Below are 144,179 nucleotides of genomic sequence, written 5' to 3' on the forward strand. Positions count from 1 at the left end.
GAAGAAAAGACTGAGATACAGTGGGCGCAGATCTGGGTGCTTTGTGAGAATTCGTTGGCGAGTGGTTAACCCACCTCTACCATCCGTTCTACTGGCCAACTTGCAATCACTGGAAAATAAACTGGATGAGCTCTTTTCGAGATTATCCTACCAACGGGACATTAAAAACAGCAATATCTTATGTTTCTCTGAGTTGTGGCTGAACGATGACATGGATAATAATGCTCATCCAAAGCGGTGCTCCTAGTGGCTGGGGACTTTAATGCAGGAAAACTTAAATTTGTGTGAATAAAGTTTGAAATAACATTGATCAATGCCTCAACCAAATATTACCCAAATTTCCACATTGAAATGACGTGGTGTGCCCAGTGGGTTGCAACGGTACTAGATACTGCTAACACATACAATCTTTATATTGTATACTGTTAAAACACACGTCCAAAAGGCTGCTCCAGTGTCTATGAGACGGACAGTGTTTATCCCTGATTCTCCTTTGATACAGGCATCTTCAGAAAACCAGGGAAAGGAGTATACTACATCAGATTCACCACCATGGGATGAAAGTCTTATCAGAAAATTGGTGTGTACTTGACCAAAAATGGACAGCGACTGCTACACAACGTCCAGGACAACTTCAATGGTAGTTACGAGTACATATCAGGTGCCATGATTCTGCAACTGGAGAAAGATGATCATGTGTAAATGGAGCTTCCCTGGGGTGTGGGCTGTTCGATGACTCGTACAACCACAACATCTTTAGTAGCTTCTTGCTCTTTCCCACCAACCCAGCTATGGTCCTACACCACTAAAGTCCTTAGGTCCTTCCCGAGCCCTGTACTTGCTTTTGGCAACATATGTCATAAGAATGCAGTTTCACTGAGAGCCATGATTCAATAATATTTTTTTCTATGGGAGTCACAGAGACAACAGGATAGCATATCTGTTATTTGGGAAACACTTTGTTTGTAGTGGAATAAATGGCTCATATTTTTTACCTGACGATTATATCTGGTACTATCCCCAAGGTTTGGAAGGCGGCTCATGTACCTCCCCTCAAAGGAGATGACCCTTGCCACCTAAATAACTATCAACCTACAGTTGAAGTCGGAAGTTTACATATACCTTAGCCAAATACATTTAACTCAGTTTTTCACAATTCCTGACATTTAACCCTAGGTAAAATTCCCTGTCTTACGTTAGTTAGGATCGCCACTTTATTCTAAGAATGTGAAATGTCAGAATAATAGTAGAGAGAATTATTTATTTCAGCTTGTATTTCTATCATCACATTCCCAGTGGGTGAGAAGTTTACATATACTCAGTGAGTATTTGGTAGCAGTGCCTTTAAATTGTTTAACTTGGGTCAAACGTTTCGGGTAGCCTTCCACAAGCTTCCCATAATAAGTTGGGTGAATTTTGGCCCATTCCTCCTGACAGATCTGGTGTAACTGAGACAGGTTTGTAGGCCTCCTTGCTTGCACATGCTTTTTCAGTTCTGCCCACACATTTTCTATAGGATTGAGGTCAGGGCTTTGTGATGGCCACTCCAATACCTTGACTTTGTTGTCCTTAAGCCATTTTGCCACAACTTTGGAAGCATGCTTGGGGTCATTGTCCATTTGGAAGATCCATTTGAGACCAAGCTTTAACTTCCTGAATGATGTCTTGAGCTGTTGTTTCAATATATCCACATAATTTCCTACCTCATGATGCCATCTATTTTGTGAAGTGCACCAGTCCCTCCTGCAGCAAAGCACGCCCACAACATGATGCTGCCACCCCCGTGCTTCACGGTTGGGATGGTGTTCTTCGGCTTGCAAGCATCCCCCTTTTACCTCCAAACATAACGATGGTCATTATGGCCAAACAGTTCTATTTTTGTTTCATCAGACCAGAGGACATTTCTCCAAAAAGTACGATCTTTGTCCCCATGTGCAGTTGCAAACCGTAGTCTGGCATTTTTATGGCGGTTTTTGGAGCAGTGGCTTCTTTCTTGTTGAGCGGCCTTTTAGGTTATGTTGATATAGGACTCGTTTTACTGTGGATATTGATACTTTTGTACCTGTTTCCTCCAGCATCTTCACAAGGTGCTTTGCTGTTGTTCTGGGATTGATTTGCACTTTTCGCACCAAAGTACGTTCATCTCTAAGAGACAGAACGTGTCTCCTTCTTGAGTGGTATGACGGCAGCGTGGCCCCATGGTGTTTATACTTGCGTACTATTGTTTGTACAGATGAACGTGGTGCCGTCAGGTGTATGGAAATTGCTCCCAAGGATGAACCAGACTTGTGGAGATCTACAATTATTTTTCTGAGGTCTTGGCTGATTTCTTTTGATTTTCCCATGATATCAAGCAAAGAGGCACTGAGTTTGAAGGTTGGCCTTGAAATACATCCACAGGTACACCTCCAATTGACTCAAATTATGTCAATTAACAGAAGCTTCTAAAGCCATGACATAATTTTCTGGAGTTTTCCAAGCTGTTTAAAGGCACAGTCAACTTAGTGTATGTAAACTTCTGACCCACTGGAATTGTGATACATTGAATTATAAGTGAAATAATCTGTCTGTAAACAATTGTTGGAATAATTACTTGTGTCATGCACAAAGTAGATGTCCTAACCGACTTGCCAAAACTATAGTTTGTTAAAGAGAAATTTGTGGAGTGGTTGAAAAACAAGTTTTAATGACTACAACCTAAGTGAATGTAAACTTCCGACTTCAACTGTATTTCAGAGGAATAATATTAGAATCATTGTTCAATTCTCAGTTACGATCTTTTGTATCTATGAAAAGTATTCTGAATGTTAATCAGTCTGGTTATAGACCAGGACATAGCACTAGCACCATCTCTGCTGCATCCCTCAAAGTAAATGATGTTGTGAATTGTTTAGATAAGAAACAACATTGTGCTGCCCACTTTATAGACCTTTCCAAGGCATTTGACACTGTTGATCATTCATTGTTGCTTCAGAGGCTATAATTTGCATAATTAATTTGCAAATAAATTCATTAAAAATCCTACAATGTGATTTTCTGGATTTTTTTTTCTCATTTTGTCTGTCATAGTTGAAGTGTACCTATGATGAAAATTACAGGCCTCTCTCATCTTCTTAAGTGGGAGAACTTGCACAATTGGTGGCTGACTAAATACTTTTTTGCCCCACTGTAGATGAGTTAACCAAGAAGCTGAGAATAAAATTGGGCTATTTCTATAGAAATAGATCATGCCTCTCACTGAGCAGATCCTTCAGTCTACATTCCTAACGGTCCTATACTATGCGACATCAGCTACATGAATGCAGCTGCCACATCATTAAAGATGTTAGATGCAGTTTACCACAGCACACTTTTTTTTATCACTGGTGACAGGTTTTGCACTCATCACTCCTTATCATAGCCTATCAGTTTAAGTGTTTTGCTGATATGCTATTGTAGTCTTTTGCTGATATGCAATTGTAGTCTTAACGACAGTGCCCAAAAAGTATTGTCACTGATTTACAACAAATACTCTCAAAGTGGTGGATTTTTTTCAAGAAATAATGACATTAAAAAAATGTAAGCCAATTTGAACTTTTAGTAGTAATCATCTTGTGATTGTTCATATTATTGCTGTTGTAGCTAATTTCCCCTTGGGGTTGAATAAAGTATCATCACCTCTCTCTCTTTCATCTCTTAAGACATCATGTGACAAATCTGTTTTGGATCCAATGACTGTATATATGAATGGACAAAGCCATCAATCACGTGACACCATTCATTCCTATGGGAAGACTCAACAGTGCATTGAAGCCAAATAAAGTCGTTTAAGATGGCCTCTGATGGAGACATAAGGGCTCAGACACACCATAAGCGTTTGCTGACCGAGAGTACTTAGCACCTCTGAAAGTAATTTGCGAACAGACTTATTTTATATGTAGAATAGCGTGAAAACTGTCAACAGTCAGACTTCTGCAAAAATGTCAGCAGTCTACAGGGGCTGGTCCCTAAAATGCAGCGCGCTGAACGATCAGCAGACCAACCCTAGATCCACATTTGTTGCAATGTGTGCGAGCCTTAACATGTGCAGTTTGAGCTACTTTAGGAAGTGATGTTGCAGGCTAGCTCAGTGCTGCCTTTTTCATTGAGTAACTCAAGTTGAAGGCCAAATGGGTTAATACAACGCTCAAAAAAAGAAAGGGAACACTAAAATAACACATCCTAGATCTGAATGAATTAAATAATCTTATTAAATGCTTTTTTCTTTACATAGTTGAATGCGCTGACAACAACATCACACAAACATAATCAATGGAAATCCAATTTATCAACCCATGGAGGTCTGGATTTGGAGTCACACTCAAAATTAAAGTGGAAAACCACACTACAGGCTGATACAACTTTGATGTAATGTCCTTAAAACAGGTCAAAATGAGGCTCAGTTGTGTGTGTGGCCTCCACGTGCCTGTATGAACTCCCTACAACGCCTGGGCATGCTCCTGATGAGGTGGCGGATGGTCTCCTGAGGGATCTCCTCCCAGACCTGGACTAAAGCATCCGCAAACTCCTGGACAGTCTGTGGTGCAACGTGGCGTTGGTGGATGGAGCGAGACATGATGTCCCAGATGTGCTCAATTGGATTCAGGTCTGGGGAACGGGCGGGCCAGTCCATAGCATCAATGCCTTCCTCTTGCAGGAACTGCTGACACACTCCAGCCACATGAGGTCTAGCATTGTCTTGCATTAGGAGGAACCCAGGGCCAACCGCACCAGCATATGGTCTCACAAGGGGTCTGAGGATCTCATCTCGGTACCTAATGGCAGTCAGGCTACCTCTGGCGAGCACATGGAGGACTGTGCGGCCCCCCAAAGAAATGCCACCCCACACCATGACTGACCCACCGCCAAACCGGTCATGCTGGAGGATGTTGCAGGCAGCAGAACGTTCTCCACGGCGTCTCCAGACTCTGTCACGTCTGTCACGTGCTCAGTGTGAACCTGCTTTCATCTGTGAAGAGCACAGGGCGCCAGTGGCGAATTTGCCAATCTTGGTGTTCTCTGGCAAATGCCAAACGTCCTGCACGGTGTTGGGCTGTAAGCACAACCCCCACCTGTGGACGTCGGGCCCTCATACCACCCTCATGGAGTCTGTTTCTGACCGTTTGAGCAGACACATGCACATTTGTGGCCTGCTGGAGGTCATTTTGCAGGGCTCTGGCATTGCTCCTCCTGCTCCTCCTTGCACAAAGGCGGAGGTAGTGGTCCTGCTGCTGGGTTGTTGCCCTCCTACGGCCTCCTCCACGTCTCCTGATGTACTGGCCTGTCTCCTGGTAGCGCCTCCATGCTCTGGACACTATGCTGACAGACACAGCAAACCTTCTTGCCACAGCTCGCATTGATGTGCCATCCTGGATCAGCTGCACTACCTGAGCCACTTGTGTGGGTTGTAGACTCCGTCTCATGCTACCACTAGAGTGAAAGCACCGCCAGCATTCAAAAGTGACCAAAACATCAGCCAGGAAGTATAGGAACTGAGAAGTGGTCTGTGGTTCCCACCTGCAGAACCACTCCTTTATTGGGGGTGTCTTGCTAATTGCCTATAATTTCCACCTGTTGTCTATTCCATTTGCACAACAGCATGTGAAATTTATTGTCAATCAGTGTTTCTTCCTAAGAGGACAGTTTGATTTCACAGAAGTGTGATTGACTTGGAGTTACATTGTGTTGTTTAAGTGTTCCCTTTATTTTTTTGAGCAGTGTAATATGTTTATAAAGTCTTCTGTGTACGATTTTAAAATACTCAGTTGAAGGACATACACCTGGTTTATTTGAAACAATTATTGGTACCATGAAAAAAATATTTACAGAAAGATTGACCACGAAGATTGCCATTTTTCCATTAATTATAATGGGGGATCCTGTTTTCTGCTAACAGTACCGCGGTCGGCCGTGAACTTCCATGGCTTCAATGAGAGGGGAAAGTTGTTCTCCGGTTGGATCAAAGATTGTGTATTATATTGATAAGATAGTCGTGTGATCGCTCTAACAATGGAAATACATGTCCTCAAAGATGGAAGGCAGGTGGGAGAAGGCGAGATCATTTGGGACCATTCTAGCCAATGAGAGGGCAGATATGCGTGTGAACAACAGGCCATAGAGATTGAGGACTCATATTTGTATCTGTGCCATCATAGCGTCTGTGACAGCATGGGCAGCCCCATTAAGGCTCCATTTTAAAGTAGTCAATTGTCTTCTTCTTCATTGGCTGATTGCTCCCAACTCATAAAAATCCCCACCCAGTTGGCTACTTTAAAATCGTGGAAGCTCTCCATTGCAGTGTCCATGCTAAAACAAGTTATATCCATGATAAGTCCTCTATCTATCTTTATGACAACAGGCACAACTCCTATATAAAGTAGTTTTTTTTCAAAGTTGCCGAAATGACATATGCATCCATATCAGTGCATTCCTAACAACCTAACCATTACGAAACTCCTTTTCGATCAAATAAGCCTCACTTAGAAAATTAGCAAATACGATTTTTGTTGACCAAATTTGACACTCTCCTTGACCTCACTTTGTGGGCTTATTTTCATGGAGAGATTTTGGGCTGAGTAAAATCTCTTCCTCTCTGGCTGGATTCACTCCCGGCCTCTGTTTTCCACCCTTTCCATCAGCTGGGCAATCTGCAACTGCTACTTCCATTTGTGGACTTTTAAATGAATAATATAAAGCCGTTGACTCTTGAAGAATATAACCTATAAATGCCTCATGTGCATAGTTCAACTGTCTAACCCACAGACTAAAAAAACGAAGCCATCAATGACGTCACCCCATTGTTTCCTATGAGAATGCTCAGTGGCGCATTTGAAGATCAAGAAGTGTCGTTTCAGCGTGTCACCATCTTGCTACATGAAGGAGTTTTTAGAAACATTGCATGCGCAGTTTGAGCGCTTCTTTAGGAAGTGACGTTGCAGGCTAGCTCAGTGCTGCCTCCTCTCCATTTAGTCAGGGGAGAATGACTGCCCCCAAGCATTGAGGATTTCATGTTAAAGGCCAACCGAAGCACAGCAGGTATTGTTTCCAGAAAACACAATCTCCCCTGGTCTAAGATACATATTACTGTATTCCTTTACAGGATTGTGACTTTTTGTCCTTCAAAAACGTTTAGATTTTTACCATTTTGAAAAAATGGCAAAATATGAATCTGATTCTATAAAATGTCCTTTAACCCCATCAGGACCCAAAATATACGTTTGTTTTAATTCATTACTTGTTAACAATGTAATTGTAAACAAACACTGTATAGCTTCAAAACATGGTTAAAACTATAATTTTGATCTCATTGATGGTCAGTCCTTGCATCCATAGCCCCGACTAAAGGGTGACCGCTTTGTTATTGTTTGAACTGCAGATTGCCATTTCATGAATCTCTTCTGGTTGACCTGCACACACAGAGACATTTAAAGGACATTTTATACAATCAGATTAATATTTTGTCATTTTTTCAAAATGGTACAAATCTAAACATTTTTGAAGGGCAAAAAGTCAAAATCCTGTAAGGGAATACAGTAATATGTATCTTAAGCGTTTGTCAATACAGTATCAGCTAAATGTACCAGAAGAGGGAGCCAACTTACTGTTTATCAGAAATATTTATTTGACCAAATACCCAACTCGTAACATCATACACAATCATGTACACACCAATAACAACTGCACTGATTTTCCTGCAACAAGCTAGGTTTCAAAACTTTTATTTTCTGTGACAGAACTAATTCAGCCTTGGTACACATTACAGATTGTGTACGTCCCTCCTGTTTTGCGTGCACAATGAAAGAAAAATCATGACATTCAAATACATTTTAACAGCAAACAAATACATTTAAAACAAAAACCCTGATAAATAAAATAAAACACTCAATGAAACCTAGAACAAGCATTCTGAGAGAAATATGGTGCTTGTATTACCTAGCCTGGTGGTCCAGTCTGTTTGCGCTTTTGCCAACTTCTTTCTGTGTTCGTTCCTTGTCATACAGGATGTACACTACATGACCAAAGGTATTTGGACACCTTCTCGTCGAACATCTCATTCCAAAATCATGGGCATTAAAATAGAGTTGGTCCCCCCTTTGCTGCTATAACAGCCTCCATTCTTCTGGGAAGGCTTTCCACTAGATGTTGGAACATTGTTGCGGTGACTTGCTTCCATTCAGCCACAATAGCATTAGTGAGGTTGGGCACTGATGTTGGGCAATTAGGCCTGGCACGCAGTCGGCGTTCCAATTCATCCCAAAGGTGTTCGATGGGGTTGAGGTCAGGGCTCTGTGCATGCCAGTCAAGTTCTTCCACACCGATCTCGACAAACCATTTCTGTATGGACCTCGCTTTGTGCACGGGGGCATTGTCATGTGAAACAGGAAAGGGCCTTCCCCAAACTGTTGCCACAAAGTGGGAAGCACAGAACTGTCTAGAATGTCATTGTATGCTGTAGCGTTAACATTTCCCTTCACTGGAACTAAGGGGCCTAGCCCGAATCATGAAAACAGCCCTAGACCATTATTCCTCCTCCACCAAACTTTATAGTTGGCACAAAGCATTGGGGCAGGTAGTGTTCTCCTGGCATCGCCAAACCCAGATTCATCCGTCAGACTGCCAGATGGTGAAGGGTGATTCATCACTCCAAAGAACGCATTTCCACTGCTCCAGAGTCCAATGGCGGTGAGCTTTACACCACTCCAGCCGACTGCTCGGCCATGGAAACCCATTTCATGAAGATCCTGACGCTGCCTCCAGAGGCAGTTTGGAACTCGGTAGTGAGTGTTGCAACCGAGGACAGACAATCTTTATGCACTGCGCACTTCAGCACTCGGCGGTCCTGTTCTGTGAGCTTGTGTGGCCTACCACTTCGCGGCTGAGCCGTTGTTGCGCCTAGATGTTTCCACTTCACAATAACAGCACTTACAATTGAGCAGGGCAGCTCTTGCAGGGCAGAAATTTGATGAACTGACTTGCTGTAAAGTTGGCATCCTATGACGGTGCCATGTTGAAAGTCACTGAGCTCTTCAGTAAGGCCATTCTACTGCCAATGTTTGTCTATGGAGATTGCATGGCTTTGTGCTCGATTTAATACAACTGTCAGGAACTGGTGTTTGCTGAAATAGCCGAATCCACGAATTTGAAGGGGTTTCCATATGTATATATAGTGTATGTATAGCTTGACAAGGATAGAAGAATAGAAAGTTGGCAACAGCACACTTACAGAAGGGGACCAGGCTATACAGTATATATGACCAATGTTAATACATAAAACAATTAGTCTAGAGATGGGCCTAGGCTTGTGACAAGCTGAGGAAGAGTGAATCAATAAAATATTTTCAATGTGTGTGACATCACTAATAGGAACAATGAGAAAGGTGAAATAAACAGAAGCCATAATATGGCTATTTTTTAACGCATCAGCTGTCCTAATAGAGAATCAATGTGCTTAATGTGAGAGAAAAAATTGGGCTTGATTCCTTTTGTTTTGTTTAAACCAGTCAAAACTGTGAAAGAAGTTACAATACCATGCATTCACACAATACTGAGAAAGTGATACTTCTTTTTTTAGGTTTGGCTGAATTCACTCTGTAGTAGGTATGTAGTATCCGTTTTGGCCCCTGAATGATGACAAGCCAACTTCCATTGCAAGAAAGGATAAAAATGCCTCATCAAGGACCTTGAGAACCACCCAGACTCATTCAGAAATATAGAGGAAAAGAGGGGTGAAAGTCAATTCAAACGCAGCTCCCCTGGAAGGCAACATTAGCTATTCTTGTGTCCCCAAAGGGTAGGAAAATAAATATCTTGAATCTTATATTTTCAACATTGAGGCCAACTACCTCACTTTGACAACTGTACACTATATACAAAAAAAGATAACACAGACAAAGTACTGCTTCGTCTTTTCCTCAAACTTGACATCAGCAAACTCAAGCAGAGCAATGTAGTTTTGGACAGAACGAATAACTTTCATCAACACAAGAGTATGAGATATTGCCTTTCATACAAATAAGAAAATGATTTGTTCACATTCATTTAAAGAAGTGTAGTCTTTCAGATTACATTGTTTCAGGAGCGAACACACAAAAACAAAGTTAATGAACCCAAATCCTTTACTACTCATTATCAAAATGTGTCCCCTTAATGTTAATGATAACTACGGCTTACTATATACAGTTATGTTTACACTCATGCATTTAGATTACAAGTAGCACATTGATAATCCAACATTGAGGATTATTCAGACAGAGGTATAGACAACACTAGCACACTATGCTCACCACAGCGCTAAAGGGAACATCGCCGCACACCTGGACAAGGAATCAACAACAATGTATGACTAAACTTGACACACAAGAAATTCTTGATGACTTTTCTACGGAAGAAGCACAACTGTAGAGTTTGTGTTGTTTTCTCTGTCACCTGCGGTAGATAACAGACAAAATGAAAGACATCACATCTATAAAAGGATTGGCAGTCTCTGTCTTGGAGGTCTTGATAGCTTACTACAGGGATGGGCAATGGAACTCATCATGAGGGACTGCAGTGGCTCGTGAGTCTGCGTACCCACCCTCCGCGAACAAAACATTTTAGCGAACCCCTCGTGACAGCGAAGAGAAACATTTTAAGTTTTAAAGTTAATTTCCTGCAATTCCACACATTTTGCCATGGGGCGTAGAGAAAATGTTGGTGTTTTAAAGCAAGTTTGCTGCAATTCTACACATTTTGCCACAGGGCGGAGAGAATATTTTTTTTATTTTACAACTAATTTAATGCAGTTCTACTCATTTTGCCATGGGGCGGAGAGAAATATTTGCAGTTTTACAGCTAATTTCATGCAATTCTACCAATTTTGCCATTGGGTGGAGGTAAATGTTATCAGTTTTTAATATTATAATTGATAATCAATGGGCCCTACTCTGTTTGGTAATTCGACCATGCTTACTACAAGTTTAGATAGCTGGCCACTAGACTAACTTACCAATCAAAAAACAATTAGCTGACATAGGCTAATTGAGTGACTGCTGATGCACAACCAAATTTCGAAATTGCATCTTGTGTATTCTATTATTCTAACTCTCAACCGTAAGTTGAGACCCCAACTAAGCTCCTAAGAATGTGTTTTTTTTATTAAAAAATGTTTTATTGGTCCGCAGGCCTATCCAAGGCAGTTGCCCATCCAAGGCATACTATACATTTTCTGGACTTTATCTTCTTACTATGATGGAAGTCCTATTCATCCAAATATGGAAGATCCATACTGTATCCTTGTCTTAGGATATAATTCTTGTCATAAGAAGTCTGATAAGAATATCAAAAGAGCTTCAACTGAACCAACCACGCTAGAAAAGGTTGATTCATTTTCCTAAAAACATTTTCAAAAAGCTTTCACTGAAAGATATCTAGGCTCATTCCTTCCAATTATATATTTTTTGTTGATAAAACAACTTGTTGATTTCAATTTACACAGTTTAGTTTTTGTTTTACAATGATATTTAATTTGTAAATTGTGTTAAATGTATCTTAGTGAAAATTCAGATCACCTTCTGACAAAACATCTCTGTGTATTGTAGTCTTCTTTTACACTGTCTCCACTGTATAACATTCTCACAATCTCTTCATTGTAAAAATGGTCTGTTAGCAGACAAAGCCGACTGAATTAAATATGTTTAACACAATTAAAAGAAAGATCATAGAAGACATTATAGGATAAAAATACATTTCACAAAGCCATAATGCTAATTTCACCTCTAATTAATTATTTATTGACTTGTCTAGTGTAATAGTATTGTTGCTGATAAATGTTTCATGGGGATTTAAAAATAACATTATATGTTATATAACATTATATGCATTAGTGACATTTTATATCAAGACATTCTTCTAGTAAGGAAAGGTTTCTTTAGTTTCTGTAGTATTGGAGATGCGGTCATGACTGCAACAGTACTGTGTAGACATACAATGAGTTAGTCTCATTTAAGTATTTACCTCAGTAACTATGTATTTATCATCCATATGCCCTTCACATTTAAACAACCACTCACGTTTCTGTGTTACAGGAATATTATGACATATTTGTCTAGTGTATTTTTTGGGGGGCACTGAACAGAAATTGTGGACGCCAGCCAGCAGCACTTTTAGGCATAGCTTTGAAGATCTGTATAACCAAACAAGCACCATTTTTTTGCTTCATCTGAAATTACATTTTGGATACACAGCCTTAGGAGTCTTGATCCAATGAAAGTCAACAGAGAGCTTCCATTTAAAATAAACCTGTAACAACAGGATTGAGGGAGCTAGAGGACAAACACTAAATTAATAGTTAATCTGAATTTTTTGGGCCACCATCCTGCTGGAGTTGGTTCAGAGGCCTTATTTGTAGTAGTGGATTCTTCAGATGTCTTGGATGTGGCAGTAGATGGCTTAAGCATTGGATGTCATGGATGTTAGATTTAGGATAAAGGGATGTGGTAGTCAATGGCGTAGGAGACCTTGGATGTGACACGTCAATGCCTCCAAAACCTTGGATTTAATCGTACATAGTTCAGAGGTCTTGGATGAAAGCAATAAAGTGGTTCTTTTTTTTTTTTAGCTTTCAAAGACTAAAAATCTTTCAATTTTATTTTAGAAGCCTTCAAATACTTTTGAATAGCTCTATAAGACCTTATAGAAGCTTTCAAAGACTAAGAAGCTTTCGAAGATCTTTCTGAAGCTTTTGAAGACTCTAGAAGCTGAAGCTTTCAAAGATCTTTTAAATATTGCTTTTTGAATCTTTATAGAGAAGTTAGAAGCCCTTGATGTGGCAATAAGCTTCCAGGGAGGAGAATACGATGTACATGAGCCACAGGCTGAAGAAGAGACAGGTGGTCGCGATTTTGGGGCCCCGGGGCCCACCCAGCTCGCCCCCAATCTCAGGCCGGCGCCGGTACATGAGCACGGCCACGGCGACAAAGGCGAAGATGGTGAATAGGGTGACGGAGAAGGCCAGGGTGCCCGGGTCCACCCGGAAGTCGTTGCCCTTGGAATTGTGGTAGATGGCGGCGATGGACCAGGCCACGCCGATCCCCAAGAAGACGTTGACGGCATTGCTGCCCGTTACGTTGCCGATGGAGGCGTCAGCGTACTGGTCCTGGATTGCAGATACCTTGCTGGCAAACGTGTCTGGGGGAGCAAGAGAGCGATAAAGAGAAATTGAAAGGAAGAAAAAAAAGAATTGTGAATGGTGGTAGGGTGACATGGATCCAAAATTAGATGTCCATGCATGACAAGAGATATGACATAGTGTACTATTCAAGAACACTTCATACAAAGCACTGCTTTTAGGAGTGACAATGCCTAATTGTGATAAAACCCTGTCGTGAGAGTGTAGAGTTAGATGGTGTATGTTACTAACCTGGCGTCCCAATGCCGCAAACACTAGATTGGTGACAGAGTCATAATGAGACCCACCGTTTGTGAATATGTCTGTGTGTGTGTACACATGTCTGTGTGTATTGCGGCATGTATGGAACGCACCTGGCACAGACGTCCCGAGCGCCACAAACACCACGGCGGTCACGGAGTCCTTGAGGCCCACGGTACAGCCAAAGTGGGAGGCCAGGTCTCCAATGAAGGCGGTGAGCAGGCCAATCATACTGATGGAGACCACGAAGCAGGGCCAGCCGTTCCAGTAGTCGGTGGGCGGCACAAAGGCGAACAGGAGCTTCCAGAAGACGGTGAGAAAGTGCATGACGTAATCAAAGCAGGAGGGAAGCTTCTCCTCGCCGCACTCGTCCTCATCATCATCGCCTGAGACATTTTGAGGGGAGGAAAGATGTGTTGTAACCCCAACTTTGTAGTTCAATTTCAACATTTAACATGTTTAAAACCTCTGCTACAATGTTAAGTTTCTCTGCAATGTAAACAAGTCTTAAATTGTGAGTGGACCAGGAGAAACTAGCCACCACTAATCGTTCTAAATTAAAACACAAACATTCAGGCATTCCCAGTAGCGTTAGCCGTTAACCCCACTCTCTCCACTCCCTACAGACTGTGGAGAGTGAATTTCCACATTACACAAATAATGAAGCCTCTTATCACATCAAGTCAGGACAGTGAGCCACATCTCTACTCATTGAAGCCATGGGAGAGTTCATTAGGGTGACTGACAGCGTTGCTTAAAATAGCTGATGGGCAAAATCCATCTGAATGCGTTTCTCTGCATGGGAGCAGGGAATGGTCACATTTTTGTGTGTGTGTGTGTGTGTGTGTGTGAGAGTGTGTGTCTGTATTTGTGTGTATTTTTGCTAATACGACACATGTCGTGTCCAGGAGTATGTCTCAAGACATAGGCCTGCATTTCAATACTTGTTTCAATGCTTGTTTCTATGCATGCGTGCATGCGTGGGTGCGTGGGTGTGCTCATGCATGCATTTGAGTGGACAGGAGGCCATAGTGGTTAAAAAGATCCAGCTTGACCATGTCCTGTCCTGTTTTGAATCCAATCGAATTTGTGTTACGGTAAACATACAGGTTAGGGATGAGATCAACCATAGCCCATCTGCAGCAAAGACTCTGTGCCTATCCAAGAGGAAAGGGTCTGCCCGGATATTAGCACAGTTCAGAACTCACGAGTACACACACACACACACACACACACACACACACACACACACACACACACACGTGTCTGGTCGTGTCTGAATGCCCACTTGCATTCTAAATAGTAGGCATTGTTTTATAGAATGTTTTATAGTATGTGAAATTTCAAAATGTTTGTATGCTTATAATTTCAGCTTGTCAGCTAGTAGAATTCACTGTACACTTTTGAGGAAGATAATCTTCTTTCGAGAACCATGTGTCTGACAACTGCTGATAATCAGCTGAGGGGACGTACTGTACCAAAATTAACGAATGGCGGGAATAAACGTAATTGCTCATTAGATGATGCATTCTCAGGAGCCTAGTATGCTGATATTTGTTGCTTACTGATTTTTTTTTCCTAAACAGTATGTGGTACTAGCACACAATATGCAGTTTAAGTAAATAGTAGGAAAGCCTGATTCTGGACATGGCCACAAACACACGACCACACACACGTAGTTTAGAACCCCACGAGCAGACTAATTCATTACATGGGCTTTTTAATGATCTCATTACTAGCCCTGGAGGAATCTCCTCTGGAGTACACTCCCATGGCTAACAAGCTTTGTCATCTCCACTCAGGCTCTCAGTGGAACTTTGTGTGAGATGTGTGAGATGTGTGTATATGTGATTGTGTTTGTGTGGGTGTGTGTGTGTGTGTGTTGCTTGATGAGTTCGTTGTGCTTCGGCGCTGCTCCGCTGATAAATCAACAGTGCATTGGAATGTGCTTCGGAGGGCGCGGCTACTGGAGCTTCACAGTTCCCGCTAATTACAAAAAGCGTTCCAATTAAGATTTGGGCAGATGGCATTGTGGCTAGGGTGATTGTGTAGCCAATTAAGACAAATGTGATTTGAAAGGAAAATAACATCTTTTGGACAAGATTTGATTTAGCTCTGAATACATAATCCTGTATTGTTGTCCAAGAATCAGAATATAGTGTGCGTCCCAAATGGCAACCTATTCCCTATAGTGCACTACTTTTCAACAGAGCCCTATAGGCCTTGGTCAAAAAGTAGTGCACTATAAAGGGAATATGGTGTTATGTTTAAGAGGCTACCCTGAAGGGTTCTTCCTACTGCACTTCCTAGACCGAGGGAGTTTTCCCCTGCCACTCTAGATGTGGCTTGCTCTTTTGGGGTTTAGGCCTGGTTTTTTGGTAAGGCAATTTATTATAAACACTTTTCTAAAAAAGCTCTATATGCTGCCAATTAAATGATTGATTGATTGATCTGCTTACCAGAGCTGACTGTGATAGCTTCCATAAACTGCTGCCTCCAGCTATTGGTTCCAATCAATAGAGCCAAGTTGGTCTTCTTAATCAGCTTATCCACTGTGTTCTGTGAGGCACCAGAAGAGAATATTTCAGTCTATTAATCCTCAATCCTGGTTATTTAGCATTCCACAAACACAGATACATGCCCAATGAATACACCTTGGCAGTGAACATGATGTACAAGTCTATAAAATACAATGGAGACAAACCAGTTTGATTTATCAGGGCAGACTGTGAGCCAAACCATTTCACATTCCTTATATCAACCTCAAAACATACCCTGACCTTTACCCCTAAAACTACCCCAAACGGCAAAGACATTTTTAATGCTCAAATTACGAAATGTTCATCCTGATCACTGTCTCTTTCATGTGGAATACAGAACTTACAGTATCAGTATACCTTTTGGATTGACAGATGGGAGATACCACTTAAGACACCAGAGGTACGTCTTACTGTAAGTATTGGGAGATACAATCTCAAGTGCAGCTGGTTGTCTTACTCCCTCCCTTTCCAAGTGGTGGAGAGGGTGGTTTTATAGTCCACTAGTTGTTTTACGGTCCTATCAAAGCTGTGATTTACTATTATTTAAAGGTAAAATTTGCAGGTTTGTGCGCGACACGGCATATTTCAGAAATAAATGAGAGTTAATGATCTGTCATTCTCATTGAAAGCAAGTCTGGTAAGCGATAGATCCGTTCTTTGTGCGGTATGCTATGCTTCACCTCTATAAGTTTCGTTTTTGCTTATTTTTTGTTTTAGTTTTGTACGTCAGCTTCAAAGAGCTGAAAATACAATATTTTGGGTTATTCCAAATATATTTCACAGCGTTTTAGATATTGCAATGATTCTCTACACTATACATTGCTTTTTTGTGTCACTAAAACTAAAATCAGAGGAACATTTTAGTAACCAGGAAACTTCTGTCTAAGAAACCAAAAGGTAGTCATTAATCTAGTAAAATAGAGCGCCTCAGAAACAGACCAAAGCGGAACTGTGGTCTCGTACCTTGAACTCATACGACTCCTCGATGACAACTTCCAGTTTGACGTGCTCCCCGAGGGTGGGCCGACCCATCTCAGCGATGCGGCGTTCCTCCTCCTCTTTCTTGGAGAGAGCTTCCTCGCCCCCTTCCTCTGAGGGAGAGATGGGGAGAAAGATAGAGAGAGATGGAGAAAGAAAGAGGAAAGGAGAGAGAACACATTTGGATGGTTAGCGGCCATGACAAGGACGATACCCATAAGAGGCCATTCATGTGTTTCCGTGAGTGGTCAAGGTATCTGTTGACTGTTCAACACCTGCCTTTGAAAACCTTTACACTTTTCAAAATATTGTGCTAAGTACTATGCTGCCTTGGATATTTTATTTTCCCATAATCCTTTCTAGCACAGTTCCAGCTACTGTGGTGGATGCATAACCTGGCCAGAGCATAACAGTTCAGCTTGGCTCTGTTTAGCGAGGCTCATAAGTGTGAAAATGTCACTTGAGTCCAGGTTTCTGTTGCAAGTGTACCTTCTTGTGCTCTGTTTATGCTAACTGAGCAATGATAAAGTGAGGACTAGGAAAAGTGTGCATTCACAGGCTACATAAACGATCTGTGGTAGGAGAAGCCACAAAGGTGTGTGAAAGGGGCAAATGTGCAATAGCTGCATGATACTGACTATTAGCTTTGCTGTGACAATCTAGTCATTTGACTGGCCCAAAGCTAGTCATCGAAGCAGAAACAAAGACATGCTGAGCTGATAGAGAAAGGGAGTTCTTTCAGAGTGACACTGGAAATAAAAATGCAGACTGTTATTTCGCAGAGATTTCCAGCCGGAGGCAGTATTGAGACGGCCGTGACAGAGAACTCATGAGTCACACAGTGGCGTGCGTACAGCCTTTGACACAACACCGGCACATGGATGGTGAGAGGGAGCATAGAAGAGAGCGAGACGATAGAGAAGTGAGGGGAGGATGGAGAGGACAAAGGGAGGATGTGTACCTGCAATGCTGATAATGGTGGCGGGGATAGGGTTATCCCTACCCTGCACTTTCCGGTAGACGTCCCTGCCTGAGGGACAAGTTCACAGTTCAGAGTTCATTGCACAAAGAGCCCCTGTTAGATTAAAAAAAAACTGTTTCCCAAGGTTTCCGGATAAGTCAAAAACACTATCCAATATATTTCACAATATTATGGTTGAGGAACGCACGTTTCAATTGAAAAGCTGTTGAGATTCTTTGATCCCACTGTAAACTTTACTTTGTTGAGTACATGAATTTGAGTACATTTGCTTTGAGACTTTTGTTAAAGTTGCAGCTCTAGAGGAAATATGTTTTTAAAGTTATCCGGGGAAAACCAGTGACTGTGTTTGATTGAAAAGATTGTTTTTCATATAGCATTGGATCCAAACACTCCTCCTGAAGAGAATGTGAAGAGTTTTGTTCCTGCCCACCATTAACACACATGATTCAGCTAATCCCAGCCCAGAACGAAGAGCTGAATGAAGTGTGTAGGCTAAGTGCTATCAACTGTGTTATTGCTGGGCTGGAACAAAAGCCTGCACACTCAGTACATCTTCAGGACCGAAGTGACCACTGACATACATTTGAAGTCGGAAGTTTACATACACCTTAGCCAAATACATTTAAACTCAGTTTTTCAAAATTCCTGATTTAATCCCAGTAAAAATTCCATGTCTTAGGTCAGTTAGGATCACCACTTTATTTTAAGAATGTGAAATGTCAGAATAATAGTAGAGAGAATGATTTATTTCAGCTTTTATTTCTTTCATCACATTCCCAGTGGGTCAGAAGTTTACATGCACTCAATTAGTATTTGGTAGCATTGCCTTTAAATTGTTTAACTTGGGTCAAACATTTCGGGTAGCCTTCCACAAGCTTCCCACAATAAGTTGGGTGAATTTTGGCCCATTCCTCCTGACAGTGCTGGTGTAACTGAGTCAGGTTTGTAGGCCTCCTTGCTCACACACGCTTTTTCAGTTCTGCCCACACATTTTCTATAGGATTGAGGTCAGGGCGTTGTGATGGCCACTCCAATAGCTTGACTTTGTTGTCCTTAAGCCATTTTGCCACAACTTTTTAGGTATGTTTGGGATCATTGTCCACTTGGAAGACCCATTTTCAACCAAGCTTTAACTTCCTGACTGATGTCTTGAGATGTTGCTTCAATATATCCACATCATTTTCCTACCTCATGATGCCATCTATTTTGTGAAGTGCACCAGTCTCTCCTGCAGCAAAGCACCCCCACAACATGATGCTGCCACCCCCGTGCTTCACGGTTGGGATGATGCTCTTCAGCTTGCAAGCCTCCCCCTTTTTCCTCCAAACATAACGATGGTCATTATGGCCAAACAGTTCTATTTTTGTTTCATCAGACCAGAGGACATTTCTCCAAAAAGTACGATCTTTGTCCCTATGTGCAGTTGCAAACAGTAGTCTAGCTTTTTTTATGGCAGTTTTGGAGCAGTGGCTTCTTCCTTGCTGAGCGGCCTTTCAGGTTATCTCGATATAGGACTTGTTTTACTGTGGATATAGATACTTTTGTACCTGTTTCCTCCAGCATCTTCACAAGGTCCTTTGCTGTTGTTCTGGGATTGATTTGCACTTTTCGCACCAAAGTACGTTCATCTCTAGGAGACAGAATGCGTCTCCTTCTTGAGCGGCATGACGGCTGTGTGGTCCCATGGTGTTTATACTTGCGTACTATTGTTTGTACAGATGAATGTTGTACCTTCAGGCATTTGGAAATTGCTCCCAAGGATGAACCAGACTTGTGGAGGTCTGCAATTAGTTTTCTGAGGTCTTGGCTGATTTTGATTTTCCCATGATGTCAAGCAAAGAGGCACTGAGTTTTAAGGTAGGCCTTGAAAAACATCCACAGGTTCACCTCCAACTGACTCAAATTATGTCAATTAGCCTATCAGAAGCTTCTAAAGCCATGACATCATTTCTTGGAATTTTCCAAGCTGTTTAAAGGCACAGTCAACTTAGTGTATGTAAACTTCTGACCCACTGGAATTGTGATACAGTGAATTATAAGTGAAATAATCTGTCTGTAAACAATTGTTGGAAAAATGACTTGTGTCATGCACAAAGTAGATGTCCTAACTGACTTGCCAAAACTATAGTTTGTTAACAAGACATTTGTGGAGTGATTGAAAAACAAGTTTTGATGACTCCAACCTAAGTGTATGTAAACTTCAGACTTCAACTGTACTGTAGCACATACAGTAATCGCCAGGCATGTTAGGTGATATGATATTACAACTGGTCACACCTAACACAACAAGAACACATTCATAAACCATTCATGAATCATTTGTAATACCTGAATTACCATGATTAAAGTGTGTCAAGTGTGTAAGCTTTATGAATGTCTATTTCCTGTAAAATAGGGGGAATTCAATTCAAGTTTCTGGAGACATGAAATTATTTGAATCAGAATTTAGCTAGTTCGTTTTCATTACAATGTTATATTTCCTTATCTGTAATTAGCCTACTGTATACAGTTGAGTAAGTACAAAGTGTTCGTGGAAATTGCATTCCCAAGAGACTTGATTGAACCCTGATGAATAGTGTGACCCGACCATTAACGGTTCACAACCCAACCGTTAAAGGACCACAGAATGCGCTCAGTGTGTCCATTAGGCCTGTGGATTTTTTACATTTTTTTTATCAGAATGAATTAGATTGAGCAATAAAACCCCCACTTTTATTCCATAGGCTGGGATCCGCACTATGCAGCTGTTGCAAGAGTGCATTTTTCACTGGCTGGTATCAAAAACAATGATTGGTAGGCAGCTTGAACTTCTTGAATTCAACCATTATTGGGTTCAAATACACATTTAGATTTGTGAGCAGCCATCCACAACAACCACAATTCGTAAGGCGTAAATTGATAAATGAGAGAGCAGCAGTGTGATTCACATCAATGCGCTATGTAGCTATCAACAATAAGTGATATCCGTATCGCCGTAGACTACACCACTGCTGTCATCCTTACCTCCAAGCGTTTATTCAAATTGGATAGCCTTTGGATGCCGACAGCAGTCGCACCATTGTAAGACATAGCTTGTACTGTAGCCTACAAGCCTATTTGTGCTCTTTTCCCACGATTCGTCAAACACATTTGGTGTGTCGTCATAGTGGTCAGACTCGCTCAGGTGGAACAAATTTAAATGTGCGCCTTTTTTCAATGCTGATTTGAATGACATTGAGAAAACAGAGAAGTGTCAAAGATATTTTTCGCAAATATCCTTTCTGAATTTAAAAGTAATCCTCAAAGTAATCATCTAGTTTTTCAAAAGTATATGTAATCTGATTACACAATTTTTTCTGGTAATGTAACAGATTACAGTTACCAGTTTTTTTGTAATCCCTTACAAGTAACTGATTACATGTATTATTTTGCTCCCCAACCCTGTCATTGGCATGGTATCAAACACATCAAAGACGTAGTTTCCATGCGGTTAATACCACTCCATTGACTCCATTCCAGCCTTTATTATGAGCCGTCCTCCCCTAAGCAGCGTCGACTGGTACATGCCTACATGAACACACAGTGAGGTCGCACACACGCATTCATCATCTTTCACACTCTTTCGCACACAGTGAAGTGTGACTCATTCAGTGATAGGATAGGCCTACACATTGAATGCCTGGAAGTGCCACAAACCAAGGTGCAAACCAAACAAACTACATTTCTAATATTCACCAAAGAAAACACTATAGTAGTACTACAGTAGTACACAAAACATATCCATTCAAGTGTACTCAGTGCTGTCTTTGGAGTATATTTGATTTGAAAATACGCCATGCTCAAATCAACTAAAGTCTGTCAAAGCATTCTCAATATAATCAATATATTACATTGGTTTGTTATAAATGTCTATGTGTAAATAGACATAGTTACAAAGATAGTCTAAACAATGAAAGAGTAGCCTGAAAGGCTTGTGCCATTAGTAGTGGGTAGGAGAACGCACGATTCTCACCAAGGTGACACATACATTACTTGAATTTGACTTGCTTTAAATTTCAACGATTTAAAGCAATCAATTGCAACACTGAATTGTCTCTTACCATAAAGCCTTTTGTCTATTAAAATTAATAAAAAATGACCCATTAATTAATCAATCAATCAATATATATACATTGAATCCAAATAATATATATGTTTTTGCAATAGTAATATACCATACCTGTCTTCACGAATCCACCTAAAACCAAGAAAAATAAAGCAAATAAATCAAAACATGCCTTTTGGTTGTGAGTGGGTATTAGTTTATATGAAGTATCTTAATAGTATTATTGATTGATGACACATTTTGATCAGCAAATTATAATTTAACTCTAGTATAAAAATACTGTATAGGCCTACTTCCAACTCACTCTTTAATAAGAACAGTTACACATGTTTTCTTGCAACTGAGAACATTTACATTTTAGTCATTTAGCAGACGCTCTTATCCAGAGCGACTTACAGTAGTGAATGCATACATTTCATTTCATGCATTTTTTTTTTGTACTGGCCCCCCATGGGAATCAAACCCACAACCCTGGCTTTGCAAACACCATGCTCTACCAACTGCGCCACAGGGAGACATCATTTAGGAAATGTATTTACCCTCCCGTAGAAGGTTACCATGTACAAGGACTGCCAGTGTTTGCACGCTTGACACTTGACACTACAAAAGTAACAGACAATGATTGACATTTGAAGTAATCAGTGACTTCAGAAGGGAGGGAAAAGAAGAGTGTGACAGCACACCAGAGCAGACTAACGAGAAAAAGTAGACTGCTTACCAATTTCTTGAAGCAACACAGCTGATAGGATGGAAACAGATGAGACAAGAGACAGTTGAGCAGAGAGAAACGAGAGATGAGAAACAAGAGAAATGGAAACAAGTAACAAGGGAAACAGAGGAATGAATATACACAAGCCGGTGGCAAAAAGTTATAGCCATCAGGCAAGTTAGTTATAATATATAGATTTCGTGGTTAGGTTGTTGTTCACTACAGACTAGACGTCTAGCAAGTTTTTGAATTTCAAATCAGGCTTGTAGGACTCTAAATGTTATACATTAAATGCCAATAAAAGACTTGGGCCAATCAAATCTCAGAGGCACAATTTCAATTCCCAATATCTATGAGTATTTAAAGATGTAACATATTCGGAAATACAAATAAGGGTTTCATAGTGGTATTTGTTACACGCTAAATGTTTCCACTGGATGAAAGTTTAAACAATGACAAATGATGCCTAAACGCACACTGAATAAGTCAAAACAGATTATTGTCAAAATGATGCGCTAACATTAACCTGCAGTGTAGTGTTTTGGGCCAAGTTTCCTGAGATGGAACTGAAGTCTCATAAGAGCGTTTTAACGATGCACTGTCCCTAATGTTCGGAAATGTAATGTTAGAGGGTTTTGGGAAACAGGGCCTTAGGCTCTGACATAGCTTAATTTGGAGGTCAACATAAAATAAATATTAAATGAAATGGCACCACAATAAACATGTACTGCAATCACTTCTCTGTGATGGCAAAATTTGCCTAATAAATTAACCACCGCAACACACCATTTTCTCATCAGCACAATAATAATATGTTAAAAAGTAATTTCCATACATTGAGAGTGGTGTTTTAGTATATGTATTGGTACCGTACATACACGGTAATATTGTATTATGTAATGATAAAAATATATCTAATGGCGTTTCTTCTAAAATCCTACAGTAAGGAGTTAATCAAAGTCCAAAATGCATAATGCAAAACTCATAAAGTCCTTGAGTATTGTGAGTGTGTGTTCCAAGCAACACCCCAAACAGAAACAGTGGAACACATTTAGTACCCAAGGGGTATGGTTAGGAAAGGGTAAACTCGAACCATTTGCTTGGCTGAAGACCACAAGAGCTCAAGGGCTAGAACATGTGGAGGTACACATTTCTACAGAACCTTCTTGAGCATACAACCACTACCACTCAACGTTCCAACTTTGTTTATCAACCAAAAAGTAACTATCACTCTGCACGCCTCATAGGATGGGAGTCCTTAACAAGATAGAAACTTCTTTGACTCTGCTCAAATCCTGTTCAGCCCGCCCCCATTGAACAGCGGTGTTGACCAGGGGCAGTAGAAATACAAGAAACCAGAGGAGAGGGTAGGTAGCCTTGCAACAGCAGAGAAAATAGGAGAGGGAGCAGAAGAGGGTGAAAAAAAGCACAGGAAAGTAAGAAGGAAGGAGGAGGTCAGAAGCTTGAGCCCATCTTCTACTCTTTTCAGTTACTCTCACACCTGTCAATCGCCTTTTCCAATGGGGCTCCTGCAGCTCTATGTAGAATCTGGCCTGTCTTTCATATTCGTCGTGGTCAAGTATTCTAACCGCTATGGTCTTCCTGCAAGGGGACACAAGACAAGGTACAAAACAAAAAGGGAACAGTGAAGGACGAGGGTGGGAGGTGGGGGAAGGGGGAAGGATAGATTGTGCAAGTTTCACAAACACACACACCAAAAAGGATTTGGACTGGTTTCAATATCCACCTATCCACTGGGCCATCCATGGACGTACAGATGGAACAGTTTGTCAGGGTTCTGGGGTAGGGGGGAAGTCAAGCTCTGTTGCACACCCGTACCACCTCATGGTGCATACATGGAGGGACAGTTGGAACTCTGTTTGGAAGCCTCTATGATCTCAGTTTGAGTTTAAAGATCAAAGCTTTTCACCTCAACTGTCTTCATTGATTTTCACCTCTAATCATAATATCAATATTGTTATGTCTGTGCATTTGATATTGTTATGTCCTGGTATTTACCTCTCATAACATTGATATTGTTTTGTCTAGGTGCTGAGGTAAATAAAAGGTCACAGCTCAAAAAAGTGACTATTCAGAACAAGTGGTCTGTAGTCTAGGTCTGACTAAAATTGTTTTAGGATCAATTCTGGTCTTGGAGGACCACTATGCATGGTGGTTTCGGCTCCAATCAATCTTAGGATTTATAATCAAGAAATATACACCTGACCATTACACAAATATGGTTGAAAGGTAACAATGAAAACAGATCAAAAAAGAGAATCCAGTGGGTAGGAGAACCTACTGTTCTCTTCTTGGACCAGGATTGGGAAAATGCTTCATGGAGGATGGAAATGTGGCCTTTATCCATGTATACCCAATTCAGTAGGTCTGGGCAAGCACAAAGTAATAGTGGATGGATCCAGTAAGGGACGCCATACATGGCGAATGGAATGGAGGCAGGGTTAAGGGGTACAGGGTTGGGACCAAAGCCTGCGAAGGGAACGCCCAACCTTTCCTCTCACTCATCTCCAGCAGCTGAGGTTTTCCCATCTCAAGGAAGAAGTTCTTGTTTTTCTCATATTCCTCATCATCGATTATATTGATCTGTATAGTTTTGCTGAAACAAAGAGAGAGAGAGAGAAAGAGAGAGAAAGAAGACAAGGTTGCAGATAGAACAGCGTATGGAGAGTGCGAACATGAGGGAAGAAGAACGACGAGCCATGCATCGTCAAACGACACAAAGGCGACAGCACAAAAAAAAAATGGGAAGATGGGTTGTTACGGTGACATTAAGCAATTCCGGTGGGGGGAAACAATACATCCCAAACAATGAAATCAATGTCTTTTATACAAAAATGTACTGGAAAAATTAAAACACCCCCATATATCGCCTCATCAAAACACTACATTTAAGTTCTGAATGAAAGTATTTTGAGACAAATAAGGGACACAACAATTCACAACAAGACTGAAATATTTTCAAGACTGTGACTATGTGTCACGATTCCCACCGACGGTGGCGCCCCCTCCTGCTCGGGTGGCGCTCGGCGGTCATCGTCACCGGCCTATTAGCTGCCACCGATTCCCTTTTGCTTTTCCCTTTTTTTATTTTGTGACACCTGTGGTCAATTAGCCATTAGAGGGGCTATTTAGTTTAGCTGGCCCGCTCCTGTTCGTGCGGGATTAATGATTGTTTATTTGACAGACGGCTTATGTTCGTGTCGACGTTGTTTTGACGCCGTATGTACTTTCTCCCCTGTGTGTGGGAACATTTGTTTTTGTGTGAGTGTATATTAAAAACACCACTACCCTGTGTTCGCTGCTTCCTGCGCCTCATTCCTCCTCCACGACTACCAAGCCGTAACAGAATCCCGCACCAAGATAAAAGGCATGGAATCAGCGGGAGCAGCGGCCACTCCTCTGCCCTCGATGGAGGAACGCGTACTCCACCACACGACAGTCCTCCATCGCATCGGATCGGCAATGGACCAGATGATGGAGAGGATGGACCGATGGGAGAGAAGTGGTATCCTCTCTCCACCTCCACTTCCCCCGATACAGCCATCTTCGCCCCCCATGACGTCTGGCTCTGGCGCGCTTCGTTTGGCGCTCCCGAGAGAGTACGATGGGGCGGCGGCTGGGTGCCAGGGATTTTTGCTCCAGCTTGAGCTGTACCTGGCCACCGTCAGACCTGCTCCCACGGGGGAGGAGAGCGTGAGTGCCCTCGTTTCCTGCCTGACGGGCCGAGCTCTGGAGTGGGCTAATGCGGTCTGGAACGGTCCAGACTCGGCGAGGGACCACTACCCAGAGTTCACCCGCCGCTTTCGGGCCGTGTTCGACCACCCTCCGGAAGGAAGAGCGGCGGGTGAACGGCTGTTCCACCTCAGGCAGGAGACGAGGAGTGCCCAGGACTTCGCGCTGGAGTTCAGGACCTTGGCTGCTGGGGCGGGGTGGAACGACAGGGCCCTCATAGACCACTACCGCTGCAGTCTCCGGGCGGACGTCCGCAGGGAGCTGGCCTGTCGGGACACAGCTCTGTCCCTGGACGAGCTCATAGATATGTCCATACGACTGGACAATTTGCTGGCTGCCCGCGGGCGTTCGGAGAGGGTCCTGCCCGTTCCACCCCTGTGCACCCCCGCCCCTACCCCTATGGAGGTAGGGGGGGCCGTGCAAAGGGGCACCGGAGGAGGTGGCTCCTCCTGCACCAGCTGTGGTCGTAGAGGACACACGGCCGACCGGTGCAGGAGGAGCCAGTCTGGGAGTCGAGATGGCAGGCAGAACACTTCTCGGTCACCTCAGGTGAGTCAGCACCAGATTCACCCAGAACCCCCTGTTGGTCACGTGTTTTTACCTGTTTTGTTTACTAAATTTTTTCCCTCTTCCCAGCATAGGGCGCTAGTCGATTCAGGCGCAGCTGGGAATTTTATGGACCGTGGACTTGCCATTAAGCTGGGCATTCCGCGGGTGCCGATAGATTCCCCTTTCCCTGTGCACTCCCTAGATAGCCGGCCATTAGGGTCAGGGTTAGTCAGGGAGTCTACGGTGCCACTGGACATGGTAACGCAGGGGAATCATAAGGAACGCATTAGTTTTTTCCTTATTGATTCGCCTGCGTTTCCGGTGGTGCTGGGGGTCCGCTGGCTGGCTGGTCACAATCCCCGTATTTCGTGGAAACAGGGGGTTCTCCAGGGGTGGTCAGAGGAGTGTTCAGGTAGGTGTCTAGGAGTTTCCATAGGTGCCACGTCGGTGGAGAGTCCAGACCAGGTGTCCACCGTGCGCATTCCCCCTGAATACGCCGATTTGGCGATCGCCTTTTGTAAAAAGAGGGCGACTAAATTACCACCTCATCGACAGGGGGATTGTGCGATAGATCTCCAGGTTGACGCTGCGCTTCCCAGGAGTCACGTGTACCCCTTGTCACAGGAGGAGACTGCGGCTATGGAGACATATGTCACGGAATCCCTGGGACAGGGGTACATTCGGCCCTCCATCTCACCCGCTTCCTCGAGTTTCTTTTTTGTGAAGAAAAAGGAGGGAGGTCTGCGTCCGTGCATTGATTACCGAGGTCTAAACGCTATTACGGTGGGGTTTAGTTACCCACTACCTCTCATCGCTACGGCAGTGGAATCATTTCACGGAGCACAGTTCTTCACAAAACTGGATCTCAGGAGCGCGTATAATCTGGTGCGTATCAAGAAGGGAGACGAGTGGAAAACCGCCTTTAGTACCACATCAGGCCATTATGAGTACCTCGTCATGCCGTATGGGTTGAAAAATGCTCCAGCCGTCTTTCAATCCTTTGTTGACGAGATTCTCAGGGACCTGCACGGGCAGGGCGTGATAGTCTATATCGATGACATCCTGATATATTCCGCCACCCGCTCCGCGCATGTGTCCCTGGTGCGCAAGGTGCTTGGTAGACTGCTGGAGCATGACCTATACGTTAAGGCTGAGAAGTGTGAGTTTTCCAAACGAGCCGTCTCCTTTCTGGGTTATCGCATTTCCACCACGGGGGTGGTGATGGAGTGTGACCGCGTTAAGGCCGTGCGTAATTGGCCGACTCCAACCAAGGTGAAGGAGGTGCAGCGGTTTGTAGGCTTTGCCAATTACTACCGGAGGTTTATCCGGGGTTTTGGCCAGGTAGCGGCTCCCATTACCTCACTGCTGAAGGGGGGGCCGGTGCGTTTGCGATGGTCGACGGAGGCGGACGGAGCCTTCAAGAAGTTGAAGACTCTGTTCACCGACGCACCCGTGTTGGCGCACCCGGACCCGTCTTTAGCGTTCGTAGTGGAGGTGGACGCGTCCGAGGCTGGGGTGAGTGCCGTGCTATCACAGCGCTCGGGTGTGCCATTGAAACTCCGCCCCTGCGCTTTCTTTTCGAAGAAGCTCAGTTCGGCGGAGCGTAACTACGATGTGGGGGACAGGGAGTTGCTAGCAGTGGTTAAGGCTCTGAGGGTGTGGCGGCACTGGCTTGAGGGGGCTAAACACCCCTTTCTCATCTGGACCGACCACCGAAACCTGGAGTACATCCGGGTAGCGAGGAGACTGAATCCACGTCAGGCGAGGTGGGCCTTGTTCTTCGCCCGGTTTAGGTTTACCATCTCCTATAGACCGGGTTCCCTGAATACTAGGGCCGACGCGCTGTCCCGTCTCTATGACACGGAGGACCGGCCCATCGATCCAACTCCCATCATTCCAGCGTCTAGGCTGGTGGCCCCTGTGGTATGGGAGGTGGACGCGGACATCGAGCGGGCATTGGTGTTAGAACCTGCGCCTGCGCAGGTGCCCTTGGGGCGCATGTATGTGCCGCTCGGTGTTCGTGATCGTTTGATTCGGTGGGCGCACACGCTACCCACTGCGGGTCATCCTGGTGAGGCGAGGACAGTGCGGAGTCTAAGGGGGAAGTACTGGTGGCCCACCTTAGCTAAGGACGTGAGGTCCTATGTCTCTTCCTGTTCGGTGTGTGCCCAGAGTAAGGCTCCTAGGCATCTACCAAGAGGGAAGTTACAGCCCCTCCCCGTTCCACAACGACCATGGTCGCACCTGTCCATCGACTTCCTGACAGATCTTCCCCCCTCTCAGGGGAACACGGCGATTCTGGTGGTTGTGGATCGGTTCTCTAAGTCCTGCCGTCTCCTCCCATTGCCCGGTCTCCCTACGGCCCTGCAGACTGCAAAGGCCCTATTTACCCACGTCTTCCGGCACTACGGGGTGCCGGAGGACATTGTCTCTGATCGAGGTTCCCAGTTCACATCCAGGGTCTGGAAAGCGTTTATGGAGCGGCTGGGGGTCTCGGTCAGTTTGACCTCCGGTTATCACCCCGAGAGCAATGGGCAGGCGGAGAGGGTGAACCAGGAGGTGGGCAGGTTCCTGAGGTCGTATTGCCAGGACCGGCCAGGGGAGTGGGCGAGGTATATTCCCTGGGCTGAGTTAGCCCAGAACTCACTTCGCCGCTCCTCTACTAACATATCACCCTTTCAGTGTGTGTTAGGTTACCAGCCGGTCCTGGCACCATGGCACCGGAGTCAGACCGAGGCTCCTGCGGTGGAGGACTGGGTCCAGCACTCCAAGGAGACCTGGAGAGCCGTCCAGGACTCACTAAAGGAGGCCAGTGCGCGGCAGAAGAGGAGTGCTGACCGCCACCGCAGTGAGGCGCCCGTGTTCGCACCGGGAGACAGGGTCTGGCTCTCGACCCGGAACCTGCCCCTCCGCGTGCCCTGCCGGAAGCTGGGGCCGCAGTGTGTGGGGCCCTTCAAAGTCCTGAGGAGGATAAACGAGGTGTGTTATCGGTTGCAACTCCCTTCCTATTACCGTATTAACCCCTCGTTTCATGTGTCTCTCCTCAGGCCGGTGGTAGCTGGTCCCCTTCACGAAGATGAGGTGCCGGAGGTCCCTCCGCCCCCTCTGGACATCGGGGGGTCCCCGGCGTACAGCATACGGGCCATACTGGACTCGAGACGCCGGGCGAGGGGCCTACAGTACCTCGTTGACTGGGAGGGGTACGGCCCGGAGGAGAGGTGCTGGGTGCCGGCGGCGGACGTCCTGGACCCATCTATGTTGAGGGAGTTCCACCACCTCCGTCCGGATCGCCCTGCGCCTCGCCCTCCGGGTCGACCTCGAGGCCGGTGTCGGCGCGCTGCGGGAGCCGCGCGTCAGGAGGGGGGTACTGTCACGATTCCCACCGACGGTGGCGCCCCCTCCTGCTCGGGTGGCGCTCGGCGGTCGTCGTCACCGGCCTATTAGCTGCCACCGATTCCCTTTTGCTTTTCCCTTTTTTTATTTTGTGACACCTGTGGTCAATTAGCCATTAGAGGGGCTATTTAGTTTAGCTGGCCCGCTCCTGTTCGTGCGGGATTAATGATTGTTTATTTGACAGACGGCTTATGTTCGTGTCGACGTTGTTTTGAAGCCGTATGTACTTTCTCCCCTGTGTGTGGGAACATTTGTTTTTGTGTGAGTGTATATTAAAAACACCACTACCCTGTGTTCGCTGCTTCCTGCGCCTCATTCCTCCTCCACGACTACCAAGCCGTAACACTATGCAGTGCTGTATTGTGCTGTTAGTGTTCTTATAGGCCACAGGCCCTATGTACAGACAGGCATGGTGGACATTTTTTCCCTCCAATATATATTATTGCATTTTCTTCTCAACAATAGGTCAAATGTAAGTTGAGCTTGACTTGGCTCAGTAATATAATAAGGCCTAGAGAGTCTATCAGTCTATTTTATAGTCTTATACTGTGGCTCAGGTCCATGTTTGAGAATGACCAGGATACTCTCAGCAGCGATGCTACCCAAATATGGACACTAAAACAACTCTCCAAGACAAAAACAGAGCACCCGTGGGTTGAAGACGCACTCTTGCATATTGTTTATAAACTAAACCAGGGGGAAATTATTGCCTGATCCCAGATATGTTTGTGCTGTATATCCAACTCATGGAGCCCCAGGCCGAGGGATATTGACAGTTCTTTTGTGTTTCTTCCAATCGCACCAAATGTTGTCACCTTCTCACCAAGCTGCTTGGCGATGGTCTTGTAGCCCATTCCAGCCTTATGTAGGTCTACAATCTTGTCCCTGACATCCTTGGAGAGCTCTTTGGTCTTGGCCATGGTGGAGAGTTTGGAATTGATTGCTTCTGTGGACAGGTGTCTTTTTTACAGGTAACAAGCTGTGGTTAGGAGCACTCCCTTTAAGAGTGTGCTCCTAATCTCAGCTCGTTACCTGTATAAAAGACACCTGGGAGCCAGAAATCTTTCTGATTGAGAGGGGGTCAAATACTTATTTCCCTCATTAAAATGCAAATCAATTTATAACATTTTTGAAATGCGTTTTTCTGGATATTTTTGTTGTTATTCTGTCTCTCACTGTTCAAATAAACCTACCATTAAAATTATAGACTGATCCTTTCTTTGTCAGTGGGCAAACGTACAAAATCAGCAGGGGATCAAACACTTTTTTCCCCCACTGTACGAGTTGACTGGAAGCTAATATTACACAGTGTGAATACAGTATGGGTGAATTGTCAGTAATAATGTAATATTTAACCTTTATTTAACTAGGCAAGTCAGATAAGAACAAATTGTTATTTACAATGACAGCCTACCCCAGCCAAACCCTAACCCGAACGACACTGGGCCAATTGTGCACCGCCCTATGGGACTCACAATCATGGCTGGTTGTGATACAGCCTGGAATCAAACCAGGGTCTGAAGTGATGCCTCTAGCGCTGGGATGCAGTGCCTTAGACCGCGGCGCCACTCGGGAACCCAAATACTTTGCTTCCTTTTTCAAAACCTCATTAGGTGGAAGCTAGAGAGGGATTGACAAACCACAAACTAGTTCAAACTTATTGGAACCTCCAAACTGATTAGATTTGGGGCAATTATGTGGGATAGTCAACCTGAGCATGCAACAGTTTAATTAATGTTTTGTTTGTACATTCTGTGAGAAATTTAAGTTGTAAGTTAATTTAAGATTTTGTGTGGAAATGTCACATCCATCACGCTGGAATTGCTCATTACTCAAAGTCAACTACTAAGTGACAGGGGACCTTTTTATAGTGTCATTAAGCTGATGTTCATGTGATTGACTAAGATTAACATGAATTATTGATCAACGGCCTCTTGGTGCCACAGAGGTGAATGAGTCTCTGGTGAAAGGAAATAGCAAGAGTCCTGCTGGGCCCTTGGGTGACATAACAGGGAGTCAGTCACTTCCTCTTGTGACACCTCCTATTCAACCTCTCAGGCAGCCCTGGGTGTCATGGATTAAACCAGGGGTGTCAAAGTCATTTTTCCCCAGGTGCCTGACTGAAAATTGTTTATGTTTCCTTGCCATCAAAATTCCATTGTTTTGGGAATTTTCAATGTTTCCTGACTGTCTAGTGATTATTAGCGATTTGGACAGTCAAGAAACTGTACTAATGTACGCTAAGTTTGGGGTCACTTAGAAATGTCCTTGTTTTTGAAAGAAAAGCAAATTTTTTGTCCGTTCAAATAACACCAAATTGATCAGAAATACAGTGTAGACATTGTTAATGTTGTAAATGACTATTGTAGCTGGAAACGGCTGATTTTTAATGGAATATCTACATAGGCGTACAGAGGCCAATTATCAGCAGCCATCACTCCTGTGTTCCAATGGCACGTTGTGTTAGCTAACTAGACACTCTAATGTACTTGTCCTCTTGCTCAGTTGTGCAGTCCTCTTTCTTTTCTGGTTACAGCCAGTTTGCGCTGTTCTGTGAAGGGAGTAGTACACAACGTTGTACGAGATCTTCAGTTTCTTGGCAATTTCTCGCATGGAATAGCCTTAATTTCTCAGAACAAGAATAGACTGACGAGTTTCAAAAGAAAGTTCTTTGTTTCTGGCCATTTTGAGCCTGTAATCGAACCCACAAATGCTGATGCTCCAGATACTCAACTAGTCTAAAGAAGGCCAGTTTTATTACTTATTTAATCAGGACAACAGTTTTCAGCTGTGCTAACATAATTGCAAAAGGGTTTTCTAATGATCAATTAGCCTTTTAAAATGATAAACTTGGTATAGCTGACACAACGTGCCATTGGAACACAGGAGTGATGGTTGCTGATAATGGGCCTCTGTACGCCTATGTAGATATTCCATTAAAAATCAGCCTTCCAGCTACAATAGTCATTTACAACATTAACAATGTCTACACTGTATTTCTGATCAATATGATGTCATTTGAATGGACAAAATAAATTGTTTTTCTTTCAAAAACAAGGACATTTCTAAGTGACCCCAAACTTTTGACCGCTACGTAGGTCCATTGACAGTGCACAGTGATGATTAGTGAGCTGGACAGTCAATAAACTATATGAATACATTGTAGGTCCATTATCATTTCTACACAGTTTAGATTTGGTTTTAGTTATTTTAAAGTATATTGAGTTAGTTTCGCCCCCCACTCAATTTTAAATCCACCTGCGCGCAGCTCCCCCAAGACTGCCACACAAAAGAAATATCAACCCACACAGAGAAGCACGAGATTGAACTTTACTCAATTTTCTAGAGTTTTCCCCCTTTGTTAACACTACCAACTGTGGGAATTGTGATCGAATCAATACAATATTCAACAACAATTCAACATACTGAAACAAAACGAACTACGCAAGACTTAGAATGCAAAGGCAGAACACATCTGAGTAGGATTCTATTGCATTGACATGCATGACTCAGCTGTTCTCTACACAGACCTGTATGGCATAAACAATCAGAGCTGCTGTAGACCTATATGCAAATAGGTCTTTCCCTTTCACATATATGTATCTGTACCAATCACGTTGAGCGGTCGTGAGTAGATGCGTTTGTTTTGAGATCAAAGCAAGAGCTGCATGTAGCCATGTGTGCACATTTGTTCATATCCTTTGCTAGTTAGTGAGTTGTTAGCCCAGTTACATATAATTTGTAGTCAGCAATGATGAAGTGATTGCTTCCTACAAGAGCACAAAACGTGTACATTTTTAGACATCTTTGAAAAGCGAGTCCGGAAAAGAGCTTTTTTTTGTCTTAAAAGGGCAGTGTTGTATTTTGAAACAGGCTTGAATAAGCTAAGTAGCCAATAGGCAGAGGGCAGCATACTTTGTCTGATTCTCTGTAATAATGGTATGGGAATAACAATGTGTTTTATTTTGTAAAGTAGTTTCTTGCATCAAACAACACAACAACATTTGCAGTCACCTCCTTGTCTGAAGGACAAGTGGATAAACAGGTTAATGTCAAGCCTACATTGAACACCACACATTGACTGCTACTGTCAGCCTACAGTAGCAGCCAATGTGTGTTGTTCATTGTAGGCCTACATTCCTTGACTTTTGAAAAAGACATGCAAGGCTTGACATTAACCTGTTTCAAACAGTGCATCGGCTGATTTGGCTCAGTTGGAGGGCTGGCTCATAAGCTTACAGTAGCAGCCCATGTGTGGTGTTCAATGTAGGCTTGACATTAACCTGTTTATCCACTTGTCTTTCAGACAAGGAGGTGACAGCTATTTCCATGTTAAAATGTTATGGATGCATTTTCTCCATTATTTTTCATGGTAGGCCACTCTAGTAGCCACAGTCTGAAACTGTAACTTCAAACAGGTACAGCCTGCAAACTAATACTCATTTGGCAAATTCAGACGGCTTGGGTAACATAACCTATTCAGTGGCTCTAATCTGCAAAAGTCAACAGAGAACCCCCTAGTGAGCCACTGTTACTCTCACAAGCATGGGAAACCGGGGATAGGTCTGTCTCCACATTTCAACTGGCTTTTGAAGAGATAAAGCCCCCTTTGTCAAGGATGCGCAACAAAGTAAAAGTTGGAAGCAAACAGCTCTGTTGAGCAGTCGGTTTGAAAAAGGAGGGAATATTTCTACCGTGTTGGCTCTGAGCAGGATTACATGTGATGGCTTACTCACAGCTTTGTCAAAGGCAAGCTCTGGATGTAAGTTTTACAGAAGCCAAGTGTACAAACAGTTTAACTGAGAGATACAGAGAAAGAAAGAGAGAGGGGGGGGTGGGAGAGAGAGAGAGAGAGAGACTGACAGACAGTGGGTGAGTCATGACAGAGCGACTGAATGGCAATAACAGTAAGAGAGGGAGAGAGAGAGAGAGAGAGAGAGAGAGAGAGAGAGAGAGAGAGAGAGAGAGAGAGAAAGAGAGGGGAGGCAGAGAGGACATAAAGGGGAAAAGAGAAGCAAACAACAGAGAGAGTGGGAGAGAGATAAAAAGAGTGAGAGAAAGAGGACATGGGGACAAGGGGAGGAGAGAGAATGTTCCTATGGCTTCTTAGCCCCGTGTCAATCCTATCCCTATGAGCCAGCCCTCCAACTGAGTCAAATCAGCCGATGCGCTGTTTGACTCAGGGCCAACCACCAGCTGCGAGCCAGCATCTCCCCAGTCCTCAGCGCTTCTATACTCCCACTCAAAGGCATCCATCCCACAAAATAGGCAGTGTCAACGGTCACACTGCCACTGAATGTCAACACCAGTGACCTTGTCAACGTCAGTTACCATCCTTGACAATTTTATTTCCAGTGAAAGACAGCCCCAGAAAGTTATACTTTAATGTCTGATTTGCGAAAGACTCAAGTTCAGAGTAGGTTTTACTGTTGCCAGAATTGAATTAAAATGAATGGTTTAAAACCCCTTACACTTGTGGAAATTGGCCTATTTGGTTAGGGACAAATGTAAATGTTTCTAACAGAAGAACTATAAAAAAGCATATGCAGGACAATGGTAGCAACTAAAAGAGAACGCTGGAGATTATGGGGAAATAATCAGACCAAAGGTGAGGACACGAGACTGAATCCAAACATTACACTGTTGATTTTATGTTGATTTTATGTGCATTTTACATTTAATGTACTTTTCAGAGTCTTTGTCAATAACAAAATCTGAAAATACTCTGGAAACATTCAGTAACATACTAAGAATATTCACTGAAATGTTGGATTGGTGCAAACTAAGAAAAAACAATTACAAGGGTTTGAGTGAGAGGTCTAACTGGTGTTTCCAGGTGGCCACACACCTCTCCTAACTGCACATTTACTAAGTCATTTCAATGCACTTTTATGACTCAAGGAAAGAGACTTCAACTATAAGGTGCTTTTTTGAGCTCTCCTAGCTTTGCCATTGAGGAACTGAAGCAAGCCCACTTATAGTTTTTTGTTTGGAACACAGCACCATCACACAATTACTGTTGCTGTATACACAATCCAAAAACACTCCATTATGAATCGCAATCTAGGTCAGGTGGGCATCTTTTGAAATCTTCTTTTATTGCCAACATGGCTAGCAAAGTTATAAAATAAGATTGTATATTGTTAGGCTTTAAAAAGGCACTTCAGACAAACAGATTGTAATTTTGGTGCATATAGAATGAGTGCATTCAAGTGCATGTTCTGCATCTAATTTTCTTCACAATACAACAGTTTAGTCATCTCAATATCAATATTATTTATTACAAGATTTAGTTGAGGTTTAGGGTTTAGTGAGTATTTTGTTGCCATCATTTCAGTCGCTGTAGTAGCTGACGTGTATAGTGTTGAGTTATCTGCATACATAGACTCTCTGGCTTTACTCAAAGTCAATGGCATGTCGTTAGTAAAAATTGAAAAAAGCAAGGGACCTAAACAGCTACCCTGGGGAATTCCTGATTCTAACCGGATTATATTTGAGACACTTCCATTAAAGACACCCTCTGCGTTCTGTTAGACAAGTAACTCTTTATCCACATTATAGCAGGGGGTGTAAAGCCATAACACATACGTTTTTCCAGCAGCAGACTATGATCGATAATGTCAAAAGCTGCACTGTCTAATCATCAGTCATTTGTGTAAGTGCTGTGCTTGTTGAGTGTCCTTCCCTATAAGCATGCTGGAATTCTGTTGTCAATTTGTCTACTGTGAAATACCATTGTATCTGGTCAAACACCATTTTTCCCAGAAGTTTACTAAGGGTTAGTAACAGGCTGATTGGTCGGCTATTACTATTCTTGGGTAGTGGAATGACTTTAGCTTCCTTCCAGGCCTGAGGGCACACACTCTCTGGTAGGCTTAAATAGAAGATGTGGCAAATAGGAGTAGCAATATCGTCTACTATTATCCTCAGTAATTTTCCATCCAGATTGTCAGACCCCGGTGGCTTGTCATTGTTGATAGACAACAATAATATTTTAATGTGTAGTGTTAGCGTTTGTTGCTGGCATGTCATCCCTAAGTTTGCTTATCTAGCCAATTAAAAAGTTATTAAAGTAGTTCGCAATATCAGTGGGCTTTGTGATGAATGAGCCATCTGATTCAATGAATGAATGAGCCGAGTTGGCTTTTTTCCCAAAATGTCATTTAAGGTGCCCCAAAGCTTTTTACTATCATTATTTATATAATTTATCTTTGTTTCATAGTATAGTTTATTTTTATTTGTATTTAGTTTAGATTTCTTAATTTGCAGTACATTTGCCAATCAGTTGGGCTGCCAGACTTAATTACCATCTCTTTTGCCTCATCCCTCTCAACCATACAATTCTTCAATTCCTCATCAATCCAAGGGGATTTAACAGTTTTTACAGTCATGTTCTTAATGGGTGCGTGCTTATTAGTAACTGGAATAAGTAGTTTCACATATGTGTCAAGTGCAACGTCTGGTGGCTCATCATTACACACCACAGACCAACAAATATTATTTATATCATCAACATGTGAATCACTACAAAACATATTGTATGACCTCTAATACACTATATTAGGACCAGCCTTTGGAACATTGGTTTTCCTAGATATGGCTATTATATTGTGATCACTACATCCTATGGATTTGGATACTGCTTTAAAGCAAATTTCTGCAGCATTAGTAAAGATGTGATAAATACATGTTGATGATTTAGTTCATGTGCTGTTTGTAACTACCCTGGTATGTTGACTGACAACCTGATTCAGGTTGCAGGCACTGGATACAGTCTGAAGTTTTTTCTTGAGAGGGCAGCTTGATGATAGCCAGTCAATATTTAAATCACCCAGAAAATATTCTCTGTTGATATCACATACATTATCAAGCATTTCACACATATTATCTAGATACAGAATGTTAGCACTTGGTGGTCTATAGCAGCTTCCCACAAGAATGGGCTTTAGGTGAGGCAGATGAACCTGTAGCCATATTACTTGAACAGTATTTAAGATTGGATTGTCTCTAAGCTTTATAGGAATGTGGTTCTTTATATAGACCGCAACACCACCTCTGTTGGCATTTCTGTATTTTCGGTAAATGTTATAACCATGTATTGCTACCACTGTATCATCAAAGGTATTATCTAAGTGAGTTTCAGAGATAGTCGGAATATGAATGTCATCTGTTACAAGCAAGTTATTGACTTCATGGACCTTGTTTCTTAGGCTACATATGTTAATATGGGCTATTTGTGGCACCTTTCTGCATTGCTTGATTGTTTTTAATGCTTTACTGGGAAGCTTATCGGAGGTAGACTTACTCATGTTATTTACATTGGAGCTGATAGTGCAGGGTGAGCGGCATAAAGTGGTCTTCCTACTAGCGCATACCACCTCAGTGCTAACAGTGTAACTCTGGTTTATAGGCTCATGATTACTGCTTACAATAGCTGTAGGATAAACAGATGTATTCGGTGCAATTAGGGGTACATAAATTAAATTACTTACATTGTGTTTGCCAATGCCCCTAAGATCATGTACATTTGATGCAGCATTATGACGACTCATTGTCACAATGGTAGGGATTAACTGAGCTGGTCTTGGATCATTTACCAGTGATTGTTTCAACGCAGCCTTGAAATGCGTGGACAGAGTCCAGGAGTCAAGATGATTTGGATGGACTCCGTCATTCCTGTAGAGTATCTTCTGTTTCCAGAAGATACTCTACAGTATCTTTAGAATTTGGGTCCCTCTTCTCTTTCCGGTCCATTAAATCTGTTGCATAAAATGGCCCAGGTGTCTTCCTTCTTTTTGACAGTGGTGTTGTCTGTCTTTTTATCCTGCAGCAACAGTTACGTTACTAAATTCCTCCATCAGCTCCGGCAATAGTTTTTTTTTCATAAGTGGAGAAATTCGAATTTTTTTGAAATGCCATGATCAGGTGGCTAACGGACAAATAATAAATGGCAAAATAATGTTAAGTAATGACAATAATAAATCATATTTTATGCTATCTAGCTTGGTTTATAAACGCTAACATTAGCTAACAAATGATTTTCCTGTCTAGTACTGGCAAATAACAGATTTTATTTCAAATCAACCAACCCATGAGAACCTTTCACGATGGAGTTGCAGTAGTTCTAACGTTACATTGTTATTATTTTATCAAGGAACAGCAACTTTGTGGCCACATTTGTCAAATCGGCTAGCTACTTCGTTTAAACTCACGAAATACCTCTTATATTGGTGTAACATGTCACTAATCATAGTTTAAAACCGTTAATCATAGATTTACTGATCCAGATTTAAAATTAAGTGGTGCAACACATCTCTGATTAATTATAAATCTGGATTTACAAAACCTAGATTAGCTCTAATCCGAGATAAATGTAAACCATGTTGGTGCAACACACCTTCTGTGTTTGGTCTGGTTCTTAGAGGAAATAACACTTTTTTAATAGTTAAAGATCTGATGCTTTCGTACACATCCATGCATTTCTGACTTTAATGGATATGACACACCAAGAGGTGACAGAGGAAAACCTCCAAAGAGCCACATACACCAGACTAGGAACCCTGGTTTTACCTGGCTCTGCTTTCAGTGTATTTGGGTCTTCCCAGGTTATCAGACCCTGTTATGGAGAATTCTAACAGGGAAAGAGTTAACACCAACCAGTAACAGGCATTACCCTCTAGTCTTCAGACCCAGCCACACAAAAGGAGACTGAGAGCGAGACTTGACAACACAGTAGCAGTCCCAATACACTTAAGCTTAGCCTTTACATTCAAGCCCTCCAGCTGGACTGGCAGTATCTGTGATTAACTAGAGGAGAATACTGTACAAGGCCTGACTCAGCGACTCCACTCTATCAGTCATTGTAATCGAGGAGGAAAACTCCCTAATGTAAGAACTCTATTAACCAACTCCTTCGTGACCTACTCAATTATAACCTTCCAACCACATACAGTAGTACATCATACTTCCATGCAGAAAGTAGGCTACAGTCTGTCTCTCATTGGATTCTGTCAGAAGTAATTCTCTTTTGGTGCCTAAGGAGCTGGCAGACCAATAAGTTGCCTTCCCTACCATGAATATAATTCGTTTTCCTGCCTGGCATTAATTTTCTATTTCTGGCCCTGCTATAAGATCCTTATGCCAGTGGTCTTGAGATCATTTGCAGATTTTGTGAACGTGAAGACTGCGGTAAGTAAGAAGACAGCTCATAAAGTGAGGGAGGCTTATTAAATAATAATAATAATAATTTGGTGGGTGCTTATTTGTCCTATTTCACACATGTACACGTGTATTAATAAGCATGTGTGAATTGGAAATGTGTTTTTTTACCTAGTAAAATGATGGCAAAATAAAAAATGTGCATATCTCAACTCCAGCTGGGTAACACCTCGGAGAGTGGTGTCATGGCCAGCGTCTGCCATTATCAACTGTAACCCTCAAGCAATTAGGGTTAAGTGCCTTGCTCAATGGCACATTGACAGATTTTTCAGCAGGCTGACATTTACCCTGGAGCCAGATCTGAGCGATTTCTGTGATTTCTGCCAGCTGTAAAGTCAAAATTGGGTATAATGTACAAATTAATGATAACCAACATTTGCTCTTTGGTCTTCATTTAATGTTAAGGGTTAGGGTTAGCAGTGTGGTTAGAATTAGAATCAGATGTTATGACTTTGTGGCTTTGCCAGCTAGTGACCACTCAGCAGAGCTGCCTCTAGAACAAGATTCATGACAAAAAACGCTGAATGATTTTTCGCTTGTCGGCTCTGGGATTCAAACAAGTTACCTTTTGGTTACTGGCCCAACCCTCTAACCTCTAGGCTTCCTGTCGCCCATTATTCTGTTGATGTCTATATAATACTAGGTAGAATATTTTCTTGCAGACTGAAAAAATGTACACTATGTCTGTAAAGTAATTTACATAACACATTTTTTTATATGTTTGCTATTCATGCATAGGGCTGGAAGCAGGAGTACGAAAGATGCCGAACAGGAGGCTTGAAAACCGTATTCCAAGATTTTTAATACATTTTGTAGTCACATTTTACCATTTTAAATGCCCCAATAAGCTATTTCCTCTTTGTAAATCATACAATTCAAATTACACACCAAAGATGGCTTCACAAAGATAGGCAGTTTGCAATGCTAATTGCTGCCTCCGTCACAAAATATACAATGCAGCCTACTGAAAGTTTTTCCTTGTCGTTTATTCCTCCCTGCTAAAGCATGGAAAATGTGATTTGAGTTCATGCGGTCTCAGAATTTAAATGGATTTACAAAGAGATGTGGGTTCCCCTATGTGCAGTGTACATAATGTTAAGTATCCCTCTTGGGGTGGGAAGAAGTCCTATGGTATTACATCAGCAAAGCTACCAAAAAAGTCAAAATAATTCTACAATTCGTCACTTGCCACAGTTTTTCTTACAGCTATTCATAACCTATAGACTATACTCTTGTGTGTACAAAAATTATACCATGATAGAGAGGCAGCCGAGTGTTCCTAAGGGGCTGAGATGCAGAATGTAACAATGCTGTTTCTGACTATCAGGCATGTGTGTCCTATATTGAGTGTCTTTCCACGAAAATAAATGTATTTTGCTAAGATATGGTATGTTTATTTCATGGCATCTTCATTGATGTGCTTACTTGAGCAGCAGCCAGAGTCGTAAGTGTGATCGGTTTTGCACCAAGTATACAATCGGATACAACGCTAAGAGAATCCGTCAGCACATACGAGATGGCCTTAGTGATTGATCAAACTGTGCTTTGTAAGTAACACGTCTGCTATTATCTGCGCCCAGTCTCTGTGTCTCAGCCAATTAGAGGCCTGAAAAACATTATTTCAGCCATGTAGAAAGCTTGACAAACATTTCAGGCAGCAGGGTCCTCTTTTGCCTGCAGAAAAGAAAGACACAAATACGTCCATCACCCCTGAAGCTTTTAGCTCCCCAGAAATTGGGACATTGCAAAGCACTGACCAACCCCCTCAAAAACATCCAAAGGCTGCAAGGGAAAACGTGAGGCGTATACAGACAGAGGTTGAGGGGGTTGGGTTTGGATAGGCCTGGGTTTGGATAGTATTTGATATCGTTCAAATACTTTAAGCATTTGGTTGAGCCTGCACCAGGCAAGCTCAATCAAGCACAGCTTGGAGTAATTTGAAAGATTTCAAACATGATTTGAACCCTTGGTTTTCTTGCTCCTCTATGGTCCAAAGTGCCTTGTTCTCCTGCCTCTGTCTGTTGCTCGTCTGATGAAGCGGTGGTGACAGCCCCGCTGTCATGCAGCCCAAGGGAACACGTTACTCCCCCAGCCATGTGATCCACAGGCCAGAGCCGCCACTGGGCCGCGGGGGCAGCTACGCTAGCCCTGGATCATGACAGTGGTCTGAGGAGGAGCACGAGGTCTGTCCTCATGCGAGAGCAGGCCAGAGACGAGAGGGCAAATTTAGCATAGGCAAAAAAACGGTTTAACTAGTTGTTTAAAATAGTACCTCCTTCTAAAGCCCAAAGTAACCCCCTGTCAAGTTTCATGCTTGTCAATGTGTGTAGTCAAAGCAAAGTCATTAATTTCACTACATGTAGGCAGCAAAGTTAATAATATCTACATTACCAGAGGGTGGGTCTTGTCAAAAAAAAATAAGGCATGGTTGGACCATCATTCTCTACGGTTGAGGGCAGCAGATATGATCTTGTCTGATAAGGACAGTAGGACACAAAGGACACATTCTGGCTATAATAAATTGTGATGTAAAATTACATTTACAGCATAGTTATCATTCAGTATAGTTTACAGTGGATCGAACCACATTTTTTGAGAATAGATCCAATAGAACTTGAACTGAAATGGGTACTTTGTAGAACATTGTTAGTTTGATATTTCAAAGGTGGCTGAAAGGTAGTACCCGGTGCTGATTCTTCAACACCTATACTGGCTCAGTCAGGAGCGGAGCCCTTATTACACATTAATGTCTACCAATATCATCACAACAACTAACACTGGTTCCTACCAGCAAAACAAAAGAACATGGTCCTGACCGTGTAACTTCTTGTGACGATATAACTAGATCATCTTTGACTAATCAACCCCCCTTATCTGGATACAGCATGGTTGAGAGTAACCAGGCCTCTTGCTTCAGTGAAAAATGGAATTACTATCAATCATATTCTGTCTGTGGCATAAGTGAATGATGTGTGCAGAAACATAAATAAATGTTTACATTCCAACGGACATTGCATGCATCTTAAAATAGATTTGGAAATAACTTGCAACTGCATCCTCTCAAATGTGTCAATGCCAACGTTAATACATTTTCCAAATGATAACTTAAGAACCGACTTCCCAACAGAGGCTGCTGCCTTGTCTATATATGGTGCTGCTTCTCTATGCAAAGCTGGCTGAGACGATTTACACTGCTCACTTCAAAGCAATCCGTTTGCCTCTGTATAAATGTGTGGATGTCTTAAATCTTAAAACAAGCACAGGGCCTTTTCCATTTGGTGCTATCCTCAAACTGGCAATGTTTTCCTCTATGGAATACATTTGTTGTCATTATATCCCCCATCCCACAATCCATGGAAAATGTCTGGCCCAACTGCTATTTTTGGTATGTACAGTATACCTGACTATAACAGTATATCGTTTATGGAAGTTCCAGTTTGAAGAGGGGAGTGATAAAAGTGTTGCTGGATTTCCCAATGAAAAAGGCAAAAAGGCCTTACTCACATTCAATTCTGGTGGTTTCCTATAAATGATGGACACACTGATATGGAAAATCTGTATCAATAGCAGCTGCATTTTTGTTTAATATGATATTGATGAAAAACGTTTCAATATTACAACTGCTTAGCTTACATGTAATGTCTTATGAATGAGGAGTTTGTTTTGAGTTGAAATAAAACAGGATAGACTGCGGAGCAATTCAAGATCCAAATGATTTTAGCTAGTATGTAAACTACATGTAGGAGTCCTACTGTCTCATGTTCATAACTCCTTTCTCTACTCGTATCTCTCTGGAACCTATAACGTAGTAAAATTAGTTTAGTAGTTGTTGGGAGCTCTTCATAAATAGTAACCATTTGCCAACTGTTTAGAGTCCATTACATCTTTTGATACAGGTGTTTATATTGATGTTTTTTAAAATCTTTATCAGGAAGGTATTCCAGTGTTTTTACATCGCATACACAAAATGAACAGCCAAAGAACAGCTGCTGCCTCTGAGCTCCAACATATTCCATACCTAATCTATTCATGCTACGTGCTAATGCATCATTATCATTAGCATCACAATGATCATTTCTTGATGTGTTTTCTCTCTTTTATCCAGCACCAGTGAGTCATCAAGTCCCATTTTCAGTGAGATACACCATGGTATTTGGTACACTTGAATACTCTCAATTGTACAGTATGTTCTATGCTGAAGCACTGCAAGTCATAAAATATCCAACTGGTGTTGAGCGAAAGTGGAGGAGAAATTGCAAAAAAAAACATTTAACTGAAATGAAATGAACCCAGTTCTGCAATACTATTACAGTCCACAGTATCTCTACATATGGTATGCAAAACACTAATTGGTATATTTGTAGACAGGCGCTATTCAGGCAGTCAATTGAATGCTCAAATGAATGATTAAAAAAAGAGGGGCAGTGAGAGAAAAGCTGTGAGAAAAAGAACACTTGACAGTGAAGCAGAAAGGATGAAGTACAGTGGAAAGATAGAAACTTAAGACAGGATTCCTTCTTGAACCCCAGAGACACTTACATCCCCTGAGAAAATGTAACCTAAGACAATAGATTAAAACAACAATAGGAATGGACAGCACATTGAAATGAATGGAATCTAATGACGATGTCAACAGGCCATACAAAATACAACCCACTGTGCAAAAACTGGTTGAATCAACGCTGTTTCCACGTCATAAACAAAAAAATGACGTTGAATCAATGTGGAAAACTGATTGGATTTGCAAAAAGTTTGAACACAAACTGAACACAAATCCAATGACATGATGACATTTTTTGTTGATTTCACATTGAATTCACATTAGCTGACAACTAAACCAAGTGTAAATTTAAAAAATAAGTTTAGGCGTCTGTGCCCAGTGGGAAGTCTCTTAGTGCTAGGAGATAGCAATAAAGCTATTTTCTTTTTGAGACAGAAAGTTGCTTCTGTGGGACAAACTAGAAACAGCCACATTGACATAACTTAGACATAACTTAGACACATTTGTCCAAATTGAACGTCAATGTGCTGTGGGCCTCACCTCATTTATATGACAACAATAAAAACATGACAACGTTAAAAGCGAGTATGTAACTTACAAGATCTCATCGTTCTGGAATTCCAGCGCTCCGTGCTTATCTTCAAAGTCTTCTCCCCCTCCTTTTGCTGTACCCTCCATGGTCTTGTAGGGTACGACCACTAGTCCCCGCGCTCCTGAGGTACGGAGAACCTTTACTTCCATCATGCCAATACTCTCGCTCACGGTCATTACCGGTTCTTCAAAAGTGAAGATCCCGGCATGGTCATCGTCAAAGATTGTCACAGTGGCTGAGCAGGGTAGGCCAAGGCCTGCCAAAGTGTCCACTCTATTAGCCCTTGGTTGTCCGTAGCCAGTGCCCTCGGATATGACCTTCACGTTGCTAAGGTGGACCAGAAAATGCTCATCCTCCTCAAAGATGTCATCGTCAATGATGTCTATCCGGATCTCCTTCTCAGTCTCACCAGGTTTGAACACCACAACGCCCTCAGTGAACTGGTAGTCCGAGCCGGCATTGGCTGTGCCGTCTTCGGTACGGTATTCCACTGAAACAGTGTTAGTTAAGTCCTCACCAAGACGTACTACATTCAAGGCCACTGTACCGCAGTTCTCCAAGCACTGGTATGTACCGGGGTCAAAGAAGACCTTTGACGAAAAGTAATTCTCCGAAACTTCGGAGCGGATCTCGTACGCACCAACAGCTTTCCTGGCTTGGTCTGCTGCATGCTTCTTCAGTACGTTCCCTGCTCCCGTCATGATCCTGGTAGCCTGGCATCGGTAGAAGGCGCGACTCTTTTGCTGCTGTGTCAATACCTGGTAGTTGGCCAGTTCTATCAGCTGCTCCATCTCCTTCTCTGGATGCTTCTGCTTCAGTTCCTTCAGGATCCGGGCCATTTCCTTCCTGGCCTCCTCCTCATCCAGGTCCTTCTCATCAAAACCCATCGCTCCGTCCATGAAGCTCTCTGAGTTGAGCATTTTCCCATCCATTTCAATGTCCATCTTTGAAGGAAGCTGAGCCTCCCCTTCCGTCTCAATGATCACCCCTCTTCGCTTCCCTGCGCGGTAGCGCTTGTACATGTACTTATAGACAAGAAGTCTGCGATCCGCAACGTAAGCCATCCCTACACACAATGGGAAAAAGAACAGTGTGACAAGGCCCTCCCACACCTGTACGATGCCCGGAGAGATGACAGCCAAGATGAGATAAAGCCAGGTGTACGCGAATATACTCCATGTGGCGGTAACAAAAAATACCCTTAAATGTTTGACTTTCCGGTGCTCTCCATCGGGAATGACAGAAACACAGAGTCCAATGATAACGAACATGTTGAAGGCAGCACTACCAACGATGGTGTTCGGGCCCAGATCACCTGCGTCAAAGTTGTGACCGCACACCTCAACGACGGACAGTAGGATCTCCGGAGCGGAGGAACCCAGGGCCATAAGGGTCAGGTTGGACACTGTCTCGTTCCATATACGCACAGTGGTTGTCACTTTTTCGCCATTTGGTTTCTTGATGGTGATCTCCCTCTCTTGTGATGTAATTACCTCGATGGATGCCATGAAGCGATCCGCAATGATAGAGACCCCCAGGAACATGTAAAACAAGGCCACAAAGTAAACTGTGGCTCTTGCCAGTTTATCTCCAAAGGATGGGTTCTCTGGTAACCATTTGGGCAGAATGACACCCACTTTACATTCAGTACCCACTGAATCACACTTCTTGTTAGTCTGGTTGCCAATGGAAGAGTTTGTTTCAAGGCTTGGGTTTGAATTCACCGCTGTAACAAATGTAATTTCAGATGAAAAAACTGCCAACAACACTGTGAGTTGAAGAGTACAGAAGAGGAAAGATGATGTCCCAGTTTGTCCCATGATTCTGACGAGGTGTTATGCTCCAACTCTACCTTTCACCTATGCAAAAAAAAGGGATCGATGAGAACAGAACTACCAAAAACTGTACAAATTTGAAAAATTACAAATGACTGAAAGAGAAATATCAATATTCCTAACTCCAGTGTTTCCCTAAGTTACAGTAGATATAAAGCAACATCCCCCAGAGCCGCCTCCAATGCACACATCACACATTCAGTATTGAAGCCAATTGAAGTTAAATTATTTTAGGAAAGACCTCTTTCTCAGATGTGGGGGTGCTTCAGGTGTCCTCTGGGATACCAGGTTAGGAGGGGGATCTGGCTAACCTGGTTGGGGAAACACTTCCTAGATAATATCAAGAAAATAACACTGGTTTAACCAGACAACCACACAAGTGTACCACACACTTCTCTCTCTGAGTGTGTGTGTGTGTGTGTGTATGTGTGTGTGTGTGTGTGTGTGTGTGTGTGTGTGTGTGTGTGTGTGTGTGTGTGTGTGTGTGTGTGTGTGTGTGTGTGTGTGTGTGTGTGTGTGTGTGTGTGAGACTTGGAGAGTTATCACCTGCATTGTATCATTTGAATAACTGGTTTAGATGGGAAAATGGCACCAATGATTACATTTCTCTATACAAGCTTTACTATGTCCTCTTGACATACTGCCAAATTAGGGTTAAGTGCCTTGCTCAAGGAGACATTGACAGATTTTTCACATAGTCAGCTCGGGGATTCAAACCAATTCAACGTCTAGTTTTGATTGACATATTATATATATTTTTGTTACTCAGTTGGGGTCTCAACGTACTATTGAGAGTAAGAACAGTAGAATAGACCAGGTGCAATTTTGAAATTTGGTGGTGCATCAGCAGTTTTTCTATTGTTATGTCAGTCACTGACAGTCACTCAATTAGCCATGTCAGCAAAATATTTTTAGATTGGCAGTTAGTCTAGCCAGCCATATAAACTTATAGTAATCATGCCGAATCCCGACTGGGCACACAGGGCACGTGTCCAGGGGCCCTGACATCTAGGGGGGGGGGGGCACATTGATTTTGTTAGTCATTCTCCCTCAGATATCATACTAACATTGCAAAGTCATTACAGAATGTGTAAAATTGCAGGAAATTTGGTGTAAAACGGCAAAGTTTTCTCTTTGCCCCATAGTAAAATGTGTAGAATTGCAGAGAACTTGCTTTAAAACTGCAACATTTTCTTTACCCCCAATGACAAAATGTGTAGAATTGCAGGAAATGAACTTAAAAACAAAAAAATGTTCTCTCCACCATCAAGAGGGGAGTCACTAAAATGTTTGCCCGAAGTCGGGGCACCCCAACCAAATCTTGCTTAGGGTCCCCAGAAGGCTAGAGCTGGCTTAAGCTGGCGATAGTAAAATGTCTTTCATTGTTTTATCTTTCCTTACATAGGTTATTCTTTTGAGAAAGGCTAGACAACATGTATCCTAATTACATGATTCTCATTTGCAACATGAAATCACAAAGATACAGGATCAGAAAACAAATGACAGCTGACAGCAATCTAGTCCGCAATTTACAGTACATCCATGCACATGTTCTTTACAGGTAGGATTTAAAGCCAACTAGCCCATAAAGTAGCCTACAAAAATGTGTAACATTTCAAGTGACAGTAGTTGCCCAGAATGCTAGCCTACCGTTTTAATCCACGTAATAGGGAACAGAATTTATAAGCTACTCAAAAAAAATGGAGGTTGAAGAAAGGATACAGAAGTCCTTGAGAAATCTTCAATTTCCAACCCTTTATAAAACAATGATGTAAGTTGCGCCATCGTCAATAAATCTTGAGTTGTTGTATAGGTAAACCCTTCATACCCCAAAAATCTAAATGTTCTGCCACACTGTAGATAGCCGACTAGAGACAATCATGGGCTCTCAAAGCGCGCTTCCTCGGGACTGCTCTCTCTCACTCTCTTGCTCTGTCTCCCCCTCCCTCTCCCTCTCTCTCTCTCTCTCTCTCTCTCTCTCTCTCTCTCTCTCTCTCATCTCTCATCCTGGTTTTAATGTCCATGCTCTCATCTCCCAAGTGATATGATAATGTTATTTCGATACTGATGCAAAGCAATGGGGGAATTCATTTCCATATATTATTTGATTTGCTGTCTTGAGAAAAAATAATGCATTTATTCTAACAGCTTATTTTAGGAATAGTTTCATTATATCTAACCAAAACTTGAACATGAATCAAGTTTGAACAAATCAGTACTGTATCTTCATCTCATGTATTTTAGAAGCCCTTACTTGTGGAAACTACATTATTGGCACAATATTAATATAGTATTGGAGGTTAATGCAACCTAGGCCTAATGCAAACCTAGATATGCTCTATTTTGTTTAGCCATAATGCTATTTTTTTATATCCTTTATACAATAAATATTTAACACTTCTTCAGGATCAGTGGGTCCCCCACGGGACGGTTGAGCTAACATAGGCTAATGCGATTAGCATGAGGTTGTAAGTAACAAGGAAATTTCCCAGGACATAGACATATCTGATATTGGCAGAAAGCTTAAATTCTTGTTAATCTAATTGCACTGTTCAATTTACAGTAGCTATTACAGTGAAAGAATACCATGCTATTGTTTGAGGGGAGTGCACAGTTATGAACTTGAAAAGTTATTCATCAACCAATTAGGCACATTTGGGTGGTCTTGATACAACATTTTGAACAGAAATGCAACGGTTCATTGGATCAGTCTAAAACTTTGCACATACACTACTGCCATCTAGTGGCCAAAATGTAAATTGTGCATGGGCTGGAATGATACATTATGGCCTTTCTCTTGCATTTCAAAGATGATGGTAAAAAAATATATTATATTTACCAGATCTAATGTGTTATATTCTCCTACATTAGTTTCACATTTTCACAAACTTCAAAGTGTGTCCATTCAAATGGTATCAAGAATATGCATATCATAGCTTCAATGCTTGAGCTACAAGCAGTTAGATTTGGGTATATCATTTTAGGCAAAACTTGAAAAAAAGGGGCTGATCCTTATCCAACTGCAATACTGTTATGTTTCACAGGTTATAGGCCTAAGTTTTTTTGTTTTTTTTACCCATTTGGACAATTCAGGAGTCTGATCCCAAGCTATTTATTTAATTGAGTATTTACAGAGAAGCCCAAATGCAACCTGGACTCAGAGGTAGACGTAACATGCTAAACGAAAATACAACACTCAAATTAGTATGTTACATTTGGTATGGTATGTATTAATTTGTGGACATCAATCATCTATTTCATATGATATGTTACGAATTGCAGTTCATTCAATATGTTAAGAATTTGCAATACGTATGATATGTTACAAATTCCAATGTGTTGTGTCTAACGTTAGCTAGGTGGCTAACACTAACATTAGCTAGGGGTTAGGGGTTAAGGTTAAGGTTAGGGTTGTTGCTCAAATGACTTCCTTCCAAAAATATGTGTCCTTTCCTTCAGTGTCGAACTAAGCATGTATTTATGTTGATGGTCATTGATCTTCATGTCAGTTTGCATGCTGATCAACCCCAGGCAATATCAGTACCCTACTATATTCAAACTGCGTGCTGTGCGCAGCTTCATGTGCTGACAAACTAGAGGTATTTTTGATCTGGCACATCTGCGTGTTAACTTCAGCATTCAAATGTTTGTAAAATGGCTTGCGCATTATTAGGCTTTATTAGTTGAGTGACAGCCAATGTAATTCGGTAGGTTATTTATATCAAATGCACTGTTGAAAATGGTGTTTTACCAGCCTAAGCTACAACTTTCATCTTGTTATAGGTAGGCTATACTGTATGCTGATCGGGGCTTACATTAGATTGTATTTACTTTGTTCGTTGTTCACCATTAGGAATAGTTTTGGTAACTTTGCTTGAAACAACCAGGGGAAATTTGATAATTTCATAACAAAGACGGCAACGGTCTAAATCATTAAATTATAATACGGGGTTGAAATCCAAAGTTGTGCTATATATTAATTGGCTTTGTCATAGCTAATGTTTAAAGATAAATATTGATATATTACTAGCTCTTAACACTTTGAATCTGCAAAAATGACAAATTAATTAGTGGGTGATTTCAGATCACTGATAGTGGGGTAGTAGATACCTAGTTTCCCTCATGGCTCAGCTTAGGTGCCTACATACACCATAGACACGCACACCAACACACACACACACACACAGAAGTCAGCTTAGACAGATCCAGCTCAAAGAGGCCCAGCTCATGAACAGCAGATTTTAATTTGGAATGGAAAATGAATGTTTATGCAACAAATGTTAGTGCATCGAATCCTATCTCATCGAACCGAATCGCATCGACTCGTTCCTCTAATCAAACCAAATTGCACTGAATCGTTTCGAACTAAAACTTTGCGTTCCTGTATCGTATCGGAGGCTATGTATCTAGATACGTATCGAATCGTCTTGAAAGTGAAAGATTCACTCCCTAGAAGTTCGGTTAAAGGGTTAAGGTTACAATTAGGGGAAGGTTTAGCTAACATGCTATGTGGTTGCAAAGTAGCTAAAAATAAGTAAGTAGTTGCAAAGTTGATAATTAGCTAAAATGCTAAAATTGTCCGTGATGGGATTCAAACACAGAACCTTTGGGTTGCTAGACATTTGCGTTATTTCTCTAATCAAACTGAATCACACTGAATCATTTCAAACTAAAATGTATCATTCCTGTATGGTATTGAAGCCCATGTATCTAGATACTTATTAAATCGTCTTGAAAGGGAAAGATGTATATCTTTAAGAGTTAGCTTGAGGGATAGGGGAAGGGTTAGCTAACATGCTAAGTACTTAAAAAGTAGCATGTTGTTGCAAAGTTGCTAATTAGCTAATGTCCATGATGAGATTCAAACACACAACCTTTGGGTTGCTAGATGTTCACATTATACACCTAACTATCCACCCTGACCAACCACCCTCCTTTCAGTTTTGCCTTAAGTAACCTTATGTGTTATGTAACCCCACCAAACATAACATATCGTACTAATTTGCATGTCCCAATTTCCATTTACTATCTTACGTCTAGTCTATGAGGCCAGCCTGTCAGACAAGCTGAGGTCAATTATAACTCACTAAAGAAAAGAGTTTCTGCTCCTGCTTGTAATCTTGAGTCACTGCAATGCCATGTCAGGTCAAGTTACCCAACGCTGAGCTCTCTGACATCTTTTGTCCCCCCTTGTTAGCCCACTCTATCTCCAGGCCTCCGGTAGAAGGCTAGCTTAGCAGCGGACAGATATGAATAATATGTCAGATGCTGCTGCAACAGTCACTCTTTGAATTAGCCCATGCTGCTCCAAATGCACTACACACACCACACAGTGACTAGCCTATACAGAGTCACCAGAAAACACAAACATTCAGTTTTCAGGGATACAGTATTTTCATCCTAACTTCCGTTTCCCTTGAAAAATGGAAGTGGGAACTCTGCTCAGGCGTCTTTCTACGCCTACTACATTAGGTTACACAGTGACTACCTTTCATTATTTGAAGCTTTGACTTTGAAATCATTTCACCTTACGGGAGAGGCGAGAGTGGTTCCATCAAAGTTTCATCAAATGCGCGGTGCGTGATTTGTTTCCTTTTGAAACAATGTAGATGCGTGTCCCTTGGCAGAGACACAGCATGCAGTTGAACCTGACTCCATTCTGAGTCAGTGGAGTTTTAATGACGATATTGTAATACTGGGAAGCTTTCACCTCAAATAACTTCATCATAGAGCGAGAGGGACAGTTGAGGTGAACTCACAGTTAAGTCAGTCATGTTTTTACTCTTGGCTCACACAGACTGGACACACTTTACTTGAACGTCAGTCAGTTAGTTAGTCATTCATGATTTTGCTATCAGTTATTTTGGCTTACAGGGTTATTTTGGCTTACATGAACTTGGCCAGACTGCTTGTACTCCCTCAGTCCTTAAACAGTCCTTTGCATCATCGTATGACACATAGGAAGTGAAAGATGTGATAAGCAGTCACGATATATCTAAAGTAGGTTTTGATATAGTAGGAATGCAAGCTTTCATGGATAGTTTGCTGCATATCTGAATGAAAGTTATGTTCAGACGGTAGAGTGTACACATTTGTAAGGCCAAGTATGGATTGGGAACAGAAATCACTCCCATAGCATTTCTCCACACCATCCCATTTTTGTGTATGCACTTATTGATTGATGGGCCGTTCCACTAAACTACTTTGGGGCTGGTGTTTGTAAAATGTTACTGCAGACTATTAGTCAAATGATGATCAATCTGCTCAAAAATCATAATAACAGGCCCATGGGCTGCAACACTTTTCTTTCTCCTTTTTTTAAACAAAAATACAATGCAATGTTGTTGATCCTCTGTATTTTCAAGTATTGTGGTGTCAGCATCATGTTATGGGTATGCTTGACATCAGCAGTGAGTTTAGAGGAAAACCCGCCGTAGTCTTCTGAAAACCTAACCCAGAGACAGAGTTTAATTTTCAGCGGGACAATTTCAGCATAAATGTTAATGCCAAAGACACACCAGAATGTCTTTCCAAGAGGTGTTCCTGAATGGTCCAGTCTCGGTCCTGATTGAAAACTGCTTGAAAATCAGAGACAAGATTTGAATATTGTTGTCTATCAATGATTCCCACCCATATTACTGAGCTTGAGCAATTTTAACAAAATCAAATGATATACAGTGCATTCGGAAAGTATTCAGACGCCTTGACCTTTTCCACATTTTAAAATTGATTAAATAGTTTTTTTCCCCTCATCAATCTACACACAATACCCCATAAAAAATGGATATATCACATTTACATAAGTATTCAGACCCTTTGTTGAAGCACCTTTGGCAGCAATTACAGCCTCAAGTCTTCTTGGGTATGACGCTACAAGCTTGGCACACCTGTATTTGGGGAGTTTCTGCCATTATTTTCTGCAGATCCTCTCAAGCTCTGTCAGGTTGGATGGGGAGTGTAGAGATATTTTCAGGTCTCACCAGAGATGTTCGACCAGGGTCAAGTCTGGGCTCTGGCTGGGGCATTCAGAGTCTTGTCCCCGAAGCTTCTTCTGCGTTGTCTTTGCTGTGTGCTTAGGTTCATTGTCCTGTTGGAAGGTGAACCTTCGCCCCGGTCTGAGGTCCTGAGTGCTCTGGAGCAGGTTTTCATCAAGGATCTCTCTGTACTTTGCTCCGTTCATCTTTCCCTCAATCCTGACTAGGCTCGCACTCCCTGACGCTGAAAAACACTGCCACCACCATGCTTCACCGTAGGGATGGTGTCCGGTTTCCTCCAGACGTTATGCTTGGCATTCAGGCCAAATAGTTCAATCTTGGTTTCTTGAGACCAGAGAATCTTGTTTCTCATGGTGCCTTTTGGCAAACTCCAAGCGGGCTGTAATGTGCCTTTTACTGGCTCCCATCTGGCCACTCTACCATAAAGGCCTGATTGGTGGAGTACTGCAGAGATGGCTGTTCTTCTGGAAGGTTCTCCCATCTCCACAGAGGAACTCCAGAGCTCTGTCAGAGTGACCATCGGGTTCTTGGTCACCTCCTTGACCAAGGCCCTTCTCCCCCGATTGCTCAGTTTCAACCTCATGGCTTGGTTTTTGCTCTGACATGCACTGTAAACTGTGGGACCTTAGACAGGTGAGTGCCTTTACAAATCATGCCCAATCAATTGAATTTACCACAGGTGGACTCCAATCAAGTTGCAGAAACATCTCAAGGATGATGAATGGAAACAGGATGCACATGAGCTCAATTCCGAGTCTCACAGCAAAGGGTCTGAATACTTACCTAAGAAAATAAGGTATTTCTTAATAAAAAAATAATAATAATTAGGAATCTAAAAACTGTTTTCGCGTTTTCATTATAGGGTATTGTGTGTAGATTGATGAGGATTAATAAATATTTTTAATCCATTTTAGAATAGGACTAATGTAACAAAATGTGGAAAAAGTAAAGGCGTCTGAATACTTTCCAAATGCCCAGTATGTTGCCCTAAGAGTTGTGCAAGGTTGGTAGAACCTTTTTCAAAATGATTCACAGCTGTAATGGCTGCCAAATGTTCTTCCACCAAAAGGGATGTGAAGACATACGCAGTCAACGCATCTTAATAATAAATAATAAAAATCTAAAATTTGTCTTTCACTTTGAACATTTTGAGTAGCTTGTGTAGATCGATAGGAAAAAAAATCTAATTTAATCCTTTCTTAGATTTCAATTTAAGGCGGCAAAATGTGAAGACTGTGCAAGGGGTGTGTTCACTTTCAGCGACTGTATATTCATGTTCTCCTAGTTTCAGAGTACTGTATAGGCAGCACAGTAATATATTCAGCCATGGTCATGCATTGCATTACGATAGATAATCAAAAACTGGGTGGACAATAGCGTAGCATCCGGGTATGTCTGTTAACTGCAACGCATTTTAATTATGTTAACTGTGGGACATCAACTTACATTTCGGTAAGAAAATGCTAATATTCACCTATTTCGATTTTTATTTTTATTTATTTTTATACCCCTTTTTTCCCCCAATTTCGTGGTATCCAATTGGTAGTTATAGTCCTGTCCCATCGCTGTTGGTGGCAGTCAAAAGTTCAACCAAACTAAAGTGTGGATTGCAGGCCCTCCTTGTCCATAATCTGATTTCTGGGTAAAGGAGCAAACATATACATTTTTGTAAATTGGGAGAACTATCTCTTTAAATGTCATACATTGTATGTCTTGGATTTATTTTTATTTATGTTCTTGTAATTATTCGTGGTCTAACTTCCCCGCTCCTATCCAGTGCATGAGCTGCACCAGTTAATTAAGTCTGAATCATGATTTATCTGACCCCCTTTGCCTGAAAGTCCAATTTCTCACTGAATGTAGAGGACTTTTGTTCAGGTGCTTCTGCCATCAATTGGATAAAAGGGCTGAAAATCAATATCGTATGGTTTGCTGATGTAATATTTGAATCCCCCACAATCCATATTATAATGGAATTACTCACTGCCGTAAACAAGACTATCATATCACTAAGAAAATCATGCAAAAACATAGAATTATGATGACACATGATTCCCCATCTGCTAGTCAACTGCACCATCATTCTTTCTAAGGTGACAGACATTCATGGAAGTCCAACCATCCATGCACCTCACACAGTCAAAAAACCAAAGCCAAACATCTCACCATGTTTGAAAAAACTCCATTGGTGACAAATACATTTCAAATTTGTCAAAGGTGAACGGGTTGACGAACCGAACAAGAACCCCTCTACTAACCTCTGTTTGTCCCAATGGAGCTGTGAAAAATACGTACTGCCTAGCGGGAAGAACGGCGTGCGATAACCACTCGAAATTGAACAGAAACAGACTGTTCCGCCGATGCCCGGTCCCAAGGAGTCTCTCTAAACATGGGTCGCATAGCTGGGCTGGGTGCTGCTTATCGTCCTCCTCAGCAGGGATCCGTGGCCATACAAGGACTCTGCTGATAGAGCCTGTCACTCTGGGCTTCTGGAGTAGGCCGGCTATCTGGCAGCTCCTTGTCGCCACCGACACTTGGGAGATAAAAGGTTTGGAGTATTTGGATGGTGGGTACTTTTTAGATAATGTTGAACCCCCCCACCAGTGGAGGAATGTGGTGGATAAGTGGTTCCCTCCAGGGTGATTTTCCACTGTTTCCAGGCTCTTTGACCGTGGAGGTGGTATATGGAGATTGGATATCTCCATTAATTGTCTTGAAGTCCGCATTATGGATCCAGGGGATGGGTGGATTAGAGGTGGATCCATAGAGGAGAGGTGAAAAAAGAGGATCTTGGTAATGTTTCAGTTCTCCCCAATGTGTTTATCAAAGTGACAAGGTTTCAATTTATCGATACGTTTGGAAGCGTTGTAACAAAAATGTGAACTATAGGGGTATGTTGTGTGATTTCCCATCACTTGCAAGCTTTATTGAATGTGTGTGTGTATGTGTCCAGCCCTTTTACACGTGTTCACAGTGTGTGAAGGACTACATGCATCATATCATTGTACTCTCTGCACAGTACGTGAACATTAGTTTCAAAGTTATGACCACTTGTTGCCAAATACATTTTGATTGATAATCAACCAGAGGCATTCAAATAGCCATTTCTATATGGCTTATGTTCCTCCCTTTTCCAGTGTGAAGCCAACAAACTCCCTATCAAAACTGAGGTGAGAGCAAGGCAGTGATTATTTGAAGAAGATAGCACACCCAACTGATATCTGTCTTTGTCTTGAGCACACAGATATCAACCATCGTCTACTAGCGTCTGGTGGAAGAGAAGAGATATTGAGAGGAAGGGTGGCAGGCTCAAAAGGGTTGAGGCTCATTAAAGCTACTGTAAAACAAGAACTCATTCTCAGACAAAATGATTGACATTTCTGCATATCTGAACCCATAATCAGCTGATTAGCATAATCTGCTATTTTAGCCCTCATGCGCTTTATAGGCAGGCATGAATGTAAATCAATGAGGATGTTACATACCCTATATTCTGCTATGCTAAGTGTTATAAAACAATACAAAGCATATAGCTGAGCTTTGTAAAGCAAACTGCCGTAGGTATTTTCACACCATTGGTTTTCCTCTCCAATCGAGTTGTAGTCGTGACTTATTCGCAGTGACAATGCTCCCTCCTCGCTTCCCTTGAAATAGAAGCCTTATCTCTCCCCATCTGTGGCACATAATCTGTGCCTGAGGTCCATTTCATTTGGCCCCAAGCAGCACGCTGCTCTATTTACTGGACTACCCTTTGTGCTCCATCGACATCATAATCCAAGTTGGAAAATTCAAGTCATGCCAAACGTCTGTTCCACACAGAGTTAGGACGCATACATTAACCTCAAGTGGGAGCAATCGCTTTTGAAGTATAAATAAACGGTGCTATTGGACGAGCTCAGACGGTGTCTTGGTAGCTTTTATGTTCGGAAATGTTATTTATATTTTTCCTAGTGAATGGGACCTTGGTTTTGCCACTTTTAAGTTTAAATTTCCACTATTTTCCTCTGTTGTGTTCAGAGGAAAAGAATCATGGATATGTTTCTACAAAATACCCCATTATCTCAAAACACATTATTTTGGTTTTGAGAGTAACTTACATCATGGAGCATTGACCATTTTGGAGGACAATGCTACAACATATTAGCTAGTCAAAAGTCTTGAGACATAAGCTGGCATTCAATCATTGCAGATGTTACATTTTCCAAACTGCCTTTTCAGAAGTGCGTTTGATTTGCACAGCATTTACCTCAGAAGGAGGAAGTTGACATGTGATTTAGAAATGGGCTGTCTCGTGTTGTGAACTGTTCAGTATGATGCAAAACTTGGCTGAGAAGTCATCCAGGGCACACAACAGCACTGCCAATTCCTAAATCAAGTGTCAACTTCTTCCAGCCCGGACTTGCTGCTGTAAAGGGCAGTGTGGAAATCTATCATCTGCAATCATTGAATTTCAGCCAGTCTTGTTTGAGACATTGGAAATGCATTGCTTTTCTTACATACATGTACATAATATAATTTTATGTTGTGGTCTTGTACTTTGCTGTAACTGAAAATTGAGTGTTAAAGGATTTGAACCACAAGCTGATTGACTTGAGTCAACTGACAGTAAAAATGAAAAAGTAATTGAATCAATAGACAGTCATATGCCTCATTCCCCTCATATCCAAGAGTTAACTTGATGAAGACTGACAGAAAGAACTACGAAGTCTAATGTGGATTTCTTCTCATTTATATTTCAATTACACCTGCTTTGGGGGTTCAAACCCATTTCAATGCAATTTGTTTTGAAAACTCAATTAAGACATTAATGCCCATACGAATGCAGTTTCTTTTTGTGAGGGTAAATCATTTGAATATACAGAGAGATCATTTGAATATACATAAGTTCACTCAAATAATTATGGAAGACAGGAAATCATTGTAATGAACCCAATGTGCCATCTCATTCTTGCCGCCCGCGACGTGATGCAAGATTTTCATGTGACTGAGGGGATTTGCTGGATCTGCTCGACGCTGCTGATGCTCAGGAGAAAGAGTCTTCCAGGAACCACATTTCAATTGATCCCAAAACAAAGGACCCATCAAATAATAGCTCAATCTGTCAGAAAGAAACACTACAAAAGGTAAATAAAAAATGAATAAAGGCCCACGAAAATCTCCAGGCAAAAAGTTGTTAGATTGGACTATTATGATGCATCGAATGTAAATGATTGGAATTGTGGTTTAACGCTTTCGTTGCGTGCGTCATAGCACAGTTGTTTCAGATGTCAGAAGCACTGTAGCCTAATTACTGGTCATTCTTAAGACAGCATAGTGTTGCTATGCAGGCAACATGTAAAGTGTCAACAATATAGGCTATCTCTTGTGATTTAGCACAAAATGTACATTTTGTCAAGTATGATTATTAAAGGCCTCACAGGAAATGTACTCAAGAAACATATCCGGAACAGTCACTACTTCCAACGCATGCTTGATCACTCACTCACTCGCGCTCTCTCTCAATTTAATTTAAATTCAATATCAATTCAATTTAAGGGGCTTTATTGGCATGGGAAACATATGTTTACATTGCCTAAGCAAGTGAAATAGATAATAAACAAAAGTTAAATAAATAATGAAAACTTATTATTATTATTATTAAAATAATAACAGTAAACATTACACTCACAAAAGTTCCAAAAGAATAAAGATATTTCAAATGTCATATTATGTGCAAATAGTTAAAGTACAAAAGGGAAAATAAATAAACATAAATATGGGTTGTATTTACAATGGTGTTTGTTCTTCACTGGTTGCCCTTTTCTTGTGGCAACAACAGGTCACAAATCTTGCTGCTGTGATGGCGCACTGTGGTATTTCACCCAGTAGATATGGGAGTTTATCAAAATTGGGTTTGTTTTCTAAATCTTTGTGGGTCTGTGTAATCCGAGGGAAATATGCTTCTCTAATATGGTCATACATTTGGCAGGAGGTTAGGAATTGCAGCTCAGTTTCCATCTCATTTTGTGGGCAGTGTGCATATAGCCTGTCTTCTCTTGAGAGCCAGTTCTGCCTACGGCGGCCTTTCTCAATAGCAAGGCTATGCTCACTGAGTCTGTACATAGTCAAAGCTTTCCTTAAGTTTGGATCAGTCACAGTGGTCAGGTGTTCTGCCACTGTGTACTCTCTGTTTAGGGCCAAATAGCATTCTAGTTTCCTCTGTTTTTTGTTAATTCTTTCCAATGTGTCAATTAATTATATTTTTGTTTTTCTCATGATTTGGTTATATCTAATTGTGTTGCTGTCCTGGGGATCTGTGGGGTCTGTTTGTGAACCCCAGGACAAGCTTGCTTAGGGGACTCTTCTCCAGGTTCATCTCTCTGTAGGTGATGGCTTTGTTATGGAAGGTTTGGGAATCACTTCCTTTTAGGTGGTTGTAGAATTTAACGTCTATTTTCTGGATTTTGATAATTAGCAAGTATCGGACTAATTCTACCTCTCTCTCTCTCTCTCTCTCTGGGGATCTGCAGTAGGCTACTGATAGTAATGAGGGGAAATGGATTGTACATTATGTTTTATTCAAAAGGATTCAATCATTGGGATATTTCATTGTGTGATGTATCACATCCGGCCGTGATTGGGAGTCCCATAGGGCAGCGCACAATTGGCCCAGCATTGTCCGGGTTTGGCCGGGGTAGGCCGTCATTGTAAACAAGAATTTGTTCTTAACTGACTTGCCTAGTTAAAGGTTAAATAAATAAAAAAATATGTAAAAATGAATTGTCCTGTTTCTATATATTATCCCTCAAACACATTATTACAACACAATATCACATACATTTCATTATCATAATGTATGGTAATGACAATCCAAGGCATTACACATAAAATCTTAGTCACACAGGGCATCACTTCTCTTATATGGTCACAGTTGGATGTTAATTCATTAAACCACAGTGTTACAAAACATTAAGCAGTTCCGGCGTGACATCATTCGAGTGGTAACATTTCTCTTATTGCCGCAGGAGGACGAGAAGCAGACACTTGATTTTCCAACATTCCAGTAGATCTGTTTATTTTTATCTGCGGTGTGTAAAATGTCAAGCGCAGGACACTGGAAGGGAGTAGGAGGAGTGAAGCAGAAGGGTGTTAATGGGATTGTGTTGCCCTCAGCTCGCACCTCGCCCCTGCAAGCAGGAGGTGTCTGTGGGTGTCTACAGAAGATGGCTCTGTGACACAGGGCTCACGACCATTTACCAATTTTAAATTCAATAAACTTTAGTTATTCCCAAGGGGAAAATACTGCCCGGCATCAAATATGACTGACAGACTGCAGGCAACACGTTACAACAAGATTATACAGTATATTCCCACACCATAAATGAAGAAGGCTGTTTCAGGTCATTTTCAACAGTATGGGCCAGAGTGGCTAAACCTCAATTTCAATGTGGCAACACACCAATGGCATTTGATCACTCATTGGTTGTTGTTTAAGGTAGCAGTCTAAATACTGTATACACACTTGTTAAGGGTCATGTTTTGATAGGCTACTATCCATAGATTTTGTCAGCCAATTCTTTCACTCACCATGCACTCCTTAAATATCTCGTGTCAGTGAAGGGCTTGGTGTGTTAAAACGAGGACTTGAATTGAGGCAACATGGCAAGATGGCGACGACAGACATGGCAGCTCAGCTTCTAGCTCCTAAGCAACTTTGCAGTATTTTGTTTTTTTGTCTGTTATCTCTTACATTATTAGCCCAGAACATTTTTTGTGTTACTACACACAGCCGGAAAGAACTTTTGGACATCAGAGTGACGGTAACTCACCAGCATTACAACCAGGAATAAGACTTTCTCAAATTGGATCCTTTGTTCGTACCCCCCAGGGCAATTGAACTTATCCCAGAGGCTGCTCCAAGACGTCGCCGGCAGGAAAGAGGTATTCGGAGTGGACTTCTAGTCTGACTCAGGAGGCGTGCACACCATCCACCACTTCCAAGTATATTACTTGCTGATGTTCAGTCTCTGGACAATAAAGTAGACATCTTAGGGTGAGGATCTCCTTCCAGAGAGACATCAGGGACTGTAACATACTCTGTTTCACGGAATGATGGCTCTCTCCGGATATACTATACCCGTCCATACAGCCAGCTAGGTTCTCAGTACATTGCACAAACAGGAGTAAATAACTCTCCAGGAAGAAGAAAGGTGGTGGTGTATGTTTCATGATTAACTACTCATGGTGTGATTGTGATAACATACAGAAACTCAAGTACATTTGTTCACCCGACCTAGAATACCTCACAATCAAATGTATTACCTCCCAGAGAATTATCTTCGATTATAGTCACAGGCGTGTATATTCCCCTTCAAGCCGAGACCACGATGGCCCTCAAGGAACTACACTGGACTTTGTGCAAACTGGAAACCACATATCCTGAGGCCGCATTTATTGTAGCTGGGGATTTTAACAAAGCAAATTTGAGGAAAACGCCACTGAAGTTCTATCAACACATTGACTATAGTACCCGTGCTGCTAAAATGCTTGACCATTATTACTCCCTCTTCCGGGATGCCTACAAGGCTATGCCCCACCCTCCCTTCGGCAAATCAGATTACGACTCCATTTTTCTCTCAAACAGGAAGTACACGTGCTAAGGTCTATTCAACGCTGTTCTGGCCAATCTGAATTCATGCTTCAAGATTGTTTTGATCATGCGGACTGGGATATGTTTTGGGTAGCCTCTGAGAATAACACTGAAGTATACAGGGACACGGTGACTGAGTTCATCAGAAAATGTAAAGGGGATGTTGTACCCACTGTGACTATTAAAACCTAACCATACCAAAAACCATGGATAGATTCGCGCAAAACTAAAAGTGCGAACCACTGCATTTAACCATGGCAAGGGGACTGGGAATGTACAAACAGTGTAGTTATTCCCTCTGTAAGGCAATCAAACAGGCAGAACGTCATAAAGTGGAGTTGCAATTCAACAGCTCAGACACGAGACGTATGTGCCAGGGTCTAATGACAATCACGGATTACAAAGGGAAAACCAGTCACGTCGCGGACTCCCTGACGTCTTGCTCCCAGACAAGCTAAACACCTTCTTTGCCTGCTTTGAGGATAACACAGTGCCACCGAAGTGGCCCTACATGGCAGGTAGCCTAGTGGTTAGAGTGTTGAGCCAGTAACCGAAAGATTGCTAGATCGAATCCCCGAGCTGACAAGGTAAAAATCTGTCATTCTGCCCCTGAGCAAGGCAGTAACCCACTGTTCAAATCAAATCAAATTTTATTGATCACATACACATGGTTAGCAGATGTTAATGCACGTGTAGTGAAAAGCTTGTGCTTCTAGTTCCAACAGTGCAGTAGTATCTAACAAGTAATCTAACAAATTCACAACGACTACCTAATAAACACAAATGTAAAGGGATGAATAAGAATATGTACATATAAATATATGGATGAGTGATGGCCATGCGGCATAGGCAAGATGCAGTAGATGGTATAGAATACAGTATATACATATGAGATAAGTAATGTAGGATATGTAAAAATTATTAAAGTGGCGTTATTTTAAGTGACTGATTTAAAGTGAGACCTTTGTTAAATCCATTAATTAAAGTGGCCAGAGTTTTGAGTCTGTATGTTGGCAGCAGACTCTCTATGTTAGTGACGGCTGTTTAACAGTCTGATGCCTTGAGATAGAAGCTGTTTTTCAGTCTCTCGGTCCCAGCTTTGATGCACCTGTACTGACCTTGCCTTCCGAATGATAGCGAGGCTGAACAGGCAGTGGCTCGGGTGGTTGTTGTCCTTGTCCTTTTGGCCTTCCTGTGACATCGGGTGCTGTAGGTGTCCTGGAGGGCAGGTAGTTTGCCCCTGGTGATGCGTTGTGCAGACCGCACCACCCTCTGGAGAGCCTTGCGGTTGAGAGCAGTGCAGTTGCCGTACCAGGCGGTGATACAGCCCGACAGGATGCATCTGTTAAAGTTTGTGAGTGTTTTATGTGACAAGCCAAATTTCTTCTGCCTCCTGAGGTTGAAGAGGCGCTGTTGCACCTTCTTCACCACGCTGTCTGTGTGGGTGGACCATTTCAGTTTGTCCGTGATGTGTACGCCGAGGAACTTTCCACCTTCTCCACTACTGTCCCGTCAATGTGGATGAGGGGGTGCTCCCTCTGCTGTTTTCTGAAGTCCCCAATCATCTCCTTTGTTTTGTTGACGTTGAGTGAGAGGTTATTTTCCTGACACCACACTCCGAGGGCCCTCACCTCCTCCCTGTAGGCTGTCTCGTTGTTGTTGGTAATCAAGCCTACCACTGTAGTGTCGTCTGCAAACTTGATGATTGAGTTTGAGGCTTGCATGGCCATGCAGTCATGGGTGAATAGGGAGTACAGGAGAGGGATGAGAACGCACCCTTGTGGGGTCCCAGTGTTGAAGATCAGCGGGGTGGTGATGTTGTTTCCTACCTTCACCACCTGGGGGATGACTATCGCCCCTTAGCACTCACTTCTGTCATCATGAAGTGCTTTGAGAGGCTAGTTAAGGATCATATCACCTGACACCCTAGACCCACTTCAATTTACATACCGCCCCATTAGATCCACAGATGATGCAATCGCCATCGCACTGCACACTGCCCTATTCCATCTGGACAAGAGGAATACCTATGTAAGAATGCTGTTCATTGACTATAGCTCAGCCTTCAACACCATAGTACCCTCCAAGCTCATCATTAAGCTCGGGGCCCTGGGTCTGAACCACGGCCTGTGCAACTGGGTCCTGGACAGGCCGCCCCCAGGTGGTGAAGGTAGGAAACAAAACTTTGCTGATCCTCAACACAGGGACCCCACAAGGGTGCCTGCTCAGCCCCCTCCTGTACTCCCTGTTCACCCATGACTACTTGGTCACGCACGCCGCCAACTCAATCATCAAGTTTGCAGACGACCCAACAGTATTAGGCCTGATTACCAACAATGACGAGACAGTCTACAGGGAGGAGGTGAGGGCCCTGGAGGAGTGGTGCCAGGAAAATAACCTCTCCCTCAATGTCAACAAAATGAAGGAGCTGATCGTGGACTTCAGGAAATAGCAGAGGGAGCACGCCCCTATCCACATCGACGGGACCGCAGTAAAGAAGGTGGAAAGTGAGAGTATTGTGGCTTTTGTTAAAGAAAAATGGCTAAAAGCATAGGCCATCCATTGTTAGCTTAAGATTTAAAAAAATATATAGATATGGACCTGATTATATAAAGTGATCTATAACAACGCTTTAGTCCTCAATGCTTAATGCTTGAAACAAGCTGTAAAATACCGGGAAAGATGTGACCGATGCATATGGGATATATTTGGTTTGTCTCTATGACATTCAGAGCCTGCGCTACAAAAATGTATAGCCGAGGAGACCAAAAAATAATTTGCTTGGGAAGTAATGTGTGATTCTGTCACTATCAATTGACGTTCAACATTTATTAAACAACATACTAACAGGTTATTAAACAACATACTAACTCTAAATCAGTCCGGCGCAAGCCAGGTGTCCTAAGAAGGAACGGAAATGAATTATTTAGGCTATATTATTGAAAATTCAAGGCTATAGCCTGCCTTTTTGTGACATGTCACATGCTAGGGGCTGGCAGGAGTGCTCAGCATTTCAACAACACATCAACAACAACACTTCAACAACTTGCCTAAAAATGTTGTATTTAGGCTGTATAAAATGAAATGTATTAAAATAATTACTTAGAATTAAATAACAATGAAATGAAAAATGCCTTATTAGGCTATAGAGTCATTTTACAGTGGCTTTGATTTTCACTTTCAAAAATAAGAGTTTGGACAGTCTTTGGTTTGAGGATCATGCAGTGAGCTATGCATGCTAATTTGGCCTAACAGATGCTCATATATTTACATTTTAGTCATTTAGCAGACGCTCTTATCCAGAGCGACTTACAGTAGTGAATGCATACATTTCATACATTTCGTCTCATGGCTTTTTTTTTTTTTTTTGTACTGGCCCCCCGTGGGAATCAAACCCACAACCCTGGCGTTGCACACACCATGCTGGCGTTGCAAACACCATGCTCTACCAACTGAGCCACAGGGAAGCCTGCCCAGTCACAGTCAACAGAAATCTATTTTGTAACAACAATATCATGGAATAAACTATAATACATTTGAAAATGTTTCCTAAATGAAACTATCATACTTGATGATATGCAGCTGCTGTGTTAAAAAACAAATGGCTTTTTCTCGATTTCATTGATGATACTTCAGTAGTAACTGATTCTGTTGCGCTTTTTATTAAACATTTTTACAATTGATAGACAACTTTAGCACCGTTCCAAACCTAGACTATCCTGTTTTTTAACAATAGCCTGTTTAGAAATCAAAACATCTCCGGTGCTGCAGCATGCACCCATTCGTTGTCATGCTCTGTTGTGGTATTAAAAAAGATCCTGCTCGTCTCCAGTCATGTAAAATGACGTAGAATTGCATGAAATGCTTCGATAAAATTAATTATTTTCTCAGACCGCAAATAAGATTATAGATTCATGCAGTGCTTTTATTATAATGGAGATCTTCTACCCCTACCCTTGTCCGCAGTGGTCTGCGAATCTACAACCTTCTGGCAACTTTGCCATGTAATGCTTATAAAATGAAGAACAGTTCCTAAAACTGCATAGGCCTATCTAAGGCCCTGGTCTGTCCTGGGAGTGAGGGTAAACTTTAGGCTTGTATTTGGGGAATTTTGGGTATAGGGGAGGGTCACTTGTTTTTTTCCCCAAGAGTTCAGGGAGGGTTGGGTAAAAATATAAATTTTACTGAAGGGAGGGCCATCCATTTTCATTTCAGAGGTCTGATTTTCTCCAGGTATCCCTCATTATAAATGACGTACAGTCCCTTACTTCAATGCATGGAGTTACTGCAATTTTGCACATCTCCCACCGCTTGTCATCCATATCAAGTTTCACATGCCTTTCTTGCACTTATCTGAGCACACCCACATAAAAAATATTACAGTTTACTATAGAATACTATAGTACTTACTATAGAATTATATCGTATTCTGTAGTAAACTGTAGTATAATGTAGAATACTATACTCTAGACTGTAGTGTAGAGAATTTTGTAGTAAACTGTAGAGTACTATACTACACACTGTAGTATTCCTCGATTGTGTAGTGCTTAAAATGTAAATGACTAAAATGTACTATAGACCAAATCAGAATGTTCGTAAACGAAGTCGTTCTGGTAGTTCCGTGTTGCAAGCGTCAGAAAGGTGGACTCAAGAATGCATAGGAATGCATAGGAAACCATATGCAGACCACCGCCAGACTTCCTAGATTATCTAACGAATAATTAATAGACTTTGTTTTCTAAAATGTCTATATAATCATCAACGCTACTCTCTTGTTATCAAGCCTTTAAATTTCTAAGTTGGTAGCTAGATAGCTAGTTGCTTCATTCATGGAGGAAATGCTAGCTAGGTACAAAAGCTACATTGCCTTGGTTGCAGCTGACCTGTACTGTATGCTAGCCAGAGCCATGTATTTGTATGTATTTATTTTCTAAATACATAGCTATCCAGCCAGCTAGCCCTAATTGCAATGTTGGGTAGATAGCTAATCTGTTCCATTTAAGAAAATAGCGACAATGATCTCACAGTATTTTTAATCCAATCTTCACCCATCGACACTATGCAGCATGAATGTATGCAAAAAAGTAGCTATCTAGCTAATGTTATATAGACCATCTATAAGCTGTAGCCCCCAACTACCTAGCTAACTATTTGATTTGACTAGCTAGTTAGCTGGGTTCCAGTTGTTGTCTCGTTATTGTTCAGCTATCTTGTTTGAACACCAGATGAACACAGGCTGCTTACCAGTTGGTGCGGTAGCTAGCTAGCTATCCCTGCCTCAGCCATTGCGTTGGTTATCTTGCCAGAATGCATGGATAAATGCAGATGTCAGTCCTATAACATTAGCAAGCGAAGATAACCCTTATTTTCAATGAATAAGCTGGCTTGGTAGCAACATCAGCACACAAATATTTCCTTACCCGATACTGGTTCCATAGCCTGCCATACATGAGTTGCTGAGCTGGGGCTACGAGGTTATTAGAAAGCCTAGCTAGCTACTTGTCTGGCTACTACTACCCATTCTATCTTCTGAGATTTCCTTTCCATTTGTGCTGTACAATTAATGACCATAGCAATAAACACCAAGAAGCCAACCTTACTAAAGCACAAACTGAAAGCAGGACACAGCAAAGCAGGACCCAGCTCTCGTCCCAAGTGGCGAAACGCGTAGTGCCCTCTCCCTCTGTGCAGCAGACACATAAAAAATCAACACAAGTCCAGCTCCGGATACTTTGACCGAATTGACAGAACCCAAATTCTTCCTCACCCAGCCTGACACCACAAACGGATCGGCCAAAAAGCATGGATCCACTTTCTCCACAATCCAGATTTTCCTGATCATTGGGGTGAGGCTCGGAAGCCTTCACCTCAATTGACGGCGCAGGTTCTTCCTCTTCACTAATGTCAGGTTACATTTCAGGGTTTTCAGAAGCCTAACGGAATTATTTCTCCTGTACTGGAGTCAAAGGAGAAAGTATTTGGCTTGTATTTTGCAGATGTTGGTTTGGGTTTGAACCTCACATCCTTCTTTCTGCCTCGTTTCTTCTCGCCATCCGCCATTTTCCTCACCCGGGCCTCCGACATGAATTCCATCTCCGTGTGTGGGACTTCCCCAAACAACTTCCTTCAGGCTCAGTCACTTCTATGCACGTTATCAATTGCGAACCAACGTGGCAAACTAACTTCACATAGCCAGGTAATGGAGGTAGTGGTTCACTACCGTCATCTGCTAGATAATTGTGAGATTACACCATGAAATAGCACTGCAACATTGACAATGATTCATGTTATTGGAAAGTCGATTTTGTCAGCTCCTTACTGTACTGTCAACTACATTATGCAATTACTGATTTGTAAGTACAGAGCACAACCATGCAGAGTGTCACGACTTCCGCCGAAGTCGGCTCCTCTCCTTGTTCGGGCGGCGTTTGGCGACCGACGTCACCGCCTTTCTAGCCATCGCCGCTCCATTTCTCATATGTCCATTTGTTTTGTCTTGTTCCATACACACCTGGTTTTCATTCCCCAATCAATCTACATGTATTTAGTCCTCTACATGTATTTAGTCCTCGGCTGCGCCGGAGGACAGGCGGGCCACTCGGGCTGCGCCGGAGGACAGGCGGGCCACTCGGGCTGCGCCGGAGGACTGGCGGGCCACTCGGGTTGCGCCGGAGGACAGGCGGACCACTCGGGGTGCACCGGAGGACAGGCGGGCCACTCGGGGTGCACCGGAGGACAGGCGGGCCACTCGGGCTGGGCCGGAGGACAGGCGGGCCACTCGGGCTGCTCCGGGCAGACGGGCAACTCTGGCAGCTCCGGGCAGACGGGCCACTCTGGCAGCTCCGGGCAGACGGGCCACTCTGGCAGCTCCGGGCAGACGGGCCACTCTGGCAGCTCCGGGCAGACGGGCCACTCTGGCTGATCCGGACAGGCGGGGCACCCTGGCAGATCTGGACAGGCGGGCCACTCTGGCTGATCCGAACAGGCGGGGCACCCTGGCAGATCCGGACAGGCGGGCCACTCTGGCAGATCCGGCTCAGGATTCACCAGGCTGGGGAGACATGAGGGAGGCCTGGCTCTGGGCGCAGGCCCTGGACTCACCAGGCTGGGGAGACCCGCTGGAGGCCTGGTCTGAGGAGGCGGCACAGGAGAGACCAGGGTGGAGGGATCCACCGGAGGACTGGTCCGAGGAGGAGGCACGGGCTTGACCAGGATGAGGAGACCCACTGGAGGACTGGTCTGTGGAGGAGGCACGGGCTTGACCAGGATAGGGAGACCCACTGGAGGACTGGTTCGTGGAGGAGGCATGGGCTTGACCAGGATGGGAAGACATGCAGGAGGCCTGGTTCTGGGCGTAGGCACAGGACGTGCAGGGCTGGGAAGACATGCAGGAGGCCTGTTTCTGGGCGCAGGCACAGTCTTCACCAGACAACCAGCACGCACCTCAGGCCGAGTATGGAGAGCTGCTTCAGGTGACATCATTTCCACGACACGCTCCGTAGGGCGAATGCCGTGCCTTATGCACCATACTAGCAGCTCTCTCATCTCTCTCTCCTTTAATTTCCCAATTACCTCCTTCACAGTCTCTGCCTCGTACCCCTCGCTCACCTCCAATGTCAGCCCGACTGGCTCTGGCTCCGACCTCGGCTCCGCCGACTGTCCCGTGTGCCCCCCCCCAAAAAAAATTATTGGGGCTGCCTCTCGTGCTCGTTGCGCTCTCTCTCCTCATAGTATCGCCTCTCCGCTCTCGCCGCTTCAATCTCCCACTGCGGGAGGCGATAATCCCCAGCTTGAGTCCATGGTCCCTCTCCGTCCAGGATTTGTTCCCATGTCCACGAGTCCATCAAGCTGTACTCCTGTCGCTTCTCCTTCCTCCGCTGCTTGGTCAGTTTGGTGGGTAATTCTGTAACGTCTGTCGTCGGAAGAAGACCAAGGTGCAGCGGAGTTAGTGTTCATGATATATTTAATGAAACGGAACACTATACAATTACAAAAACAATAAACTGACAGCCAACAGTCCTGTCAGGTGCAAACACTGTAACAAGAACAATTAACCACAACCCCCAAAGGAAAAGTAGGCTACTTATGTGTGACTCCCAATCAGCCACAACCCTCTACAGCTGTGCCTGATTGGAAGTCACACGGCCAAAATAAACGAAACAATCAAAACACACACTTCTCTTCTGCCACGTCCTGACCCAACTACACCCTCTACTGGTCAGGACGTGACAATAGTATACTGTAGAATACACTACACACTGTACCTTTCAGTCATTACAGTTTTTATCAATAGCGTACAAGCAATTTTAGATCTGTGTTAATGTAATCTATAGCAGAAAAGCAATGATCAAACTTCTGATCATTTTCTTGCCTTAGTACCTGACTTACATATCTTAGACTACCTTTCGCAAAACATGACATACAAATGTCATCAGTGAATACAAAATTCACTATTAAGTGTTTAGTTCACAGAATATTTTCAAATTGTTTTCATCAGAAGAGAAATATGTGCAATTGTGTTGACTGTTTCCGGCTATCAGTAAATACTACTGCACAAAAGGAAGGACGCCTATATCTTTGTAGTGACTGGGTGTATTGATACACCCTCCAAAGTGTAATTCATTGGAAAACGTCCCTGGTATTTGTGGTCAAATCTGTTAAAAATGCACTGCTCGACTGAGGGACCTTACAAATAATTGTATGTGTGGGGTACAGAGATGAAGTAGTCCTTAAATAATCATGTTAAAAACTACTATTGCACACAGTCCATGCAACTTATGTTAATGTTTACTCCTGAACTTATTTAGGCTGGTCATAACAAAGGGGTTGAATACTTACTGACGAAAGACATTTCAGCTTTTCATTTTAAATTAATTTGTAAAAAATTTGAAACATTTCTACTTTGACATTATGGGGTATTGCGTGTAGGCGAGTGACAAAAGAAATCTCTATTTAATCCATTTTAAAGTCAGGCAGTAACACAACAACATCTTGAAAAATTCAAGGGGTGTGAATACTTTCTGAATGCACTCATAACAGTTGTGTTCCTCCATTGTATTCACCTTTCTTTATTCCTATTGTGGATTGTGTTTCTGTGCAACAATGGAAAGTCTACAAATCTATGAGCAAACCAACCTTTGTGTTGAACACATGTACTGTATTTGAATTGTGATAATACCGATGAATGAATGCTGCACACAATGTGCTTATTTTGATTATAAAAATGCATCAGAAATAATGTTTGATTTGATGTGTAGGCAACCGTTTGGTTAAATATGCATAAAAAGAGAGTAATTGCCCATAATCCTGCACCTTTGGATAGTTGTACTTCTAATTTTGATCATCATGATTTAGTGACTGGAAAGAAAATGTATTGATCTACTGAATTTTTAAAACAATAACTTTATGTTTGTCTGCTTGGACTCGAGATAAGTATGGTTGCATTAATATTTTTTTCAGGCAGTCATGTTCTTTTGATGAATGTATTTGCAATTTTGATGGTGTTATATAGTTTTGATTAACGTATTTGTGTTTTGAGAAGGCAAGTACTTTTATTTTTCTTTACCCCCTTTTTCTCCCCAAATTCATGATATCCAGTTGCCGTTCCAATTATGATCTTGTCTCATTGCTGCGACTCCCCAACGGGCTCGGGAGAGGCGAAGGTCGAGTCATATGTCCTCCGAAATATGGCATGCTAAGCCACGCTTCTTAACACCGGCATGCTTAACCCGGAAGCCAGCCGGACCAATGTGTCAGAGGAAACACCGTTACACTGATGACTTAAAGTCAGCCTGCAGGCGCCCGGCCCGCCAAAAGGATTCGCAAGAGTGCGATGAGCCAAGTAATGCCCCCCACCCCTGGCCAAACCCTCCCCTAAACCGGACGACGCTGGGCCAATTGTGTGCCGCCCTATGGGACTCCTGGTCAGGGGTCAACAACATTTTGAAAACTCATTGAATGAATAAGATAATTGTATTTATAGAAATAAATCAAGGTTAACACCCTCATACCCACATGAAAAAATAATATCGTTTACCATAGAATATTATAGTACTTTCTATAGAATTATGTAGTACGCTGTAGTAAGCTGTAGTATACTGTAAGGAATACTATACTACACACTGTATTCCCCTCCCCTTATCCCAATTGTGCTACCCATGAGTGAGAAACCTACATGACAAGTATAGACCATACTGTATATTGTGTTCGCTACAGGTTATAGAAAAGAGTAGAAACTTTGAACCTATCCATTCAAACCCCAGTCCTACCTACTTAAAAGTCATGGAAAAGGTGCTGTTTTAATATTTGTCCAGTAGGTTTCCTCAAGGAGAAAGCCCACACTTCTATGTCAAAGATAATAAAACAAAACACTATAGTAAATACTACAGTATACTACAGTCATGTCCACAAAAACACTACAGTAAATACTACAGTATACTACAGCCATGTGTTTTTGTGCAAAAACTAGTGAATACTACAGCGAAGTCCACAAAAACACCACAGTGAATATTACAGTATATAAACTTAGTAATACAACAGCATTTATACCATAGTATACTATAATATTTTTTCATGTGGGCAGGCTCTCACAGATCTCTTCATAATATTGATTAGTCAGTCAAAGTTTTCATTATTGGTAGGCAATCTTGGTGTGTTTAATATCCATGAATCCATGAATTGCTGGCTTTATGTGAACGTCTACGGGTGACCAAGCTGACTATAAAATGCCGGTGTGGGATAATTATTTCCTACTTTTTATAGTGAGGGTACTTCCCAAATGGCACCCTATTCCCTATTTAGTACACTAAATATTCCTATGCTCTGTTTAAAAGCAGTGCACTATACAGGGAATAGGGTCCCTTTTGGGATGCAACATGATCATGCCAAGAAACCACCATTGTAACTTATAGCACCCACTCAAGACAGAAAGCGCAGCTCCCAAAGACCATATGGGTGAACTGGAGGAACTGTAACCCCTGGGGCTTAATGCTATATTAATGGCGTACAGTATTAAGACTTCCTACTTTAAAAAAAAAGGATTATCTCGATCAATACACTGCAAGGTAATACTTTCAAGGGGGGCAGAGTAGGGGTGACAATAGGCTCATGCTCTAAGCTAATGTTATCCCCCTTAGTAAACAACATATTTCTTAGTAAGTGTTATTTGGTTTATTGGTCATTCAGCACTTTGTCGTCAGCAAGATATTGGAAGGCCACTATAGAGTGAGAATCACATTGTTGCATCTTTTACTTTGCCAGAGCTGCAAGGTGTCTATGCTGACAAGTTACACACTGCTTTAATGATCTTTTTTTAAGGTAAACCCTGCCTTTGTGTTTCCTCGTGAAACATGACTGCTTATTTTTGACAGATTCATAGTTAAGGTGCTAGGATGTTTATGCATTTAACGTTATATATGTCTCAACATGAGTGATTCATATTTCATTTCAAGCTCTACGTTAATTGAAAACCCTGGGTCCAAGTTCATTTCTGATATTGCCAAACTGTGTGCATTAACGAATTACAATGGCATCACAGGGGCAACATTCTCATTCAGGGGTGATATACATTTTGGTCATGTAGGGTATGTGGACACCAGCTCTTCAAACATCTCATTCCAAAATGATGGACATTCTTTGCTGCTATAACAGCCTCCACTCTTCTGGGAAGGCTTTCCACTACAGCCACAAGAGCATTAGTGAGGTCAGGCACTGATGTTGGGCGATTAGGCCTGGCTCGCAGTTGGTGTTCCAATTCAACCCAAAGGTGTTCGATGGGGATGAGGTCAGAGCTCTGTGTAGCCCAGTCAAATTCTTCCACACCGATCTCGACAAACCATTTCTGTATGGACCTGGCTTTGTGCATGGAGGCCTTGTCATGCTGAAAGTTGGAAGCATAGAATCGTCTGGAATGTCATTGTATGCTGTAGCATTAAGATTTCCCTTCAGTGGAACTAACGGGCCTAGCCCAAACCATGGAAAACAGCCCCAGACCATTATTCCTCCTCCACCAAACTTTACAGGTGGCAATTTACATTGCGGCAGGTAGCGTTCTCCTGGCATCCACCAAACCCAGATTCGTCCATCAGACTGCCAGATTGTGAAGGGTGATTCATCACTCCAGAGAACGCTTTTCCACTGCTCCAGAGACAAAGGCAGCGAGCTTTACACCTACCGACGCTTGGCATTGCATATGGTGATCTTAAGCTTGCTCGGCCATGGAAACCCATTTCATGAAGCTCTCGATGAACAGTCCTTGTGCTGACGTTGTTTCCAGAGGCAGTTTGGAACTCTGTAGTGAGTGTTGCAACCGAGGACAGACAATTTTTACTCGCTACGCGCTTCAGCATTCTGCGGTCCAGTTCTGTGAGCTTGTGTGGCCTACCACTTCACGGCTGACCCATTATTGCTACTAGACGTTTCCACTTCACAATAACAACGCTTACGGTTGACCGCAGCAGCTCTAGCAGGGCAGAAATTTGAGGAACTGACTTACTGGAAAGGTGGCATCCTATGACTGTGCCACATTAAACGTCCCTGAGCTCTTCAGTAAAGCCATTCTACTGCCAATATTTGTCTATGGAGATTGCATGGCTGTGTGCTCGATTATATGCACCTGTCAGAAACGGGTGTGGCAGAAATAGCCAAATCCACTCATTTGAAGGGGTGTCCACATACTTTGTATATGTATTTGATTTTGACTTTATTTGGATCTCTTTTAGTCCCCATTTGGACTAATCTTCCAAGAGTCCTTAAATATTAAAATACAATTTATATACGAACACATTTTCACATATAATACACTATTACAAACATACATAATATACTAATGTAATAAACCAATAAATAATCTAAAAAATATGGATTCTTCATCTACTGTAATCCCACAACATTTCTGTGTATTATATTTAAATTGTTTTAAAATAATGTTTACATTTATATATTGAAAGGTTTCTGGTTTGCTCAGTTAATTTATTCCATTTCTTTATTGCTCTAAATCGAAATGTTCTTTTGCCTATTTCTCTTTTCCGTCTGGATAACGCATAGATGGTGGACAATCTATTCCTAGTATTTACGGAATGTCTGTCTCTTACCAACTGATTACCGTTGTGAATTGTACTTGGCCATTTTAAATGATGTATATTATGAAATAAAATAAGCATGTTTTTTTCAATTATCTTGTCGATTGATGACCAACCAAGAACATTGCGTATGACTGCAACAGAAAAACCATATCTCCACCGTAAAACAATCCTTGCTGCTTTGTTCTGTGCAATCTGCAGCCTCCTAACTTCACTTGATGATGTATTGTGTCTCATCAAGGGATAAAATACAGCTGTCAGATTCTGCGCCTCAGGACTAACCCTGAGTGACAGTGTGAGACAGTACATCTGAAACTGGGAGGGGAGGGTACATTTGAATTCATGTGGTGTTACAGCACAGCAGATGACATTGCACAAATGGCCGTGCTCATGTAGTTCATCTTCAATCGCCCACTGGCGCAAACCACTGTAGCCTATCTACTGACTCTCTGGACACCAAAGATATTTTGGGAATAGCTGGTGGTTTGTTTCCACTGCCGGAAGGAGTAGCTAAGTCAAACATTTTTTTGGGAGGGGAGCACAGAGCATAGTCTTTTCAAATGCATCTGTTTCAAAATATGACTGTACTGACATGTTCATTGTAGCCTTTGATCACTTTTAATTCTCTAATTTTCCTTTTGTTTTTGAAGCTTTGGTGCGTTGTTGAATGACCTGTAAATGACCTCTAAAGTAACAAATATCATTGGAAGAGTAGATTCTGTTTACGTTAAAGAAAATGTTTGAAACCTAGCTATTTCTCTATAAACATTTGCTTTTAACCAAAATGCTTAGCAAACGAACAATTAAGTCAAATGTTACACTGGCGTCCATTCAATCTCTCCCTTTGCAAAGCTTGTGGAAGTGGGGGCTAAATGGGCAAAATGTCACTTGAAGTCTGCAAGTTTTGATGACAAGATGCAAGATTAACTTCCTGAAATGACTCTGTGACACAAAGTTTCATCATTATGAAGCAAAACACAAAGTACACACAATAGAGGGTGGCCTCCAACTGCTCTTAAATGCTATAAAAACAAAATACATGCTCTTCAACTGATCGCTGCCCGCACCCGCCCGCCCGCCCGACTAGCATCACTACTCTTGACGGTTCTGACTTAGAATATGTGGACAACTGTAAATACCTAGGTGTCTGGCTAGACTGTAAACTCTCCTTCCAGACTCATGTTAAGCATCTCCAATCCAAAATTAAATCTAGAATCGGCTTCCTATTTTGCAACAAAGCCTCCTTCACTCATGCTGCCAAACATACCCTCATAAAACTGACTATCCTACCGATCCTTGACTTCGGCGATGTCATTTACAAAATAGCCTCCAACACTCTACTCAGCAAATTGGATGCAGTCTATCACCATGCCATCCATTTTGTCACCAAAGCCCCATATACTACCCACCACTGCGACCTGTATGCTCTCGTTGGCTGGTCCTTGCTACATATTCGTCGCCAAACCCACTGGCTCCAGGTCATCTATAAGTCTTTGCTAGGTAAAGCTCCGCCTTATCTCAGCTCACTGGTCACCATAGCAACACCCACCCGTAGCATGCGCTCCAGAAGGTATATTTCACTGGTCATCCCCAAAGCCAACACCTCATTTGGCCGCCTTATCTTCCAGTTCTCTGCTGCCAATGACTGGAACGAATTGCAAAAATCCCTGTAGATGGAGACGTATATCTCCCTCACTAACTTTAAGCATCAGCTGTCAGAGCAGCTTACCGATCTCTGCAGCTGTACACAGCCCATCTATAAATAGCCCATACAACCAACTACCTACCTCATCCCCATATTTGTTTTTGTTTTTCTGCTCTTTTGCACACCAGTATTTCTACTTGCACATCCTCATCTGCACATCTATCGCTCCAATGTTAATTTCTAAATTGTAATTACTTCGCCACTATGGCCTATTTATTGCCTTACCTCCTTACTTCATTTGCACACACTGTATACAGAGTTTTTTATTGTGTTATTGACTGTATGTTTGAAAATGTTTGAAACCTTGCTATTTCTCTGTAAACATTTGTTTTTAACCAAAATAATTAGCAAATGAACAATTAAGTAAAATGTTACACTGGCACCCATTCAATCTCTCCCATTGCAAAGCTTGTGGAAGTGGGGGCTATACATGTTCCCGAGGGCAAAATGACACTTGAAGTCTGCAAGTTTTGATGACAAGATGCAAGATTAACTTCCTCAAATGACTTTCTGTGACCCAACACTTCCTCTACATTAGACAATGAACTGACAATAGTGCTTTCCCCCCACAAGATTCATCATTATGAAGCAAAACACAAAGTACACACAATAGAGGGTAAAAGGAAATTGTAAAATGTGTGTTGCTTGATATGCTTACTCACCTTATCCCAAAGCGGAGTTCACCTTACCTCCTTACTTCATTAGCACACACTGTATACAGATTTTTCTATTGTGTTATTGACTGTACGTTTGATAATCCCATGTGTAACTCTGTGCTGTTGTTTTTGTCGCACTGCTCTGATTTATCTTGGACAGGTCGCAGTTGTAAATGAGAACTTGTTCTCAACTGGCCTACCTGGTTAAATAAAGGTGAAATAAATAAAAATGTGTGTGGCTTAATGTGCTTACTCACCTAATCCCAAAGCGGAGTTCTCCTCTGAGTCCGTTTTTTCATGTAATGTGGACGGGCCAACACATGGTGGTGCTTGAGTGTTATTTTACAAGACTTAACATATCAATAATGGCATTTCATGACGACAGATGAAGCAATGCCTTGTCGTGTGTGGTTCACTTGCAGTGCAATAAGTGATCATTAATTTAAATGCTGTTTTTCATTTTGTTCCACAATTTCTAGTCCTCTGACTCACTTTATGTAAATTAATCTGTGTGTATCATATGGATAAAATAAATTCATAGGTCATAAATGGATGAAAGTATAAAATCTAATAGCAATGGTTATACATTTTCATTGTATTTCACAATTTCTAGTTCTCTGATTCACTGTATGTAAGTGAACCTGTGTGTTTCATGGGCATACAATCAGTGAAGTCAAAACATCAGCCAAATAGCAATGCTAATTCAGGGTAACAGTTTGAGTCATGGTGTATAATATGAACAAGTCATATGGTGATTTTAATTTCCTTAACCTCTGACGGGAGTAGTTACTGCCCACTCAAAAATGTGTGTGTGTGTGTGTGTGTGTGTAGCATGCTTGCTCCACTGGGTCCCAATGACGTGTGTGTCCCAGCCACCCTGCCCCAACTTTATTTACGCCCTCTGCCAGGGCATTCAGATTCAGGTTATTCTGGTTTCATACTAGAGCAGGACATGAGTCACCCCGCCTTCTTACAGATAGATAATGATCCCCACCTGATAGAATCTAGACTAAAACACTACTTAGCACCTATTCTTGTTCCACAGCCACTTGTCTTTGACACAATAGTGTTACAAGATTTGCAAGCAACGCTGGACAACACCTGTGATGTTCGTGTACACAATGTAAATTAACAAGCCCCAGGTTCAAATTTTCTAAATAAAATCCTATTTTATTACTTAATTTAGTAAATGTGTTAACCTTTATCAGTGGGCGTATGTCACACTTTGAATGCCAACATGTTACACATCCATAGTAAATGTCACCAAATGATTTTGCTGATGTAATATGTTTGTGAATAATGTTATTCTATCTTAGGTAATGACACCTGTCTCTCTGACTGCATATACCAGTGCCTTGCAGTGGGAAACAGTACTAGGAGGTGTGGTGTACCTGTTATTAGAAATGGGGAGGACTATAGAGATAAGATTAAGAGAGATAAGAATGCACCTGATACATGTGACACACAATACAACAAAAACATCACTGCAATAAACAAGTTAAAGCACACTTCATGTCCCAGAGATCCATGACCCTTTTGTTAGGTCCTCTGACTTGACAAAATGGGACTCTCAAGGGAAAAGGAGATTAGAATGAAGCTACGTTCTTGATTCACCTAACACTGTGCCTGATGAAAAATGTATAAGTGTCAATATCAGACATCAGCCCAGTGGCTTGAAATGGAACCCTGTTGGAGGTGATACATTACCCTATTTTGTCGTTAACAGCTGTCAGCTCCGAAACTAAAGATAGACTGGTTACCCATTTTATTGTTTGTTTGGTCTATGAGCCTACAAACACTTTGGATCGTTGAAAAGAGCAAGCTATATTAAAGATAATTATTAGCTATTATCACTAATGTGTCCTGCTATAATCTTACAATGTTTCATAACACCTTCATTAGATTGTAACAGTAGGTGGATCCATCAAGTTCAACATTTTACAGAAATGCTATCAGTAGCAAAGCATATAAAACAAGCAAACAAACATTTCTTTACATTGTACATTTCTGTTTTGTTCAATAAAATGTGGTAGATTAATAAAACAAATTATAAAAGTAAAAAATGGTAAAATAATAAATGTTACCTTATTTTTGCAACTGTAATAATTAACTTTATAGCCCATCATTACTTTTTAATTCTAGGTTTGCTTTCATATGGTTAGTCCTCCGAGAGGGATCTGGTTCTGCATCCCAATTCTCTACTCGTCTACTCTAAGTGTGCATATGTTCACTTCCCTTCATGGATTTAAAAAGAAAGGACATGTAGGCCTATGATGGCAATTCCCTCTAGTCTAAACCATGCTTAAACCAATACTTTGCTTTTGAATATGTAGGGGGAGAATGAGGAGAACGATAGAGAATTGGGATGCAGAGCAGGTAGATTTCTTCTTTACCTCAGGGTATAGGTCATGCAGTACATTACACCACAGCCCTCCATGGTTTCCAATAGTTGACTGAGGACTTTAGCATTGTTCTAGTTTAGAAGGACTTCCACCTGATGGCCGAAAAGATGGTGTGGAGGAAGTAGAGGAGCGTGGCCACGTAAGAGAACACCTGGAAGAGTAAGAACAAATATCAACAACAAGCAGGGGTGACATTGCACAGATAAAGATATTCAACTGGGACTCAAACTCTGGTCCAGTGACTGTCAACCCAACACCTAAGCTGTTAGGCCAAGAGATCCGAACTCCTTGACAAGGTCATTAGGTGTTTGACTGAAATCACAACAATATCTTCCACCTTTGGATGGGTAACAAACACACAACGAATACGCACAATGAACGCCCACAATCCCTACTAATAAGCAAGAGTACCAAAATGAGTTCAAGCAGAATTCTAGTTAAATACTACTGTACGTAATAGGAAATTATTCTGTGGTCGAATCTGTAACTAATTAAAGAGGATGAAATACTTTCAATCATTCATATTACTTTGGGATTGAGGCCTCCTAATGCATTGAGTAAAATATACACTGAGTGTACAAAACATTAAGATCACCTGCTCTTACCATGACATCGACTGACCAGGTGAAAGCTGTGATCCTTTATGGATGTCACTCGTAAAATCCACTTCAATCAGTGTAGATGAAGGGAAGGAGGCCGATTAAAGAAGGATTTTTAGGCCTTGAGACATGGATTGTGTGTGTGTGCCATTCAGAGGGTGAATGGGCAAGACAAAATATTTAAGTGCCTTTGACCAGGGTATGGTAGTAGGTGCCAGGCGCACCGGTTTGTGTCAAGAACTGCAACGCTGCTGGGTTTTTCACGCTCAACAGTTTCCTGTCCACCACCGACAGGACATGCAGCCAACTTGACACAACTGATGAAGAAAGCATAGGAGTCAAAATGGGCCAGCATCCCTGTGGAACACTTTTGACACCCTGTAGGGTCCTTGCCCCGATGAATTTAGGGCAAATAGGGCGGTGCAACTCAATATTAGAAAGGTGTTTTTATGTTTTTTTCCACTTAGTGTACATAACGAATGGTGTGGATTATGGACTCAACTCGAACTCAGACCACTTTTGAGTTGTGAAAACATCTGACAAATTCTGATTTAGGGAAATAACACGCGTTTTCAGACGTCAAAAGTAGTCTAATGTCAAGATGAATCCACGACACATATAATCAGTTGTATAGATCCAGCTATTTCCCTCAAACTAATATGAATAACGGAAAAATAAGCACAGAATAAAACCTTGAAATGATATGGTGCTTTTTACCCATTCATTTTGGATTTAGGCATGTAGCTGGATCTACAGAACAGATGGCCTGGGAGTCTGGGACCAGGGGTGTCCTGTTGCCAGAGCACAGGGGACCGGCGCTCCCTCACTTGTTTTTGATTTGAGAATACACAGAGCTGGTAAATCTCTTTCTGGAAAATGTATTCTGATAAATTCTAAATAAATTCTATTTAATTACCAATAAAACTGTCATTCTATAGTTTTTCATGTAAACCAAATAAATATGTATAGCAGCGTAGAGGTAGGTAAATGGTGGTTTCTTCACTGTCTTTTGTCTGGCAGTGGCGAGAATGATGAAGAACTGTAGGCTACGTCTGTGCACTGGAGAGGAACATCGGAGGCTTGAACACCTTAAAAAAAATTGCAATTTCATCATGATTTAGTGACTGGAAAGAAAATGAATTGATCTGCTGAGATTTTTTAAACACAGACTAAATTTCTGAGCTTGGCTATGATGACGGAGCGCCTCCTGGTCAGGCTCCGTAGGCGTGCACACCGCTACCTGCTTCCGAGTATACTACTCGTCAAAACCCAGTCTCTTGACAACAAGGTAGACAAAATTAGAGCAAGTGTTGCCTTCCAGAGAGACATCAGAGATTGTAAAATTCTCTGTTTCATGGAAAAATGGCTCTCTTGGGGTATGTTGTCCGTGTCGGTTCTGCAACTGGGCTTCTTCATGCGTTGCACCGACAGAGATAAACACTTCTCTGGGAAGAAGAAGGGTGAGGGTGTATGCTTCATGATTAACGACTCATGGTGTAATCATAACAACATACAGGAACTCAAGTCCTTTTGGTCACCCGACCTAGAATTCCTTACAATCAAATACTGGCCATATTATCTCCAAAAGAATTCTCGTCAGTTATCGTCACAGCTGTGTATATACCTCCTCAAGCAGACACCATGACGGCCCTCAAGGAACTTCACTGGATTCTATGTAAACTGGAAACCATATATCATGGGGCCGCATTTATTGTAGCTGGGGATTTTAACAAAGCAAATTTGAGAACAAGGCAACCTCAATTCTATCAGCCTATTGATTGCAGCACTCACGCGAGCAATACACTCGATCACTGCTACTCTAACTTCTGCGATGCATACAAGGTCCTCCCTCACCCTCCCTTCGGTAAATCTGACCATGACTCCATCTTGCTCCTACCGTGTTATAGGCAGAAACTCTGTATGTACCCGTGACTAGAACCATTCAATGCTGGTCTGACCAATCGGAATCCACACTTCAAGATTGTTTTGATCACGCGGAATGGGAAATGTTCCGGGCAGCCTCAGAGAATAACATCGATCTTTACGCTGACTTAGTATGTGAGTTTATAAGGAAGTGCATTGGAGATGTTCAACCCACTGTGACTATTAAAAGCTAACATAGCCAGAAACCGTGGTGAAAGCGCGAACAACCGCATGGAAAGAGGAATGGGAATATGGCCGAATATAAACAGTGTAGTTATTCCCTCCGCTATCAAACTAGCGAAATGTCGGTATAGGGACAAAGTGGAGTCGCAATTCAACGGCTCAAACATGAGACGTATGTGGCAGGGTCTACAGGAAATCATGGACTACAAAAAGAAAACCAGCCACGTCACGGACACCGACGTCTCGCTTCCAGACAAATGAAACACCTTCTTAACCCGCTTTGAGGATAATACAGTGCCACCGTCGCGAGCCATTAACAAAGACTGCGCCCCCCCTTCTCCATGGCTGACGTGAGTAAGACATTTAAATCAAAGTCAAATCAAATGTATTTATATAGCCCTTCTTACATCAGCTGATATCTCCAAGTGCTGTACAGAAACCCAGCTTAAAAACCCCAAACAGCAAGCAATGCAGGTGTAGAAGCACGGTGGCTAGGAAAAACTCCCTGGAAAGGTCAAAACTTAGGAAGAAACCTAGAGAGGAACCAGGCTATGAGGGGTTGCCAGTCCTCTTCTGGCTGTGCCGGGTGGAGATTATAACAGAACATGGCCAAGATGTTCAAATGTTCATAAATGTCCAGCATGGTCAAATAATAATAGGGCACTGCTGGCCCAGACGGCATCCCTAGCCACGTCCTCAGAGCATGCGCAGACCAGCTAGCTGGTGTGTTAACAGACATATTCAATCGCTCCCTATCCCAGTCTGCTGTCCCCATATGCTTCAAGATGGCCACCATTGTTCCTGTACCCAAGAAGGCAAAAATAACTGAACTAAATGACTACTGCCCCGCAGCACTGACTTCTGTCATCATGTCATCTTGGGGCGCCAGTGTAGCCTAGTGGTTAGAGCGTTGGACTAGTAACTGAAAGGTTGCAAGATCAAATCCCCGAGCTGACAAGGTACAAGTGTGTCATTCTGCCCCTGAACAAGGCAGTTAACCAACTGTTCCTAGGCTGTCATTGAAAATAAGAATTTGTTCTTAACTGACTTGCCTAGTTAAATAAAGATAAAATGTAACTAAAAATGAAGTGCTTTGAGAGACTAGTCAAGGATCATGTCACCTCCACCTTACCTGCCACCCTAGACCTACTTCAGTTTGCATACCAAACCAACAGTTCCACAGACGATGCCATCACACTGCCCATTCCTATCTGGACAAGAGGAATACCTATGTAAGATTGTACTGACTACAGCTCAGCATTTAACACCATTTAACACCAAGATCATCATTAAACTGGAGGCCCTGGGTCTCAACCCCTCCCTCAAACCCTCCCCTAACACGGACGTCGCTGGGCCAATTGCGTGCCGCCCTATGGGACTCCCAGTCAGGGTTCAACTGCATTTTGAAAACGCATATAATGAATAAGATAACCTTGATTTATTTCCATAAATAAATTGAACACCCTCATACCCAAATGAAAAATATTATAGTTTACCATAGAATAATAGAGTTCTTTCTATAGAATTATGTAGTACACCATAGTAAACTGTAGCAAAAAATAAATATTTTACCTTTATTTAAGTCAAATTCTTATTTACAATGACGGCCTACCTAAATGCAAAAGGCCTCCTGCGGGGACGGGGACTAAAAATAAAATATATATAAATATAGGACAAAACACACATCACGACAAGAGAGACAACACAACACCACATAAAGAGAGACCTAAGACAACAACATAACAAGGCAGCAACACATGAATCACAGTATGGTAGTAAAAAAACATGACAACAACATGGTAGCAACACAACATGGTAGCAACACAAAACATGGTACAAACATTATTGGGCACAGACAACAGCACAAAGGGAAAGACGGTAGAGACGACAATACATCACGCAAAGCAGCCACAACTGTCAGTAAGAATCCATGATTGAGTCTTTGAATGAAGAGACAGATGAAACTGTCCAGTTTGAGTGTTCGTTGCAGCCCGTTCCAGTTGCTAGCTGCCACGAACTGAAAAGAGGAGTGTCCCAGGGATGTGTGTGCTTTGGGGACCTTTAACAGAATGTGACTGGCAGAACAAGTGTTGTATGTGTGAAGGATGAGAGCTGCAGTAGATATCTCAGATGGGGGAGTGAGGCCTAAGAGGGTTTGATAAATAAGCATCAACCAGTGGGTCTTGTGATGGGTATACAGAGATGACTGGTTTACAGAGGAGTATAGAGTAAGTGATGTGTCCTATATAAGGAGCATTGGTGGCAAATCTGATGGCCAAACAGTAAAGAACATCTAGCCTCTCGAGAGCACCCCTACCTGTCAATCAATAAATTATGTCTCCGTAATCTAGCATGGGTAGGACGGTCATCTGAATCAGGGTTAGTTTGGCAGCTGTGGTGAAAGAGGAGTGATTACTATAGAGGAAACCAAGTCAAGATTTAACTTTAGCCTGCAGCTTTGATATGTGCTGAGAGAAGGACAGTGTACCATCTAGCCATACTCCCAAGTATTTGTATGAGGTGACTACCTCAAGCTCTAAACCCTCAGAGGTAGTAATCACACCTTTGGGGAGAGGGGCATTCTTCTTACCAAACCACATTACCTTTATTTTGGAGGTGTTTAGAACAAGGTTAAGGGTAGAGAAAGCTTGTTGGACACTAACAAAGATTTGTTGTAGAGCATTTTACACAATTCCAGGGAGGGGCCAGCTGAGCATAAGACTGTATGGTCTGCATATAAATGGATGAGAGAGCTTCCTACTGCCTGAGCTATGTTGTTGATGTAAATTGAGAAGAGCGTGGGTCCTAGGATCGAGCCTTGGGGTACTCCCTTGGTGACAGGCAGAGGGTGAGACAGCAGATTTTCTGACTTTATACACTCTATGAGAGAGGTAGTTAGCAAACCAGGCCAAAGACCCCTCAGAGACACCAATACTCCTTAGCCGGCCCACAAGAATAGAATGGTCTACTGTATCAAGAGCTTTGGCCAAGTCAATACTTAGAATCAACGGTAATGGTGACATCATTGAGGACCTTTAACGTTGCAGTGACATATCCATAACCTGAGTGGAAACCAGATTGCATACCAGAGAGAATACTATAGACATCAAGAAAGCCATTGGGGCTAGTCATTGTAAGTTCAGAGTCACTCGCCCCAACAGCGTGTGTGTGCTAGAGGCAAGTGAAAGCTCGGGAGAGAGGGGGGAGTGTGGTATACCAGACATGTGGAGACAGGACAGGGCAGACGGTGAACAGATCGCCAGGTGGAATCCAAGCAGCAGTGCAGCAGGCAACAGGAGTAGGTGTCACACCAACTTGGGAGAATCTTTTATTTCTGGAGGCAGATTTCTTGTCGAAAATGCCAGTGGATGGTCTCTGAACAGCAGGAGGGGGCATAAAAAAATGGTTGTAAATAGCATCAGATCAAACACTACTAACTCAGTTCCAGGTTGGATGGTGTCCTCAGGTCTCTGCTGTTTGTTTGTTGGAGCACCCTCTGTATAGCTTGGAAAAAAAGGAAACCTTGGTAGCAGTAATCTCTCCAGTTAATTTTGGCCAAAATTAGGTTGTAGGTTTGGAGTTTTGATCTGGAACGAAGAACATGCTGTGGAGGGTAGCATTCTGCATACACCCCTGCCGAAAAATCTAAGTTTATATAACTCAAAATCTATCCTTTTGTAAAAAATATGTTGAAAAATGTGAGAGCTCACATGCAGCTGTCTCTCTCTCTCTCTCTGTCTTACTCTCTTATATATGACTGATTGAATTTTAATTTCAAGCTTTACAATAACTGAAAACCCTGGGTCCAAGTTCATTTCTGATATTGACAAACTGTGTGCATTAACGAATTACAATGGCATCACTGGGGCAACATTCTCATTTAGGGGTGATATACCCTACATGACCAACGTATGTGGACATCTGCTCGTCGAACATCTCATTCCAAAATTATGGGCATTCATATGGAGTTGGTCCCCCCTTTGCTGCTATAACAGCCTCCATTCTTCTGGGGAGGCTTTCCACTACAGCCACAAGAGCATTAGTGAGGTTGGGCACTGATGCTGGGTGATTAGGCCTGGCTTGCAGTCAGCATTCCAATTCAACCCAAAGGTGTTCGATGGGATTGAGGTAAGAGTTCTGTGCGCCCAATCAAGTTCTTCCACACCGATCTCAACAAACGATTTCTGTATGGACCTGGCTTAATGCACAGGGGCATCGTCTTGCTGAAAGTTGGAAACACTGAATCGTCTAGAATGTCATTGTATGCTATAACTTTAAGATTTCCCTTCACTGGAACTAAGGGGCCTAGCCCGAACCATGAAAACAGCCCCAGACCATTATTCCTCCTTCACCAAACTTTACAGTTGGCACTATTCATTGGGGCAGGTAGCGTTCTCCTGGCATCGACCAAACCCAGATTCGTCCGTCGGACTGCCAGATGGTCAAGCGTGATTCATCACTCCAGAGAACGCTTTTCCACTGCTCCAGTCCAATGGCGGCGAGCTTTACACTACTCCAGCTGACGCATGGAATTGCGCATGGTGATCTTAGGCTTGTGTGCAGCTGCTCGGTCATGGAAACCCATTTCATGAAGCTCCCGACGAACAGTTCTTGGGCCGATGTTGCTTCCAGAGGCAATTTGAAACTTGGTAGTGAGTGTTGCAACTGAGGACAGACAATTTTTAAACGCTAGGCGCTTCAGCATTCTGCGGTCCAGTTCTGTGAGCATGTGTGGCCTACCACTTCACGGCTGAGCCATTGTTGCTCCTAGACGTTTCCACTTCACATTAAAAACACTTACAGTTGACCGCAGCAGGTCAAGCAGGGCAGAAATTTGAGCAACTGACTTGCTGGAAAGGTGGCATCCTATGACAGTGCCACGTTGAAAGTCACTGAGCTCTTCAGTAAGGCAATTCTACTGCCAATACTTGTCTATGAAGTTTGCATGGGTGTGTCCTCGATTTTATTCCCCTGTCAACAACGGGTGTGGCTGAAATAGTCAAATCCACTAATTTGAAGGGGTGTCCACATACTTTGTATATGTAGTGTGTCTCATCAAGGGATAAAATACAGCTGTCAGATTCTGCGCCTCAGGACTAACCCTGAGTGACAGTGTGAGACAGTACATCTGAAACTGGGAGGGGAGGGTACATTTGAATTCATGTGGTGTTACAGCACAGCAGATGACATTGCACAAATGGCCGTGCTCATGTAGTTCATCTTCAGTCGCCCACTGGCGCAAACCACTGTAGCCTATCTACTGACTCTCTGGACACCAAAGATATTTTGGGAATAGCTGGTGTTTTGTTTCCAGTGCCGGAAGGAGTAGCTAAGTCATACATTTTTTGGGAGGGGAGCACAGAGCATAGTCTTTTCAAATGCATCTGTTTCAAAATGTGACTGTACTGACATGTTCATTGTAGCCTTTGATTACTTTTAATTCTCTAATTTGTCTTTTGTTTTTGAAGCTTTGGTGCGTTGTTGAATGACCTCTAAATGACCTCTAAAGTAACAAATATCATTGGAAGAGTAGATTCTGTTTACATTAAAGAAAATGTTTGAAACCTAGCTATTTCTCTCCAAACTTTTTTTTTTTTTTACCAAAATGCTTAGCAAATGAACAATTAAGTCAAATGTTACACTGGCATCCATTCAATCTCTCCCTTTACAAAGCTTGTGGAAGTAGGGGCTATACATGTATACATAACTCTGTGTTGTTTTTAATCGCACTGCTTTGCTTTATCTTGGCCAGGTCACGGTTGTAAATGAGAACATGTTCTCAACTGGCCTACCTGATTTAAATAAAGGTGAAATAAATCAAATAGAAATGTGTGTGGCTTAATGCGCTTACTCACCTAATCCCAAAGCGGAGTTCTCCTCTGAGTCCGTTTTTTCATGTAATGTGGACGGGCCAACACATGGTGGTGCTTGAGTGTTATTTTACAAGACTTAACATATCAATAATGACATTTCATGACGACAGATGAAGCAATGCCTTGTCGTGTGTGGTTCACTTGCAGTACAATAAGTAATTATTGATTTAAATATTGTTATCCATTGTATTTCACCATTTCTAGTCCTCTGATTCACTTTATGTAAATTAATCTGTGTGTATCATATGGATAAAATAAATTCATAGGTCATAAATGGATGAAAGTATAAAATCTAATAGCAATGGTTATACATTTTCCTTGTATTTCACAATTTCTAGTTCTCTGATTCACTGTATGTAAGTGAACATGTGTGTTTCATGGGCATACAATCAGTGAAGTCAAAACATCAGCCAAATAGCAATGCTAATTCAGGGTAACAGTTTGAGTCATGGTGTATAATATGAACAAGTCATATGGTGATTTTAATTTCCTTAACCTCTGACGGGAGTAGTTACTGCCCACTCAAAATTGTGTGTGTGTGTGTGTAGCATGCTTGCTCCACTGGGTCCCAATGACGTGTGTGTCCCAGCCACCCTGCCCCTGGCCTAACTTTATTTACACCCTCTGCCAGGGCATTCAGATTCAGGTTATTCTGGTTTCATACTAGAGCAGGACATGAGTCACCCCGCCTTCTTACAGATAGATAATGATCCCCACCTGATAGAATCTAGACTAAAACACTACTTAGCACCTATTCTTGTTCCACAGCCACTTGTCTTTGACACAATAGTGTTACAAGATTTGCAAGCAACGCTGGACAACACCTGTGATGTTCGTGTACACAATGTAAATTAACAAGCCCCAGGTAAAAAAAATCAAAATAAATGAGTTGGTGAATATGTTAACCTTTTTCAGTGGGCGTATGTCACACTTTGAATACCAACATGTTACACTTCCATAGTAAATGTCACCAAATGATATTGCTGATGTAATATGTTTGTGAATAATGTTATTCTATCTTAGGTAATGACACCTGTCTCACTCTGACTGCATATACCAGTGCCTTGCAGTGGGAAACAGTACTAGGTGTGGTGTACCTGTTATTAGAAATGGGGAGGACCATAGAGATAAGATAGTTAAGAGAGATAAGAATGCACCTGATACATGTGACACACAATACAACAAAAACATCACTGCAATAAACAGGTTAAAGCACATTTCATGTCCCAGAGATCCGTGACCCTCTGACTTGACAAAATGGGACTCTCAGGGGAAAAGGAGATTAGAATGAAGCTGCGTTCTTGATTCACCTAACACTGTGCCTGATGAAAAATGTATAAGTGTCAATATCAGACATCACCCCAGTGGCTTGAAATGGAACCTTGTTGGAGGTGATACATTACCCTATTTTGTCATTAACAGCTGTCAGCTCCGAAACTAAAGATAGACCAAATAAACAATAAAATGGGTAACCAGTCTGAGGCTACAAACACTTTGGGTCGTTGAAAAGAGCTAGCTATATTATAGATAATTAGCAATTATCACTAATGTGTCCTACTGTAGGCTTACAATGTCTCATAAAACCTTTATTAAAACGTAACAGTAGGTGGATCCATCAAGTTCAACATTTTACAGAAATGCTATCAGTAGCAAAGCATATAAAACAAGCAAAAATAAATGTCATTACATTATACATTTCTGGTTTGTTCAAAGAAATGTGGTAGATTAATTGAAAAAATTATAAAAGTAAAAAATTGTAAAATAAAAAAATGGGACCTTAATTTTTGCAACTGTAATAATTGACTTTATAGCCCATCATTACTTTTTAATTCTAGGTTTGCTTTCATATGGTTAGTCCTCCGAGAGGGATCTGGTTCTGCATCCCAATTCTCTACTCGTCTACTCTAAGTGTGCATATGTTCACTTCCCTTCATGGATTTAAAAAGAAAGGACATGTAGGCCTATGATGGCAATTCCCTCTAGTCTAAACCATGCTTAAACCAATACTTTGCTTTTGAGTATGTAGGGGGGAGTGCACACTTTAGGAGAATGATAGGGAATTGGGATGCAGAGCAAATAGATTTCTTCTTTACGTCAGGGTATACGCCTTGCAGTACATTACACCACAGCCCTCCTTGGTTTCAAATCGTAGATTTTAGACCTTCCCCTCTGACTGAGGCCTTTAGCATCGTTCTTGTTTAGAAGGACTTCCACCTGAAGGCCGAAAAGATGGTGTGGATGAAGTAGAGGAGCGTGGCCACGTAAGAGAACACCTGGGAGAGTAAGAACATATATCAACAACAAGCAGGGGTGACATTGCACAGATAAAGATATTCAACTGGGACTCAAACTCTGGTCCAGTGACTGTCAACCCAACACCTTAGCCGTTAGGCCAAGACATCCGAACTCCTTGACAAGGTCACTAGGTGTTTGATTGAAATCACAACAATATCTTCCACCTTTTTATTGGTAACAAACACACAATGAATAGGCACAAGTTTGGGGAACTCAGTACATAATCTAGCCTACTGTTAGACAGTTGAACGCCCACAAACCCTACTAATAAGCAAGAGTACCAAAATGAGTTCAAGCAGAAACAGTAACTCCAATTTAGGAGTGCACAATTCTAGTTAAATATTACTGTATGCAATAGGAAATTATTCTGTGGTCGAATCTGTAACTAATTAAAGAGGATGAAAACATTTCAATCATTCCTTTTACTTTGAGATTGAGGCCTCCTAATGCATTGAGTAAAATATAAATTGAATGTACAAAACATTAAGAACACCTGCTCTTTCCATGACATGGACTGACCAGGTGAAAGCTATGATCCTTTATTGATGTCACTTGTTAAATCCACTTCAATCAGTGTAGATGAAGGGGAGGAGACAGGTTAAAGAAGGATTTTTAAGCCTTGAGACAACTGAGACAAAACGGCGCACCGGTTTGTGTCAAGAACTGCAACGCTGATGTGTTTTTCACACTCAATAGTTTCCCGTCCACCACCCAAAGGACATGCAGCCAACTTGACACATATGTGGGAAGCATTGGAGTCAACAGAACATTGAGGCTGTTCTGAAGGCAAATAGGGCGGTGCAACTCAACATTAGGAAGGTGTTCTTAATGTTTTGTCCACTTAGTGTCCATAACAAATGGTGTGGATTACATACTCAACTTGAACCCAGACCACTTTTGAGTCGTGAAAACATCTGACAAATTCTGATTTAGGGACATTACACTCGTTTTCAGGCGTCAAATGAATCCACCCCACATACCATCAGTTGTGTAGATCCAGCTATATGCCTCAAACTAATATGCATAGAGGAAAAATAAGCCTTATCACACAAGCAAGCTCTAGGTCCAAATTCATTGTGTATCTGCCTTGATGTTTACAAAACTCCACGTACCACCTCTTGTGCAGTGGAACCCAGAACAATATGTGACTACTTAGTTACGGCGACACAGTTCTGCCGAGGACACATAAACCAGAGTGGCCACCGCAAAGCACAAGCAGCTTGACCCTCTCTGGAAGTTGCTGTAGCCCTGCTTGGGATATTTTGCCTATTGGTTGAGACGCAGGCCCCATTCTAGCTTGGGACAGTATGTCACGGTGGGCAATTGGAAATGTGAATTGGGCCAAGTTGGAGGTAATAATGCATTTAGTTTATAGTTTATTGAGATGCATGAATACACCACAACAAAGGCTTGATTTAATGGCTGTTTTGAAACAGATTTCCTGCAATTCTACATAGTAATGATTTATGTTCACTACTTGGTCAATTGATTTGATAGCGTGTTAATCTATGCAAATAAATTATATGAATTGATAGTTCACCTCTCTGTTTTCTTTTATTCTGTTATAGGGTATATTGTAACCATGTGTTCAAGTTAATCAAATCAAAGTTTATTTATGATACAGCGTAATGTAAGCTACACAAAACAATGAAATGCTTCCTCGCAACAAAAGCTCTCCTCGCAAGCAGTGCAATGATATTAAGCTATATGTATTTGTATTTACATTAGGCTATAGCCTACAAATAACTATACCACGTAGTCATAGGCCTATTAGGATTTACTTTAAATTATTGTATCCTTCAACAACCCAAGTTGGTTCAACTTCTTTAACATCATTGTGTGATCCTGGCATTGTCCCTTAGGCAAGACACAGTGCATCCGGAAAGTACTCAGACCCCTTCACTTTTTCCACATTTTGTTACGTTAGAGCTTTATTCTAAAATGGATTAAATCAATAAAAAAATCCTCATCAAGCTACACACAATACCCCTTAATGACAAGGTTATTAGAAATTTCAAAAAAAAAAAAAAAAGAAATACTTTATTTACATAAGTATTCAGATCCTTTGCTATGAGACTCAAAATTTAGTTCTGGTGCATCCTGTTTCCATTGATCATCCTTGAGATGGTTCTACAACTTGATTGGACATAATTTGGAAAGGCACACACCTGTCTATATAAGGTCCCACAGTTGACAGTGCATGTCAAAGCAAAAACCAAGCCATGGGGTCGAAGGAATTGTCCGTCCGAGAGAGGATTGTGTTGAGGCACAGATCTGGGGAAGGTACCAAAACATTTCTGCAGCATTGAAGGTCCCCAAGAACACAGCGGCCTCCATCATTCTTAAATGGAAGAACTACCAAGATTCCTACAGCTGGCCACCCAGCCAAACTGAGCAATAGGGTGAGAAGGGCCTTGGTCAGGGAGGTGACCAAGAACCCGATAGTCGTTCTGACTCACAGAGCTCTAGTGTTCCTCTGTGGAGATGGGAGAACCTTCCAGAATGACAACCATCTCCACAGCATTCCACCCGTCAGGCCTTTATGATAGAGTGGACAGATGGAAGGCACTCCTCAGTAAAAGGCACATGACAGCCCGCTTGGAGTTTGCCAAAAGGCCCCTAAAGACTCTGAGACCATGAGAAGCAAGATTCTCTGGTCTGATGAAACCAAGATTGAACTCTTTGGACTGAATGCCAAGTGTCACGTCTGGAGGAAACCTGGCACCATCCCTACGTTGAAGCATAGTGGTGGCAGCATCATGCTGTGGGGATGTTTTTCAGCAGCAGGGACTGGGAAACTCGTCAGGGGCAGGGAAACTAATGGATGATATTTGATACTAAGCTGTGCAGGAACTGTTACAGTGAGAAAGACGTGAACATTTTAGATTGTTTTTGGCATCCCTATATATTTCCTAATATTTGCTGTTATGGAAGACTTACCACTGCAGAAATGTCAAGTCGATAGTTAAAGAGGTCTCCGCTTTTCTTATCCAGGGTCACTTTGGCGAGAGCCACTGAGGCACTGAGGTAGAAGAAAGCTGCTATGCCGTGGTATGCAAAGTCCTGTGTGAGATAGAAAGGGAAGGATGAAGAAATTATTTTCACTGCGTTTGACTGGATCATGGAAAAAATATGGGGTGAAACTTAACCAACAATACAGTGTGACTGCTTTTTGGAGCCAGACGATTATCTTACAGCGAAGAGCACGGGCATGGGTGAAGTCTGCTTGAGCCAGCGCTACATTTATTTTCCTTAGATCAGTTTTTCCCAATCCATTTCTGGCCAGCCTCCAGGGTGTGTACATTTTAGTTTTAGCCCAGCACTAGCACACCTGATTCAACTAATCACCACGCCTTTGATTAGTTGAATCAGGTGTGTTCGTGATGGAATCTAAAATGGGTACACCCTGGGGAGTCCGCTAGGAATGGATTGGGAAACACTGCCTTATAACTTATGAGATCTAGAATTTTCTGAAGAAGTACACTTTTCATCATCAATACATACATATATTTATTATCAATGGCGATGATGACTGTTGAATATAGTGGACTTCCTCCAAAGAGAGCCATCATAACTGGGGCGGCAGGTAGCGTAGTGGTTAGAGCATTGGACTAGTAACCGAAAGGTTGAAAGATCAAATCCCCGAGCTGACAAGGTAAAAATCTGTTGTTCTGCCCCTGATCAAGGCAATTAACCCGCTGTTCCTAGACCGACATTGAAAATAAGAATTTGTTCTTAACTGACTTGCCTAGTTAAAAAACATTCAAAAACGTTGATTTCATACTCAGGTGCTTCTGCTGCTTTTCCGTCTAGGTCTAGTATGCCAACTATCATGTAATTCATATTAAGTGCAAATACATTTTCTATTTCGACAAAGCTAGGTTCCTGGCTAATTAATTGAAAAGTTCCCCAGGATTGCCCCCTCAATTTGACTAGATTTTTAAAAATGAAATATACATGCTATGTTACTATTTGTGTGTGTGCTCCTTGAACTTATCCTTTGTCTGGTTGGTCGATTAAAAAAAATCTATCCAAGGTGCTTCCGCCCCTCCCATCCCCCCCAAAAAACAGGAAAGACTCACAGCAGTTGCCCATCCCCCGCTGTTGCGATGCACTCCGAAGGCGAACATGCACATCCAGATGAAGGTCATGGTGAAACAGAAGACGGACACGAACATCACCCAGCCCTGTGGGTTGGTGGGATCCACCAGTGTACATGCCACCAGGATCCATACCAGACCTCCAAAGACCTGAAACAAAGCATTGCAGTAGAGTAAATGGTTTTATGGTCCATTCAATTAAAATGTAAAGAAGAAGTCAATTGTTCCACTCAATTAGATTTGCACTTATGGTAATACTCAAACTAAATATGATTTTCAAATATTGAGAACAATATACAGCATATCCAAAAAACATGTGGGGAATCCCCTACAGCCAGGGTAAGTGGAAAAATCATGTTAGGTTGTATTTTCAGTGGAACATCCAGTGGCCTTGGTAGTAAGGGATACAGTGTATTCCTACAATTATTTTGTTTCATTGGTTTGAAAATGTTGGAGTCTGCAGTTTTTTTTAGGGACTGAAATATTAAAAGAAAACCTTGCAGATCTGTGACACCCTAGGAACTAATTTGGTGCTATTAGTGAGTTTGGGGAGAAAACAAAATTGGCATTCCTGAAACTAAAACTACACTACTGTAATAGCACTTATTCCATTGTTGTAATCAATTATATAACATAGTGAAGTAAACAGATTATCATTTACCAGACCTACCTTAGAAAACCAACAATGGCCTGCCCTTCCCCAATCCCTATGACATACGATTTATGAAAGGTACAATTAGTTGTTTTTCATCACGTCACACCCTTTCTGTTACTCCACCCTGACAAGCTCCAGCAATTAATCTGTTGCCTGGGAATGCAAAAGTATGGTGTGTGTGTGTCAGAATCCACCTGTCTTGTTCATTTAGGATATCTTGTCAGTAGCCATGGTCCAGTCTGATTGTGCCATCATGCCACTCCTTGTCATGCCAAACATGTTTGGTAAGACAAGGAGTTGACATGATAGAACTGACAGATCTGTGACCAGGCTATTGTATCAGGGCCAGGCAATGGCAAATGTAGGCATACAACATTCCACCAGTGGTCTGAGATATCAGCATGAATGTGGATACTTGTGGTGATTGTGAAATGTCTACAAACTAATACCAGGATATCTTGAAATTTCACACACTTTCTATACTAGATGTGATGGTTCGGTAGAAGTACTACTCATAGTCATAATAACAACTGCAAGGCGCATGCTTCTTCTAAAAACAACCTGCATTTTACATTATATCAAATAAGTGTTTTACTGAATGATGACTTGTAGAAAATGCACCCCATACAGTCCATACATAAAGGCTATGTTCCTCCCCAAATCATAAGAGCAACATGTGCTGAATTTACACAGGAAGCCCAATTATTTTCATTAATTGGTCATTGGACCAATCAGATCAGCTCTGAAAAAGATATAATGTGATTGGTCAAGAGATCAATTAGCGGAAAAAATATCAGAATTGTGCTGCCTGTGTAGACCCAGCCAAACATTCCTACCCACTGGGAACACTGGTTCGATCAACGTTGTTTCCACGTAATTTAAATGAAATTACGGCAACGTGGAATAGACGTTGAATTTACGTCTGTGCCCAGCGGGTAGAGGCAACATTTTGTCTCAAATTGGAACACACGTAAAAAGGTTCTACAGGTGCACGACCATGGGAAGTGCGTCAATTGACGTCATTAAAATACTATCACGTTTGTGTACAATATATGCCTAGCAAAAACAGTAAACCATTGTAACTCACAAGCTCCGGTAGGTAGAGAATGTCTGGAATAGTTGTGCATATTCCTAGTCCACTGGGTAAATTCCCCATAGTGGCTGTAGTTGATGTCATGGTTGCTCTCCGGTTTCGCGTACCTCAAATGTAGTAATGGTAGAACAGGTGCAGGTGTCCGTTTTAAGAGAGATGCCAACTTGAAAAACCTGCTTTCCCATCCCGATACCTAACTGTCACACCCGACCAAATAAAGACCAGTTTTGTAGTTTACCTACACGTGAATTGTAGGCGAACCTACCAATTAGTCATATCAATGATATATTCAAGAAGTTTGTCTGAACTTGTAGAAGTCGCGCTATACATTTTTTCAAGTTGACTCATTCGTCACACCCAACTGTTGACAAACTCACCCTCGAAGTGTGCCTTTGGCAAATCAAAACGAGTGAGCAACAAGTGATCAACTCCTAATTTTAAAACTCAAGATCGAAAAAATAGTTTTACAATAGATGCTTTAATCATTGTGTGAGAATGAGACAATTGTCCTAATAAAAGTTGTTAAAATGCCTGATCTAATTAGTCAGTTATGCACAGAAAGACATAATGATTGCCTATAAAACGGGTAGTTCCTGAAAAACAATATTCCGTTCTATTCAGACTTTTTTTCAATAGAATAGAATACAATGACTTTATTTTTCTCAGAGGGATATGTGGTCCGATTTGTCTACTAGGACAATTAAGATAAATTAAAGTGCAGCTTTTCAATTTATCATGTCATAACTGCCAAAATAAAGGAAATACCAACATAAAGTGTCTTAATAGAGCGCTGGGCCACCAGAACAGCATAAATTCAAGTGTCTGGAACTCTATTGGAGGGATGCCACACCATACTTCCAGGAGAAATTCCATCATTTGGTGTTTCATTTCGAAAACACTGTCTCATGCACAGCTCCAGAATCTCCCAAAAATGTTCAATTGGTTTGAGATCTGGTGACTGACACACACACACACACACAAACACTTTAAGCCCCCTGAGATCTCTTCTTCTAGCCAAAATAATAGGCAACTGAGCATTGCCTAGTCTGGAAGGACCAGCTTTTAATATACTTTGTATCCCTCGTTTACTCAAGTGTTTCCTTTATTTTGGCAGTTATTATACTTTAAAATGATCCATTGTTTTGTAGGCCATTTATAAACTTAACACTAACAACATGTAGAATAATGTAGCTAGGATCCTATTAGACAATATCCAATGTATAATAAGTTGCCGCTAACTTCCCCCATTGATCTAACTGGGTATTGCTGCAAAAACATTATCATTTTTGTTCTGGGGTTTAACAGTAATGTACGTCCCAAATATAACCCTGTCCCTATTTAGTGCACTACTTTTGAACAGGGCCCATAAGGGCTCTGAACAAAAGTTGTTCACCATAGGGAATAGGGTGCCAATTGGGACGAAGCCTGAGTGCATGTGTGTGAAGTTTGTATGGGCATGTCTCCAGACGAGACACTACACACCAACGTCTCCAGGCACGCCACTCTCCAAGTGACAATTATGTCGTTTGAGGGAACTATTATCCTTTCACACTATCATGCTGACCCAGCTCAGTTCCACAGTGACTATGGTGGAGGCAGAATCAGGCTGACCCAGTACAGTTCAACTTGGCTGAGCCCAGTAGTGGGAAAAGGATATAACTTAACTGGCACCTTTAGGATGACAGTGCTATGTTGTAATATGGTTATGTTTTGTCTTATGGAACATTTTAAACTGGTAATACAATAAATATAATTTGATGTTCAAACTCCCCCTTACTCATGTATGGTTGTGTGAATGTGACGAGAGAAGGTGGCTTGAACCTTTTCATGTTTTCAGGCCGTCATTGTAAATAAGAATTTGTTCTAGTTAAATAAAGGTTAAATAAAATAAATAAATAAAAAATGTTGTGTGACCATCCCATGTGCAGGAGATTATGAGTGACATGGGTTTGGGTAAGGATATTTTCAATCAAAGTATTGTTTGACAACCAATGGTCACTGTTAAACCTATTGCAACCTATTTAAAGTCAGCACAACATGTATAGCTAGACATCCTCTCATTTGCTTCCATGAAGAACATATAGAAATGCTTTCATAACATGCCCTGGGTATACATTGCCACCTAGTGGATATTCTTTAGCTTACTTAAGAGCTGTCCCATCTTGTTCAAGTCTTATGGTAAATTGTTGGCTTCTTCAGAGCGGGAGAGTCCCAACTCCGGGGAAAATCTGTCTCCTTTTTGTGTGGAGGTCAATGAGAATGAATGGCTTATTTGCTACGTGAGGTTTATTTGATCGAATAGAAGTTTTGTAATGCTTAAGTTGTTACGAGTGTAATGATATAAAAAGCATATAGACATTATCTCACATTTCTTTTAGACTAACATTTCGTTTTCAACAGCTGAGATGTGTATAAACCTTGCTGTCGGTCTCTCCGACATTTGCAACATTGTTTCAATATTGAAATTGGATCTCCTGATGTCGGATAGTAATGAACTTGTCAGGAGTGGGGAGGAGACAAACAGGCAGTCAGCGTTTCTCAGCCAGTCGAAATCATGAATCAGCTGGCATCAATTTTATGGATAAATATATATTTTTAAATCCATTGAAAAAAGGTAAAACGAAACGCAGCTAATTTGCAGTCTTTCCAGCTTCAGTTTGAAGTGAAGTGTTACTGCAGCTGTTTTGTTGGCTATCTCCTCTGAACAACAGTGTCCTGACGAGTTAGCACATTTTCTATGCCAGGCGAAATTGCGCCTCATTAGCTCATTGTTATAGATGTATCCAAATAAATCCTACTAGAAAGCTACTTTGCTGTTATTCTCATTTTTTGATGTGACTGTAAATTTGCCGTAGTTGGCTACCTAGCAAGCAAGGGATAAGAACGTTGCGATCCGGTATGGCAATGGAACATTTAGAACGAACGACTGGGTAGCGACCATACAGAACAAAAAGATTAAACGACTGGGTCCCGTCTCTAGCAACCCTAGATTTGTGTCGGGACTATATCTTGTGGAAGGATGAAATGGTATGAATAAATGAATCCAAATAAATTTTAATTTAAAATATGTCAATCATTATTAGAATATGTTGGTAACCCATTGTATAAAAGTGGTAATGACCTCAAAGTCGGTGTTTGGAGGATATATTGGCACGGTATGCAAGCTCTCGACTTCATTTTTCTTCACTTATCTTTTTTACATTTTTTTTTTTATTCTAAATACTCAACCTCAAAGCACTCTCCTGCAACCCGCCTCATCAATTAAAAAAAAAAAGAAAGTATTATTTACCTCATCTGAATTCCACGACAGAAGCTAGCCAGAGGTTAGCCATTTTCACTGGCTAACGTTGAAGTTCAGCTAGCTACGGTTAGCTGTCCTCAGCTATCCATTAGCTCGAAAAGCTATCGCCAGTTTTTGTACAGCGCGACTCAGACCAGAGCATATCGGACCTATTCTCTCTCCTTTCCTCGATTTCTACCGCAGGCTCTGGACATTTACACCTGGATCTTGCAGCTAACTAGCTGCTACCTGAGTGACTATTGGCAACGTCGGTCTCGGAATTAACACACACTATTACGGAGCTAGCTAGCTAGCCAGCTGAAGAGTTCCGTCAGCCACTCGTGGGCTATTCCTGAGCTAGCCAGCTGAAGTGTCTCCTGGGCTACAACTCACCTATCCTGACCCGTTTTACTGCCGATGCGGAGCCCCATTGGGTCTTCACGACTGGATCACCGACGTTATCTGCCCGAGGGAGTTGTCCAACTGGCCCCTCCGTCGCGACGTAACCTGATCGCCCATCTGCGGCCAGCTAATCGTTAGCTGTCTTTTCGGCTGCGATCTGAATAGGTCTGTCGGACACTTTTCTTGGGCCACTATAACTAACTATTTTGCCAACTTGGACAGGTCCCCCCTTCCACACGGAACCCCACTAACCCACAGACGGAAACGCACGAGGCGGCTAAAAACAGACCTCCCTCCCATCTTCCACCAGCTTGCTACCTATGGCCCGGCTAGCTGTCTGAATCTCACTGGACCCTCTGATCACTCGGCTAAGCATGCCTCTCCTTAATGTCAATATGCCTTGTCCATTGCTGTTCTGGTTAGTGTTTATTGGCTTATTTCACTGTAGAGCCTCTAGCCCTGCTCATTATACCTTATCCAACCTCTCAGTTCCTCCACCCACACATGCTATGACATCTTCTGGTTTCAATGATGTTTCTAGAGACAATATCTCTCTCATAATCACTAAATGCCTAGGTTTACCTCCTCTGTACTCACATCCCACCATACCTTTGTCTGTACATTATACCTTGAAGCTATTTTATCGCCCCCAGATACCTGCTCCTTTTTCTCTCTATTCTGGACGTCACAGACGACCAATTCTTATAGCTTTTAGCCGTACCCTCATACTTATTCTTCTCTGCTCCGCTGGGGATGTAGAGGTGAATCCAGGCCCTGCAGTGCCTGGCTCCACACCTACTCCCCAGGCGCTCTCTTTTGATGACTTCTGTAACCGTAATAGCCTTGGTTTCATGCATGTTAACATTAGAAGCCTCCTCCCTAAGTTTGTTTTATTCACTGCTTTAGCACACTCTGCCAACCCGGATGTCCTAGCTGTGTCTGAATCTTGGCTTAGGAAGTCCACCAAAAACTGTGAAATCTTCATCCCTAACTACAACGTTTTCAGACAAGATAGAACGACCAAAGGGGGCGGTGTTGCAATCTACTGCAGAGATAGCTTGCAGAGTTCTGTCCTGCTATCCAGGTCTGTACCCAAACAATTTGAACTTCTACTTTTAAAAATCCACCTCTCCAAAAACAAGTCTCTCACCGTTGCCGCCTGCTATAGACCCCCCTCGGCCCCTAGCTGTGCTCTGGACACCATATGTGAACTGATTGCCCCCCATCTATCTTCAGAGCTCGTGCTACTAGGCGACCTAAACTGGGACATGCTTAACACCCCAGCCATTCTACAATCCAAGCTTGATGCCCTCAATCTCACACAAATTATTAATGAACCCACCAGGTACAACCCCAAAGCCGCAAACACTGGCACCCTCATAGATATCATCCTAACCAATGTGCCCTCTAATTACACCTCTGCTGTTTTCAACCAAGATCTCAGCGATCACTGCCTCATTGCCTGCACCCGTAATGGGTCAGCGGTCAAACGACCTCCACTCATCACTGTCAAACGCTCCCTGAAACATTTCAACGAGCAAGCCTTTCTAATCGACCTGGCCCTGGTATCCTGGAAGGATATTGACCTCATCCCGTCAGTAGAGGATGCCTGGTTATTTTTTAAAAATGCCTTCCTCTCCATCTTAAATAAGCATGCCCCTTTCAAGAAATTTAGAACCAGGAACAGATATAGCCCTTGGTTCTCCCCAGACCTGACTGCCCTTAACCAACACAAAAATATCCTGTGGCGTTCTGCATTAGCATCGAACTGCCCCCGCGATATGCAACTTTTTAGGGAAGTTAGAAACCAATACACACAGGCAGTTAGAAACGCCAAGGCTAGCTTTTTCAAACAGAAATTTGCTTCGTGCAACTCCAACTCTAAAAAGTTCTGGGACATTGTAAAGTCCATGGAGAATAAGAACACCTCCTCCCAACTGCCCACTGCACTGAGGATAGGAAACTCTGTCACCACCGATAAGCCCACTATAATTGAGAATTTCAATAAGCATTTTTCTACGGCTGGCCATGCTTTCCACCTAACTACCCCTACTGCATTCAACAGCACTGCACCCCCCACAGCTACTCGCCCAAGCCTCCCCCATTTCTCCTTCTCCCAAATCCATTCAGCTGATGTTCTGAAAGAGCTGCAAAATCTGGACCCCTACAAATCAGCTGGGCTTGACAATCTGGACCCTTTCTTTCTAAAATTATCTGCCGAAATTATTGCAACCCCTATTACTAGCCTGTTCAACCTCTTTCGTGTCGTCTGAGATTCCCATAGATTGGAAAGCAGCTGCTGTCATCCCCCTCTTCAAAGGAGGTGACACTCTTGACCCAAATTGCTACAGACCTATATCCATCCTACCCTGCCTTTCTAAGGTCTTCGAAAGCCAAGTCAACAAACAGATTACCGACTATTTTGAATCCCACCGCACCCTCTCCGCTATGCAATCTGGTTTCAGAGCTGGTCATGGGTGCACCTCAGCCACGCTCAAGGTCCTAAACGACATCGTAACCGCCATCGATAAGAAACATTACTGTGCTGCCGTATTCATTGACCTGGCCAAAGCTTTTGACTCTGTTAATCACCACATCCTCATCGGCAGACTTAGTAGCCTTGGTTTCTCAAACGATTGCGTCGCCTGGTTCACCAACTACTTCTCTGACAGAGTTCAGTGTGTAAAATCGGAGGGCCTACTGTCTGGACCTCTGGCAGTCTCTATGGGGGTACCACAGGGTTCAATTCTTGGGCCAACTCTTTTCTCTGTATACATAAATGATGTCGCTCTTGCTGCTGGTGAATCTCTGATCCACCTCTACGCAGACGACACCATTCTGTATACTTCTGGCCCTTCTTTGGACACTGTGTTAACAACCCTCCAGGCGAGCTTCAATGCCATTCAACTCTCCTTCCGTGGTCTCCAACTGCTCCTAAACACAAGTAAAACTAAATGCATGCTCTTCAACCGATCGCTGCCTGCACCTGCCCGCCCATCCAGCATAACTTCTCTGGACGGTTCTAACTTAGAATTTGTGGACAACTACAAATACCTAGGTGTCTGGTTAGACTGTAAACTCTCCTTCCAGACTCACATCAATCATCTCCAATCCAAAGTGAAATCTAGAATTGGCTTCCTATTTCGCAACAAAGCATCCTTCACTCATGCTGCCAAACATACCCTCGTAAAACTGACCATCCTACCAATCCTCGACTTCGGCGATGTCATTTACAAAATAGCCTCCAATACCCTACTCAACAAGCTGGATGCAGTCTATCACAGTGCCATCCGTTTTGTCACCAAAGCCCCATATACAACCCACCACTGCGACCTATATGCTCTCGTTGGCTGGCCTTCACTTCAAAATCGTCGCCAAACACATTGGCTCCAGGTCATCTACAAGACCCTGCTAGGTAAAGTCCCCCCTTATCTCCGCTCACTGGTCACCATAGCAGCACCCACCTGTAGCACGCGCTCCAGCAGGTATATCTCTCTGGTCACCCCTAAAGCCAACTCCTCCTTTGGTCGTCTCTCCTTCCAGTTCTCAGCTGCCAATGACTGGAACGAACTACAAAAATCTCTAAAACTGGAAACACTTATCTCCCTCACTAGCTTTAAGCACCAGCTGTCAGAGCAGCTCACAGATCTCTGCACCTGTACATAGCCTATCTTTAATTGAGCCCAAACTACTACCTTTTCCCCTACTGTATTTATTTATTTTATTTATTTTGCTCCTTTGCACCATATTATTTATATTTTAACTTTCTTCAAACTACAAATCTACCATTCCAGTGTTTTTCTTGCCATACTTTATTTACTTTGCCACCATGGCATTTTTTTGCCTTTACCTCCATTATCTCACATCATTTGCTCACATTGTATATAGTCTTATTTTTTTCTACTGCATCATTGATTGTATGTTGTTTTACTCCATGTGTAACTCTGTGTTTTTGTATGTTGTCGAACTGCTTTGCTTTATCTTGGCCAGGTCGCAATTGTAAATGAGAACTTGTTCTCAACTTGCCTACCTGGTTAAATAAAGGTGAAATAAAAATAAATAAATAAATAAATAAAATTTTGGGTCTAACAGTCCCACCCCCCCTCAGAGAGAGAAACACAGCTGCATGTGAGGGGGCGGGGCGGACACGACCCCCCCATCCTGGGAAAAGTATGATTTGTCCCTCCCAATATATCACTGTAAACATAACTATGTAATTTAAGTAATATTAATGAAAGCAATTGTGCTGATTATAGACACTTAATAGCGCGTTTTTAAGTTTCAAAAGATTGCGACCCCCCCACCCTTTGCCTCACAATGGTTTCATCCACTGCCAGTTTCTTAGTTGGCAAGGTAACAGAGGGTTCGTATCTACTGTCTGAAAGGCACTCAATGCACGTAACTGATGTGAGGTTAATCCAGTCAATCGCGCCATTGTTCACACACACTAGCTGAATTTGCAGAGCTAGCGTGCAAATATTAACTATTAAGCTAGCTAGTACCTATTCCATTTATGTGGCGTTGTCAAAGATGGAATCTTTGCTATCGTCAACTTATTCCAAGATCAGCATGCATGTAAGTTAGTGCTTCAAAGTCCCTGTGATAAGGTTAGCGATAAACTGAACAGAACTACACTCTTCTACCATTGTCTTAAATATACTGCTCAAAAAATAAAGGGAACACTTAAACAACACATCCTAGATCTGAATGAAATTAATAATCTTATTAAATACTTTTTTCTTTACATAGTTGAATGTGCTGACAACAAAATCACACAAAAATAATCAATGGAAATCCAATTTATCAACCCATGGAGGTCTGGATTTGGAGTCACACTCAAAATTAAAGTGGAAAACCACACTACAGGCTGATCCAACTTTGATGTAATGTCCTTAAAACAAGTCAAAATGAGGCTCAGTAGTGTGTGTGGCCTCCACGTGCCTGTATGACCTCCCTACAACACCTGGGCATGCTCCTGATGAGGTGGCGGATGGTCTCCTGAGGGATCTCCTCCCAGACCTGGACTAAAGCATCCGCCAACTCCTGGACAGTCTGTGGTGCAATGTGGCGTTGTTGGATGGAGCGAGACATGATGTCCCAGATGTGCTCAATTGGATTCAGGTCTGGGGAACGGGCGGGCCAGTCCATAGCATCAATGCCTTCCTCTTGCAGGAACTGCTGACACACTCCAGCCACATGAGGTCTAGCATTGTCTTGTATTAGGAGGAACCCAGGGCCAACCGCACCAGCATATGGTCTCACAAGGGGTCTGAGGATCTCATCTCGGTACCTAATGGCAGTCAGGCTACCTCTGGCGAGCACATGGGAGGGCTGTGCGGCCCCCCAAAGAAATGCCACCCCACACAATGACTGACCCACCGCCAAACCGGTCATGCTGGAGGATGTTGCAGGCAGCAGAACGTTCTCCACGGCGTCTCCAGACTCTGTCACGTCTGTCACATGTGCTCAGTGTGAACCTGCTTTCATCTGTGAAGAGCACAGGGCGCTAGTGGCGAATTTGCCAATCTTGGTGTTCTCTGGAAAATGCTAAACGTCCTGCACGGTGTTGGGCTGTAAGCACAACCCCCAGCTGTGGACATCGGGCCCTCATACCACCCTCATGGAGTCTGTTTCTGACCGTTTGAGCAGACACATGCACATTTGTGGCGTGCTGGAGGTCATTTTGCAGGGCTCTGGCAGTGCTTCTCCTGCTCCTCCTTGCACAAAGGCGGAGGTAGCGGTCCTGCTGCTGGGTTGTTGCCCTCCTACGGCTTCCTCCACGTCTCCTGATGTACTGGCCTGTCTCCTGGTAGCGCCTCAATGCTCTGGACACTACGCTGACAGACACAGCAAACCTTCTTGCCACAGCTCGCATTGATGTGCCATCCTGGATGAGCTGCACTACCTGAGCCACTTGTGTGGGTTGTAGACTCAGTCTCATGCTACCACTAGAGTGAAAGCACCGCCAGCATTCAAAAGAGACCAAAACATCAGCCAGGAAGCATAGGAACTGAGAAGTGGTCTGTGGTCCCCACCTGCAGAACCACTCCTTTATTGGGGGTGTCTTGCTAATTGTCTATAATTTCCACCTGTTGTCTATTCCATTTGCACAACAGCATGTGAAATGTATTGTCAGTCAGTGTTGCTTCCTAAGTGGACAGTTTGATTTCACAGAAGTGTGATTGACTTGGAGTTACATTGTGTTGTTTAAGTGTTCCCTTTATTTTTTTGAGCAGTGTATATTTAATGGTCTTGTTGCAAAAGCTAATTTGTCGCAAGGGAACTTTTATTTATTTTAATTCACCTTTATTTAACCCGGGTAGCAAAGATTATAGCAAACACCACTGAAACGGAATTGGTGCTCGCTAGCTTTGCAAATTCAGCTATTATTGGAAGCCAGCCAATATGAAACAAATGATTAAAATTACAAAAGGTTGCAGCATATGTTGTGTAAATGGTGAACTCATACAGCTGTCAACTCTTGTCACTGCAATCCGTTTCACATTTGCTACCTACCTTTTAGATCGAAGCCCATATAGAATGATAGAAGATAAGATGATAGAAGCCCATCTCCTACTGTAAATAACCTACACACTGTGTGTGTAGCCAGCCAGGTAGAAAAATGGCAGAAAAAAGACAGACATCAGAGTATTTTTCAGTACACCAAAACGCAAAGTAAGAACCCTAGTAGCCTAATATCTCAAAGACTAGTTGATAAAATGTTCATAAGAAAGAAGTGAAATGCTAATGGGAATGTTTCACAATGATGTCATTAGGCAGAGCAGGCAACAGATGGCACACAGACAGCAGAGTTGGGGACAGATAGGCAGGGACAGACTGGCAGAGACAGGGAGTCTCAGGTAAGTTTGTTGAGTCTTTGTTTGGCAACATTATGAAAGATTTTTTTTACTTGTAAAATAGGAATATAATTGGAAAATACCATGGATACCCCCACTCTCAACTTAAACCGGTGACTGAACTAAGATTTGTTAAAGGCAATGGTATTGCTGTTGTGATTAGTTGTGTAGTTTTGGGTACCGGTAGTTAGGAGTACGGCAAACACCTTATTTCTTTGGTTCCTCAATATACATTTACCATATTACAATGTAGGCTATGTGTTACAGCACTACTTTTGGTGTCCCCCTCAGGAATTGCTCTTGAGAAAATTTCATGTAATTGTCCCCTCCAAAGTTGATATCAGATTTTCACCCCTGGTGAGCTCTCACATTTTTCAACATGTTTTTTTACAAAAAGATAGATTTGGAGTTAGATAAACTTGGATTTTTCGGCAGGAACACATGCAGGATGCTACCCTCCACAGCATGGCCTTTCGCTCGAGATCAAAACTCCAAACCTTCAACCCAATTTGACCAAAATTAATTACAGCTACCAAGGCTTAATTTTTACAAGCTATACGGAGGTGCTCTAGCAAATAAACATCAGAGACCTGAGGACACCATCCAACCTGGAACTGAGCTGCCAGGCTTGCAAGGACAGACCACATACAACTTCAATTAGCACTGAGGTGTGAAGTAAATGGTGTCGAGGCCTTTGGGCCCATAAAGTGGTAGGAGTCTTTGAAGCCCCCTCCTGCTGTTCAAAGACTATTCACTGGCCTTTTCTACAAGAAATCTGCCTCCAGAAATAAAAGCTTTTCCCAAGTGGGTGTGACACTTACTCCCATTGCTGCTTGGATTCCACCTGGCGATCTGTTCACCGTCTGCCCTGGCCTGTCTCCCCCTGTCTGGTACAGGTACCCCCACCACACTCCCCCCTTTCTCCTGAGCTTCAGCTTGCCTCCAGCGCACATGCACTGTTGGGGCGAGTGACTCTGACCTTACAATGGCTAGCCCCAAGTCATTCTATATTTAATTTTTTTACTGTGCATTTTGCTATTTGCCTCATGACTCCTGCATGCTTTGTTGACTATGAACTTTCTTTACCCAACCGTGGGACAGACGATGTTTGTTCCCACACTCGGGACTCTGACTCAATTGGTTACACGGACCTTTGGCCTCCCATCCTATTCTAACCACCTCTCGCCAGCTTTGTATTCATGTTACCTGATGAAATTGCTGTACAATATGATCTTGTTGCCATCTGATGCACATTCAGATGTCATAAATCAGCACTGCAGAGCTCTCCCTGTCCTATGCCGTGCCTTGATTGTATTACTGTTGATGATACCTGGAAATGTGCATGTACACTCTTGCCCATCTACTGTAACTGGCCCCAATTCTGACCTGTGCTCTGATATTTGCTTCACTGATTTCTGTTCTCGTAAAAGCCTGGGTTTTCTGCACGTTAACACTAGAAGCCTATTACCTAAAATTGATCAATTGAAAGTGTGGGTTCACAGCTCCAATCCATATGTGTTGGTCATTACTGAGATGTGGTTAAGGAAGAGTGTTTTATGTTTATGTTTCAGAACCTTTCTGGTTATAACCTTTTTCAGCAAGACAGATCTTCCAAAGGTGGGGGAGTGGCAATCTTTACCAAGGATCACCTTCAGTGGTCGGTTGTCTCCACCAAGTCTGTCCCCAAACAATTTGATTTGCTGGTTTTAAGCATTAAACTTTTAAATATCTCTTTGTTGACTGTTGCTGGGTGTTATCGTCCTCCATCAGCACCGGCCTGAACTCTACCTGCTCTAATCTCTCTCCTGGCCACTTGCACTAAGTCTGAATTTGTCCTGCTAGGTGACCTAAACTGGTACATGCTTAAACCACCTGACCGAGTCCTAAAGCAATGGGACTCCCTAAATATTTCTCAGATTATTACCAATCCCACAAGGTATGACTCAAAACACCCAGAAAAGGCTACTCTCCTCGATGTTATCCTCACAAATAATCCTGACAGGTATCAGTCTGGTGTTTTCTGTAATGACCTTAGTGATCACTGTTTTCAAGCTCTTCTCAATTTACATCAACAACATAGCTTAGGCAGTAGGAAGCTCTTTCATCCATATATATGCAGATGATACAGTCTTATACTCAGCTGGCCCCTCCCCAGATGTTGTGTTAAATGCTCTACAACAAAGCTTTCTTAGTGTCCAACAAGCTTTCTCTACTCTTAACCTTGTTCTGAACACTTCCAAAACAAAGGTCATGTGGTTTGGTAAGAAGAATGCCCCTCTCTCCACAGGTGTGATTACTCCCTCTGAGGGTTTAGAGCTTGAGGTAGTCACCTCGTACAAGTACTTGGGAGTATGGCTAGACAGTACACTGTCCTTCTCTCAGCACATATCAAAGCATGCAAGCTAAAGTTAAATCTAGACTTGGTTTCCTCTATCGTAATCACTCCTCTTTCACCCCAGCTGCCAAACTAACCCTGATTCAGATGACCATCCTACCCATGCTAGATTACGGAGACGTAATTTATAAATCGTCAGGTACGGGTGCTCTCGAGCGGCTAGATGTTCATTACCATTCGGCCATCAGATTTGCCACCAATGCTCCTTATTGGAAACATCACTGCACTCTATTGTCCTCTGTAAACTGGTAATCTCTGTATACCTGTCTCAAGACCCACTGGTTGATGCTTATTTATAAAACCCTTAGGCTTCACTCCCCCATATCTGAGATACCTACTGCAGCCCTCATCCTCCACATACAACACCCGTTCTGCCAGTCACATTCTGTTAAAGGTCCCCAAAGCACACACATCCATGGGTCGCACCACTTTTCAGTTCACTGCAGCTAGCGACTGGAACGAGCTGCAACAAACACTCAAACTGGACAGTTTAATCTCAATCTCTTCATTCAAAGACTCAATCATGGACACTCTTACTGACAGTTGTGGAGGCTTTGTGTGATGTATTGTTGCCTCTACCTTCTTGCCCTTTGTGCTGTTGTCTGTGCCCAAAACTGTTTGTACCATGTTTTGTGCTGCTAGCATGTTGTGTTGCTACCATTCTGTGTTGTCATGTGTTGCTGCCTTGTTATGTTGTTACCTTAGGTCTCTCTTTATGTAGTGTTGTCTCTCTTGTCATGATGTGTGTTTTGTCCTATATTTATATTTTATGATTTTTTAAAATGTTTAATCCCAGCCCGTCCCCGCAGGAGGCCTTTTGGTAGGCCGTCATTGTAAATAAGAATTTGTTCTTAACTGACTTGCCTAGTTAAAAAGGTTAAATAAAAAAATACAAAATTAATAACAACACCTGTACCAATATATCCTCCAAACACCGGCTTCTCAGGCATTATTACTTAAGTATTCACCAATCCAAAGAAAGGATAGGCGGGAGCTAGATAGCCCACTGTGCCACTTTGTGCACAACGACTCCCATTGTTAGGGCGACGTGTATGGGGTCAATTTCACACCATATGTATTGAATTCAAAATAAAATAAATTGTGAACATGAAAAATAAAGTTGAGAATGTATATTATATATTATATTTTCGAGGACGGGTAAAATAATGGATGTTGAAATCAAAAACCAAACAATTGAAAGCTAAATGTATAGAATTGTAAACAAAAATAAGTCATCAAAACCCAAAAACTTGTAAACAAATAATTTTAAAGTGAGAGCAAATCTCTATGACAAATTATTTTAAAAAAATATTTGAAAAAGAATGCAAAACTTTCCCAGCAACCAATCTTATTGAATACATTTTGCCTACGCTCTTGCCTGCGTGTACTTACCTTTTGGTTACGCTACTAGTATTTTTGCTTCTATGTCTGTTTCTTTGCTTTCACTGCCAGCCTTTTCGATTGCGAGTTTTGTCATTATTTTTCCGTGAAGGGCGGGATTTAGAGGGAGGTGTAGACAATGAGTCTCCATTGGTTCGCTAGTTTTGGAGTGACGGTTCGTCTTAGCCCAATCAATGAACATGATAGACAGGCTTTTTTCTATTGCCTACTTAAGTAGACGGTCTGACGTCACCACTACGCGCTAAATCTTCCCCCCTGTTCATGTTCTGAACATGGCGAACCAGTTACCAATACCTGCGCCAAACGTTGTGCAACAGGTAATTCATATGTTTACCTAAGTAGTTAGAAGGGTCAGCGCCAGTGATACAGCAAATCGTTGATTGGGTTGAAACAAACCGTCACTCCAAAACCAAACCACAGGAGATGGAAATATGTGGTTTTAGGTAATAGCTTTATGGGATAGCTAGCAACTTGTGAACAATTACCCATTACTTAAAGTGACTATTTTTAATAGTATTGTTGAATAATACACAATACAATTATATTGTATGGCCTTCCATTTAAGTGTATTGTGATTACGTTTTTTTTAATTATAATTATTAGGTGGAGCTTGCTAGCTACAATAGTATCTTCAACCTAGCCTTGCTTTAGCTAGCTGCTGATCTACAGCGCAAACTATCTTGACTTAATATAAAGGTAGAGAAACAAGTTGAGGGAAAAGTAATTAAACATGTGTTATAACCTCAAGCTATATATTTATCCTGTTTCTTGAACGAAAAGGTCATATTTTGCAATATCCCTAAATAAATTCAATCTCTGACGAGACAGGCTCTCCTCCATTTTGCGATTTTTTACAAAGACCACAGCAAAGATGTTTTACTAACCCAAGCTAGACCACAGCCTGTCCTTTCCAATGGAAACAAATTCATCCTAGTGGGCAGAGCCAAGTACAAGCTAGCGAAATCATATTGGCGCGTTCTAGCAGGTATTTGCATATTCGGTAGGGAACGCCTACTCTGTAGAGTGCGCATGTGCAATAACCCAATTCGCCCTTGCACTCCTTCTAAACAAAGCCATTTTTGAAAACTTTGGCAAAGGCTAAAATCTACAAAACGTAGTCCACTCTGTTCGTAACATGTTCTAGTTTTGGAAAACATTGAGATCAAATGTTTCATCGATGAGAATATTTCACCTCGCTCAGTCTTCTCCCACTGCCACGACTGGGCTTCCTCTCATCACCATATTTTGTAGTGAGTGGGTACGCCAAACCGGATGCTTCAAATTTATACAGCTGGTGAAATATGTCTCATCGTTCTGTCTCATTGTTCAACCTGTGACTAGTCAGTCTTGTCCGTTCGGTAGCCGGGCAAGACTCCGTGAAAACGACGTAAAGAAATACGTTACGATGTAAACGGGGCATCAGGTGTTGTTGGAAGATCACCATTTCAAATAATGCAGAACTTAAGTGCGCATTTTGAAACATAACCCTTGATTCTAGCTACGGCAGCCATGTAGCAACTATGTTACCACATTGGAAGTTATGGTGAGAGTGTTTATTTGTTGCTTCCACCATATATCTAACGCAGTATAGACTAAGGAAAATAGATGTTTAATATTTTGCTGCTATTTTTTCCTGGACAGCACAGTAGTCTATTTAGTAAAGGAAATAGGATTATGTTGATCGTTCTATTCTCTGCATGTTGACCCGATTATGCACAACGGTGTGCTGTAGCAATAGCCAGGTAAAGTGGGGCACTAACTCGCTTGTTACCGATATAATCTTAAAATGTACAATCAAACGAATTTGTATCGCGCTGTAATTGTACTGGTTCACACACAGCGATAAGATGCCTAAAAACAATGGATTATATACTAATTAGCTATACACTGTAAAGTCAGACGTGACATACGGTCCCGTGTGGCTCAGTTGGTAGAGCATGGTGTTTGTAACGCCAGGGTTCTGGGTTAGATTCCCACGGGGGACCAGTACGGGAAAAAATGTATGAAATGTATGCATTCACTACTGTAAGTCGCTCTGTATAAGAGCGTCTGCTAAATGACTAAAATGTAAATGTTAATGTTGCCATACAGTAGTTGAAGCTTTGGGTACAGTCTACACCTGGCTATTCATGTTATTTGGGTGTGCCTCCAACTTGAATAGCCTGAACAAAATTAATAACATTATTTTTTTTATAGTTTCTCCTGGAACATGGGATCTAATGGAACCGTGGAATGCTACAGGTAGCAGCAGTGTTTGTAGATGGTCGTACAGTTGGAGACTTTTAATTGGCTTTTCCTTGGCCAGAGATACTTGGACAATATCAAACGTGGATTTCTACTTTTGTACACATTTTGCTGGAAGGATGAAAACTATGAAAAGCAACCATATCAATGCTTTGCATACAGAGCTTTTTCTTTTGCTTTGACATCAATTTTTATTACACTAGTACGCCTGTAGCCACCACACCTCTTTCACACAGCCAACCTGGAAATTAACAGTTGTACAAAGGCGTTGCCCAACCCTAACATTGCAAACAGCTCAGAGCAAACATCCCCTTTTACATAAGATTTGTTAAATCATTGTTGAGACCTGAATTTTTTTTTTTCAACTTTTCTTTTTACTCAACACTACAATACTCATCTTTACCAATGCCTCGATGGAAAGCTCTGGCGAGCCAGCATTTACGGTGGTCCAGCCCTGTTGCCCAAGGACTAGTTTTATGTATCATAACGTTTGGCATCGTACTGCCCTTGTGCTGCCACAGGTTACTCTATTCCTACTACTACATTAAATCGATGTACTTGAATGACATGAGCGATCAGTTTCTAGCGGAGAGCTACGAGAGAGGGCAGGAGGCTTTGGAATTCTGGGCGGCATCACGGTCTACCACCGGGTCGGCTGGCTTTTCCAACATCGCTAAGGGATCCGAGCTATTGATCACTGTGGTAACGGCCAGGCGAACGGAGGGCAAGGAATTTCACTACCTGCTTCAAGTGATGCAGCGGCTGGTGTCCCTCCTGAGAGGATGCGGCGAGGGGCGGCGTTGCGCTGAAGTGCTGGTGTGCGATGTGGAAAGCGGTCCCCTGGACAACGAGGATGCGGCGCTACTGGAGAGCCAGTTCCTGGTGGTGCGGAGGTCCCTGGAGGAGCAGGGGAAGAACCAGGCTCACGTCAACACCTTTGAGAGGGAGAAGAGGGACTATGTCTACTGTCTACGCAAAGGATGGGAGCTGGCAAGGCCCAAAAACTTGATAGTCCTCGAGGACGACGCACTACCCAGGGCGGACTTCTTTGCCGTGATCCGAGATTTGCTCTCGCGGCGCTTCGCCCTCCACACTCTCTACGTCAAGCTCTACCACCCGGAGAGGCTGCAGCGCTACTGGAACCCCGAACCCTACCGCATCCTGGAATGGGTGGGACTTGGACTAGTCGGGGCTACCGCACTCCTCCTAATCCTTAGTCACGGTGCACCTTTCTCCCTCTCCACCACCCACCTCCTCTTCCTCACCTTGTACATCATGGTTGCTGTAGAGCTGGCCGGTCGGCATTACCTACTCGAGGCACGGCGCTTCTCGCCGCAGCTCTACGCCGTGTCCCCGGCGACCGAGTGCTGCACACCTGCCATGCTGTTTCCGGGTAACTCATCACTCAGGGCGGCGGAGTACCTGGACGGATCATTCTGCGTCAAGGGCAATGCTAAGGACATGGTTCTGTATCAGATGGCTCGGACTATAACCGGAGAGAGAGCGCACAGCATAGAGCCCAACCTGGTCTCCCACATCGGGGCTTTCTCCTCAGTCAGGGCCAACCCATCCAGGCCTAGACTTCTTTGAGGAACAACTGAAAAGAGATTTGAGGCTACGTCCCAGATTGCACTGTATTCCCTATGGAGTGTTAGGTAACCCTGTATGGTAATATTCAGTCATATTTATCAAAGGATTGGAGTAAATTCCATTTCAATTCAGTTAACTTCCTGAGGTGAAATGGAATTGTCTCCAACCCTGATTAAATGGCACCCTATTCCCTTCATGCACTACTTTTGACCAGAGCTCTATTGGCCCCAATAGTGCACTCCATAGGGATACATAGCACTATGCTAGCATCTCTGACATATACCCAAATCCAACCAATGGTGCCTGTAATGAGAGTCCTTGATGGATATTGAAGGTCTCTCTCCTGCCTACTGTAAGATTTTACCCATGTAAATGGATCTATTTAACCCATCTAGGCAAGATCTATTTCTCTTATGCAATATTTGGGTACACTCCACACACATTGGGTACACTTTGGAATACAGTATGTTCTATGTTGGCATAACCATGTACTGCATATCCCCTGAAGGTTCAAAAGAGATGTATCATGTAAAATACCAAAACATGTTGCTGTAGTTGTTGAACTAAGGCTAATAGGTTGTTAAAATCTAATTTAACCATTGGACAATGGCATTATTGCTGGACTGTGACACTTTGAATGTCTGACACTTTGAATGTCTGAAAGAAAAACAATTAAATAAATGAAGATGTACTGTTTAACCCTTAGTGTTTATTTAGTGATTTGATGCTGTATGCTTACATCATACATGCTGTACACTGAGTGTACAAAATGTTAGGAACAGGTACTCTTTCCATAACATAGACTGATCAGGTTAATCCAGGTGAACGCTGCTGGGTCTTTCACGCTCCAGTTTCCCATGTGTGTCAGGAATGATCCACCACCCAAAGGACATCCAGCCAACTTGACTCCTGTGGGATGCATTGGAGTCAACATGGCCAGCATCCCTGTAGAACGCTTTCGACACCTTGTAGAGTCCATTCCCTGACGAATTGAGGCTGTTATGAGGGCAAAAGGGGGTGCAACTTAATATTATGGTGTTCCTACTGTTTTGTACACTCATGTTGACCTTAGACACTGTATAACTAGCATCCATGTGTTTTATCACTTGTTTTTTGAATACTGCACTGGGTACACTTAACACTTCTAATAAAATAATACATATCATGTAAAGAATGTTTGCCAATACTTAATCAATACATTGACTTTGGATGGAATGTTTAACTAATAGACCTGTTTATAAAACAAAACAAGTTCTCCCACTTTTTGATGTGCCACAATACCTATATATACAGTGCACTGTGTATACATAGTAGTCACATAGCCTCGACTCCGGAAGACTAATGCCCATTTCGTAAGAATGACAATACAGCGTTGATGGGTATGTTATTGTGAGACTAAATAAACAGGGACAGTGTATGTACACATAGTTAGTTAGTTACTTATACTGAACAAAAATATAAACTCAACAATTTGTATGATTTTTACTGAGTTACAGTTCATATAAGGAAACCAGTCAATTGAAATAAATGCATTAGGCCCTAATCAATGGATTTCACATGACTGGGAATACAGATATGCATCTGTTGGTCACAGATAACAACAAATAAAGGTATGGGCGTGGATCAGAAAACCAGTCCGTATCTGGTGTGACCACAATTTGTCTCATGCAGCGCGACATCTCATTCTCATAGAGTTGATCAGGCTGTTAATTGTGGCCTATGGAATTTTATTATACTCCTCTTCAATGGCTGTGTGAAGTTGCTGGATCTTGGCGGGAACTGGAACACGCTGTCGATCCAGAGCATCCCAAACATGTTCAATGGGTGACACGTCTGGTGAGTATGCAGGCCATGGAATAACTGTGACATTTTCAGCTTCCAGGAATTGTGTACAGATCCTTGCGACATGGGCCCATGCATTATCATGCTGAAACATGAGGTGATGGCAGCGGATGAATGGCAATGGGCCTAAGGATCTCATCACAGTATCTCTGCATTCAAATTGCCATTGATAAAATGCAATTGTGTTTGTTGTCCGTAGCTTATGCCTGCCCATACCATAACCCCACAGCCACCATGGGGCATTCTGTTCGCAACGTTGACAGCAAACCGCTCTCCCACACGACGCCATACCCATGGTCTGCGGTTGTGAGGACAGTCTGACGTACTGCCAAATTCTCTAAAACGACGTTGGAGGCGGCTTATGATAGAGAAATGAACATTCAATACCCCGGCAACAGCTCTGGTGGACATTCCTGCAGTCAGCATGTCAATTGCACGCTCCCTCAAAACTTGAGACATCTGTGGCATTGTGTTAGGTGACATTTTAGAGTGGCCTTTTTATTGTTCCCAGCCCAAGGTGCACTTGTGTAATGATCATGCTGTTTAATCAACTTTTTGATATGCCACACTTGTCAGGTGGATGGAATATCTTGGCAGAGGAGAAATGCTCACTAACAGTGATGTAAACCAATTTGTGCGCAACATTTGAGAGAAACAAGCTTTCTGGGATCTTTTATTTCAACTCATAAAACATGGGACCAACACTTTTTACATGTTGTTTATATTTTTGTTCAGTGTAGTTACAAGACAATTATACGTATTTACGGTTTGTGTGATTACACATTACAAGATTCAAAAGGCACTCGCACATCTGAGCAATCTTGTTGCAGGTGCATGGCAACAGTTGAAACAGGATGAAGGAAAAAGGAAACCGCACACTGCTCTTGATAGTATCACTGATATTTAATAAGCTTACGTATCGGCCTAACGGCCTTCGTCAAAAGCTCTGACGAAGGCCGTTAGGCCGATACGTAAGCTTATCAGTGATACTATCAAGAGCAGTGTGCGGTTTCCGTTTTTCCTTCATCCTGTGATTACACAATGACATTTTTCTGTGCTTCAGATTTAAGTAATTGAAATTGTGCCTAAACGGCTCACCTTACACAAGTTTTAGATCATAAAACTATGACAATAGTTGAAAGTACTGTGTAATACTGTATTTGCACTGTACCCTTCTATGTAACATGGCTGTAAATGCAAATATGTAGAGACACTGTGGAATCCATCCTGTTTTCTCCTATCACAGCCATTAAAGTTACCATTGGCTTAATGGTGAAATCCCAGAGCGGTTTCCTTCCTCTCCGGCAACTGAGTTAGGAAGGACACCTACAGTTGAATTCGAAAGTTTACATACACTTAGGTTGGAGTCATTAAAACTCGTTTTTCAACTACTCCACAAATGTCTTCTTAACAAACTATAGTTTTGGCAAGTCGGTTAGGACATCTACTTTGTGCATGACACAAGTAATTATTCCAACAATTGTTTACAGATTATTTCACTCATAATTCAAATGCCTGAAGGTACCACGTTCATCTGTACAAACAATAGTACGCAAGTATAAACACCATGGGACCACACAGCCACCATACTGCTCAGGAAGGAGACGTGTTCTGTCTCCTAGAGATGAACGTACTTTGGTGCAAAAAGTGCAAATCAATCCCAGAACAACAGCAAAGGACCTTGTGAAAATGCTGGAGGAAACAGGTTCAAAATTATCTATATCCACAGTAAAACGAGTCCTATATCGCTCAGCAAGGAAGAAGCCACTGCTCCAAAACCGCCATAAAAAAGCCAGACTACGGTTTGCAACTGCACATGGGGGCAAAGATCGTACTTTTTGAAGAAATGTCCTCTGGTCTGATGAAACAAAAATAGAACTGTTTGGCCAAAATGACCATCGTTATATTTTTGAGGAAAAAGGGGGAGGCTTGCAAGCCAAAGAACACCATCCCAACCGTGAAGCTCGGGGGTGGCAGCATCATGTTGTGGGGGTGCTTTGCTGCAGGAGGGACTGGTGCACTTCACAAAATAGATGGCTTCATTAGAAAGGGAAATTATGTGGATATATTGAAGCAACATCTCAAAACATCAGTCAGGAAGTTAAAGCTTGTTCGCAAATGGGTCTTCCAAATGGACAATGACCCCAAGCATACTTCCAAAGTTGTGGCAAAATGGCGTAAGGACATCAAAGTCAAGGTATTGGAGTGGCCATCACAAACCCTGACCTCAATCCTATAGAAGATTTGTGGGCAGAACTGAAAAAAGTGTGTGCGAGCAAGGAGGCATACATACCTGACTCAGTTTCAACTGCTCTGTCAGGAGGAATGGGCCAAAAGCTTGTGGAAGGCTACCCGAAACGTTTGACCCAAGTTAAACAATTTAACGGCAACACTACCAAATACTAATTGACTGTATGTAAACTTCTGACCCATTGGAAATGTGATGAAAGAAATAAGAGCTGAAATAAATCATTATCTCTACTATTATTCTGACATTTCACATTCTTAAAATAAGGTGGTGATCCTAACTGACCTAAAACAGGGAATTTTTACTAGGATTACATGTCAGGAATTGTGAAAAACTGAGTTTAAATGTGTTTGGCTAAGGTGTATGTAAACCCTCGACTTCAACTGTATTTCTTTGTAGTTACTAGGTGTATTGATACATCATCCAAAGTGTAATTAATAACTTCACCACGCTCAAAGGGATATTCAATGTCTGCTTTTAATTATTTTTTACCTCTCTGCCAATAGGTACCCTTTTTTGCAATGCATTGGGGAAACCTCCCTGTTTTTTGTGGTTGAATCTGTGTTTGAAATGTGCTGCTCAACTGAGGGACCTTACAATTATTTGTATGTGTGGGGTACAGAGAGGTAGTCATTACAAAATAATGTTAAACTCTATTATTGCACACAGTGAGTCCATGCAACTTATTATGTGACTTGTTGGGCAACAATTTGCTTCTGAACTTATAGTGCCTTCAGAAAGTATTCATACCCCTTGACTTAATTCCACATTTTGTTGTGTTACAGCCTGAATTCAAAATGTATTAAATATATTTTCTCACCCATCAACACACAATACTCCATAATGACAAGTGAAAACATATTTTTATAAATTTTTGCAAATTTATTGAAAATTAAGTACAAAAATATCTAATTTACACACCCCTGAGTCAATACTTTGTAGATGTAGAAGCACCTTGGATATGTCTATCAGTTTTGCACATCGGGATTTGGGGATTTTCTTCCATTTTCCTGGCAGATTTTTTCAAGCTCTCAAAAGTTAGATGGGGAGCGGCGGTGAACCACTATCTTCAAGTCTTTCTCCAGATTTTCAATGGGATTCAAGAATGGGCTTTTGCTGAGCCACTCAAGAACATTCTTGTTCTGAAGCCATTCCAGTGTTGCTTTGGCTGTATGTATGGGGTCATTGTCCTGTTGAAATGTAAATCTTTGCCCCAGTCTAAGGTTGTTTGCACTCTGAAGCAGGTTCTCATCAAGGATTTGCCTGTATTTGGCTACATTCATTGTTCCCTATATCCTTAGTCTCCCAGTCCCTGCTGCTGAAAAGCATCCCCACAACATGATGCTGCCACCACCATGCTTCACGGTAAGGGTGGTGTTAGACGGGTGATGAGCTGTGCCTGGTTTTCTCCAAACATACAGTAGCACTTTACATTCAGGCCAAACAGTAAAATGTTTGTCTCATCAGACCACAGAATCTTTTCATGCCTTTTTGCAAACTCCAAGCATGCTGTCATGTGCATCTGGTGAAAACATATCTCCCATAAAGCCCAGACTGGTAAAGTGCTGTAGAGACTGTTGTCCTTCTGGCAGGCATCTCAGCCAAGGAAATCTGTAGTTCTCTCAGAGTGGTTATTGGGTTCTTGGTCACCTCCGTGACCAAGGTCCTTCTTGCCCGGTTGCTCAGTTTGATTGAACGGCAAACTCTAGGCAGAGCCTGGTTAGTTCTATATATTTTTTCATTTCCTAATGATGGAGAACACTGTGCTTTTGGAAACTTTCAACACTCTATAAATGGTTTTATACCCTTCCCCAGATATACACCTTATTAAAATTCTATCACGGCAACAGTTCCTTGGAGAATCATGGTATAGTTTCTGCTCTGACATGCACTGTCAACTGTGGGGTCTTATATAGACAGGTGGGTTTCTTTCTAAATCATGTCCAAACAATTGAATTGGCCACAGGTGGACTCCAATCAAGTTGCAGTGACATCTCAAGAATTATCAGAGGAAATTGGATACATCTGAGCTCAATTTGGAGTGTCATAGCACAGGGGTGTGAATACTTATTATATAAATGAGATTTTTGTATTTAAATTTTAAATACATTTGTAAAAATGTCTAAACATGTTTTAACTTTGTCATTATGGGGTATTGTGTGTAAATGGGTGACAAAAAAAAACAAGTAATCAATTTTGAATTTAAGCTGTAAAACACAAAATGTGGAATAAGTCAAGGGGTATGAATACTTTCTGAAGGAACTGTATTTAGGCTTGCCATAACAGCATGGTTGAATACTTATTGACTCAAGACATTTCAGCTTTTATATTAATTAGTAAACATTTCTAAAAACATAATTTCACTTTGACATTATGGATTATTGTGTGTAAACCAGTGACACAATCTCAATTTAATACATTTTAAATCTGGGCTGTAACACAACAAAATGTGGAAAAAGACAAGGGGTGTGAATACTTTCTGTAGGTACTAATATATATACACACACACACTGAACAAAAATATAAATGCTCATGATTCATGAGTTGAAATAAAACATCCCAGAAATTATGTGATGTGTGTATGGTGTCCAAGGCTATTTGCCTAGAAGGCCAGCATCCTGGAGTCGCCTCTTCACTGTTGACCTTGAGACTGGTGTTTTGCGGGTACTATTTAATGAAGCTGCCAGTTGAGGACTTGTGAGGCGTCTGTTTCTCAAACTAGAAACTCTAATGTACTTGTCCTCTTGCACAGTTGTGCACCGGGGCCTCCCACTCCTCTTTCTATTCTGGTTAGAGTCAGTTTGCGTTGTTCTGTGAAGGGAGTAGTACACAGCATTGTACGAGATCTTCAGCTTCTTGGCAATTTCTCGCATGGAATAGCCTTCATTTCTCAGAACAAGAATAGACTGGCGCGTTTCAGAAGAAAGTTCTTTGTTTCTGGCCATTTTGAGCCTGTAATCAAACCCACAAATGCTGATGCTCCAGATACTCAACTAGTCTAAAGGAGGCCAGCTTTATTGCTTCTTTAGTCATAACAACAGTTTTCAGCTGTGCTAACATAATTTGATGTAATTTTATCTGTGGTCAATGACCTTGAGCCTTCTTGGAAGGGCATTTCTAATGTAACTATATAGCAGGACCCAAAGGGCTAGAATTTTCTATGTCTATCCTTACTAAGGACTTAGACTTGGCGGTAACGTAGTGTCCCCATGAGTGACAGAACACTGAGCCAATCACGGCACAACGCTCCTATTTTCTGCTGGCTTGCCCCACCACCACAGAAAGCACTGAGCTCGGATGAAACACCTGCATTTTGGAGCTGCCTTCCTCAAGAAAACAAATAAGAGACCATGTTTTTATGCAGCTTTATTAACTCAATGATTTATATTTTTTACATTGTTTGCAAACTGATAAGTGACACATTAATGGCCAAAAAAACAGGCAAGCCCATATTTTTTGGAGGTGCTGAAAATGTGGGGCTCAAAACACCAAATATTTGTAAATGTCCCAATATTTCTGGAGATCACTGTAAGTGCCTTATTAACCAAAATACCATTTGTAAAGATTGTGAACAACTTTGTACTCCTTATGTGTTCCCACATGGTCACAGGCATAACAAATAGCATGGGTGAACTCTTGATATTGTTGAATTAGATGGCGCTGAGCAGAAAAGTGTTCACGCCACTGAAAGTAGTGCAGATATGCCTCATCATCCTTGTCCAACTTCAGGAGGAATTCTGCCAAGGCTTTCGCATCTGGAAAGTCGTTAACATGGATGAAGGAATCTCCTGGGACAAAGTCCTCATAGTTTTGTCTGGGTGGGCCCAATACTACTGGTACAGTTCCTGCTGCAAGTGGTCCGTTTAGCTTCTCAGTGATGTAGTCTCTGTGGACTGAGTTCTCAAAGGAAAGGTAAAACTTACAGCTGGAGATGATATTGTAGAAGTCCTCATAGTTCAAGAAACGGCCAAAGGCCTTGCCAAAGACTTCCACCTTAACGTGTTTGACAAGTTCTTTGTAATAGTTATACCTTTGGCCTGCCCCAGTGGCAGGGTTATTGTTACTCACAATCCAGCAAACTAATTTATCTTTTTTGGGCAGCACAAAATCCTCCCCCTGGCCTTTCCTTGCAGTCAAGCGCCAACGAATAGGGATGTCTGCGTCCTGCCTGTAACTCAAGGTCAAATTGAAAAGGTTCTCTAGACCAGATAGCCTGTTTGTGTTTGTAGGGGATTCAACATGGAACCAGATCCACTTCTGGAATGGTGGCCTGGGTGACCGAGGCAAGTTGGATAAATCTCGCTTAATGGATTTGTGAAAGATAAGCACCCCGTCTGCCTTGTTGTACATTGACCTGTCATCAGTCAGGAGACAGCTATCAATGTTGAAGAGAGTGGCGCAATCGCTTAAGTCAAACCTGTAGTGTTCAGGCCAGAACCACAACAGCATAATGGGCTTGTCTGGTAGGGTCTTAGCCAAGGAGCTGTTGTGCTGGCCTTGGGGTCTCTCTGAGTACTGAGGTGGGAAAGCAGGCAGGGGAGGGCAGAACAGAGATGGTGCTGAGCTGTAATGCATTAATAACAGCGCCACAAATCCTCCTAAACTAATAATCGATAGCAGAATGACACGTAAAACTCCAGTTAGGTAAATGCTAGACAGCATTTTGGCTCCTGTAAAGAGAGAACATGTATCATTAGGAACTTGAATGATTGTAACAATGGGAGAAAGTCAGTACTTTGCTCTCATCCTGTACCTGTAAAACAACTTTTTCATAATACCAATAATGAGCATGTAAACAAAGCGCTATTAAGGCTGAAATTGTTTCAGTCCACGAATCAGATTTCTTCTATTTCAAATAGGAAACATGCACATGTCTCTTTCTTTCAGCACATACCTGGCTACATCAGGAATCAATTTCTATGTAATTTATTCATCATTAACATTTACTCTCTGCAGTTCCTGTTGCAACTACAGTTGAATTTGGAAGTTTACATACACCTAGAGTCATTCACAAGGTCTTTTGCTGTTGTTCTGGGATTGATTTGCACTTTTCGCACCAAAGTACGTTCATCTCTAGGAGACAGAACGTGTCTCCTTCCTGAACGGTATGACGGCTGTGTGGTCCCATGGTGTTTATACTTGCGTACTATTGTTTGTACAGATGAATGTTGTACCTTCAGGCATTTGGAAATTGCTCCCAAGGATGAACCAGACTTGTGGAGGTCTACAACTTTATTTTCTGAGGTCTTGTCTGATCTGATTTCTTTTGATTTTCCCATGATGTCAAGCAAAGAGGTACTGAGTTTTAAGGTAGGCCTTGTAAAACATTTACATTACATTTAAGTCATTTAGCAGACGCTCTTATCCAGAGCGACTTACATATTGGTGCATTCACCTTATGATATCCAGTGGAACAACCACTTTACAATAGTGCATCTAAATCTTTTAAGGGGGGGGGGGGGGGGGTTAGAAGGATTAATTTATCCTATCCCAGGTATTCCTTAAAGAGGTGGGGTTTCAGGTGTCTCCGGAAGGTGGTGATTGACTCCGCTGTCCTGGCGTCGTGAGGGAGCTTGTTCCACCATTGGGGTGCCAGAGCAGCGAACAGTTTGGACTGGGCTGAGCGGGAACCGTGCTTCCTCAGAGGTAGGGGGGCCAGCAGGCCAGAGGTGGATGAACGCAGTGCCCTTGTTTGGGTGTAGGGCCTGATCAGAGCCTGAAGGTATGGAGGTGCCGTTCCCCTCACAGCTCCGTAGGCAAGCACCATGGTCTTGATGTAAAACATCCACAGGTACACCTCCAATTGACTGAAATTATGTCAATTAGCCTATCAGAAGCTTCTAAATGTAACCGATGTGAAATGGCTAGTTAGTTAGCGGTGGTGCGCGCTAATAGCGTTTCAAATCGGGTGACGTCACTCGCTCTGAGACCTGAAGTAGTTGTTCCCCTTCCTCTGCAAGGGCCGCGTTTTTTGTGGCGCGATGGGTAACGATGCTTCGTGGGGTGTCGGTGGTTGATGTGTGCAGAGGGTCCCTGGTTCAAGCCCAGGTTGGGGCGAGGAGAGGGACGGAAGCTAAATTGTTACATAAAGCCATGACATCATTTTCTGGATTTTTCCAAGCTGTTTAAAGGCACAGTCAACTTAGTGTATGTAAACTTCTGACCCACTGGAATTGTGATACAGTGAATTATAAGTGAAATAATCTGTCTGTAAGCAATTGTTGGAAAAATTACTTGTCATGCACAAAGTAGATCGATGTCCTAATCGACTTGACAAAACTATAGTTTATTAACAAGAAATTTGTGGAGTAGTTGAATGAGTTTTAATGAATCTAATCTAAGTGTATATAAACTTCTGACTTCAACTGTACATTTTTATTTCAAAATGATAGGAGAGCTGATAAGTGATCCACCCTTTTGCTTGACTGACCTGCTACTCTGCTTTTTGTCAATGTCATCTGGTGACGGTTGGAATGCATTATTCTTGACTCTATTTTAAAGAGCAGAGGAAAATGAACTGTTTCAACCTAGTCATCTGGCAGTACTTCACCTGCCATGCACCTTTCATGTTGAGTTTCTTAGTGTCTTGGTATTTCAGCATTTTTACAGGTTCTTAACAACAGTCATTAAAACGTATTGTGCTGTTACAGTAAAACATCTACATTTTAATAAGAAAAAATCTAAATGCTATAGCTAAATATCTTTGCTAATAAAATAATCTGTGTAGCCAATATAGAAAACACTCGTTATAAAAGTGAATCCTGTAAGACAAATGACATTCATGTTAATTCTTCTTTAATTTTACCATTCAACGAGGCACTAATAAATTATAAAGCCTGGGTTTTAGAATTTTAGTCATCGTAATCCTAAAATATTTTTGAAAAGGAAAGAGGAAGTCTCACCGTTCAAGAGGTTTGTACTCGTGCTGTATTCAGAGCTGCTGCTGACGTCATTCCTACACACTCTCAATGAGAACTGTGCACCTGTGGTGTCAATCTTCTCTATTCATCATCATTAGTTCAATACAGTTATAGGAAACAGTGATCGTTTGTTTTAAATTATTCTCAAAATATATCAAAGGGGAAGAAATATAACCCTTCTGGCCACCCTAACAGCAAGAACAGAAAGCATTGGGCGGGTTTGTTTTGCATTTCCGTGGGTGGAGGTTTCAATGGAATGGTCTAAAATGTACAAACACTGGCCATGGAAAATGAACTGGAAAATGAACTCGCCCATTCTCGTCAAGGGAAAATGGGTGGGGCGTGGGGAGCCCGGGCTAGGTAAAATGTTACTTTTCAGCCACAGATAATAAACAGTGACGTCAGAACCTGGGAGAAAAATGTTAGATTTTTTCCCGCAATGAGGCGCACTGTGGTCATTGGCGCCACCTGGAGGCAAATACAGAGTAAAAATAATAAAACAAAAAATACAAGGCAAACATAATATAACTGCAAATGATTAAACAAATGCAAAAACGATAGTAAGGTGGTCAGTTGCACCTCGTCAGGGTGGTTGGCTGAGCGTCTTCTAAACCTCTCTGACCTTGCCGAAGCATCAAGTATCTTTGAAAAGTTTAAAACACAATCAATCCCTTATTTTCCACACTTTATTAAAATCAACAGAGCTACTGGCTCAACCAAAGTACCACTTATAAAGGTTGTGGACATCATAATAACATGCTAAACAGACAGGTTGAATTACCTCTTCCTAGATTGTCAGGTGGTGGGGCGTGGCCTTGAGGTACCTCCTCCATGTGTCGATATCTTGCTGTGCCAAAGATGAGAACAAAGCATGTCAGGTGTGAGGCTAAAGCGCACCTGAAAGGTCAAAGTACAACATCCTGAAACCATTTAGGACACCAGAGGAGGCAAAGTGAACTAGTCTGACAAGATGATATGGTCATAATACATATTTCTGGCATTGGCAAATTTCTTGTGAGTGGAAACTTGAACATTTTAAGCATTCTGTGCAACTTCTGGCACAAGTTTACCGTGAACACTGGCTGTACCTGCTTCAGTTACAGTTTTAGCCAGTGGCCAAGCAGGCTACTGTGGCTATTTGGGCATAACGTAGGCCTATCAGAACAGTTTACCAACAAAACCAATGGAACAAATGCACCCCATAACATTTTAACATGGTAATAGCTATTGATTTCTATGATATAGAGCCTAGAGTGAGTTGTGTGGGAAAAAGTGGGAGTATACAGCTGGTTAGTGGGCATTGCAAAGGGCTCTGTTTTGTAGCCCTAGACTCGCCTTATCTACCCCACCCAACTCGCTCTAGCTATAACTAGCATAATTAAAATATTTAAAATAACCTACCAAGTTGTTGACCATATGAAGAGTACAGTATTAGATAAATAGGCTTGTTGTTCAGGCTGTTGTTTATAGGCTTGTTGTGTAGGTGCAAGTTAAAAGACTAAACTTGCCAATTCCTTTGTCATGTATCAACCACAGGAGTTTGGTGACACCTTCATTCGGGAGAACGCGCTCTGGGTAATGACTGGAGCGGAATAAGTGAATGCTTTCCAGGTGTTTGATGCCGTTCTATTTGCTCCGTTCTGGCCATTATTATGACCGTCCTCCCCTCACAAGCCTCCTGTGGTATCAACCTGGCAATATGCTAAACCTGTTGTGCAGAATGCTAGGGAATCGGACCATGACTATATGTCTATGTCTCCCTTTCCATTTGTTGTTTAGGCATTAGACCATTTCAATGTTTTTTTGTTTGTTTTTAATTGTAGTTTGCAGACAGTCTAGTTTTGTGAGAGATGATAAACAATAACCATACAGACAGTGACTAACATTCCAACTATGGAGACAAACAATGAGACTTTATGACGACTCAATACAACATATTATATGCCGATGCACTCGTACAACAAATTAAAAGTTAATTTGCTTTAAGTTGTTATATTCAAAAGGGCTGATATTATGTTGCTTCAATCACAATTCCTACATTAAAGGGAATCTGTTTAAGGAAAGATAGTGTAAACTAATTGGGCAACTATATAGTGATTTGAAGTTAATTCTCTTAGCCCACTGGGCACACCACGTCATTTCAATGTGGAAATGTGTGTAATATTTGGTGGAGACGTTGATCCTTTATTCACCCACTCTAAAAGACAGCCAGAAGTTTGGGAATTCATCAATGTGTTATCACTATGCTTTTAACCATATAAAAGCACAACAAAGTTCAAATGGGAATACAATGTCACATATTTTGTTTTTATACAACAACTTACATTTTATCACTGTGCTTCCTTCATCTATATAATAGTACAACCAAATGACCTGGATTGCAGTTGAGATTATATTAAAAGTACATAGTCCAAGTGAGCAATGCTGTTCGGGATTCTGCACAGATTATTATAGCAATTGTGAAGATCTTCACAGACCTGTGACCTTTGCATGCTATCTTGAGCATGCAAACTTTATGATTACATAAGAAGACATTTATAGTTACAGTAACCTCAACATGTGTCCATGGATGGGTAACTCATGTTAAGGTTGAATAAATACTGTTAAATGACTTTGTAAGAGCCTTAAACTTTAGGCTATTTACTGTCTTACAAAGGTCATACTGAATTGTGTTTGGTTGACAAGAAACCAAATATCAACATTGAAAGATGTATCTAATGCTTGGATAGTTTCATTTGAGCCACTGGCTTAATCCTATTCTTGAACTTTTATTTTTGGTTTACTTGGAGATGTGAACCTATACTGAACAAAAATATAAAACGCAACATACCACAATTTCATTGATTTTACTGAGTTTCAGTTCATATGAGGAAATCCAATTAATTCATTAGGCCCTAATCTATGGATTGCACATGACTGGGAATACAGATTCATCTGTTGGTCACAGATACCTTAAAAACAATGGGCCTCACAACGGGCCTCAGGATCTGGTCTGAGTATTTTTGTGCATTCAAATTACCATCAATAAAATGCAATTGTGTTCGTTGTCTGTAGCTTATGCCTGCCCATACCATAACCCCACAGCCACTAGGTGGTATTCTGTTCACAACGTTGACATCAGCAAAGTGCTCGCACACACGATGCCATACACCTGGCCTGTGGTTGTGAGGCCGGTTGGACCTAGTGCCAAATTCTCTAAAACAACAGAGGTGTCTTATGTTAGACACATGAACATTCACTTCTCTGGCAACAGCTCTGGTGGACATTCCTGCAGTCAGAATGCCAATTGCCTGCTCCCTCAAAACTTGAGACATCTGTGGTATTGTGTTGTGACGAACTGCACGTTTTAAACTGGCCATTTATTGTCCACAGCACAAGTTGCACCTGTGTAATGATCAAGCCGTTTAATCAGCTTCTTGATATGCCACACCTGTCATGTGGATGAATTATCTTGGCAAAGGAGAAATGCTCACTAACAGGGAGGTAAACAAATTTGTGCACCAAATTTGAGAGAAATATGCTTTTTGTGCATATAGCTCTAAGATATGAATAATATTACTACACACATCATACTAGCGAGCCAGCCAGCTAACGTTAGCTCGATACAGTTGAAGTCGGAAGTTCACATACACCTTAGCCAAATACATTTAAACTCAGTTTTTCACAATTCCTGACATTTAATCCTAGTAAGAATTCCATGTTTTTAGGTCAGTTAGGATCACCACTTTATTTTAAGAATGTGAAATGTCAGAATAATAGAGTGATTTATTTCAGCTTTTATTTCTTTCATCACATTCCCAGTGGGTCAGAAGTTTACATACACTCAATTAGTATACTGCTCAAAAAAAATAAAGGGAACACTAAAACAACACATCCTAGATCTGAATGAAAGAAATAATCTTATTAAATACTTTTTTCTTTACATAGTTGAATGTGCTGACAACAAAATCACACAAAAATAATCAATGGAAATCCAATTTATCAACCCATGGAGGTCTGGATTTGGAGTCACACTCAAAATTAAAGTGGAAAACCACACTACAGGCTGATCCAACTTTGATGTAATGTCCTTAAAACAAGTCAAAATGAGGCTCAGTAGTGTGTGTGGCCTCCACGTGCCTGTATGACCTCCCTACAATGCCTGGGCATGCTCCTGATGAGGTGGCGGATGGTCTCCTGAGGGATCTCCTCCCAGACCTGGACTAAAGCATCCGCCAACTCCTGGACAGTCTGTGGTGCAACGTGGCGTTGGTGGATGGAGCGAGACATGATGTCCAAGATGTGCTCAATTGGATTCAGGTCTGGGGAACGGGCGGGCCAGTCCATAGCATCAATGCCTTCCTCTTGCAGGAACTGCTGACACACTCCAGCCACATGAGGTCTAGCATTGTCTTGCATTAGGAGGAACCCAGGGCCAACCGCACCAGCATATGGTCTCACAAGGGGTCTGTGGATCTCATCTCGGTACCTAATGGCAGTCAGGCTACCTCTGGCGAGCACATGGAGGGCTGTGCGGCCCCCCAAAGAAATGCCACCCCACACCATGACTGACCCACCGCCAAACCGGTCATGCTGGAGGATGTTGCAGGCAGCAGAACGTTCTCCACGGCGTCTCCAGACTGTCACGTCTGTCACGTGCTGAGTGTGAACCTGCTTTCATCTGTGAAGAGCACAAGGTGCCAGTGGCGAATTTGCCAATCTTGGTGTCCTCTGGCAAATGCCAAACGTCGTGCACGGTGTTGGGCTGTAAGCTCAACACCCACCTGTGGACGTTGGGCCCTCATGGAGTCTGTTTCTGACCGTTTGAGCAGACACATGCACATTTGTGGCCTGCTGGAGGTCATTTTGCAGGGCTCTGGCAGTGCTCCTCCTGCTCCTCCTTGCACAAAGGCGGAGGTAGCGGTCCTGCTGCTGGGTTGTTGCCCTCCTACGGCCTCCTCCACGTCTCCTGATGTACTGGCCTGTCTCCTGGTAGCGCCTCCATGCTCTGGACACTACGCTGACAGACACAGCAAACCTTCTTGCCACAGCTCGCATTGATGTGCCATCCTGGATGAGCTGCACTACCTGAGCCACTTGTGTGGGTTGTAGACTCCGTCTCATGCTACCACTAGAGTGAAAGCACCGCCAGCATTCAAAAGTTACCAAAACATCAGCCAGGAAGCTTAGGAACTGAGAAGTGATCTGTGGTCCCCACCTGCAGAATCACTCCTTTATTGGGGGTGTCTTGCTAATTGCCTATAATTTCCACCTGTTGTCTATTCCATTTGCACAACAGCATGTGAAATTTATTGTCAATCAGTGTTGCTTCCTAAGTGGACAGTTTGATTTCACAGAAGTGTGATTGACTTGAGTTACATTGTGTTGTTTAAGTGTTCCCTTTATTTTTTTGAGCAGTGTATTTGGTAGCATTGCATTTAAATTGTTTAACTTGGGTCAAACGCGTCGGGTAGCCTTCCGCAAGCTTCCCACAATAAGTTGGGTGAATTTTGGCCCATTCCTCCTGACAGAGTGGGTGTAACCGAGTCAGTTTTGTAGGCCTCCTTGCTTGCACACACTTTCAGCTCTGCCCACAAATTTTCTATATGATTGTGATCAGGACTTTGTGATGGCCACTCCAAGACCTTGACTTTGTTGTCCTTAAGCCATTTTGCCACAACTTCGGAAGTATGCCTGGGGTCATTGTCCATTTGGAAGACCCATTTGCGACCAAGCTTTAACTTCCTGACTGATGTCTTGCGATGTTGTTTCAATATATTTACATAATTTTCCCTCATGATGCCATCTATTTTGTGAAGTGCACCAGTCCCTCCTGCAGTAAAGCACCCCCACAACATGATGCTGCCACCCCCGAGCTTCACGGTTGGGATGGTGTTCTTTGGCTTGCAAGCTTCCCCCTTTTTCCTCCAAACATAACGATGGTGATTATGACCAAACAGTTCTATTTTTGTTTCATCAGACCAGAGGGCATTTCTCCTCAAACTACAATCTTTGTCTCCATGTGCAGTTGCAAACCGTAGTCTGGCTTTTTGTGTGGCGGTTTTGGAGCAGTGGCTTCTTCCTTGCTGAGCGGTCTTTCAGGTTATGTTGATATAGGACTCGTTTCCTCCAGCATCTTCACAAGGTCCTTTGATGTTGTTCTGGGATTGATTTGCACCTTTCGCACCAAAGTACGTTCATCTCTAGGAGACAGAACACATCTTCTTCCTGAGCGGTATCACGGCTGCGTGGTCCCATGGTGTTTATACTTGCGTACTATTGTTTGTACAGATGAACGTGGTACCTTCAGGCGTTTGGAAATTGCTCCCAAGGATGAACCAGACTTGTGGTCTACAATTTATTTTTGAGGTCTTGGCTGATTTCTTTTGATTTTCCCATGATGTCGAGCAAAGAGTCACTGAGTTTGAAGGTAGGCCTTGAGCTTACACCTCCAATTGACTCAAATGTCAATTAGCCTATCAGAAGCTTCTAAAGCCATGACATTTTCTGGATTTCTCCAAGCTGTTTAAAGGCACAGTTTACATACACTTAGATAACTTCTGATCCACTGGAATTGTGATACAGTGAATAAGTGAAATAATCTGTCTGTAAACAATTGTTGGAAAAATGACTTGTCATGCACAAAATAGATGTCCTAACCGACTTGCCAAAACTATAGTTTGTTAACAAGACATTTGTGGAGTGGTTGAAAAATGAGTTATGACTCCAACCTAAGTGTATGTAAACTTCCGACTTCAACTGTAGCTAACAGTACGCTTTAACTTGAAATGATGACTTGCTGACAAAATTAGAAACGTTTAATATATGAATGTAGCTAGCTAGTCTATTTTACCCGTATACATGGATGGACGCTTCTCCCTCTGTCACAGATGCCATGGTTGCACTTAGTTTGAAGATGTAATCCTGAGACATGTTTTAAACAATAGCCTTCTGTGTGTTCTCTTTGACTCCCTCTGCATATTTGCAATAAAACACCAGAATTTGCTCCATTTCCTTAGCTGTCATACTCTAATTCCACTGGGCATTCCAATGATTTCAAAACTCGGTCCTCCAGAAAGTGGAGATAACACTTTTGCAGTTCTACTATGTGATATCTTTCAAAAAAGCTGCATTAGAAAGGATTACCTAATGACCAGCTCATGTTATAGACAGAAGCGTGCTACATGGCAGACCAATCCGAACTCAACTCTCGGGATGTCCGGCCCATTCATTAGCTCAGCCAAACATGGCTAGCGGGAAGATTCCTGACGTTTTCCGTGGCTACACCAACTAGGCTCATAATTTAACAATTGTATTTACAGATGGTATACAAGTTTTTATTAAGGCACATGAACGCTCACATGTTCCAGAAGGCATTTTTGCCCCCCAAAAAATAAAATAAATAATTCAAATGGCTCTCCTGTCAAGGAGTGACATATAGTTTCCTGAAATTAGTCACATTTGGTACGGACCAAAAATCTTGGGAACGTTGAAATCAAGGCCGCTGGACTACACACAAAAAAAGTCACAATCAGTCCATGCTTAGTAGATAATAAACCCTACCTGGTTACAATGAAAGCAAGATCATTTGTATTTGCCTTTATTTGCAAGTCAAGCACCGATCATGTCACAAGCCTATAAATAAGGCCCCTAAAATTGTATACAAAAAATTCTAAATGTCTGGAAAATTAAATGGTTTGATGGAAACATGGCTAATGTTATCAAAAACAAAGGAAAGCATTAATGATTGAAGTTTTAGGGATGCTGGCCCATGTTGACGCCAATGCTTCCCACAGTTGAGTCAAGTTGGTTGGATGTTCTTTGGGTGGTGGACCATTGTTGATACACTTGGGAAACTGTTAAGCATGAAAAACCCAGGAGCGTTGCAGTTCTTGACACACCCAAACTGGTGCTCCTGGCACCGACTACCATCATAGTTTGGGATTTTTTTGCCCACATTGGCACATAGACTGCTAATACAGGACTATTAAAGGCCCAGTGCACTACTTTTGTGAAAAGTATTGCCCCCAGCTGCAGTGTTGCTTTGTCGCTATATTTATCAAGTATTCAGACCCCTCTAGCGACAAATTTTCAATAAAGCAACTAGCAACAAATCTAGCAACTTTTTCTGGTGTTATTGGAGACTTTGAGACTGACGTGAAAGCACGTATCGTTCTTACTCTTCGCAACGAGCAGCAGGTGCTGCCGTGGGCCCAACCCCTGTCCCAAAGCACTCACAGGCGGCCCAGTCCTCACGCAGCAGTCCCTCCCAGCTTTGCAGTTAGAGCAGGAGATGTTCACCCCTCCGCGTCCAGACTGCAAATGAATCGCGCATGCGGGAAGCCGCTGCTGGCTGATCCCGCCCTGGCTTACATGAATTTATTTTTTTTTAACCTGAATTAGGGCCAGACTAGTTACCATAATTCTCTCACATTGCCATTGACAGTTTTTTCTATTGTCTCTTTTGGTCCATTTAGATTGTTAATGACAAATGTAAAAAAAAAAAAATGTATGGTTAAAAATGTTCATGTTTTACTGTGACTTGTTGTAGGCTTCTAAGTGGACCATGAGGTTAAAAACCAAACCAAATTAAGAAAAATATCAATATCTTTTTTTTTAACTAAGTAACTCCGCCAGAGTGTCTCTTTTGCCAGTCCGAAGCCCAGATAGGAGGGTTGGAATTGTGATATAAAAAAAAACAAGAATTGACAGAAGTTTTTGTAGTTCTAAACATATTTAGGGTGTTTTTTACTCACTTTGTCTCTCCCAAGACATTATTCCTCTCTCCTACAGCTTCTGTCACAATTACATGTACATGGCCAATTATGCAAATTAAGTGATGCCGTCACTTAGCGACTTTTAGGACTGCCAATAGCTACTTTCCTTACTGAGGAGTTGGCAACACTGCCCAGATGCTTCTGCAGGACACTCAGCACCCCTATTTCCCGCAGCTATGACTAACATACACCGTTCAAAGGCACTTAAATGTTTTGTCTTGCCAATTCACCCTCTGAATGGCACACATACACACGCCAGTATCTCAAGGCTTAAAAATCCTTATTTAACCTGTCTCCTCCCCTTCATCTTCACTAATTGAAGTGGATTTAACAGGTGCCATCAATAAGGGATGATAGCTTTCACCTGGATTCATCTGGTCAGTCTGTCATGGAAAGAGCAGGTGTTCCTAATGTTTTGTACACTGTGTATAGCATCAGTTTAACTTTAACATCATGTTTTCTCTAATTCGAGTGCTGTACGGACCTTGAGTTCTAACATCCCAAGAGTTCTCACATTCTGGCAACTCTACTATGCCATAACGTTTCCTTCCAGCGCGGTCGTCTCTCCTCCGCTATTTCCGCAAAAATTGTCACATGACAGATAAAAAAATCCTGGCATAAAGCATTCCCTTCACAATCTTTATGTTATCATTCAAAAAAAGACAGTAGGCTATTCCATCCTCCGATTACGACAGGAGGTCAAAATGTTAGCATGCCTTCAATTCGACAAGAATGTGTGATATTTGAGGAACGTATATGTAGCAGACGCAGTAACGTGCAAGAAAACAGGAGTTATAACAATTTGGGGGGGGGGACGACGACTCCCAACTCAATCACGGGATATCCTGCTAACTTAACAGGAGCGAATAGTTTATCTAGGCCTACGAAAGAGGAGAAAAGTACATTTTCAAGGGAAATGTAATGCTAAAAACAATGTCTGAACCAGATAGAAAGGAAATCACTCCAGAAGAGGCGCCGGAAAATGGAAAGAGCATAAGAAACAGTGGAAATACATCTGAAACTGTGAACGGGAAGACAAAGGGTGTAAGTGATATTTTGTAGGATATTGCTGACGTATCACCTATCCGTGCTCCGTTACATTTCCAAGTCGATACATTATATAGTATTTTCTTTCTGTCATTGTCTCATCACATAATCTCATACTTAAGTTGTTTGCGTTCGTGCAAAGTACCGTATGTGCATAGTTTTATAAAGTTGCTCTGGGCTACTGTAGGCTGTATATTTTTTTTAAATCATGATAATAATGCATGAAATGGTCATGCACCAACTATAGGCTCTCTTACTGGCATGGCAATAATCCGTTTTGTCACAGCCAACACACCACGCGTGTTTTCCTTTAACTTTTATATTATACATGTCATCAACATGTTTGTTTGCCTATATTGGGCGGAGCCTTTTCCCCTTGAAATTAGAATTTTGGTTCATTACACACTAACGGTACTTAATTATCTTCAGTTGATTGTGTTGCCTTGACACTTATCAGCCTATGTACATTATACATAGTCAATGTCCCTGTTTGCTTAAATGCTTTACTGACATCAAGGATCCCATGGATTCATATGATCATAAACTGTACCCATTGCATGACTTGACCAGTTGGATCACACACTTCATTTTTCATCCAGCGCCTGTATTTTTCAAGCGTCTTCGAGTGGTCGTGCTGACTTGGGATCCACAGTTTTACCTTTTTACATGGACAGGTCCCTTGAGACACTTTATACATATAATAAACCTATAGACCCTACTGTTTTGTATTATCTAGATACGGCTGTGATATACTAAAGCTTTTATTTGCGTAGAGTATTCACAGGCTGCTTTTATTGTCTGTGGGGGTGTTCCAGGATTTTGACCTTGCAGCAGTGTACGTGTCAGACGCCCAGTATAACAGAAACATCTTTTTTGACACAACACCTCAAGCTATAAGGTAGGTAGATATGGATATGTTTAATGATGTTAGGTTATAGTTGCCAGAGCATTCAACTGGTTGAATATATCGAAATAGACAGAGCGTGTATTAGAATAAATACAAATAGATATAATCTTGTCACTTGTAGCTTAAGGATAGCATTAAAGGTAGTCCTGCTATCATAGGCCGTATTTGTGTGTGTGTGTGTGTGTGTGTGTGTGTGTGTGTATATGTGAGGAACAGACTGGAAAAGAAGACAACCCTCTCTCTGACTATCTATGGTTGAAGATATTGGATGATTCCGTTGAAATGTGGATTCTGGTTGTTGCTTTTCTTCCACAGATTGTACTTGCTCTATAACCATTGGGGGTTCCAGATCCTGGTGTATGCCTTCATCCTAGTGGACCTGGCTTTGGCCATCTTTGAAGACCCAGCAGTTGTCCCTCTGCCAATATGGGTAGATATCCACAATGATATTCCTCTCAACTTGGTGCAATTCTCAGTCTTTTAAAACGCCAATGTTTTGGCCCAGAGATAATGAAGCATTCCAAGCGGTATGCAGGAATTTTTGTCTCTTGAAACTGTTACTAATAACCCAGTTTCTTTAGGCTTGTTGTATTGCTTTTTTCATGTTTTAAATGTATCCACAGTTGTCCGACAATTGTATTATGTGTAGCACTGTGTGTGACCTCTGTTTTTTGATGAGAGTACCAGGGTCGTGTTCATTAGGCCTAGGGAACATTGCAGAAATGTTCTGAAACTGAAATGTTCTCATTGGACAAGTTCATGTAGCCCCTCCTGTTTCAAAGCATTTTTTTTCTTCCTGTTTGCACCAAATTAACGCCACCCCCGGTCAAACTGGGTTGCTAACAATTGGTTGTGCATATGCAATCTTTTACTGAATTGATAGCAGGCACACATTGTTTGTGTCTCCCTCAGGTGACTTCAGTGATCGAGCTTGTCTGTCTGGCAGCCTTCACTGCTCGGCTCGTGCACTACGCCAAAGTCATTCCCCGGGAAAGGTTTTGGAAAGACCCCAAGAACATCTGCATCTTTGGCATCATTTTGGTAGGTGCGACTCAACTACTGCAATGGAATTATTTTTAGGTGCAGGAATAAAGCACAGGGGAACAGCAAAATTCTGCGGACCTCTCATTTCTTATCTGTATTATTTTTCAGCCCAGCCCTGGTGTACTCAAGTTTAGGGAGTGCGTATTACCCTCATGTTCTTTAGTGGAATACAATATAGTACAATACAACTTTATTTGTCCAACTACTACATCGGAAACTCCTTGTCTGTTCTGCTCTCTCCTACCTCTCCTCACAAGACATGAACACTAGGGTCATTGTGATCCAGTGCTTTTGATTCAGTATGCATATCTCTGTCTAGGTACAGGTACCTGAATAAACATTTTAATTTATTACAATGATTTTAATCCGGCGACAGCTTATACATGTTCTGTATATATGAACAATACTGGAATCAAACCCGAAAGCAAGGTATTGCTAACATGTATTAGTCTCGGTCGTTTAAAGAAATCGCTGACTACTTTGGCCAGGAAGGAATTGGGAAAACCACCCAGTGACTGTCAGTGTAGCAGCATTAGAAGAAACTGTATGACAAGTTGAGAATGTCCTGAGAAGTGCTTTGCACATTGTTCTGAAACAACCTTTAGCCCGAAGTTTCCCTGTGTCAGGGATTCTCAACTCCTAGTTACTTCCTAGTGTTAACGCTGTGACTCAGTTTGATTCAGAATAAACAAATGAGTCATTTTGAATGCACTGTTGGACACCGCTAACTCCTGAATTGACCATGTATGCAAACATGTATTGATAGCGATAGATAGATATTGTTGGTAAAACCTATTTCAATGTAAATAGTATGACTGGAGTAGTGTTGACTCTTGATTGAGCAGTGTGTGGAAAAGTGGAGCCCAATGTTGGAATGGGTCTAGCTTCAAGCAGCATGGCTGCTTGAAGCTAGACCCAATTCCAACTTCCAACACTGGGCTCCAATTTAGGAAGTTTGAGAATTGCTCTGAAATAATCCAAAATGCTGAATTGCAAATCAACCACTAGCCATTACACTCACCCGCTTCAGGATTGGATAGATGGAAACAATATGGCTACAATACAATTACCACACTAAATCTATACAATTTACTTTGAGTCGTTAGAAGTAGATTTGGAATTTAGCATACAACTTTGAATAGCTACTCCCAATACAATGAAAGAAACGGGGTAATAATTGACATTTTTCTCCTCCTCAGCTCTCTCTTGTTGACATGATCATTTATGGGGTGTTGAAAGCCAGTGGTTTCTACGCTGTCCGCTGGTCGCGGGTACTGAGGCCCCTCCTACTGGTCAATATCACTGAGGGACGACAGGTAAAGTCTGTCTGCCACACACCATCTTCCCCCCTGATTCAGAGAGTTTGGGTTAAATGCGGAAGACACATTTCGGTTTAATGCATTCAGTTGTACAACTGACTAGGTATCCCCTTTCCCTTTCTGTCACTCAGTCATTCTTTCTTCCTTCCTCTAGCTCCGGAGAGCGTTCCGAAGCATCCGGAACGCACTGCCTCAGATCCTCTATGTCTTCCTGCTCTTCATGTTCAGTGTGCTCATGTTCTCACTCATGGCCCTCAAACTCTTTGGGAAAAGGTAAGTCAGGATCAGGAATATCCTGTAGTCATATGGGCATGTCTGCCAGCATTGTAAAATCTAGAACAGGGGTGACCATTTTGTCTCCAGAGGCCTGGTCTGAATGCAGGCCTTTATTCCAGCCAAGCATTAACCCTAGGATGCATAGTAAACATGGTGCCACAAGAATACATATGCTGGGTCAAAATGACCCGATAATGTAATATCTGTGTTTTATTGATATGGGTCTCAAATATTATCCATTTTGTGGAACATAATTATTTTGAGTGATGATTTGGACCTTTCAATTATTATTTTATTGTACAAAATGTTTTTAGTCGCTTTTCAACAGTTTGATACACATTTCAATGATAACATATTATGAAATTCCATAACGGATATTGAAAATATTAGCATATTTTTCTTACAACCACCTTAAGCATGTTTTATAATATTTCTAAACATTTATTTGAAAATCCAATGTTCATCAATATAAATGACTACACTTATAATTATGAATTTAGAAAATATGAACACTAAAAGGAACAAAGTTTGCGTGTGTGTGATGCTTACTTATGCTGTTTTAGTCCATGCATTTGTTACAAACAACAAGCATGTGACTTTGCTCTTTGCAGACGGGTGTGTTGCACTGAGAACACCAGCAGCTGACTTTCCTATCCTTTGCGCTTGGGAAGAGCTGGCACCTGTTCCTCTTCTGGCCCTGGCTGCTCTGAGTGGTGGTGGCTCTCTTTCATCACCCCACAGCTTTCTGTTGCCTCAGTTCTGCTGTGGAGATGGGAGAACCTTCCAGAAGGACAACCATCTCTGCAGCACTCTACCAATCAGGCCTTTTATGGTAGAGTGGCCAGATGGAAGCCACTCCTCAGTATAAGGCACATGACAGCCCGCTTGGAGTTTGCCAAAGGCACCTAAAGGATTCTCAGACCATGAGAAACAAGATTCTTTGGTCTGATGAAACCAAGATTGAACTCATTGACGGAATGCAAAGCGTCACGTCTGGAGGAAAACTGCTCCTCCACTGTGACGCAATCGCTGGGGATGAACCTTCCTCTACAGTTTGTAAGGAAAAGGTCGCACACATACCCGAAGGCTGCCCGGTGGTCCGTTGCCTCTCTGAACACTCTGGTCGTCTTGGCATCAAGCCTCAGGTATCGACGGATATCCTCATATCTTCCGAACCGACATGGTGGCCTTATACATTGGATTCTGCAGTGGATCCAAAAATGGCTCCCGTGTGGAGACATCCCACCTGTTCTCCATGCCGGAGAGGAGGGTTAAACCAATAAAGGCCTTTAGTTCCTCTTTGTTGACCTCTCTCCACTCTGTCCCTTTTGCTGTCAATCTTCTCCGGCCTTCTAAATGTGTACACTTTAGGACCTCCTCAATGATGTTGTCACTAATGGACAGCTCCCAGGCAACTTTTGGTGACACAACTGTTGACCTCGGCACAGGCCCTGAGCAGCTCCTCAGGATGTTATGGCTTCTGGTCCTGCCTTTAGTGTGTGTGTGTGGGGGGGGGGTTCACTCCAGTAAGACCCCTTTTTACTCAGGAGTCCTCCCCATCTGTAGAATCTTCTAGGACAGCTGGACTACCAGGTGCATCCACAACTCCAACTTTACCCACAGGCACATAGTCTGTGCCATCTGAATTGGATACCTCTGATTCTGAGTCAGAGGCACAAATGGCTTCCTCATCCAGCATCTGTAAAACCATTTTGGTTGTACAGTTGAAGTCGGAAGTTTACATACTTTTTTTCCCTCACTGTAAGTGTATTTGATCCCCTGCTGATTTTGTACGTTTGCCCACTGACAAAGAAATGATCGGTCTATAATTTTAATGGTAGGTTTATTTGAACAGTGAGAGACAGAATAACAACAAAAATCCAGAAAAACGCATGACAAAAATGTTATAAATTGATTTCCATTTTAATGAGGGAAATAAGTATTTGGCCCCTCTGCAAAACATGACTTAGTACTTGGTGGCAAAACCCTTGTTGGCAATCACAGAGGTCAGACGTTTCTTGTAGTTGGCCACCAGGTCTGCACACATCTCAGGAGGGATTTTGTCCCACTTCTCTTTGCAGATCTTCTCCAAGTCATTAAGGTTTCGAGGCTGACGTTTGGCAACTCGAACTTTCAGCTCCCTCCACAGATTTTCTATGGGATTAAGGTCTGGAGACTGGCCAGGCCACTCCAGGACCTTAATGTGCTTCTTCTTGAGCACTCCTTTGTTGCCTTGGCCGTGTGTTTTGGGTCATTGTCATGCTGGAATACCCATCCACGACCCATACATGGCCCCGTCCATCGTCCCTTTAATGCGGTGAAGTTGTCCTGTCCCCTTAGCAGAAAAACACCCCCAAAGCATAATGTTTCCACCTCCATGTTTGACGTTGGGGATGGTGTTCTTGGGGTCATAGGCAGCATTCCTCCTTCTCCAAACACGGCGAGTTGAGTTGATGCCAAAGAGCTCCATTTTGGTCTCATCTGACCACAACACTTTCACCCAGTTGTCCTCTGAGTCATTCAGATGTTCATTGGTAAACTTCAGACGGGCATGTATATGTGCTTTCTTGAGCAGGGGGACCTTGCGGGCGCTGCAGGATTTCAGTCCTTCACGGCGTAGTGTGTTACCAATTGTTTTCTTGGTGACTATGGTCCCAGCTGCCTTGAGATCATTGACAAGATCCTCCCGTGTAGTTCTGGGCTGATTCCTCACCGTTCTCATGATCATTGCAACTCCACGAGGTGAGATCTTGCATGGAGCCCCAGGCCGAGGGAGATTGACAGTTCTTTTGTTTCTTCCATTTACGAATAATCGCACTGTTGTCACCTTCTCACTGCTTGGCGATGGTCTTGTAGCCCATTCCAGCCTTATGTAGGTCTACAATCTTGTCCCTGACATCCTTGGAGAGCTCTTTGGTCTTGGCCATGGTGGAGAGTTTGGAATCTTGATTGATTGATTGATTGATTGCTTCTGTGGACAGGTGTCTTTTTATACAGGTAACAAACTGAGATTAGGAGCACTCCCTTTAAGAGTGTGCTCCTAATCTCAGCTCGTTAGCTGTACAAAAGACACCTGGGAGCCAGAAATCTTTCTGATTGAGAGGGGGTCAAATACTTTTTTCCCTCATTAAAATGCAAATCAATTTATAACATTTTTGACATGTGTTTTTCTGGATTTTTTTGTTATTCTGTCTCTCACTGTTCAAATAAACCTACCATTAAAATTATAGACTGATCATTTCTTTGTCAGTGGGTAAACATATACAAAATCAGCAGGGGATCAAATACTTTTTTCCCTCACTGTAGGTTGGAGTCATTAAAACTCATTTTTCAACCACTTCACAAATTTCTTGTTAACAAACTGTAGTGTTGGCAAGTCGGTTAGGACATCTACTTTGTGTATGACACAATTAATTTTTCCAACAACTGTTTACAGACAGATTATTTCACTTATATATACCTGTATCACAATTCCAGTGGGTCAGAAGTTTACATACACTAAGTTGACTGTGTCTTTAAACAGCTTGGAAAATTCCAGAAAATGATGTCATGGCTTTAGAAGCTTCTGAAAGGCTAAATGACATCATTTGAGTCACTTGGAGGTGTACCTGTGGATGCATTTCAAGGCCTACCTTCAAACTCGGTGCCTCTTTGCTTTTCATCATGGGAAAATCAAAAGTAATCCGCCAAGACCTCCATTGTAGACCTCCACAAGTCTGGTTCATCCTTGGGAACAATTTCCAAATGCCTGAAGGTACCATGTTCATCTGTACAAACAACAGTACGCAAGTATAAACACCATGGGACCACGCAGCTGTTATACCGCTCAGGAAGGAGATGCGTTCTGTCTCCTAGAGATGTACATACTTTAATGCGAAAAGTGCAAATCAATCCCAGAACAACAGCG

At 42.2% G+C, this 144,179-nt stretch overlaps 5 protein-coding genes and 1 non-coding gene across 14 annotated transcripts in view; 3 read left to right on the forward strand and 3 right to left on the reverse strand.

Annotated features, from left to right (window-relative positions):
* Positions 1-10,041: 10,041 nt before the first annotated feature.
* Positions 10,042-56,974, reverse strand: slc8a1a (solute carrier family 8 member 1a). 8 transcript variants are annotated; one of them, XM_029776590.1, is made up of 11 exons: positions 56,811-56,973; positions 45,729-47,581; positions 24,218-24,318; positions 22,726-22,746; positions 22,122-22,139; positions 22,003-22,017; positions 17,903-17,971; positions 16,927-17,054; positions 15,883-15,982; positions 13,537-13,809; positions 12,784-13,182 (listed from the first exon to the last, which is right to left on the reverse strand). In XM_029776590.1, exons 2-11 carry the CDS (start codon positions 47,540-47,542, stop codon positions 12,806-12,808), a joined length of 2,916 nt encoding a protein of 971 aa, XP_029632450.1. In that variant the 5' UTR covers positions 47,543-47,581; positions 56,811-56,973; the 3' UTR covers positions 12,784-12,805. The 8 variants fall into 8 exon arrangements, with proteins under 8 accessions (XP_029632454.1, XP_029632450.1, XP_029632447.1 ...); XM_029776587.1 differs by lacking the exon at positions 24,218-24,318 and adding an exon at positions 25,227-25,333; XM_029776588.1 differs by lacking the exons at positions 24,218-24,318; positions 56,811-56,973 and adding exons at positions 25,227-25,333; positions 56,719-56,799.
* A 16,492-nt stretch (positions 56,975-73,466) lies between these two features.
* Positions 73,467-73,520, forward strand: LOC115148008 (U7 small nuclear RNA). Its single transcript, XR_003866583.1, has one exon. It is a non-coding gene; the product is annotated as a U7 small nuclear RNA (small nuclear RNA).
* Positions 73,521-91,161: 17,641 nt separating this feature from the next.
* Positions 91,162-97,964, reverse strand: LOC115208493 (myelin and lymphocyte protein). Its single transcript, XM_029776595.1, has 4 exons — positions 97,739-97,964; positions 95,979-96,146; positions 94,837-94,959; positions 91,162-91,874 (listed from the first exon to the last, which is right to left on the reverse strand). Exons 1-4 carry the CDS (start codon positions 97,826-97,828, stop codon positions 91,800-91,802), a joined length of 456 nt encoding a protein of 151 aa, XP_029632455.1. The 5' UTR covers positions 97,829-97,964; the 3' UTR covers positions 91,162-91,799.
* Positions 97,965-112,319: 14,355 nt separating this feature from the next.
* pgap4 (post-GPI attachment to proteins GalNAc transferase 4) lies at positions 112,320-117,080 on the forward strand. Of its 2 annotated transcripts, none has more exons than XM_029776597.1 (2): positions 112,320-112,396; positions 114,276-117,080. In XM_029776597.1, the coding sequence occupies exon 2, from the start codon at positions 114,729-114,731 to the stop codon at positions 115,911-115,913; it is 1,185 nt and encodes a 394-aa protein (XP_029632457.1). In that variant the 5' UTR covers positions 112,320-112,396; positions 114,276-114,728; the 3' UTR covers positions 115,914-117,080. The 2 variants fall into 2 exon arrangements, with proteins under 2 accessions (XP_029632457.1, XP_029632456.1); XM_029776596.1 differs by lacking the exon at positions 112,320-112,396 and adding an exon at positions 113,167-113,622.
* Positions 117,081-123,354: 6,274 nt separating this feature from the next.
* LOC115208496 (alpha-(1,3)-fucosyltransferase 9) lies at positions 123,355-127,257 on the reverse strand. The gene is made up of 2 exons (XM_029776598.1): positions 126,906-127,257; positions 123,355-124,673 (listed from the first exon to the last, which is right to left on the reverse strand). Exon 2 carries the CDS (start codon positions 124,663-124,665, stop codon positions 123,544-123,546), a length of 1,122 nt encoding a protein of 373 aa, XP_029632458.1. The 5' UTR covers positions 124,666-124,673; positions 126,906-127,257; the 3' UTR covers positions 123,355-123,543.
* Positions 127,258-136,290: 9,033 nt separating this feature from the next.
* tpcn3 (two pore segment channel 3) overlaps positions 136,291-144,179 on the forward strand; it is a 23,359-nt gene continuing 15,470 nt past the window's right edge. The window contains exons 1-6 of the mRNA XM_029776599.1: positions 136,291-136,723; positions 137,542-137,624; positions 137,949-138,063; positions 138,546-138,674; positions 139,877-139,993; positions 140,151-140,269. Of these exons, the coding sequence (XP_029632459.1) occupies positions 136,601-136,723; positions 137,542-137,624; positions 137,949-138,063; positions 138,546-138,674; positions 139,877-139,993; positions 140,151-140,269 (686 nt within the window). The 5' untranslated portion in view covers positions 136,291-136,600. The remainder of the gene's footprint in view (positions 136,724-137,541; positions 137,625-137,948; positions 138,064-138,545; positions 138,675-139,876; positions 139,994-140,150; positions 140,270-144,179) is intronic.

Source organism: Salmo trutta, chromosome 14 (assembly GCF_901001165.1).
Source record: "Salmo trutta chromosome 14, fSalTru1.1, whole genome shotgun sequence".
Classification (NCBI taxonomy): Eukaryota; Metazoa; Chordata; class Actinopteri; order Salmoniformes; family Salmonidae; genus Salmo; species Salmo trutta.

Bases quoted from the DNA above. Each gene is read 5' to 3' on its own strand.
- slc8a1a (XM_029776587.1), bottom strand. From the start codon at position 47,542: ATGGGACAAACTGGGACATCATCTTTCCTCTTCTGTACTCTTCAACTC. The intron at 22,747-25,226 runs GTTGGGCGTTCC...CCATCCTATCAG, and splicing joins GGAGATGAGTGAGAGGAAAG to CTGTGTTGCTTCAAGAAATT. The intron at 15,983-16,926 runs GTACGAGACCAC...GGTGCCTCACAG, and splicing joins AGGAGTCGTATGAGTTCAAG to AACACAGTGGATAAGCTGAT.
- LOC115208493 (XM_029776595.1), bottom strand. From the start codon at position 97,828: ATGACATCAACTACAGCCACTATGGGGAATTTACCCAGTGGACTAGGA. The intron at 96,147-97,738 runs GTGAGTTACAAT...GCTTTGTTTCAG, and splicing joins TTCTCTACCTACCGGAGCTT to GTCTTTGGAGGTCTGGTATG. The intron at 91,875-94,836 runs GTAAGTCTTCCA...TTACTCTCCCAG, and splicing joins GACTTGACATTTCTGCAGTG to GTGTTCTCTTACGTGGCCAC.
- pgap4 (XM_029776597.1), top strand. From the start codon at position 114,729: ATGCCTCGATGGAAAGCTCTGGCGAGCCAGCATTTACGGTGGTCCAGC.
- LOC115208496 (XM_029776598.1), bottom strand. From the start codon at position 124,665: ATGCTGTCTAGCATTTACCTAACTGGAGTTTTACGTGTCATTCTGCTA.